This window comes from Diplotaxodon limnothrissa, linkage group LG19 (genome assembly GCF_057381915.1).
Source record: "Diplotaxodon limnothrissa isolate DT_005_m linkage group LG19, D_limnothrissa_male_GT1.1, whole genome shotgun sequence".
Lineage (NCBI taxonomy): Eukaryota > Metazoa > Chordata > Actinopteri > Cichliformes > Cichlidae > Diplotaxodon > Diplotaxodon limnothrissa.
The window spans coordinates 6,144,953-6,266,848 of record NC_140614.1 but is presented as its reverse complement, the minus strand read 5'-3'; the positions used below and the strand labels follow the sequence as shown (position 1 = coordinate 6,266,848).

Below are 121,896 nucleotides of genomic sequence, written 5' to 3'. Positions count from 1 at the left end.
ATGTTTCAAATGCCTGAACTCTCTTAGGTAAATATTCTTTCAATTTCTTTTAAAGTACCCTTCAGAAATAGTTCAATCTTCTTGAAGGGCATTCAAACATCTTTTTTGGATGTTGGCTGCCTTTTGTTCTGTTCTCTGTCAGGATGATCCCACACTGCTTTAAAGATGATGTCCGAGCTGTGGGGAGACCCACCTTGAGTGTTCATTGTGTATCTATGTGGCTTTTCTTTCTATCCAGGTATGATTTATTGCATTAGGTGTGTTTGGGATCATTGTCATGCTAAAAACTGAAGCCCATTAGAAACTTTCCTGATGGTACTGCATCACTTTATGTTCATAATTTCATCAGGTTTGGCAAGATCTCCAATACCACTGACTGAAACGTAGACATAAACCACGATAGAGCCTCCACAGGTTGTAGACATTCACTACTGTACATCTCTCCCCCGTATATACTGTGATGACTTGACTTAAAAATGTCAAATTTGATCTCATCACAACATAATAATGTTGCCACTGATTTTCATTGCAGTTCCTTCTGTCATTTGGCATACCTCAGCTCTTTCTCCCTGCGACAGTCACCCTTCAATTCCGCTGAGGATTCGGTAGATGATCAACTGCAGGGCCAGAAGAATCTCTCAGGTCCCGTGTCCGGTCTTTTGGATGTTTTGCTGTTTCTTAAGTACATGACTTTCAGGTACCGCTCATCTGCTGTAGATCATTTCAGCAAAAAGCTCTTTAGAATTATTGTGTTAGTGCAAAAATACTATTTTATGGGACTTTTGTTTTGTTTTAATCCAGCTAAAGAAATGTGAACACATGATATAGTTTTGCAACAGGCTGCAAAGTGTCTACATACAAAAAGTAAAATTGGATCTCAGTTCTCACTCACACACATTCACACACACACACACACCCTGTGAACCCAGTGAAATAAAGCAATTCAGCATCTGGGCTTTATCACAAAACAGGTTTAATTTAATATCTCTTTATTTTTTAAAATAATTAAACATTTGTATTTCTCCAACCCTTTTTTATCTTTTTTTTTTCAGCTTTTAAATCATATTACATCTGGGCCATTCTAAAGCACACATTAATTCTGCAAGGGAGGAGGGGGTGAGGTTCACTGTCAAAGACTCCCAACAGGGCAAAAGTGGTCTGCTCAGTGCCTTCCCTCTACACTCGCCTCCCTCCCCCCTCTGACCCTCTCCTGCCTACCTGCCCTCACCCCTCCCTGCTTTCCTTCCCTCCCACCCTCCCCTCCCCAACTAAAAAAAAAAACAACAAAAAAAAACAAAGAGAAAAATTATATATATATATATATATATATATATATATATATATATATATATATATATATATATATATATATATGTTCAAATGGTCAAAAGAAACTTCATCAAAATATTCAAAATGAGATAAAAACCAAGAGAAGCGGGAGGAGTGAGACAGAAAGAAAAAAGAAACAGACTAAAAGAAGGGGAAACACTATCATAAATACCAGGAAGTTGTTCCATAATACCTCTTTATATACTGGATACTCCTCTCCACAGTTTCCTAAGCAAAAAACATAGGCTAAATTACTACAAGATACAAGATTATCAGTGTACTGCATTCAATAACAATTTACAGGGTTGTCTTTTTTTGTCACTGTTGCTGTAATACTGTAAAGTCAACGCGGCGCCCCCCCAGTGGGCTTAGAGGGACGAGGCGAGAGGGGCGGGAGGTGATGCGAGGCGCTCGTCTTTTCACACGAGGAGTACTTTTCTTTTTTGGCGCTCCTTTGAGGACCCGTTATCATGTGTGTGTGTTGTGTGTCTGTCGTTAGCTGTGAGTCCCCCGTTATGGCCAGACAGTACCAGTGCCAGACTGATACCAGCGATACCTGGTATGGCAGGAGGGACGGGGTCAAAAACAGAGAAGGAACGTAATCAGCTAATGGAAGGTAGCCTTTTTTTTTTGGAGAGGGGGAAATGAATAGGAGTGTGTTTACATGCAGATGGTTCTGGATTCAAATTGTTTCTGGTTTGTATGTGTTAATCTCTTTCTGTTATAACATCGGGCAACCAGCCACATTGCCAGGGAAGTTAATAAAATGAGATGCTGAATAACTATAAAAGACTCAAAAGAGACACTCGTCTCATGGGACAGGTGAAACAAAAGCACCAGGAGAAAGTTTGCACAAAGCCCCCATCACCATTTCAGTTATTGCTGTGTGGAACATTTATGACTGCACACGTTTAAAGTTTGTTTTGAGCCTTTTTGTTGTTGTTGTTTTTAACATCATCTGTATTGACACTACCACCAGAGGGCGCCAAAGTAAAGGGGGGGAAAAAAGAACCCTACACTTACTGCTCAATTTTCAGCATTTCAAATCCCAAGTTTGACAGTTTTAGTCAGGATTTATGTAGTTATGTACTCTCCTGATTTGCATGGACACACATGTAAACACATTTAAAGAGTCAGTGGTGTGTTTGTGTGCACTGTGAAAGGCCCTGTTGTCAGATTAATGTGTGTTTGTTTGTTCGATTCATTGCCTGTTTTAAACAGGAAGCAGAATTCGCAGACAGGTTGGTGAGGCCAGGGAGATTAGGGGTGTCCTTTGGATGGAATGGGGCGACTGTGATTGGTTCACTTGGGGCCTGGTAAGACCGAGAGGGAACAGAAAGATGGAGGCAACAAGAGGAAAAGCAAAGAGGAGAACCAAGAAAATAAAAATGACATATGGGACTACACTGAAGAAGACTGGGGTGAAGAGTTAAAATCAATCTAACCTCTCTTTTTTGTGTTTTTTTTTAATATTTTCCAAGGGTTCATTCCATGTCCTACAGTCCAAAAAGTTTTTTTTCTTGTTTAAATTCCCCTCCCACACAAGTGATTTTCTCATTTTCTATTTTTTTCTTCCTTTTTTATTATTATTATTACTGTTTTGTTTTTCCATTTGCAATAATATCAGTTTAAGGGAGAAAAAAAGAAAAAAAAACAATTATTTACAGTGCTGTTGAAATAATGAAAACAGACGTAATGAATCTACTGTAAAGTAAGTCGCACAAACACAGGAGGAAAAAAAAAAGCATAAGAAAAAAAAGAAAGAAAGAAAATTAAGAAACCAGCGAGCGCTCTGTGTCGATCCAGAGACGACAGCCTGTATCAGGAGCTCTGGGCAGACATGGCTAATGTCGAGGGCAGGAGAGTCGGGATCAGGGCAGAGGAGGAGCGGGGAGTCGGACGGGGAGAGGAGGAGGAGAGGAGCAGTAGGACAGGGGAGGGACAGAGGGGAGCGCGGCGCTGTCTTTGTTAAGTTGGGATGATTCCGTCGCTCCTAAGGCCCCGCTTCAGCTCCAGGTCCTCCAGCTTCTTCCACAGCTCCTCCCGTTCCTTCTCCTTCTTCTTCTCACTGGAACACAAAAACACATAAGCATTAAGCACAAAAAAAGCATTAGCTCCAAGTGAAAAAAATAAAGAAATGTTTTTATTGAATCAGTCACTCTAAACGGAAGTCTGGTGCTCTAACTCAAAGTATTTATCAGTGTGGCTTTTCTTTAACCAACATCTAATATTGATCCTGAGACTGAGACAGTGGGGTGATAGTAGCACTGTGTGTGTTCCTGTAATGTGTTAAGCAGCTCCCTGGAGGCATCACAAACTATCACATTATTCATGAGTCCCTATCACCCCTGCTGCTGCTGCTGATGTGAGCAGCTTCTTACCGCTGGCGGTCCGACTTGTAAGTGGCTGTGAGTTCATCAAATAAGGTACTGTTCATCTCCATGAAGGCCTTCAGTACGTTGTATACCAGCGCCACGATTGCCCTGAGAGGGGAAAAGCACAGACAGAGTAAGACAACTTACAGCGGCACATTTTTATTGCTCCTTCAGACTTCTGTGGTGGCAGACACAGAGCTTCCAGCCTTCATTTTTGGATAAATTATGGAGACATCCAGCGATGTGTGCCCAACTGATTCGCAAACTAACAAACATTTTTTTCCATTTGAGATCAAAATCAAGCCCATTTGTAGATTTTTCCAAACATTCCACATTTATTCTTAAAAACAGGAACATGCTGTTCCTATTAGCACTGGAGTATAACCCTCTTTAAGATCCATATGTGCCCCATGCACCCCACAACAGGCACAGCCAGCTGGCATGTTTCGATGACTGGTTGTGTCTACAAACGTATCTGAATAATATCAACACTTGGCAATAAATTCGGAATAAAACAACCAAAAAACAGGTACACGATAATGAAGTATTTTTCAGTAATTTATATTTTCACCACTGGCCAGCTAAAGTCTAATTTGCTGAAAATCAGGAATAAATGAACGTGCATGCATGTTTTCCTGTGTTAGAGCCCTGACTTTGCCTTAGGAGAGGAATCCTGAGGTGACTAGTAACTTAAATGATCATATGCAGTTTCAACAATCTACTTGTGATCTTCAAATTAACACTAATTCCCAATTGATATCAGTTTTTTAAGCTATATTTAGCTGTTCGGAATTCAGATTTTTCTCAAGAATGTGGACCATTGTAATGCAATTCTGCTGGGGTACAGAGGGTTGTATGTGTGACTCTACTCAGGTCTTGAAGTATACATTTCCTAATGAACATCAGTAGAAAGTGAAAACATTAAGCCTCATCTATTACACAGAAGTCATGCTACTCACGGGTTCCAGTGCTCTTTGGAGATCCTGTAGAGGCTGGCAAACATGATGGGCAGGATGACGCTGGAGTTCTCCTCAATCAAACTCATGATGTACTCGTTGTTCCAGTAGTAAAGAGCTCGCTCTGCAACCTGGGACGAGACGGACGCACACTAACTGAGCCATGTCTTCATGCCACCAATAACCACTCGTCACTCTTTAATAACCAATAACTGTTTAAGCACAAATGTCCCCCATGATACAAATTAGGCCACCCCCACCCCACAGGAAACGTAGGCATTGTCACAATGAGTCATCGCTGACCTGGAAATGTGGGCTGGAGACACATCTGGAGATCTGTTTGAAAAGCGGCTCCTGGATCTTGACGAACTGTGTGGGTTCGATGACGTCCAGAATCTCCTCCAGCTCCCCTAGAAACATCACCTGCAGTGCCGTGGAAGAGGGACAATATCAACAACACACAAGATGATTGTTATTGTTGTTGTTTTGGGGTTTTTTTGCATTTAGCAACAAATGAGCCTCACCTCTTTTTGACTGCAGGTTTTTGGCCAGAACTTCAGTAAGCCTCTGATGACCTGAGAGAAGATGCCACAGTTCATACAGTTGGCTCCTTTTCCCACCCCCCCACCCCCCCTTTTTTTTTCTTAAATACAAGTATTTGAGTTGAAATAATAATAACAGTAATGTCATTCTTTACATTTCTGACTCTGTCGTTGATGTGAAACACTTTCATGACAAACTGGGAGGGGGAATGAAAAATGAATGTCACACAAAGATGACTGATAGGAGGAGTTGTGCATAGATACTTACTGGTTCTGTTAATGTTGGGTCTTTCTCTAGGAATTGTACAATGCAATACGCCAACTGTGAGGAGAGGAATCCGGAGGTTAAAACTAACATCACATTAAGCCTCGAGCAAGGCTTACAAGAGCAGCTCAGACGTACAAACACAGCAGTGAAAGAGCTTTCAAATGATTTTACTTTTTAAACCACTGTGTTTCTGCTGATTTTCACGGCTGCTGTCAACTATAATATTATTACACATTTAGATTCCTTCCGTGTATAAAAACACACAAACATACACATAAGCTATAGCACGAAAGCACACCTTAAAAAGCAAACAGGATACTTTTCGAGGTTCCAAGTTCTGTTTGTGGATAAACTACGCCTGGGATTCCACCAAATCTAAAGGTGGCAGATATTAGCTTTTACCCACATACTCTATACACACTATTGTTACCTGTGCATGGAAGAGGGACAGACTCCTGACAGTGTGGAGGGGAATCAACACTTTGACCAGAAACTGTTTATGCTCTGCTTTCAGTGGCAGAGCAAAACCATTGATTATACTGGAAGAGAGAAGGAGGAGACAAAGAGGAAAATGTGAATATAAATTAAACAAGAACACATAAAAGAACTTTATTGTGACCCTATGAAAGCAAGTGGAAGATCAATGAGCTGCAGACCAAAAGAACACTGTTTATACGGGTGATGTGGCCTGGGGAAGAAACACAGACCTGATGATCCTCACAAAAATCGCAACAATCCTGTTTGTTTTACATTGTGTTGTATCAGATTCGTGTTTGTTTAAGCGACAGTGCTCCGTGTCTATGCTGTGTGCCAGACAAATGTCAGAGATGTTATTGAATGTATGTGCCAGCAAGCTCTCCAAGGAGAAGCCCGTCTCATTCCCATAGTTGGAGTGTTTCTTCTGGAGTTGGTTTGACTTCATCTAATGTTGGTTGATTGGTTTGTCACGCTCGTCCAGGCTCTCCCTGACAATCAGTTGAAGCTTTGATAGTCAACAACAAAAATGTATGACTGTCAGAGGTCGGACTGCGGATCATGTTCCATGAAACACATCGTGTAATTTGTTATCTGCCGACCTTAACGTCATATACATATCAGTGTTTTCCGCGGGTTAACCCTCTGTTTGTGGCACAAACACACAAGCATGCATTCCTAACTGAGCTACTAAATAATACTTTTATTTTTTACGTTCTTTGCAATTATTTCAATTGGCTCTATTTTGAATGAGTCTCATTGCAGTCCAAAGCTACTGTCTCAGACTGCAGGTGGTGAATGCACCCCTGAAGTCCTTGTTGTTATGCAACCTCGACGACCTTGGCAAAAGGTCACATGGGCCAGTTCTCCAACTTTTTGCAGTTTCTAGTTAGAATGGCCCTCAGCTCACAGTGGAGCTCCAGAGGAGAACAGAGACTGCTGTTGCTAGCTGCAGTCCAATCAGTGTGACCACAGGATGAGATCTTCTCCGAAGAAGCGGCTGAACGATGTGGAAAAATGGTACAAAAGCAAACTCAAAAGAGCTGACGCTAGAGATTGCCTCTCCCAACTTTCCTCTTATTTAAGTTCAAAGTCTGATTACAAAATGTTTTTAAAATGGTCAGAGTGGGCACCCAAATGTTAAGTAATGTCTGTGTAAAACACTGCAGGTTCCAGAGCACTGAAGACGTTCCAAGGAGGTTATCTGGATACGTTTCTGGATATTAAAATATTTTTATTAACAAATAAAGCATTACAGAAAAATGCCCTTTTCTCTGTCTGACCTCAAACAACTCGAATCACAAAGTCAATGTACTTTCTATCTTGCTTCACTGCTTAAAAAGACTGTTAAGCTGAAAGGAGGATTAATTTACTTCTCATCTCCAAGTCAAACCGTGCTGCTGGAATTCACTCTGCTCTGTTAAAATCCTGTTTTTATGGAACCTAATCATTCAGCGTTTTAGTTCCATGTCTTTAGCCTCCTTGGGTATCTTAAAAAAAAACTAACTCCAGCTTGCCTGATTAAATTAAAGATGTTACAAAAAATCCTCATTGTTACATCTACAAAACCACAGCAAGATAGCAGAGTTGAGTTGAGTTCTGCTGTCGCTCTCAGGTCTCAGTCACTCAGGCTAAAAGCATCAGCAATAACAGAGCAGAATGTAAATGTGTGTCTGAGGCTCAGAGGCCCCCCACATACCTCCCCAGGATCTCCAGCAACTCAGCCACCCCGTTGAAGTGCTCCGTCTCATAAACAAAACTGCAGACAGACAGCGAGGGAGGCAGACCGAGGAGGAGATGAGAGAAGGCACACGATGAAAAGACACAAGCACTAAAACTCTCAAAGAATGGCAAAAAACAGGTAATTTGTAAATTAACACAAATAATGACAAAACACACACACACACACACACACACACACACACACACACACACACACACACACACACACACACACACACAAAGAGGAGATCCAGGTTTGAACCAACAGCCACAGATATTTCTAACATCCTTCTCATCCTTTGGCTGTACAAATAATCAGAACAGAAGCAGAAGAGTCTCCGTAAACTCTCAGTGTAAGCTTGTTTGCAATAACTGGCTCTTTTGGGTAAGCGCATACTTTATTCATTTACACATTCAGCAGACACACAGTGCCATGATCACTTATTCTGGGGTGGGTTTCTCCACGTTTGAGTCCCATATTCTCTTTATTGTGGCCTTTACAAACTTCTGAGGAACACTGACACAAATGTAATTATATTAAAGGAAAAACCGTCATCGGCTTTCAACAGTGTCATTGTGCCTGGGTACTGACTCTATAGATGGCAGGGATAAACTTCGTTCTTCTGAAACATATTTTGTAATTTGGAGTTTGGATGATTGTGAGAAAGAACAGAAAAAGAGTGAAAAAGAAGGTGTAGAAGAATAAAGTGAAGAGGAACATCAAAGGGAAGGTGAAGGGAAGGTGAGGTGAGGAGGAAGAAAAACAAGATGAAAAAAGGTGATGAAAGTGAAGAATGAGGTGAAAAACAAGGAAGAAGGTCAAGAATTATTATAAGACGAAAAAGGGGAAGGAGATGATGATGAAGAGGACATAAACTTCCACGTGATGTCACCAACAGGAGAAATCAGGTTGGGACGCTAATCAGAGTTGTCATTTTTCACATGCATCACACAGCAGGAGACAGTCCACTTTAGCTGCGTTTCCACTAATAGAAATGTTTGGTTTATGGAGGAAATGTGACCCACTCATATGACTTCACTGAACAATTAGCTGCTCTATTCTTGCATACGATCCAATCAGAAGTTTGGTGCAGGGTGCAGGACTCAGCCTGCTTAACAACATTTGTGCTTTCTGGCATTTGTTGGATGATGTCTACGAAAACTCGGGGCTGCTGTGCATGTGTGCAAAGGGCGTAGGACATTGGTCCATATTTCCCACAGGTGTTCAGCTGACAAGACCATAGCTTACAGCTCATATCATTTTCACTTGAACAGCACCGTCATCCAGGAGAACAGGGTACACATCATAAGATGAAGGAGATCGCTCAGAACAAGTCTGTATTGATTTTCAGTGACCTTTCCCTATAAGGTGAGAAGTGGAGCAAAGCTCTGCCAGCAAATATTCTCTACTGAATAAGAGAGCCATCTGATCCCCTCACAGCAGACATCAAGAATTCAGCTCTTTGCTTTTATTTGTGAGCCTTGTCTATTCGAATTTTTAGCTCCACTCTGTTGACTGGCAACTTTCTACCGTGGCTTCCTTCTTATCGTGAAAAAAATTCCACTCACATACAAACACAAGCTTTTTCCAGCCCAGGCATCTGAAGAATTCATGTTTACTCACCGTAGAAAAATATTATTGATCTGTTTTCGTATAAAAGCCCTCAGCCCCAGGAATTTGCCGTAGATTCTATGCAAGACTGTCTTCAGATAGTCTCTCTCCCGAGGGTCCTCGCTGTCAAACAACTCCAAGAGCTGGACACAAGGTGAGGGGGGAGAAAAGTCAATTTTAGGGAGTAAGGCAGAAAAAAGCAACGTGCCTTAAAAGCAAAGAAAGATACGAAAACGCTAAACTGACAGTAAAGAAGATGATGAAGTAGAAAAGCAGAATTCTGAAGGTGACTCAACAACTCACCTGTAGGACAAACTTCTGGTCTATGTACTTTTTGGCAATGCTGGGCTGGAATTCCTGACTCTCCAAGAACCGAATGAAGAACTCGTATACCAACTGGAGAAAGAAACACGGTTGATAAAGAATTCATGTTAACCTCCGACGCAAACAAAACTTTGTTTCACATGATAACAGGTGGAAAAGAATAGAAAAGTCCAAAGGCTCATCGCTTCTTCTCAGATATTAGTGCATTGAATTAAGCCCATAAATACTCAAACAGAACTGGATTAAAGGGAGAAACGGCTCAAAAGTCACAAAAAGCAGAGTAATCTGGGATGAGCAAGGTAGAGAAAAAAAAGTCCATTTAAGTTAAATGGAGTTTAAATGTATATTCTGGGAAATATCATCATCCATTTTTCCATATAAGAATGAAATAACCACTCTCACAACCATCATAAGACTAGAAGCATGGGGGCACTGCTAGCCTGCTTCTGTTTGAGATTCAGCAACAGGCCTGCAAACACCTCTAAAGCTCACTAATTAGCGTGCTACAGCTCTTTCATGTATTATGTATTCAAACACAACAGTACAATTTGGTCTTGCTCTTGTAGGCAGCCACATACACCCTTCTCCACACGTGGACTTTCCAGGGCACACCTCCACCCCTCTACCTGCTGCCAACTTTCACTTCAAATCACATCATTATCTGCAAAGCTACGGTCCACAAAGACTTTCTGCAGGCCTGCTGCCTTATTGCCATCCTCACCTGATCCTAGCCAGTTCCTTCCATTTTATGATTTCCTATCTCAGGATAGTCCAACCTTCTCTACTTCCAGCTTTTCAGCACACTCTCTTCACTTCTCCATCACCTTAACTTGTGGTACAACCTTCCCAGCTTAGCGCCTCCTCGTGTTGCCACATTTCTTATTAAACACTGCATTGTTTGCTCATGCCTATATTCCCTCCTTTTAGATTCCTAAATTTTCTCCTTACATCTCAAGACTCCTTGACACCCTTCCTCCAACTAGATCAAACACCTGTATCATAATGACTGCCTCCTTTGGTTGGCCATCTTTCCCATAACTCTCCAGTACTACTTTGCTCTTAACTTCCTCCTGAACTCTACCCACCACTGCTCTTGCTTCAGCCTGTTCTAAGGAGCTTTACCTGGCAACTCACTGATAACTGCACAGAAATGTGGGTATATAGACAAACTTAGCAGACGTTAGTAAAGAAATTACACCAAAGTACCCCTAAAGGGTTGTCATTACACACACACACACACACACACACACACACACACACACACACACACACACACACTTACTTTACCTGTAAGTGTGGCCAGGAGGCCTCAAGTGTGGGCTCATCCTCTTCAGGGTCAAACTCGTTACTGTCACTGGGCGGAAGGGTCCGGAATATGTTGTGAGACACCTGGAACAAGAAAGCGGGAACTTCATTCCAGTGACTGGAAATTGGGGTTCTGACCCAACATATAGATGATAACTGCTGTTTACATGAGGGATGCTTCAATGCAGGGAACTGTTCCCTCTTGTCTAAAGTCTAAATCTTATGTACACGTAAACATTTTAACTGAAACTAGGTGTCAGTTTAAACAACTTTCCAAAACCACATTTCAATTCATGCCTTAATATTTGAGCCTCTGCTTCAGTACTTCAGTTTTTCTTCGAACACTTTCTTCGAGTGGATTGACAGGGTTAAAATTTAACAAAACATTTTTTGGGGAATTATTACACACAACCATGGACCTCCTTGTCAACTATTCTGATGCATTTCTCCATTGAACAATCTTCAAACACTGCATCTTTAACCAGACCAGCATGCTTTAAATCTGGCAAGAAGTCAGAAGTCTCACAATCCTCACTGCAGCATCTACATATGTCTACACTTCAGCTTTAGAGTACTTAATTATGTGTTCATAGTCTACTAGATAACAAAAACTACCATGAAGCAGTACATTTAGCCACATACAAAGCAAACCTAACAGAGTTTAGTGTAAACCACATCAGTCCAGATGTGTGTGGCAGGTGATACATTAGATTCACTAAGAATAATACAATGAATTACAATGCTGTCCACATTAGGGCTGGGCCATATTATACCGTTCACGGTAATACCGGTATAATGTTAGGCAACGATAGGAAAATGAAATATCGCGATAGAATATGAGTAAAACGCGCATGCGCAGTGCCTTTGTTTTCATACGCACATGGCCGATTGTTGAGTGAAACAGATGAACCAGAATTGGTTTGTACAAATGGTGCAACTTCAGTGATGTGGAACTGGTTTGGTGTTTGTCCGTCAGATACACGACAAAGCACATTTTTTTGCAGAACATGCAAGCGGCCATCGTTATTGTCGGTAGGGCTGGGCGATATATCGAGTTTTTAAAAAATATCGATATATTTTCATACGAGATATAAGATGTGACAATATCGTTTATATCGATATAGTCTATGTTACGTTATAATTATACTTGTGGAGCCGCAGGTTTGCCTCTCTTTCGTCCACTTTTGTCTCTACGCAACGTTACTCGGCCTCGCCTCTCCTGCACTGAACACAACTCCCCCATAGCTTCACCTGCAGGCAATGACAAGATGAAAGCGGAAAATCTCCGTTAGCGAGTTACCGTGCGTGGGGCTGGATGGCGTCAACGTGTTAGCGAGCTAACCGCGCTAACGACATGCAGCCCAGAGGGGCTGCACGGCCTAAAATCCTTTCCTTTTCTCAAAAATCGACAGTGCGCCTTATGTATGAATTCTGGTTGTGCTTACTGACCGCGAACCGATTTTATGTGGTACACAGCGCTCAGCAATCTGTCAAAAAATGTTTTAATATGACTTTGCTAAGCTACGGAGCTGCACCGCTTGATGGATTGTCGGAGAATTACGGCTACAGAGGAGGAGCCTCGCGGAGTGATACGTACTGTGTGTGTGTATAAGGACCACAAATGGCACCTGTTCAGAGACGTGGTGCAGCTGTGAAATCTGTCTCTTTGTTATTATGCTCAGCGTCTATTAGTTTACATTTTGACTGCACAATTGTGAGCTTTTTGTTATGCACAAAAACAACATTGTTTTCTTTTATTTATGGACCATGATTATTTAATATATGCTGATAATTTATTTTTGAGTAATATCTACGCTGTATGTAAATAAAAGTGCCCGTGTGACATCTGGGACACAGTGTGACTAAGAACTCTCTTTTTGTTCTTAACTTATGGCTTAAAAAAAAAAAAATCGAGATATATATCTTATATCGCCATCCAGCTAAAAAATATCGAGATATGAATTTTGGGTCATATCGCCCAGCCCTAATTGTCGGACTAAGATGCTCTTAAATCTGGGAGTAATCTGGGTCCTAAACTCCGTATCCTTCTGGTCAAACGAACACTGCAGCATCACTGAGAGTTAAAAACTGTCTAAATTCTTTCATCTTTAATAAAACGATCAGCATTGCTGCTTTACCAGGTGTAACTATGAAGTTTAACTTCCAGGCATCCATGAAAACAAAATTTATTACATTTAACGGAGTTAGAAGTTAGCAGGAAGCTAGCGGAAGTTAGCTCGCTAGTTTCGCTAGTTACCTAAACATGATATTGCATGTTCTGACTGAGAGATTACTGAAAAAAATCAAACGTACAGCAGGATGCTGTAAACGGACCAAACAACTGAGATAATCCATCCACAATACGAGGTTAGTCATTAATATACTGCAACAACATGGGAATAGAGCAGCTGCCAGAGAATTCAACATTAATGAATCAATGGTACAGAAGTGGAGGAAGCAAGAAGAATGAGTTTAATAAAGTTTGATTTATCTGACTGCTTTGTTTCGCTTAATGTGCCTTATAATCCCGTGCACCTTATGGTCCGAAAAATACGTACTGCACACTGCAGTTTAATGTTGCAAAGCACCTCTTTTTAACTTCAGTGGATATTATACATGGTTATGCTCAGGATATGTCAGCCCATTTCTACTGGAAATGCCTTTTGGTTAAACTTTCAGCAAGGAATTTGCATTTGCACTGTTACATTTTTATAAAGCTTTAATGTACATAAAACCAGCTTCTTGTTTAAGTGAAAATAAATGGAAGGTTGTCTTTTTGCGCTAGTAATGTTGTGGAGTTGTATTTTGTCTCGCATCAATTATATCGTCGGTTATATCGTTATCGCAAATTTTCAAATATATATCGTGATAAATATTTTTGGCCATATCGCCCTGCTCTAGTCCACATGTATGTCTCTTCTTAATGAGACCGACTTTGTTAACTCTTATCAAAGAGTTGTCATCAGGCAGAAACCTCTGAAAATAATATTGTGCTGTGTCAGTTTTTCTAAATGTCCATTAGACCAGTATGTTTTCTGTCTCAGCACAGGACTGCTTCTTTTACAGTACCTGTATGTACTGCAGCAGACCTTCAGTTATGACTGTCCTCAACGGCCTGAAGATATACTCTGTGGAAGGCTCCAAGTAATTAAACATAATAACAACTTGGTGCACTAGGTTAAAAAAAAAAAAATAGCTTTGAGTACTTCAGGGCCTCTGTTCATTGTGGGGTCTGTGTTCATTAGCTGAACATACACTCAACAAAAATATAAACGCAACACCTTTGTTACTGCTCCCATTCCCCATGGGATGGAAGTCAAAGTCAAAGTCAAAGTCAACTTTATTTGTCGATTCTTCCACATGTACAGGACATACGGAGAATAGAAATTGCGTTACTCTTCAATCCCTAGATAAATAGCAAATGAACATTTAAATATATTTAAATATAAAAGTGATTTAAAAAATGCAAGTAAAATAATTAAAAAGTAAAAATTTAAATAAATACAATTTTACATATAACAAGAAAGCTATACAATATACAATATAATGGGTAAGTGACATTGAGTGTAAACCAGGCAGAGTAGTGCAAATAGGCAAATAGTGCAAATGGAGATTTAGTAGTGTACGGTAAGAGAAAGTGTAACAACAAAGTCTTATGAGGTAATGGCAGTCCAATGCTCCACAAAGTGACTGGTAACGTAGAGACCTAAAATTCATTCCAGATACACAATATAACCATCCCTCCCAAACAGTGGTCACAAATCAGTCCAAATGTGTGGTAGTGGGCACATCTGCCATATTGAGATAATCCATCCCACCTCACAGGTGTGCCACATCAGGATGCTGATCTGACATCATGAGTAGTGCACAGGTGTACCTCAGACTGCCCACAACAAAAGGCCACCCTGGAATGTGCAGTTTTGTCTCACAGCAAAATGCCACAGATGCCACAAGCAATGAGGGAGCGTGCAACTGGCATGCTGACAGCAGGAATGTCAACCAGATCTGTCGCCCGTGCATTGAATGTTCATTTCTCAACCATAAGCCGTCTCCACAGGCGTTTCAGAGGATATGGCAGCACATCCAACCGGCCTCACAACCGCAGACCTCGTGTAACCACACCAGCCCAGGACCTCCACATCCAGCAGGTTCACCTCCAAGATCGTCTGAGACCAGCCACCCAGACAGCTGCTGGAACAATTGGTTTGCACAACCAAACAATTTCTGCACAAACTGTCAGAAACCGTCTCAGGGACGCTCAACTGCATGCCCGTCGTCCTCATCGGGGTCTTGACCTGACTCCAGCTCGTCGCCGTAACAGACTTGTGTGGGCAAATGCTCACATTCGATGGCGTCTGGCACGTTGGAGAGGTGTGCGCTTCACTGATGAATCATGGTTCACATTGTTCAGGGCAGATGGCAGCTGAGAATGTCCCAGTTCTTGCATGGCCAGCATACTCACCGGACATGTCACCCATTGAGCATGTTCGGGATGTGCTTGACCGGCGTATACGACAGCGTGTACCAGTTCCCACGAATATCCAACAACCTCGCACAGCCATTGAAGTGGAGTGGACCAACATTCCACAGGCCACAATTGACAATCTGATAGACTCCATGCGGCGATGTGTTGCACTGCATGAGGCAAATGGTGGTCACACCAGATACTGACCGGTTCTGGGTCCCCAGATCCCCAATAGCGCAAAAAACTGCACATTCCAGGGTGGCCTTTTGTTGTGGGCAGTCTGAGGTACACCTGTGCACTACTCATGATGTCAGATCAGCATCCTGATGTGGCACACCTGTGAGGTGGGATGGATTATCTCAATATAGCAGATGTGCCCACTACCACACATTTGGACTGATTTGTGACCACTGTTTGGGAGGGATGGTTATATTGTGTATCTGGAATGAATTTTAGGTCTCTACGTCCATCCCATGGGGAATGGGAGCAGTAACAAAGGTGTTGCGTTTATATTTTTGTTGAGTGTACGTAGCTGCCAACATGCACACCAGCTCCTGTTCTGCTCTTATTTTCCTCCTGTGTATCTGCTCATCTCCTATGTGTCTGTACACAGAGCACTCAAAAATCACTGCTATGCCCCTGCTGAGCTAGGAAAAGAGGGAAGCAACATTTCAACCACACAGGATTAGTTATTTATTCTTTAGTAGTAGACTTTACATACTAAACCCAAAAAATGGACGTCCCGTGGGGCTGGATAGGGTCTGTGGCTGCTGCCAAATCAAAGAACAGAACTAAAAGTGAACTAACATAGCTCATAAATTTGACTGACCTACAAGAGAGAAAACGAAAAACAACTACAACTACTCCTTCCCTGAGAAAAGAACACAGCAACACCCACTCGCCTGCTCTAGTGAGTCTAATTAAAGAATCAGACTGAAGCTGAATCAGTTTCCTCCCACTGAATAATGACAAGTAACAAATTTAAACAGAACATTTTCACTATGTCCACTCACACCTTTACACCATCAGTGCTGAGGGCTGCAGGGGGCCGACATTTTCCAGCCGTGAGACAAAACATGACTGCACAAAAAGACGACTGGGAAAAGTGAAATCTAATTATTACAAAGAAGCTTTTCTTTAAGAAGTAAGCTTTGACCCAAAGGAGGCACACTATGCAAACATGTCTGTCAGTACTCATTTTCAGCACCATTGGCTTTACACACCAACACTACCTACAAGGGCCACACAGCACTGCCCCATCAATGACTCGAAATTTCAAGGTGCATGCTACCTTAATGTTTCACGTGTGTCAAAAGACAGTAAAATTCTTTAGATATGGGGATGACACGCTAAGACAGGAAACATCTCCAGACCCCACTGACAAAAACAGACATTTTTACCTCATTAAATGTAATAAAATTTACAGTTTTTAGTACCTGCTCCAAAGAGGTTACAATTTTGGTAGCAGTCTGTGAAAAACGATAGATTGTAAAGTTTTGAATGAATGGCGAACAGTCCATTAAAATTTAGATTCCATCCACAAGGTGCTCAAGGTCAGCTTAATGATTTATTGGTCAAAAATTGACAAAAGGGCTTTGTGCAGACAAACCAACACCCATCACTGCAAACTTTCCTCCATCTTTGAGATGAAGATGGTGTAAAGTTGTGAGTGGACATGGCGAAAACAAAAAAACTGAACTTCAGTGTTCTGTACAGACAGAGTGCAAATCTACTGTTTACGCAGAATGGGCAGATTCATTCTTTCTTACCATTTTCACAACCTCGGGGTAGGCCTGTTCTGTCAGGTAGCCCCGGCTTACGGTCACGTAGTCCACCAGCTCGTTGAGCGTGGAGCGCTTGTACTCCTTCATCTTGAGGTCTGACAGCGTGTCCATGAAGTCAAAGACAGTACAGCACTGCTGCAGCTTCTTCAGGAACAGCTCCGGCTGCTCCGCCGCCGGCACGTCTAGACAGGCAAAAGCAAACACAGAAAGATGATGACAAAGGTTAGATAAATTGGTAAAGACACATATCTGGAGCGAGCAGATGCTTCTGACTCCCGCAGCTACCAGAAAGCTGTAATAGCAAACACCACATGGTCAAAGACGGGCAGAGTAAAAACAGGGATTTGAGCAGACCTGGTGGGACAGAGGCCTGACACACAAATAACCACATTAATATTTATTGATTTCTTTTTTCATTACCATTTTATGAGAAAAGCAATTAATGGTCATGGTCAGGATTCTACCCTTTGAAGCTAAAAACCTGCTTTCTCCATGAATTTACAAACTAAACAATTAGCACAGCAAGTTGTTGGTAATGAAAACCATTTTTAGCCACATTGAGATCAAGTTATACTTTTTTTACTTCTTAGTCAATTGTCTACAGGCAGATTGGGTTAAAGACACATCCAATACCATGTAGTAGTTAAACTGTTACTGATCTGCCCTCATCTCGTGCTGATTTTGTCGCTTCCTGAATCACCTGTTTTAATATTTGGAGCGAAAGCAGAGCATCTCTGTTTGGTGTAAACACAAGATGAAGTAGGTGGGTAGTTACAGCCACAAAGAAGAAAATGTGTGACTTTGCCTAGAAGAAGAAATCGAAGTTTCCGAGCTCTCCAATAGATGTTCACGGAGGACTGTTCAAAAGAAACGAAGGATGCTACCAGTGCATGCCTCAGTTGTAAAAGTGTGCTTCTTGCTCTGCAACAGCTTTTAACTTATTCATCTTCCCTGCAGACCCCTGTCTGCACAGGCAGGATGAGTGTGACAGCCTCATTATCCAGCAGCGAGTGTTTCTGATGGGAGAGGCAACGCTGTCACGAATTGTGTGGATGTGCAGGCAGAAGAAGGCGGCAGGTGTCTTTATTCTGATCCCACTGTGACAGACACGACAAGAAGGTCGCACAGAGTTCAGACCTGTGGGGGAGATGAGCAACAATCTTCCCAGATCGCCACAACTCAAGACCCGGTGCTCTCATCCCGGCAGGACTGGGCCATTATTATGTAAGAGATAAGCTGCTGCTCTGAAGACAGCACACTGCTACTACTGTGCATGTGTGCGCTCCACAATTACACTTCAAAGCGCTTGGCTGCATTTTGAATTCTATTGCTACTGACGATGAGTCACAATATACATGTAAATGAGCGAGAAAGTTAGGGAGTACCGGTGAAATGACTTTTTCACCTCACCATAACATGCAGGTTTTGTGATAATGAGTAGGTGATTCCTTATTTTACCTCTGAAATACTTCATTTTTCACCATTTTCAATTTTACAAACCAAATAATAGACTGAAAGAAGGAAATATGCCTATTTTATAGAAAGAAATGCAAAAGTTTTTTTGCATATTTGTTGATTTTACTGAGCTCTCTCACTTGAGCAGGCTCTTTCCAGTAGTAGAAATAGTGAAAAGCACTGATAAGCGACATACAGATACACAAACTGTTACATCAAGTCTAGTTTTAACTACAAATCATTATGAAAACAAAGAGAAATTCAATGCGATGCCTTCCTTTAACGTGCTTCCTGTCAGTCTGTGGCAGCTCCAGTTTAGCCTAAACTAAGATGACTTTAGTCAACAAAATCCAAATCCAATTCAGCTTTGTAAAAACTCTGACAAGAGGGGAACTAATAAAAGTTCAAGGACACATGATGTGTGAAGCGTCTATACATCGGTGTTGCTGTTATGAAGAAGCAATCACTGTGAGGCTGAATAGTGCATAAACTGTTTGTATGGCAGAGAAGCAGAATCATATTAACGTATGACCAGAATACTTCAACTGTGCTGTAAGCATCCTGTGTAGCAAACCTCAGCATCCTGTTAGAAATAAAAAGGGTTTAAAATGTCTTCTACTTTACTTCCTTTAAATAATATTAACTTGGGAAATTAGAAAATGATCTGCGGCTGAAGAAACATAATTAAACTTCTGTATAAATGGATGATTTGGTTCATTCTTCCTTTTTTGTCAGCTCATTACAATGAATGGCTAAAATCCTCTTCCTGAAGCTCTGACCGTTTAAAGAGAAAGTGCAGTTTCCTGTCCTGGGGAAAAAAAGTCCTCTGCAGATCTCCTTGAGCGCATTTAAAGTGATTATGCTGAATGTGTTTTGATCCAAATGCCACTAGTTACTCACGACCTGCTGGCCTCCTGCTTTAGCTCAGCTCATTGAGGATGCATCCAACCGGGCCAGTCACAATCAAACCCAAACCCTGGCTGACTGGCAGCAGTCCTAATCCCTGCTCCACTAACTTCCACAATAAACGTTCATTTATCAGAGAGAATGCACAGCAAGCTGATTTTAGCTGAATTTTTCACGTTTGGTTGAGGCGTTACAACACACGCAAAAATATTCTTATCCTGCCAAGTTTACTCAGCGCTCCAAATAGCCCACAAATTGTGCTGCAGTCTTATTGTACACATAAGAGGGATTCACTCTTTTCTGCTCAAATTAAACAATCTGCTTGATAAAGAACATCAGAAATTAAGACAACTAGAAGATTCATTTGCACTACTTTATTGCGTTGCTGACCCCAGGGATGACCTGGTTTTGTGGTGTTTCAGCATCCATTTCTGTTCACTGCTTTAGCTTAATGGCCTGCAACACAACCCTTATTTGCTCACTCTTATCACTCATCAGTGTTGGATTCAGCAGTAGCAGACGGCAAACCCAAATAAACCAGCACACACAGTAACACAGTAAACAACTTTCCTGACCTATGGTCTCTCTAGGTGAAGAACGAAAGATTTTTTGGGCTAAAATAATGGTGTGTCCTCCGTGTTCTATCCCTGTATGTTCCTCTCCACATCTAAACCTGTTCCTTTAGATGAGAAGAAAAAAGGGCAGGTAAAGATTGTCCTACGTCATGTCTGTGTGTATGTAGTCTTCTCTTTGAACACATAACTGCAAAACAGGAGAGTAATATGGCATCAAAGTGGTCCCTCTTCTTCCACGTCATGTGTTGCATGTGAAACACCCTTCATGTGCATGCCTATGCATCGTGAAATATGAACTGTGGGCTGGAAAAAAGTGCATGCATCTTTATCAAGAAGGTTTCATCTGTCACATTGTTGTGTAATATGCATATGGGTGACAAGGCTGTATACAGAGGACAATGTTCAAGAAAGTGCTATACAGTGTATAGTGAGTGCAGAGGGCAGTGTGCAATACAAGAATAAATATGCTGTCCTCTGAAGATGCACCTTGATATCTAGCACGATCTAGCCAGATGTTAGTAACAGTGCTGTAAGACGGTAGCGTCTGAGAAACCTGGAGGCCAAGTCAACACTTCAGAATTGTTGTGCTCCTCAATCCATTGCTGAACCATTTGTGCTTTGTGGCAGAATGCATTATCCTGCTAAAAGAGGTTTTCCATGAAACGGTGTACATGGTCTGCAACAACACTTAGGGAGGTTGTATGTGTCAAAGTAACATCCACATGTAAGGTAGGACCCAGGGTTTCCCAGCAGAACACCTCTGCCGGCTTGCCTTCTTCCCATAATCCATCCTGACTCCAAGTGTTCCCCAGGTAAGCAACACATAGTCACCTGACCAGCCATGTGCTGTAGAAGAAATTCTGATTCATCAGACCAGGCCAGTTCTCACATGCCCATCAGTGCTTTTTATAATTTCTGCTGCCATCACCTTTTATGGTGGTGGACAGGCATCTGCATGGGCACCCTGACTGCTCTGCACCTATGCAGCCTCATACACCACTGTGATGCACTTTGTGTTCTCACGCCTTTCTATCAGACCTTTTTGGCTCCCCACATGCATCAATGAGCTTTGGTTGCCCATGACCCTGTTGCTGGTTCACCACTGTACCTTCCTTGGACCACTTTTGACAGATACTGACCGCTGCAGAACGGGAACACCCCAGAAGAGCTGCTATTTTGGAGATGCTCTGACCGAGTCGCTTAGCCATCGTAATTAGGCCCTTGTCAAATTCGCTCAAATCCTTACACTTACCCATTTTTCCTGCTTCTAACACATCAACTTTGAGGACTGAATGTTCACTCGGTCCGTAATATATCCCACCCACTAACAGGTGCCATGATGAAGCGATAACCATTGTTATTCACTTCGCCTGTCAGTGCTCATAATGTTATACGTGATGGGTGTATATCTGAGGTTCATCACCCCAGTGGCATCAGAAGAGAGCTCTTTCTTACCTCTGTATTTTATGTTTGGCTGTGTATGCGCCTGCAAGCTGTAACAATATACATTATTATGTAGTCCAATTTGTTGCACATCGCAGCAAAAAAACAAAAACAAAAAAAAATGTTCTTGCTTGCTTTGTGTGTACTCCTGCACTCTTTGGTGTGTATGTGTGAGTCCTTCCTCTCAGTACAGCAGTGTACAGTATGCTGTACATCATTACTGTAATTACCCGCTTCACAATTCGGGGTCGGATTGTGTTGGAGAGCCCGGGGCCTCGGAATCCTGCAACTCTGCTTCTGTTGAAGCATGTGAACAGCCTTAAAGGAAGCTATTAATAGACAGATAATCACAAAGGACAGAGTAATCCCTCCACACAGACAAAGCGAGGGGGCATAGCTAAACGGCTTGGAGCTGGCTGAGAGACTACCAGGGTGAATGAGGGGAGAGAAGCAGAGAGAGCTAGAGACACACTGTGCATAAAAATGTGTGCAACTGTACTTAAAAGTATGTGAGAGAATAAGCGCGCGCGTGTGTGTGGCCTAGGATAACCCAGAAACCACCCTGATATTGCGCGCACACATATAATCTCAGTTAGGCCCAGAAATCAGCACAAAGAGCAGCCTGTGGTGCAGCCGTATATGAAACCTCTGAAAGGGGTCCCAGAGAAGGTTATTCTCTGTGTGTATGTACATCAGAGTGGATATCAACAAGTAATCTTCTGTAAAAACAGCCTAAATGATGGAGGGGGAAAAAGAAAAGAAGAAGAAGAAGCAGCAGCAACAAACCAACCGTATTCCATCAGCATTTTCTAGTAAGATAAAACTTCAAATCTTCACAAAGAGTTGAAGGTGAGGTCTACTAAATACTTGTTCGGTCAAACTAACAGTCCAAAATCAGAGTTTATGTTTAGCACTGATGATCAAATTAAATAACTGTACAATGTGGAGCTCCCTGAATGCAAAATAACTATGATGTTTATGGTTCCACATTTTTCATGCCATGCTCCCCTCTCCTGTCTGCCTCCTCACAGCCTATTATCTGTAATTTAACCACAGCAGCAGCTAACAAATATTGTCATTATCCATTGTAGTCACTGGGTCTTCAAAATGCCAGAAAAGGCTTTTAAAAAGTCCTGTGCGAGTCGGCAGTGCATAAGGTGGCATATTCAAATTCCCTGCACTGTCAAAAGGCCAAAAATATTCAGCTTAGTAAAATAGAAAAAAATTTAAATGTTCATATTTAACAACTGAAACTGGGGGACTTTTGGCTTCCTGGCCTCATTAAAAAGAAACATATCCATCCCTCAAAATTTTCTCTTGTAATTTCCTTTCAGTAATAATCAAATTATTTATTTCTCAGCTACTGTCTGCTTTTTTTTCCCCTGTAAAACATTACGGTGTTAATTTGAATATGGGAATAAAAATGCATTCAGAATATTGTAAAATAATGTCATTCTGAGAGCAGAGTAGTGGGACAAATGCAGGAGAGGGTCCATTCATAGCCATTAAAAGGTTACACTCCACTGCAGACTGCCACGTTGTAGCTAATGCTTCCTATTAAAAATGATCAAAATCATCATGAAGGATAACACCACACATTATCTAGTTAAACATTCAAACATATACCAGCTTCAGTCAGACCCTTCCAAGTTAACCTGTCTCTTTAAAATCACATCTCTGTGTCGATGCAGAGGGCGGAAAGTGATTTTAACGCAAAGCCGCAAAGCAAAAGGACGAAAGGATAGAAAAACAATTACTTGCCCACACACAATCTAATTGTATGATTAACCACAATAGCCCCATTCAAACAGCCAAACCCACTCACCTTCATGGGCTGCATAACCCTACTACCAATGTTTGCAACTGTAAGCATAACTGATGAAGTTGATCTCATTTCAGAGTGTATATAGTTTCATATATACAACTACCCATATCACAAAGGGCTTTTTACTTCTACCATGCCTCTTTATCCCCAAATCCATTTAGCTGGTACAAATGTGCTCTGTTTTTTCTTTAATCCGCCAGCCACTCTGGACAGTCGATGAAACTCATGAGCGTTTAGCGGTTGCTGATCCACACTGTCAGTCTCTTTGAGCAACAGCAAGCCATGATTTGTAGGATCTGAATGACAATATGACTGCAGCAGAGGCTAGTAAAACGTAGGCTGCAAAAGAAAATAGTTGGAAGGAATACGCCTGCATGTATTCTGTTTTTTCTTATATATCTAGACTTGCTATGTCTGGTAGCTTCAATACCTTTATGATGCTTAGGTCAAGAACAGCTTGGTTTACATTTGTGGTTAAGACTTGCAAATCGAGAAAACTTTGGGGGCACTTTTAGAAATTAATACTGGCTATCAAATATAAGTCAAAACATACTAAGTGCTGCCAAAGCTTCTAACCAACTTCATTATCACTTCATTATTCAGCCTCAGTCTAAATGACAAAATAATAAACTCTCTCAGATTATCAGCAAAGGCAAAAACAAGCACTGCACCTGAAGTCATTTGTGTTGTCAGCTTCTAGATTACTTAAGTAGCCTGAGAGGTGTTTATTAGTTAAATAAACTGTAAGATTTATAGCAGGGTGAACATATTTGCTGCACTCCTTTCTGTTCCCATTTGACTCACAACTTCACGCAGACATCATTAGACAAACAGACCTTCAGCCACAATAAGAATATTAGACAGAGGTTTTGAACACTCCACAATACAGATGTGAACTTCATAATCCAATGTTTCAGGGGTATCAGTCTGGAGTAACACTGTCATATTCAATTGTCCAAATGAATCTTTCTGACTCAAAGAGCAATTTCTTTAGAAACCTCACAGACTTTAACTCTGTGTCCTTGAAAGACCATCAAGCATGATGGTAGACACTAGGTCACAGAACTAGAAAAGCTTCACAACTTCTTGCAAAGCAAACTGCTCTCATATCAACGAAACTATTCTGAGATACTTTATGAGCGCGGCTCTGGCCTGCGGAAACACTGATGCACCACTCTGGCTTCAGCCTCACCCTGATTTTCTCCTCCTCCTCCCTGCCCTCTTAGTTCTGTTCCGTTTCTCAGCTTTGGAAGAGACTCTCATCTGGGCTCCCTGGCAGAGGAAGAGAGAAGTCGGTGCTGCTTAATTAATGGTGGAAAAAAACTTAACTCACAGCACGAGAGAGCAGTTGGATGTCTCGCTGCAGGAAATCCTATAAGTCAGGCTAATTACATAACAGCATGAACCTATTGAATGAAGGGTCAGAATCCAGCAGCTTACATTTGTAATTGTCTATTTAAAAAAAAAGCTTGTAAAATCTGTTGTTTAGTAAGCTTATCATTCAGCCATTTAGCAGAAATTCTGAAACGCATGCTCTAATGAGTTGGCAAAAATAGTGACTCTGCAGTGGAAGCAAGCAGGGCACAAAAAGTGTTTGTTTGTTTTTTTCTCCATCTACCAAAGCATGGCATGCCTTTCACATTACAACAGCATCTCATCATTAAATTTAGGGTGGTGGGTGAATGAAACAGGGGAATTTTAGCATTTAGCAAAGGTGATTTCAAAAGCAAACAGTCATTTCCTCATTAATAACATGAACGAACCGAGATATTAAGACTAACAAGGGAAAATATAATGTTTGTGCCCACAGCTAATCATGTGAGTGATGACGTCTGTCCTTGGAACAAGTGAAGTTGAGCTGAAGCAGTCAACTGTTTCCGTGTGGCCTGCGGGTGAACTCCGCATGTTGACGGGGTATAAATACAAAGTGGGGCACGGCTACTGGGATAAATATACACAGAAAACTAAGGCTTTAAGACAGCGGCAGGTTTGGAAACAAAGAACAAGACTGAATCAAAGCCTTTGGTGAAGAAATCCTTTGGAACAAGAATAAAAATAAATACAAACAAAAACACAATAAAAATGTGTGGGGGAAATTATCTCACCCCCTCACTCTGATATGAATGAAAATGTAATATCGATTTTAGCGCAATTTAGCGCGCCAATAAAATTTGAGGAGACTATTGAAATGCTAAGTGTCTCAATACTATCCTTCACCATCTTTTAGATTATACTATCGTCCGTGCAGTACAGGAGAGACTTTAGTGGAAGTACAAATCTAGGAGGGGAATCATAGAAAAGTATCAGGTGACCAGGCGGCACACTCTTTAAGAAGAGTACACACACACAGACACACACAGTGTAAATGGGAAAGTCCCTCATCTCTAAAAGCAGTCAATGTGTGTGACCGGGTGAACAGGCTTGAGTTACAGCAGGAGAGAGAGAGAGTAAGAGTGAGAGCAAGCACAAGCGGCTGCAGCACATGGGCATAGTACGAAGGTTAATTTGCAGAATTAGTCCTGTGAAAGAGAGAGAGCGCTCTATGTACACACACACTTTGTCTTCTGCCAACGCAAACAACAGTCATAAAGGTATAAACAGTCAGGACTGCAGATAAGGAGTAAAGGCAGACATACCCTCTGATGGAGGGATGCTTTGGGTGTGGCCTTTGCACTTCTTGCTTCTGATTGTGGCTTTCAATTAATGTTATTTACGCTGATAAAAAGGTGTTGATTCTTTATGGAGAGAGATTCGCCTCAAAAGGGTTGCAAGTGTGTGCAATGGGATTCACAAGCATTAGCTAAGATTTACAACTGTGTACAATGGTCTGTGTGTAACTTTGGAGGAGTCACACATGCATGCATCAATCCACACACAAATACAAAGCAATCTGACCACGTGTGACTCCACAAAAGTTACACACAAATCATTGCACAGAGCTGTAAGTCGTAGTTTGAGCTTGGGAATCATATCGTTCACATTTGCAACCGTTTTCAGGCAAATTTCTCTCCATAATTTTTCAGCCCCATCCCCTTTTAGCAATTGAGAACAAATAGCCAGTGAGAGAGGAGAAAACAGGGATTAACTATGCCTCATCAGCAGCTCTACAAAAAAATGACAATTTTCACTTTGTCATCTCCAAAAAGAGGGCAACTAAGTGGATAAAGTGCTCAAATACTAAGCTTTTAACATTGTCAAGCCTGTATTGTTTTGCAAAATACTCTCTTTGCAAACAAAAATAGAAGAAACTGCTAGTTTAAGGGGACCTTTTATGTTCATTTTCAGATCTATAATTTTACTCTTGCACTCTGCTAAAGTAGCTTTGATGATTCATGCTGAGCCATGCTGACTTGATAGCATCATGAAGATGCTGCAAATTTGTCAGCTACAAATCCATGACGCAGTTTTCTACAGTTCTAGGGGATGAGGGCACTGTAGTCATAAATGGATGGACATGGTCAGCAACAATACTCAGATAGGCTGTGTCTAAATGATGCTCAAACGGTACTAAGAAGCTCAAACTGTGCCAAGAAAAAATCCACCCACACCATTACAACACCACCAGCAGTCTGCGCTGGGATGGATGGATCCACGCTTTCATGTTGTTTATACCAAATTCTAACCTTACCACCTGACTGCTACCCACTAATAGTAGTGCCAGTTACCCCAAGGCAATGTCAAATCTGGCTTCAAACTTCAGCAAACAAAATATTTATACAACTGTTTAAATTCAAAAAGGAACTGTGTGTTTTCAGTCTCCCCTTTCCCAGCATTCACTGCTGTCAATACAGGGCCCATGAGCCAAAGAGGTTAAACATTACATAAAGGATTAAAGTGAGATGAGATGATAAATGCTCACTGTCATAACATCTGTTCGGTTTTGGTCTTCAAACCAGGACAGACGTGACCCAGCAACATCAACTGTCAATCCCAACCTCAACAGGAAGCTGATTCACCACCAGCTAACAGATGATCACGATGCTGGGCTGAAATGAACGCAACTCAAGTTAAAGGGCCACTGTAACCATGGCAACCAAATCAAACAAAGGCTGAAATGGTTCAAAGTGCTGCTGCTTAAAGCAATTACACTTTCAATGCAGAACTGAAATGTTCCTTAGTTTCACCTGTATAGAATGGCAAATGGGCAGTCTCCTTTTCTTTTTGGACATACCTCCCTGACATTTCACTATACGGACAGCTTTCCTGTCAAATGGTACATGTGGTTTAAGGATCAGATAATTCCAGTACTTCTTATCACATTCTGAAGGAAGATGAGGCACCAAAGACATGGAGGGAGGCGATCATTTCAATTATACCACACACAAAAAAATGTAAATATATAGAGACCAATTTAGGTACAGGAAGACCTTGGATAATTGATCAGGTGAATTAGGAAAATATTACAGTAATTAGTAAAGATGGCAAAAGGCCTCTCTCCCTGAGACAGCTGGGATAGCATCCAGGCCCCATTTAGTTTATTAAATGCATCAAAACTTTGTAAAACTTGCCAAATACCAGAATTAAAATTAGCAGGCACCTCAATCAGAATAGAAACCCAGAGAGGGGTTGCCAGCACAGATGCCCACTTAGCCTTACTCCATTTGCTTTGTACACTGAACCCCTAGCACAGTTAATAAGGGATGATGCGAAGCTAAAAGGAACAATGGTCAGAGACCTTGAACAGAAGATTTGTTTATCTTTTTGTTGTTTGTAACCACAACAAAGCTTACCATTCCCAAACTCATGTCTCTGCTGAGAAGATTTAGAACTTACTGAAGCTATAAAGCACATGAATTTCACAACTACACATGCCATTAATGGGAAAGAAAACTCTATATAGACAGCACACTGGGAGCTAAAACCAAAGGTCACAGAATGGTCACAGTGAGAACTGATGGAAGGTTTAAATATTGAAATCAGATTGGTATCGATTCCTAGCGTTCAGTTTCGTCAGATGGAGAACTGCACTTCTTCCAGGAAATTCATATAAAGTTACGGCTCAGGTACTTTAGAAATACAACGTACTTTAATAGTAAGGATGGGAATCAAAGACTTGTTCTTGTAGAGAACTGGTTCTCAGTAGACCAATTCCTTGGAATCGTTAGTCTGCCTGTATATCAATCCCGCTTATCGGTTCGTGCACTCTCGCTGCAATCAGATGATTTCAGTTTGTGTGTCAGTGGAGGAAAACAGTGGATATGGACATTACTTTTATTTTTATTGCATAAAAGGGTGGGAGCTTTATGGTAAAATAAAGCCTGCTCCAGAACAAAAATGCATCGTACTGTTAACACAACTTCAGCTTTTTACAAGCACGTGCACAGACAGCATGCTAAGGCTAAGGCTAAGCTAGCCAAGAAGGCAGAAGGATGTTAAAGCTGAGTTAATGCTGACCCCAGCCCAGCACTGTGATAAAGTGAGCTGCTGCTGAACTTCAACAGGTAACAAACTGTTGACTAATCAGGCTGCAGCCTCTATTTCTACCTGTTCATGTGTCTGCAGTAGAATCACGGGGACGATCATTTTGAAGTCTCTTTGTGTTGGTTTTCATCTTTGCTTTGTGTTCATAAACACTAAAAGAAAGATCATATTTGTGTCCTCATTAGGATAGGGATTTGTGTTGGTGTGTGGGGCTGTAGCCTGCAGGTTTATATTGTTAAATAGCAATTATGGTAATGTGTGTTTCAGATCATTTTACCAAGTAACATGAAAGTAACGTAAGAAACAATAGTATAACAAAGTCTTTAACCTGGGTGTAATTAAGTATCGTACTGCATTACTTTTAAGAAATGTGTTCTGTGTAATAATTACTTTTTTGAGTAATGACCCCAGTAATGATCACAACCAAGAGGGGAAATACCTTCAGCATGCACAATGACAATCAATAAGGGAATCAAAAATGAATGGAATTGATAAGTGATATCACTAATGGAACTGGAATTGCGAAATTCTTATCAATTCCCATCCTTATTAAACAGTAAAACCAATAATGAGCAGGAAGAAACTTCTTACTAACATTATGAATGGGGGAAAATGAACTAATAAATTGAAATCTAAATGGAAGAATGAGTGTAGGGTTTGTATTTCAGACGATGACTGGCAGAATGTGCGTACAAACGATCTAAACAAGCAACGTGGAAAGTAGGACTCAAAACAATCTGCAGATGTATGGGATTTTTCTAATCAACAAAATAAATGTACATTGCATCAGAATAAAGGGATATAACCACTCAGTGACCATAGCATAATCATACTCAGTAGGTGAGAATAGTAGTCTAAATTTAAATGAGTTGATTGTGATATTCATAACCAAAGGGCAGTCCAATTTTCTCCTTTAGATCATTTCTGGAGGGCTTGCTGACTTTAGCTTATTCCCCTTTTTACCCACAATCTAGAGCGTGCAAATAGTTCATACAGCTTTGTTCATATTAGCTGGGTCACCTTTACTAGTTATTCTTAATCTTCTACTTACAGAGGGCATTTCTAACAGCTCACTGAGCTCAGCAGCAAAGATTGCTCTCTTATGGTCCAATGCCAGAATACAGCATGCATGAATGAAAGGTGGGGGCAATGATGTTGAGATCACCAATCAAATGATCAAAATCATTTCTTTTCAACAAAACAAAACCAAAAACAGAACTACAATCAGACATTATGTGATCTAATACATTCTGATGTTTCCTTGTTTGCAAAGGATTTACATGATTTGGATTTACATATCTTCCCGAAATAAAGTTGTACATACAGTACAGGTAGCAGGGTAGGACTGGTGTAATGGAAAAACCTGAACATAAATATATATTCATGACCCAGATACAAACTCCCTGTGCCCCTATCTCTGTGTTCTCAGGTCTCATATAAGAGTTCCTGCAAGGCGCCAGGACGCTGTCAATCATTAACACATGCACTTGTCCTGGGTAAACTTTGCTCCCGACTGCTGCAGCCAACAACACAACAGATGGCAGGGCCATGGAGGCCCTAGTCACTTTCACTCAATCACTCTGATAGCACTGTGTCACAGGTACAAAATGCCTGAAATATATTTCATTGTAAAACAAATGCAACTTCTGCTACAGATATAAGAAAAGGATAAATGGAACAGCAGTGCAGCCTACCCCTCTGAGGTTAGGTTTGCAGACCCTGCAGAGTTCAACTTGTATACATGACTTATAGCTATCACAGTGTGCATAAAGGTTTCTATCCCTGCTCATCCCTGCTAATAATGCTTGTGGATAATGAATTTCATTTTGAAATAGCAGCTAAATATGCATAACAATGTTTTAAACTACCTCTGAATGAATAGTACCTAAAGTGGTAGGTAGGTTATGGGCTGTTCAATGCAGTTAGCATCAAGCATCAAGCCATGGTCAATTCATTAATATAAAATGAAAGTGTTACCTAAATAAATAATCCAAAAAAATAAATGTATCTATCATTTAGAAGGCAATTAATCCATCTCAAGACATCAGTATTCAGTGTAGCAGCAGTATTTCACATAACTGAAAGGTCAACTATTTGGACCGGCTGACAGCTGATGTGTCATATCAAAGTTTCCTTGAGTAAGACTCTGTTTTGAGAGCATCAAGTCAAAGCCTGAAAACTAAAATCTGCTCTCTGAGGCAGCAGCAGAAGCAGCAGCAGCAGCAGGGACGATCACCTGGGATGGTTCAGACAAAGACGCTCTTCACGAGTCTAGGTTAGAGGGCCAGGATGCTTGTAGATCTCACATAGCGGGAATTCCAACAGCTGTTAACACCAACACAGCACAAGACAGGAGGTACCCATCCCTCACCTTAAGCTCTCTCGCTACCCGCTGCTGCAGTGTTTTCCAAAAACACAACAGCCACGTCAGGAATTCCATCAGCACTTTTTGATAGGCCAAGTTCAAAAGGCAGGTTATGAAATGTTAATACTACATGTGTGTAGTACCATTTCTACTACCAAGTAACAAGAGAAACCTCAACACAACATCAAAACAATGATTAGTGCCTTTTTTGACAGTTACAGGATCAAGAAAGTCAAGTAATTGGTTTATTAAGTTTGCTGGAGTTATACACAAAACTACCACAAGTCCATTAAGTTTTGATGCCATCCGATTTTAGGATGACCAATGTGAAAGAATCAGGGTTATATCGCTAGCCAAAAAAGAAAGAATGAAAGAAACAGAAGAGATAGAGGTGATAAAGACAAAAAATGTTTCAGACTTGAACTAAGATGTGCCAGGGGATCACTTCTTTATATCCTCCAGCTGTTATAGCCGAGCCAAGGGGAGTATAGCATGTAATGGAGGACTACCAGCTGTGGCCCTGGCAATGATCCAGCAGGTAGACTTATCATGGTATAGTCTACATGTATCATACTTGATGTGCTACCCACGTTTATTAGACCAGTGTTGGATAACATGGCCTTAAAATGCAACACTATTCAGTTATACAGTATGTTGATATCTGAAGTGTTCTGCTAGTTCAACACTTTACAAACTAAACTCTTATTTAGCCACTAAAAATGTTATTGAACAATCCACATCTGTAAATATTATACATGTGCTCTGACCTAAGCTTAACAATAATGCAGATGGAAGTGCAGCAGCACAGCTAACACCTGCTATGCTACAAACTCAAACATTCCACAACCTGTAGAAGAATGTTTTCACTTTCAGGATAAAATGTCCTCCTTCCACCAGCGAACTTTCCATTCTCCTTTCAGCCAGCAAAAACACTCATCTTCTGTTACCATTCCCATTCCATTTTAAGTCTACCTTTCCGTCTGTCTCACACACACATGACAGGCTAGGCCGGCTGGTATCGGCAACAGCCCTTGACAGCAGAGGCTAACTTTAACACTCAATGCTCATGGGCTAGCAACTATGCACTCCCACACAATACTCACACATAAAACTGTCACTCACTTAATCAGGTTTCCTCTCCCTATTAGGAACCAACAGCAGAAACCGGCAGTCATGGACGTCACTATGTGAGCTGGTCTGAGTCGAACATGTGGACAACAGAAGTTTTGGGGAACCCGTGCTCTTGTTGTGGCTCGTCTGTACCGAGTCGGGCTGAAAAAAAAAATGTAAAGAGACACCTCGCAGCTCGGGTTTCTTCTGAGGAGAGGACGTGAGTGGTGGGGGACGAGGAAGCACGTTGGTGGGATTCATTGGCCGAATAGAGAACAGAGGCAGCCGCAAAGAGAGCTACTGGAGGGTTGTGCAGAATTCTACATCTCCTTTTAATTTTTTCTCTCTTTTTATTTATTTTTTTTCCTTTAAAGACTGCTGTCCAAGGATAGGTCAGAGACAGACCAGTCCTCCTACGCCAAGTGGACATGAGCTTAAGACATGAGGGGAACCTAATTTGGGTTGAAAATGTCAAGGACACGTTCAACCACAGGAGAATATAGCCCACGTTAGCCTGCGGTTGCTGTCAAAACCAGATATAGCCATTAAAAGGCTTCTATTGTTATAGTTTTTCCTATTTCTACTACAGCAGCTGTAATTAGAAGGAGCTGACTATAAGACATCAGCGTGGCATGAGAGGAAAGCACCTACACGAGAGCTGGGAAGAGGAAAAGGACAATGTGCAGGAGTGGGAAAGGAATCCTGAATCCTAAAGGAATTCTCTCCACACAGCAGTTAGAGGGCTTCAGATCTGCTGTAGTAATTCTACTTCATGGACTAAGCTCAACAGGCACAGGCAAGTGTTAAAACAGCAGGTGAAAGGTCCTTTTTGTGCTCAGACTGACTGAAAATAATCACTTAACCAGAATAAAACTGATGAGACAAAAGACATAAAAATCAGTCACTGGTTCGTTTAAATCTCAATCTTATCTGCCGATGGATTGAAGGCAGTCAGCACAGTAAATATCAATTCATGAATCAGGACATCCTTAGTCATTTTAGCTCTCAGGAAAAGGTGAATGTATTAAAGTTTCAGCGTCTCTAACTAGCTCCTTTCCCCAACAACATAACATTAGAGGACTCTTATGCCTTCCTGCAGGTGACCCACCAGGCTGATCACCACTCTCTGCCTCTGCTTATTCATCCTGCCTCCTTAAATGAATGTAGCCAACTGTAACAGGAATGTAAATTAGATTATATAATTCTGTGCATATTTACAATGTCACAGCAGTATCCTTTAACTGTGTAACTTGCACGCTGGATGCATCCAGCTAAAGGGATGATTTTGTTGCTATGCCAACTCTGACAGTAAGTGGGGATCGTGCTGGCAATTTTTTTCTGCCTTCCTCTTGTGAATGTTTATCACGTTGGAGAAAACTTTTACTACGCACAAGCACAAGTAGCAGCAAGCTGAAACTCTTAAAGTCCCCAGAGGTCTGCAGAGAGCACGAGCCGTGTACCGTTTCCAATTTTCATTTCAATCTTTTAGAGGAGGGAGCAGTTGGCTTTCTATTTAAACTCTATTGATTTTTGCTTCGCATTCACAGTTATGCAGCCCAGCCTGGGAGATGTGTAGTACAAATGCAGTCTTGTTTGGGAAGATTTAGCTCCTTGCTAAAGGGCAGTCTGCCAAGTGGAAGCTGAGGAGCCGAAAGCAGCATCATTCTCAGTCTTTTTTGGGATGTTTTGCTAATTAAAAGAATGAAACCAACGACCTCCACTGTCTACAGAGTACAAGCTGTAACTGCACATGCACCCATTCCAAATCAGGACACTGAGCCTATGCAGGCTTCTTCAGTTACACTTTATTCAGCTTGCACGGTTTTGAGTGTATAGTTCACCCAGTCACATTTGGCAGTTACTGTTTGTTAACTAATAAGCTAAAATCATTTATGATATAGCATATATACCCAAAGATTGTTCTATTAATTATTAGACTTAATGTCAATAACAAGTTATTATTTTCAGACATCAAAAAGCCAACAATGTTAGCACACAAGGTGAAGAATGGCATGTTTGTACACGTCAAACACAACATTACTGTTACTGAGTTTCTCCAGTATACATTTGTTTAATTTGGTAAATATAGCATACACCCTGAACACAGACGCTCAGTTATTTGTTCTACACAAAGATACGCCAAACTACATCGTCAATTAACTATACAGCTTGAAGGGAGGCGTTGATTTTTATTTTTAACATTTTGCTATGTGAAAATCTGAAGAAGCAGCTACATTCAGCTGCTTCCTTATTCACAAGGGGCCGTCACAGCGGGTATCTCCGCATGTTTGATCTGGCATTTTTACAGCGGATGCCATTCTTGAAGCAAAACCCAAAGGAATATGCGTCTCCTCTCGGGATCGAACAGGGGATCTTTTTAAAAATGTAAAAATATGACATTTTTATTTTTATTCATGTCGGATGTGGTGTACACGGTGCACAAGGTGCACACATTCTCGTGATCCTGTTAATCATTACAATACCGAGAAATGTGTATACCTGCAGAAGACGGGGTGGTGTCATTCACCGGGTTTATTGTGAAAATTCCTGGCAGTGTGCGTCATCCTTTCCCCTCCTCCCCAGGATTCCCTTGAGGAGACAGTGTCTTACTTGTCTTCCTCTAAATATCCAGGAATGAGCCTGCTGCCAACGACTGGATTTATGTAATCCACCGTGCCTCATCAAGACCCTGCTTGTCACTTCTGGCTCAAGTCTGACCTGTGCCTGCAACTGACCCACAAAAAGGAGCAGGAGAAGGAAATGGAGAGGGAATACGATATGATTTGTGCATCCTGATGATGTGCTTTTGCAGTCTGCTAAACCTCTAAAGTCAGAATACACTAGACCAGATTAACGCCCACCTCTGCTACACACATGTACACCTCAAGGCAGGAAGTAAATATAGAGAGCTTATAGAAATAAACAAGAAACGTAGGAAATGAATCATAAAATACGCACCCCACAAGACTACACGAAGGATGTGAAAAGAAGAGAAAATCATGAAAAATCAAGTAGCAGGAATTTCAAACTCAAACTTCAAACAAATAGGAGACATGTCTTCAAGGCAACTAAAACAATCAAAAACTACAACATAAAAAGACAGAATAATCTTTAAAACAGTAGAAATGTATACAAATGTATAATATATATGCCCCAGTTCTTTCTCTGAATGCTGGTCTAAAACACTCCCAAATGGTTTGAGTCATGGTGTGAACTCTGTAAGCCAGTTAATAAAATACAGCATAGTTGCCCAGCACACCTCTTCCTGGCAGTTATATACTGCAGAGAGATTAGAGGTAGAAGTGCCTGTTAGTAATTAAACACACACACACACACACACACACACACACACACACAAGGAGCGGGGCCAACAAATGTCAGTCCTTGTGTTCGCCACCTGGAGGCCACAAATGCATTATGATCATCTGACGCTGGCTCTGTTTGTCTTCAATGACTGATTTCATGTATTAACTCAATTTTACTGGTTGGTGCCTTAACACTGGGCTTTTGGTATTCGTCACAGAGGGCCTGCTGTTTATAGTGTAAAGTTCAAAACAGACAAGTGGAAGAGACAAACTTAATCCTTGTTCTTTCACTTGGTTTAAGTGGACATATATGGGAGTGGAGGGAGGCTCAGAGGTTGGTGCAGTCGTCTTGTGATCAGATGGATCCAAATCCTGGGAAATAAATGAGACCGTCCGGGTTCTCTCCAAACTCAACGCAGCTGTATGTTTGCATGTAGACACCAGCTCACGGTGAACCAAAGGGCACACGAGTGTCATCAGTGTGCTCTATACACCAATGCTGACAGTAAAGCTGGTCTGAAACCTCTTTGATGTGTTCTTTCAATCAGGTAATGCTGACAAATCACAAAGTGCTGAACCATTCCTTAAAGTCTATGTAAACTAACAATTTAAAGCTTTTTTTTTTTTAATTTCAGTGGATTCCATCTACATTAAGACTCATTCAGTATGTACAATGTGTAAAAACAGCCACAGTCAACAGTTAAGCAAAACTGTGTCAAGTCACTAAAACTGTCACAATAAGTCTTAATTATACTGTGTTGTGGACAGGGACTGCTAAAGGCACGATGGCCGAGCTGTTATTCCTGTTCTACTTACACTGCCTGGGGTGCAACGTAATGAAAAGTCTCTGCAGACAAGTTCATGCAATCATTTAAAAAAAAAAAAACAAGCAGGCATGCAGACGTTAAGACCCTTAAGCCTACCTTCTGATTATGAAATGTTACGCATGTTATTTTACGCAGACACACGTGGATGCTCAGGGACTTGCAAATGGTCTTTAGTCTTTACAAGCTAACAGCAAACATGAGGCTCACATACTTGCCCAAACCATTTTTCACAAAATGTGGTGCAAGAGTGACATCTGAATGAAACAGGAGTCACTGACTGATGGGTCTAAATAGCAAGCTTAATTGTTGAAATTTCCTTTAAAGCCAATACTTGTGCTAACTGGCTAATGCTTGTCAAGCGTATGAAGGAGGCGATCAGGGCTGGGAACAGAATGGCAACATTAAAATGTGTTCCCGGCACAGAACAGCTTGATCACATCGCAGGGTTGAGCCCATTGATACATTCAATTAATACTGTCGTTGTGCTGACATTCATAATAAATTAAAATCTGCAAAGCCCTAGTTTCACATCATGCCTGCACATATAACCGACACTTGCAGCACAGACGTGTCAGGGCGCGCACACGGGTTCACACCCGGACTTCTGTGTGTGCTTTAAAGTTAATGTGTGAGCTTGGAGCCAGTATATGGATCCATCATAATCATCATCAAAGAGCGAAAACAGGAGGACATGGATACTTCTGACTGTGGATTGACTTTCAAAATCAGTGTGATTTGACTGTATCTGTGCTGACCTTTTTCCACTGGGTGTTATCGAGGGACAATGAAGAGGGCAATAGAGACAGATAAGGCACAAAAAATATAAATATATAAACTGGACGGATTTATAAAAGTAAAGGCCACACAGCGAGCGCATTGCTGAACTGCCCAAAAAAGAAAAGAAAGAAAGAAAGAAATTTGTCCAGTGAAATTACAAAGTCTGTGTAATCGGCTGCATTAAGAATCAGTATAAAAACAATCTTTTTACACAGACACGTGTTTAATGCAGAGGTTTCTGTCTACTATTGCAGGGTCTTTACCTTACAATATAAAGCACCTTGAGGCAACTGTTGTTGTGATTTGTATTATATAAATAAAACATAAATAAAACTGAATTGAATTGGTGCAAACCTCAGGAGGTCCATGTTACTGAAACATTTTTTTTTTATTTTTAATTTTCCCATGAGTCTGTGCTCAAAGAGATTCTGAAGAGAATCCAGTATAGAGGCAGGAGAAAATGAATAACAGCAAAAATTCAAATCCATAATAGGTAAAGAGACCGTCCGGGGCTAAAAGTGGAGCTCCAGTGGAGCTGCTGAGGCAGTGGTCAGGAGCAGCAGACTGTGATTGTACTGAGGAGGTGGGAAATGTGTGGATGTGTGTGAATGCAAAGTGAACGTGTGAAACTGAACCATGGAAGTGTTGAAAAAGACGGACGGTGTGCCGGCTCAGTCACTGAACCACAAATAAATACAGTAAGACTGTAAAATAAACCACTGTTAGCTGTTTACATACACTTCATTGGTCACTATTAAGCTATGTCTGCACTAGCCCACATATATTTGAAAACGGCGTATACGTCTGAAAACGCTCCGCGTCCACACTATCGTTTTCATAGAGTTGTTCATCCACACTGAAACGGGTGAAAACGCTTACGTTCCAGTACTGCGCATGCGTGAAACGCAATACAATTCGACCTGCCTCATTTCTGTCTGCTGTTTATTTACTTTCCAGCTCTTTGAAACGTTGCTGCAAAATGTCGAGGAAAAGCACAGAGTTTTTTTTAAATGGACCAACAATGAGGTGGAGTTGTTGGTGCGAGTAACACAAAAGTACAAGGTTGCAAAAGCGAGCGTGAATTAAAGAACTTGAAGAAAAACTATCTGGAGCATGTACACACTGATATTAAATCTTTAATAGAGCTGTCAAAATTGAGAGCAAACAAAACAACTGCTGTGTAATGCCCTCCACTATCTTAGTTTAATTGGTCACATGACTGCATCACATGACTAAAATATGTCATCGTTTTCGAAAAGGCTCCGGGTTCGCTGTCCACACTGCGCCGCGAAAATAGAGTTTTCAAATGAATCTGCTTTGGAGAGCGTTTTCAAAACGCTCCGTTTTTCCTGACTGAAAACACCGTCTCAGTGTGGACGGAAGGCCAAAATGATGCGTTTTCAAACCAAAACATATTAGTGTGGACATGGCCTTAGGTACACCTCTTAACACAGATATCTAATCAGCCAATCACACGGCAGCAACTCAATCCTTTCAGGTATGTTAGACATGGTAAAGATGGCCTTGTTTAAGCTTAAACTGAGCATCAGAATAAGGAGTGGAAAAAAAACAAGGTTATTTAAGAGTTAAGAGATTTGTATCGTGGATTTGGTGCCAACAAGTAAGCAACTGTGTGATGTTATCGTGTCAGTATAGCCAAAAACCTGAGAAGTATTTTAAACAGACGGTGAAAACGCGTCATAATTATTACTGTGGCAACTACGCTGTCAGTATCAGAGCTAAACATGCACGTCAGTGTTAAAACATTTTGATAAATCTAAAGTAAGTACTGGATGTGACTCTCTTTGAGGAGATACAAAATATTAAAAGACTGATCAAGTCAATAAGGACATCATTGGTAAGGACAGGTTTAATTGTAAAAGCATTTGATATTTAATTGTCAATGTAAATCCCAAAGAATTTATGACTGTTTAAAGAACAAATTGCATCTGGGTTGTCACTTTTAAAAAAGAAACTGACTCACAGGTTACTGGGTATGGTTTAAATCACTAATCGTATCAACCACGTACTCGAGGACCTGAGGTCACACTGAGTGGTGCTGCTGTTTAATTATCAACCTACTCTATCAGATGATTCCAGCATTTTTTGCAGTGGTGGTTTACTGGGAGGACAACAGGACAGAATTTCCTGAAAGCAACCTTTTGAAGAAGAAAGCAGAGCCTTTTGCAAAAACAGTACAGGAAATATGATCCGCTGTACACTTGCTGCTTTTTAACGGCTTCACTGCACAAAAACACTTGAGAAGGGGGATTCCTCTCTGACACCATAACTGTGGTTCCACACACTATGGTTCTAATTGTATTTATCACTGAAGCTGTTTCTACACATCAACAGTCTCCTCTAACCACCACGTCCCTAGTTCAAAGTCTGTGTGACTTCCGATGTATTCCAGAGAGGGTAACTCCCACCGTGAATTCATGGCGACTGAGTGGACGTCATGTGTCCCACCTTCAGCATGTTTTATTTAATAATAATAATAAGAAGAAGAATAAACTTTATTTATAAAGCACACTAAAAAACCAAGGGTATACCAATTCAATTCAATTCAATTCTTTATTTATTTGTCACATGTAGTTATAGCTGGTACAACATACAGTGAAATGTTTTTTCTGGCTAAAAAAGTACTCCCCCCGACTGTGCAAACATGCTAAAAAGGATTTTACAGCACAGTCGTCGCGGAGCTACCAGGACGGCAGCCGAACTCAACGGCGCCACCTTTACCAAGGTGAAGTTTAGTCTGCGACCTCACCTGAAGCACTCTTACCTGCTCTGTTTCTTGTTTTTTATTTCCTAATATTATCATTGTCCAGGTGGATTTGCTGTTCTGCTTTTCCAAAAAAGGAAATGAAGCATGGCTTTCTATTAAATTTAGTTCTGCATTTCTTTGAAACATTTAGAACTACCCTGATGTTTTTGCTTCTCTCTTTAGCAGACAGACTATACCTCTTTACTAAAAATATCTGCAGCTCATGGAAACCACAGTAATCAACACAGGTTTGGAGATCAAGTGTGTTGCTGTGTGCTGACAGAGTCTACATATACAGCACAGGTGTCACTGAATATAAGCTTCTATGAGATAAGAGAACAGAACCATTTGACAGTTAGCACAGAGATTATGATTAACTCAGTGCACCAAGTGTAGTAACTTGTTAGTTTAATGTGTAATAGACGATGACCTTAACATAGTTTTAAGACAAGAGAGCCTACTGTTATCTTCAGCTGCCTTCATCAGTCACTTCTGCCTCTTCCTGCATCCTGAGATGGAGCTATGAAGTGACTTTCCCTCAGTCTCAGAGAGGAGGAGGATCTGTCTGGTTTCTGTCTGACAGCATTCCTGCTGTCACTACCAAACCACACCACCACACTGTTGTATTTACTCAGGTGAAACGTCAGTGTAACACATTGTGTATTACTACACCCAGCTACATAGCACAGATGCCTTATTCACTTAGCATGTCACAATGCAGGTTAAAGTTATATGAGATGTGACGTTTGAACACATTCCATTACTTATTAATACACTGAGACTCTTTATCGAACAATTTAGAGAAAATGCCCTTATAATGCGGCATGATCAAAAACATACATATGGGTGTAGATCCGTTTAAATCGATCTTTGCCAGTTCCTCCTAACCTGAGCCTCTGGACTTTCTCAGCGGTTCTATGATAACTGAAAATGTATCCATGTTTCCAACTTTAAACTTGAAAAAACCTCTTGCTTAAACAAAATGTGAGGAGCCAATCTCTGTTCAAGGCAGTTCAAATGTTAAGTCCATTTCATCATGACAGCCAAATAGCTACATATAACAAGAACAAGCTTAGGGTATATTATTATTAAACCATTTGAGGAATCAGAAGATTCCTCATATTTTAACCTATGATCTTCTTATTCCTCACATACATCTTGCATTTAATGAGAACATCTCTAGACTGATTTTTTTAGCCAGTATTAGACATTTGCTGATATAATGGTATCGCAAACTTATAATGAATGAAAACTCAAAGTAAAGAAGAGACGGGGGAAACACCCTTCAACTCTGTTATGACTGTTGATGTCACACAGCGTGCCAAACAGAGGCCACTTCCCTCTTGGTAAGACACATGCTTTAAAACCCACAAACTCAACAACCAGCTGACCTGAGCAGAATCGGGCAGAGCAACTGAGTAATCCATGACTACTTGTGACAATAAAATAAGATTATTTTTAAGGTGGACTGTCTTAATACCACAGTAAATTTTAGAATGGGTCTTGTATAACTTGTACAGGTCGTCCTCTAGCACCAACCTGCTCTCTGCAATCATCGAAATGATCTGCCTGTCTAGACATGTCACTAATAAAACACTCGCATACAGAGAATAGTTGGCATAGAAAAGCAGCTGCATTCAAACAGAACTAAACCAACCAGACTATACAGAGCAATGCTACTAAATTTGCCATCAATGGGCAGAGACAAAACACAAATTGAAGGTGAGTGTCATGATTTAAAAAAAAAAAAAACCTTTCTGTTTTAATGAGCCATCTACGCTTAAAGCCCCTGGAAGGTCCCCCTTTTACAAGCCTGTGTTGTGCACTTAAGGTAGGAACGGTGTCCACACAAATTATTCACAAGTGAAAACATCATGCAGTTGCTTATTTTCTGTCAGATACACTACTGGTCAAAGGTTTTAGAACACCCCAATTTTTCCAGAGGGGGGGGGGGGTGCCACACCCAAAGCCCTGAAAACCCTGAAGAGAAGTTTAACACTACCACGAATGAATCTCCACTTCACATTTAAGACATTTTACTTACCTAAATATCAAACTTCATGGGTTTACACATAACTATCATCTGCTCTGCTCAGCTTGATTTTAACTAATCAGAACAAATCTGTATTCTGAGTAATTACTGCTGTAGCCGCTTAAGCATAATGGGGGAAATTTGCCATTTGCTGGCTTAGTTTTCACTTGGGGTGGGCAGATTGATACAAATGATCAATGCTATGAATACCATCATTGTTATTAGTATCAGTTGAATACCTGTGTGATGTGATCGATAGCCTACTTTCATTTAATTTCTCTGCTGTATGTTCAGAACATTAGTATCATTTCATCAAAGAGTAGACGTGCACATTTTATCCCCTATTTCTTTGCAAAAAAATACTGCAAACTGTGTGCGTTTATGGAGGCTATTTGCTAATGTGGCACTGTCATCAAATTATTTAACACATAAAAATGTGAAAAAGAGGAAGTCCCTGAAAGAGCCTCTGACTAGTGTAACAGATATAGAGGCAAAGCATATCCAGTTAGCTTATATAGTGGTGAAAATAATATTCCAGTCATGACTTATCAACTGTTGGATCTTCAGCATTAGTTTATGTTGATTTCGAGTGCTCATCACAGCTGTTATTTCAGCTGATTGATTAATGCTAGACTAGCCTATATCCAGACATTTATGTTACATTAATTTAGTCATTAATTTTGAAAAAATATACTTGTGAAATATGAAAATGTCTGAATATAATAACACTTTTGTGTACATTACACGCAATGAAACTGAGTCAGTGAACCAGGGTTCAAATTCAGTACAATTAGATTAACAGAAGCAAAGCTAGAGGGGCCTTTTAGATGTTACTTGTATTTGATTTGGTCATCATCCCTTGTGCCTCTCACCCCACAAACCACAGATTTCTCTCACATACACGCAAACATGTGTTTCTACTTACCCTTGAGCAGGGGCAAGGGTGTGAGCTCTATAGGTTTGCCCTGAGAGCGGAACTGGGACGAACTCTGCGACCGCTTCTGCTTGGCCTTCCTGACAGACTTCCGTGAAAATCCGTCCACTTTGTCCACAGAGGGAGCTGTGGTGGCTGCCGAGGACATAGCCCTGTTGAGAGAGACACAGGAGGGGGGGGGGGGGGGGGGGAGAGAGATGAAGTCACATTAGACGTGTTCAGAAAGCTCCAAATTTAGAAAGCCAAAGTGATTAACCACAACACTTTTTCATGGGACAGTTACATTTCATAACACTTTATTTGTGATCATTTTTAATGTCAGTCATCATGCTGCTGGTGCCGTCACCGCTCACTCCTCCTCTCACTTCTCAGCCAATTGCACGAGCTTGTGTTGATAGCCATGTGCTTCAGTGTGTTGACATCGCTCGAAATTATTTTCAAATTTACTGGTTTGTTAATGAAATGTAGTGATTTGTCCAGAAATCATTTCTCTCAAGCTCTGAATTATTCCAAGAATTTCAGCATGGAAAGCAAAAAAAGAAAATCTTTAAAATCATATAAGAGATCAAATAACCCCATCTTAAAACAATTATTTTTAAAAGTAACAAACACACACACATATATAAAAACAACCTATATTAGTGTAATGCCAGTATTGGCTTTAAATTAAGCATTCTCATTCCAGTTTGAATTTAAGGCACAGGAAGCACATTTACAAGTTTTTGTGTGCGAGCGTGTTCGTGCACTAAGGTCATGCAGGTCAAGAGTTCTTTTTTTTTTTGATAGTAAGCGCATGCAAATAGAAAAAAAAAGAAAAAAAACAACATCCCCTGTTACAGTTTTAGCTCTCTACGAGTTCATTTTCCTGCAGCCAAAGCAGACAGCCTCATTTTCCCAGCATAGGAGACACTTTAGACTTCAGTTCAAGCATGGTTACAGTACACAAACAAGCGGCACTCCTACCTGCCAGAAGACCATCAAAGTATCTCAAACACACACACAACTTTTTTAAAAAAAACAAACAAAAAAACACACAAAACCCACACACACACATACACAGCGGCACCGACAACAATGGAGCTGGTTCTGCAGCTGCGAGCTATTGACACAGTCGGAGGAAGCTGAGGAAATGTCAACTGCTGTGTGTGCTGGCTGCTGATTGCATGTTAAAATAACAATTAAAAAAAGAATCTAACAAACTAACTTCTCAAGCAACAAAAACAAGCCGCAGCAGAAGTCACACTTGAGACTACTTTTCTGCACCACACCCAGGAGCACATGTTTGGAAGAGCACACTCAGGATTTGTTTTTGGCTGTCAGAGGTACAGATCTATAGGGTGGCCACAAATGTGGGTGTGGTGATGTTTTTTTTTTTTGTTTTTTTTTTTAACCTCTTATGGGGCTAAACTTTTTCTCAAAGTTTCACATCTGCAAACTAACCCTGTTTTTGTGGTCCTCTGGTTACATTAGCATCTATGATGCACACTGCTCAAAGATCTGCTGTCATCCTTTGATATAAGCACGATACCCTAACTCTGCAAACAAGTAAATATTCATACATACACCAAGCTAACATGCTAAGATTTTCATTAGTGTCAGTTAGGCTGGTGTACTAGCCAATTCAGTTGTTCAGGTAGTTCGCTAACAACCTATAAAAATACAAACAAAACCAATGAAACATCCATTTAAAAAAAACAAATGCGCGCATGGACAGCCTGGAATGTCCGAAGAAAAACCAATAGTTTCAAAAAATGTGCTGCTCTGGCAGAGGCTGAGAAGAAAACTGTAAAACTGTCAATGATTCAAATTCGGCCAAAAACTAAAGACATGATCCATTTTTTAAGTTCTTGCAACATGATGCTTTCTGGTGCAAAATAACCAAAAAGCTCAAATAAACCCTCCTTCTTCCAGGTCATCCAGGGGGATGCTGGCAGACTCTGCTTCAGATACCAATGAAGGAACAGAGACACCAAAACACAACATCCCGGTTGCATAGAAAAGTTTCTCAACTTCTGTGAACTGAACTGTGTTCTGATCTTAATCTTAACCTAAATTAAAGGAAACACAGTGATTAGAAGCCTGAGTTGTCACAGTGTCCCCATAAAGTGTGAATCCTGACAACATGTGAACCATCACAACAAGTTTCAAATAACCTTAGAAGGAGCATGAAGTCATGAACTCATCTTTTGGGCCCTGACCAATTACATGTATTATAGCATGACTTAAAAAGGACCACTCAAGACATCCAGGAAAAACATTTTTTTGGAAGAAAAACGATTCAACGTTGTTGCGCCAGTGTAATAAGTAGTGGTGCAACGGATCACGGTTGATCCGTAATCCGAACCGATCCCACTCCACGGTTCGGAACGCACGTGATCCGAAGATTCGAAAAAGAAGAAAAAAAAAGTATGTGTATGGTGTGCGTGGTGGGTCTGTCAAGCGATAGTTATGGCCAGCGCTAGCCGTCCAAGTGGAGGAGCAGAGGAAATTGCGGTATTTAAGCAGCCCTTTACTGCCCAGTCCGACCGGGCTAAAGTCATTACAAAAGCTACTGGGGTGTTTAGCTGCAGACAGGAGGCCGTATTCCGTTGTTTAAACTATGATGAACGTGCTTGAGACACGCTATGATATCCCGTTGCGCGTCCACTTTAGTGGCAAGATCGTTTCAAGCATGTACGAGCAGGAACAGTTTAAAGTTATGGCTGAACCGTCCCAGGCATCTTCTGTTGCCCTAACTACTACAAATGGGCAGACCTCCAGGGCAACGGAAAGCTACGTGACCGTGACAGCTCATTATATCACAGCGGAGTGCGATATAATGAGCGGTATGTATTATTGTAGGGTCTACCTTACAATATAAAGCGCCTTGAGGCGACTGTTTTTGTGATTTGGCGCTTTATAAATAAAACTGAATTGAATTGAGTGGTAGATACAAAGCCCTATACTGCCCTATACTGTACCATAGTTTTTTTTTTTAATAATTGCGTGGAATGAGTCTTGAGTTGAATGTTTTTAACAGGCAAAAAATACTTCAATAAGTGAATAAGTAAATGTTAATTTTTTCTCTTGATCCAATTGATCCAATCTGTGACTTAAAACCGTGATCCAATCCGAACCGTGAGATTTTTGATCCGTTGCACCACTAGTAATAAGTAATCACAGGATAGAGGTTGTTGCTGTTAAAGCTTGTTCTTTGAGAACTCAGGAATTCAGCCCGTAGACAAAGATAGAAATTAATTTAATCAAAGATGTGAAAAGTACAACTATTTAGTCAGATATGAGTGTGTTTGCCTTTAACTGACCATATTTCATTAGTACTCCCACTTCCTTCTTGCAACAGTACTGTACATGGGAAAAATACAAAGCTCAATATCAACCACAAGCCACAACAAAACTGGCCTCTGCTAGTTAGCATGAGGCTAATATTTTTAGTTTATTCAGGACATTAGGAAGCTAAATGGACTCTGATTTCAGGAGAGGACAAAGAGCCTGATCACTAACTGACCTGGATGGCATGGGGTGGCTGAGAGGACATAAATTAGAGTGCTAACAAAAATCCTTATATAATAAGACATGAATGAGATGCTGCAGGCTGCGGTCTGTGCTGGCAGCAAATGTTCTGTCAAAGTCAAAAGGCTGTCATACAACATGCCCACCAAGCCTTGTATACAACAGAGCGAGGAGAGTTACTACAGGCTTGGACTTCAGTACAAACACGTACATACGCACATCATTCATATGGATAGTCGAAGCCTTTCAAAAGCTCCCTGAGGATGCACCGCTTACTGTCCGTCATAGTAAAGAATCTATAGTAGTTATAATGACTGTAGACAAGCAACATGTACATCTGTGGTTCTCTGTGATGAAACTGTCAGCACTGATGCAATATAACTACAAGAGGAAGAAGATAAAAATCAAGAGTGCCAACTGTGAATATAAGAAGATATGGTAAAACAGCCTCAAAACCACAGTCCTCTCATCTTTCTGCTAAGCATTAGATTGAAGATGTCAGTGTTTAGGACAGTTTGTACACATTTACAGCATACTGTCATTACAGACTGACTATATGTTTGTTTACATTACAATGAGCCAGTCAGCAGGAGAAAAGGCAGAGTCCTCCCAAGGACATGGGCTTCCAAATTCAAAAATCAGTCAATCTAGGATGACAATTAAAAGTTCTGGAGATTTTCAAATGGCAAAGCCTCAAGTTTAACCATGAAAAAAGTTTTAACGAGCTATAAAAGAACTTGCTATTGAGCAATCAGTTTTTCCCCTTTTCAAGTTGTAATGCAAAACTACTTTGTTCTTTTTTAAAAAATATATATATAGTTTTGCAATTGAAAATCGCAACAGACTGTAAGGTCTTACTTTAAAAATATGGCAAATAGATCCAAAGACAGCTGTCAGTGATAATCATCACAATCTTCCAGGTAAACTTTCAAATATCTATTATCATTGTTTATCATTTGAATGCAGATGGAGACCCTGCTTCAAGCCAGACGTTTTGCACAACTACAACAAATTAGCACTAGCACATAGGTTTAATATAGACAGAACTACCCTGAGCTAACTCAGTGCAGCGCGCAACATTCTAAAAGGAAAACAAAAGCCTCAACAGCTCACTTACAGAGACAAACAAGCTTTTTCTATGACGAACTACAGCACATAATAGATCCCAAGGGACGGCTAAACATCTGTCCACTGTGCTGCATGCATCAGACATGAAGCCAGACTTTGATGGTCTAGTCAAAGGTAGTCGTGTCATATTCATTATTTCTGAGTGAGTGTATAAGTAGACTTGTCAACCAGGGAAAAAAATAAAAATAAAAAAATAAAACACAATCTACCAGATAAGATACAAGAAACCATTGGAGTAGATATTCATTTACAACAGTACTGATGCAACACTTGCTCTAGTTGACACACAACTTCACACAGCACCACTGAGGCTAATCAGGCACAAAGCTCCTCCCCTCACCATGAGGTACGCATATGAACAATATCGCTAACAAACCTCCACAATCATTCTCATAAAGACTGACAAAGAAGCACAACAGGATCAACTATGTAGTTGTTTGAGTCCATAATCAAGTACAGTTTAATCAAAGCTCATCAACTTTAAGCAACAGAAATATGATGCACCAGAAGTCACCAGAAACACAAGTAATAAACAAGGCTGTACATGAATATATTTTCTGCAGACCATTGCTCAAATCTTTATTTTAAAAACTATATATATATATATATATATATATATGTTTGGCGTGCAGTCATGTAAGTCATGACTGTACGCCAAACAGGATACACAGATTCACAAATGACAACACCAATTATATGACAAGAGAGTCATCTGTCAGTACTATTCACGGTCTTCACTTTCATTGTCACTCAGCAGTTAATGATCCAGCTGTGTGAATGCCTTCTGTTTGGCATCAGCACTGTCACTGTCTTGGAAAATACCTCCAGCTAAACACTGATCTCTCCTGTGGTTGGTTAGCATCAGTCAGCCTGGCAGCTAACAAACTTAAAATTCTGCTTTAAAAAAAAAAATACTATGGTCGAGGACAACACACGATAGACTTGGTTTGTTTGTTTTTTCTCTGTTGAAAGATTTCCTGCCATAGTTTTGCCTTTCAAAACTATTCAAATGTGAGCCTAAAAAGTATGTCGGCTTTATCACAAGGCTGACATACCCTACAGTATAAACATGACAAAAAACCTTGCAAATTGACACCTTGCAACTTGTTCTCTGTGCTGTTGCTGTGGGTACAGAGCCTTACAGATACCGGACAAAGCAAGGCTGAGGCGTCTAAAAATCACCTGCACTCAGCGATAATCCCCGGCTAATGTCTGAAAGTGGACTAGCTCTGACGTACGTACTCTTTGACACCTCTTGGATAATCAAGTTTTACTCTTATAAATGGTTAAATCAGCACTTCCAGCTGTCTTTTATAATGGCAAATGGTAAATGGCCTGTATTTGTACAGCGCTTTACTAGTAATATATAATATTACATTTTAATATTCTTGCTCTGTTTTGGGTTTTTTTTGGCATGGGCAAGGGTGGTCCATATCAGCTCCAAGATTCCACCATAATATTATGGAGAGACTTTCCAGCTCTTTGTGTTCATGATTTCAGGCAATACAAGTTTTAATCTCTGCTATGATGACAAAGAGCATCATTCAGCTCCAAAAAATAAAATAAAATAAAAAAGAAACAAGGCAAAGACTTAATTTCAATTTCTACCTGCTACATCACAAATGGTAAAAGTAAACAGTACAAATTGGTGCTTTTCCACTGCAGCACCACTGAAAGTGACAAAATTGCGATTAGTCACATTCGGAACAATCTAAAAACTGTACAGCCACACTACTTTTCTTACCTGTGGATAGGACCACTGGAATCCCTGTGTACAACCATCAGTGCCTCACGTTCAATCGTTCTCTCTCACTAAGCAGCTAATGGCGACAACACTACACAACACACGAGGGAGAGCAAGACTATGCCGCCTGGTCAGGCGTATGGCACCCAAGCACCAAAGCCATTCTCCTCCCATGCCTCTTACATAAGAGAACAGATGACATCCAAACAGGCTTGGTGAGGGTGGGATTAAAGAACAAGGAGGAAGGAGAGAGGAGGGGTGCATAGCAAGCAACAGGGAGACCAACCGAAAGGGAGGGAGGGAGGGAGGGAGGGAGGGAGGGAAGGAGGAAGAGGAGGGAGGGAGCTGCTGTACGACAGGAAGTCAACAAACAGGCAATGGCAAGGCCGAAAGAAAGGAGCTGGAGTAAGGGAACAAAAATGCACACACAAATATGTACAGGAATGCAGTGCTGTGGATGAGAGGAATACCAGCTTGAAACATACTATGCAGTCCTATAAAAAATTAAGTATACACTTACTGCTTTCTAAGGAATTAAGAATAGCTACATGCTGCTGATCAAATGCAGTTGGTTGTTGATCATTAGCAAGTGTGAGCACCTCAATAAAAGCAGAAGTTTGAGCAGTTTGCTGGTCTTGAGGATTTGGGTGTGTGCTAGCAATGGGGTGGATGTGTCTTGAGTTTTTTGCAGAAATCACAAGAGCTACATTTTAGACTCTACAGGCCGCAATTAGCATGTTAAATGTTAAAGTTCATGAAGGTACAATTTTTAAAAAAAAGATACTCAACAAATATGGCTTGTTTCAAAGTGTTGCCCGGAGAAAACCTCTTCTCTCTAAGAAAAACGAGACAGCATGGCTCAGGTTTGTAGAGTTGCATCAAAACAAACCACAAAACTTCTTAAACAACGTCCTTTGGACAGATGAGATCAGAGTGGAGATGTTTAGCCATAAAGCACAGCACGATGGTTAGAGAAAACCAAACACAGCATATCAGCTGTGTGCCTTATTCTAACTGTCAAGCACGGTGGTAGAGGGGTGATGATTTGAGCTTGTCTTGCAGCCACAGGATCTGAACTGGTCCACCATGAACTAGTATTCTGTAGTCAAACATGACTGTGTGACAGCTAAAGCTTACCCAAACTGGGTCATGCAACAGGGTAATGGTGCAAAGCACACCATGAAAATCTACAACACTATAGCTGAATAAGAACAGAATCAAGGTATTGCAGACCATACCCTGATCACAGAGAGGTATGCATTAACAAATGTTCACAAACCTCAATGAACTGAAGCAACGTTCTAAAGAAGAGTGGACAAAAATTCCTACAAAGGGATGTGAGAGACTTATAAAGGCATACAGAAAACTATTCATTCAACATACTGCTGCTAAATGATTGCACAAGCTATTGATTGTGCTGTGTACTTAGTTTTTCACAGGGTTGCAGTGTCCAAAATTTTCATAATACGACAAGAGTCATATTTTGGTACAGCCCAACTGCTTTTCTTTTTATTTCATGGAAATAAAAATAATAATAAAAACATTTCCTTGATATAGGCCTGCAAAATCATTATCTACATTGTTAGAAGTACATTCGGCTTATTAAACATCACAGAAGTAGTAGAAAATAAAAAATAAATAAAGTCATAAATAAATAAAGCCTTATGCAACAACAACAGCTGTCTTGGTTTGGCTGGCCAACACTCAATAACATGACTCTGATAATAACTTGCTTCAGAAAAAAGATCCTCAAAGACACTTTTTGGTTGTTAATTAAATTATTTTTTCAGCTCATCCATACCAAAAGAAATCTATAAATGCACAGACTGTTTTATTTAACGTACTTTTATTGTTATTTAGTCTACTTTTTTTTGCTAAGGAAAACATAAGTGTTCATTATAATAAGTAAAAAAAACATTTTTTTAAGTGTTTTTCAATATTTACTGCCAGCAGTAAATGTCATCTTATCAGTCAACAAAACTGAAAATATATGGTGCAGTTCGACATATAAGCAGTCAATATCAAACTGTGTGTTTAACTTTGTGTAAGTTAAACACACGATATGCCCTTAAATCCAATAATTCATCCTGCTTTGCAGCTTTTATTGCCTCCCAAAAACCAGAGTCATGCAAGTATCATGCAAGTCACAGCAACATAAAGAAGACAGGTTACTTTACATATCCATCCAATAAAAATTGCTAACAAATTGAACTAACAATACCAGTATGAATCCCTGGCTTACTGTACTGAATCCTCATACTTCCGAAAGTCTCCTGTTGCTACTATCAGCTGAATGCTGCAACCTGACAGCCCGTCTAATTGGTGTGATTCATTCATGGGTGAATTGCGCTGTTCACACATCTAAGTACAAATGAACTCAGCAACTTTCAAACACACACACACACACACACACACACACACAAAACCACACAGAGCTGATAAGGAGGAGGCAGTTAATGTACCAGCCTTGTCATAAACACAGAAGACTTTGGATGTTAAGTTATCTGAGTTAAGGTTGGACCTGTTAACAACATGGTTAAACTCTAGAACCTTAAAGGTGAGCCAGATGTGTCACGGAACAGGAGTAAACCCTCCTAAAACACAGACAGTGCAATATGAGTATATGAAAGGCCACACCTGGCCTCCCATAAATGGCTGGGGATGTAGAGACTAGGCAAAATAAAAGCAAAAGTAGGAGTAGTACGATAATACTTTAAAGTTAGCCCGATGCATTCCACTCATCACCACCACCTCTCATCTACAATGTCACTACATTGTTATTAGAGGTGATGATCTCTCTCTCCCTCCTAACGGTTCTATACACATTACTCAACATGTAGAAACAATGGTGGTCTGTGCAAGAAAATATAAGATGACAAGTTTAGAGGTACGAGCCTGTCAGAAACAGCCTCTTAGTGCACAGCCAGTCAAAGTTCATGTAGGATTATCGCCACACCGTTTGACAGTTGGCTTCACTTGACAGGAAAGCTAAACTTGTCTCATGCTGGGTTCATGGGGCTTTTTCAACTCACGAGGATTAAACAGCAGCATTTACTTTGAGCGAACCAGCCCGTGGGCCGCTGCATACAGCAAATAACTCAATAAACCCTAGTTCCTGTACAGTGCAATTTGATGTCACATATTTACTGCTGTTATCAGCTAGAGCAGCAAAGTAGACCATCAACTCTAAGGTTAAAAATGAAGCCGTTCGGGAGAGCTGGCGTTAGCTTGGGCAAATCGGGCCTGGCAGCGACAGCAGCAGCAGGAGGAGGAGGAGGCAGCGCAGCATTCAAAACTTGACAGCGCGATAGCCTCACTAGCGTTAACTAGCTAGCAGTGTTAGCATCTCGAATAACCGTTACAAAGCCGCATTGAACGCTAGATAGTCGTCTCCAAAGAACACATAAAGCTCTAAGATAGTATAGCCATGAAGATAAAGCGGCTTTCATTTCAAAGCTTTGAAGCTTTACTTTAGAAATTATATTTTTGGTAGCTAGCTAACGTTAGTGCAACGGTTATCGCGGGTTAGCTCAAGTTGAACATGTAGCCTTAGCTTAAGACCCGCCACCAGTCAAAGGAAACACAAGAAGCTGATTAAAAGAATGAAACCTGCGATTATATCAAAGCCAATGTGTGCTAATAAGATAGAGTTACCTGGGCGGGCTCGGGCGATCACCCATCATCCCAGATGTAAATACGGGGCAGTGCTAATGCTGCTACCGTTAGCTAGCGCTCACAGACTGACAGAGTGACCAGGCTGGGAGACACACACCGTCCCGAGTCCCGACCCGAGCCCGACAAGCTGCAGCCGACCAAGTGGCTGGTAGCCCTCCAATCGTAGTACTTTACCTTGATCCTCTGCGGTTCGCAACGGAGACGGCGGCGAGGAGTTATCCTATGTTTGGAAAGCTATCGGGCTATTAGTTAGGCTACCTCCAGTTCGGTAAGAACAGCCTTTCCCCAGCAGCGGCGGAGCAGCAGGAAAATCTTTGGCCTGAAACAGCCAAACCCACGAGTAGCCTTCCTTCCAACTGAATAATCCTCAAACTCCCATTAATTACAAAATACACCTACGATACACACAAACGATTACGTTAACGCATTTACATTCCTGTTATTGATTCACTCGCTCGTCTTCCCCAAAAACCCTGGATTTTGGTGTTTTCTTTGCTCGTCTATGATCCGGGGCTGTTTCCTTTCACCCTATTGTCAACACTGCTGGGTTGAGACCATGGCACACATAACAGAGACACAGCGTAGCGTGCTGGACGAGCATCTGAACCACGTACAAAGCTGATTGGCTGCAGGGAGCGATGTCCGCAATTGTGATTGGACAGCCAGAACTATCAATCACAACACGGAGAAACGAGGCTCCGAATCCGTCGGTTAGGTAGAGGAGAAGGGACAAGGAAAAAGATCGAGGCAGAGAGCGAAGTACAGTGTGTATGTGTGGAGGCTTCACCAGGCAGCGTGCTGGAATGAGGCTAAACCTGTCCGAGGCCCGGCCCTGCACCTCGCTTCTATGTATCCGCATTTTAACGCTCGTTCTGCCCAATCGTTTATTGCACATTTATAAGTGTTTTTGAAGACCTCCTCACAGCCGAGGCGGTGCTGTGTGAAAGACGAGTGCATTTCAGCCCTAGAACCGAAATTAGAGAGGAACACAGCGAGAGTTACATAACTGATATATAGGTCTGTGAATGCGCTATATAGCTAATGCTAGGGCATGCATGGGTGTTTCCTTTACTCGCTCACGTATTGGTTTTCTCTCGCTTGATAGGTTTTTAAAATAACACATTTGCAAATAGTTTCTGCTCCAACTTTACAGCAAATTATACAAATAATTTTTTATTAAAAAAAACAATATACCATATAATTCATATTAGTCACTATACTGGAAACGTGTCAACTGAAGTGCTACATAGGCCTAGCTATATCTTATGTATTTGAATTACTGGTGCATTAACGTGTAAGTAGCAATAATTATTAGTATTAACGCACTGTGTCCAGGGGTAGTTTTATCTAACGTGTGGATTACTGGCCAATTATGAGGCAGTAGGCCGTGTATAAAGGTTTCGCACATTTCATACAAAATAAAAAAAAACTTCATACCCCAGTGTTTTTCTATGACTGTGGTTGCTTTGCTTTTTTAAGTCGTAATTTTAGTGTCATTTTTCCTCATTTTATGTAGTCACAGCATCTCTTGAGAGATTCCTGCGACTTATTCGTGATTTTTTTTCATCTGCTTCCTCATCATTTTCATCCTTCTAGCTGCGTCTCTTTGAGTTTGCTGTTTTGTTATCATTTCCCTCTCTTCTAGTCCTTTGGCATTTTTTAGTCAAACTGGTGTTTCATAGTTTTCAAGGAGTATCTTTGGTGAGTGTAATGTTGGTTGTGATTTTTTATTATTTTTTGGCTTCATTCAGAACTCCACAAGATTTGGTATGTCTTAGGCAGCGAGCATTCTCAGCAGAATCTCTAGTGAAGTGTTTTCTCACCATTGTCACTAAGGACAGAAATAGCAAAACTGCATCATATTGACCAGTGAAACCACACTTTGGTTTTGCCACTGTAACAATGAAGCCTGCTAGAGGCCTTGTTCATACTAACTGAAGTAAAATTACATTCACACAACTTAGAGGAACCATTTCTCTACAGCTGTATTTCCCATATCAACACGTTTTAGTAGTAAAACCTAGTTTGTAGCAAAGTTAGCGTCACATCTACACTGCTAAATTAGGAATCATGGACTTTATCAACAATTTTAAAAGAATGACCTTAGAAATAGTTCTGTATTATGTTTTTTAAGCAGTCAGGGGTCATATCAATTTGGTTATCATATGAGTGAACAAATAATCATGTGGGTGACCAAAAATGAGCAGTTAGGCATACAGTGACTTATCAAGAATATAAACAGATATTTAAAAGAAAAGATGATGTTTCTCCATCACCCCATTCTCAGTAATGGTCTCATTGTGGTCACTCTATAAAAACTGTGTGGCTCCATCACTGTCTTTCAGTAATATCTGCAGTTTAAGTTTACTCTTTTCTGTGCAATTATATATATATACAGATGTGAAGAAGTCAGTTTTCCTGGGGCTTTGCAGTCGTTTAAAAAACCTGTGACTGAGTAGCTCGTAGAACCAATGTTAACAGAAATAGCTCTTTATGGCTTTAATGACTTTATCAGTCTTTCACATCATTGTAGAGGAATTTTACCCAGTCGTCTTCAAAATGTTGTTTCAGTTCATTGGGCATTCGTTTATACTGAGCCTACTTAAGGTCCAGCATTTCAGTCAGCTTGATGCTTTCCTTTTTCAGATATTCTGTTGTAGATCTGCTGCTGTGTTTGGAATTACTGTCCTGTTGGACCATACCCTTGCAGCCAATCTGTTGGACAGATGACCTAACATTTGACTTAAGAAAACTTTGTGTACAGAGGAAGTTGTGGTCGAGTCGGTGACTGCAAGGTGGACGGGTCCTGCAGCTGCAAAACTAGCCCAGGTCATCACCCTGTGCTTTATTATTAGCATTTGTGCTGATATGCTGGTACAAGGCTGTGTACATTTTGGCCAAACATCTCCCCTCTCCTCTCGTCTGTCCAAAGGATGTTGCTCCAGAAGTCTTGTGGTTTGTTCAGATGCAACTTGACAAACTTTAGCCACGCTGCCATGTTCTGTTTTGAGAGAAGAGGCTTTCTCCTAGCAACCCTTGCAAACAAGACATACTTGTTCAGTATTTGCTAATTGTGCTGTCATGAACTTTAACGTTTAACTTGTCTGGGCCTGCAGACTCTGAGCTGTGGCTCTTGGGGGTTTTTGTCATTTCTCTTCACGTTGCACAGTCTGACCCTGGGGTGAATTTGCTGTGATGTCCACTTCTGGGAAGATTGTGGGATTATGTTAATGCACAGCTAAAACCGCCAAAACCTCTGCTGTTACAGGGCTGCTCACGCTTTCTGATGATCAGTTAATCGAGTGCATCTGATCAGCAGCATGTGGCTGCTACTTACCCTCTTAAATCCTGTGGAAGCAGTGAGGGTGTACTTAGTTTCCACAGAGTCCTGTGAAAACTTCACATTAAGGTACCAAACATTTATAGTAAAACACAGGATGTGAAGTCCTCTCTGAAACTGAGTACATTAGGTACACCAAATTTGGATAGCTTTTTCTTTCCTTTTACATGTAAATATCATTTAGCTTCCAGAGTGAGACTCCAAAAAGACTCGTCTTTGTTTTGTCTGTCTGTATTTACTAATAGAATGTAATGACTCAGCTGATGTTTTCACACTGCAAAAAATTCATAGAGTAATGAATGGTTAAAAGAATGCAAAGATGAAGCCTGAGTCACCGCAATGATCGCTAATGTGAATGAGATTCACCGCATGACTCCACTGGCTAGAATTAAACACAGACACTTGCACTGCCAGTCTAGTTATTCCACTTGCTGCCATTTGAGAAGGATAGCTGCAGTCTCAGCGTGATCACACTGTGCCGGGCAGCTCGGGTGACTTTCAGGAAGTAATCCAGTAATAACAGCTGGCCAGCTGAAGGAATCATTGCAACTAGAAGATAGAAAGTGTAAAAATGGATATAGGAGGAAGCTGTCAGTATGTCATACTATACAGTGTAACAAGATTTAATGCATAGTATGTTTCATTGTACTTAGTGGAAATCAGTCATCGGGGAACTTTACAATACCAGTTAAACCTCACTTATAACAAACAGTTTACTGTTTTTAAGATGTCCTTGTCCTGGAGATGAATCCTTGTGTTTGGAGACGTATTCCTGCACATGGTGGCTCTTATTTACTATTGACTGCGCCACATCTGTGCCACTTTTTACCAGTATTCTGCCATGGAAACCCTTAAATATGTGCTACAATGGTGTTGGAAGATAATCTGGGCAACTTTACTTTACTACAGTTTACTTTTCTTGTAGTTATTCTGCTCATTTCTGACCTTACTGGGGGGTAGGCCTAAATAGCTCTCATTGTGGGTTTGATCAACCAGAGACTCAATCATGTCAATGCTCAGTGTCAGTAGACTGGCAGTGATATGCTGTTTATTAGTAGTAGTAAATGTGAGAATATGCCAAGCAGGGTTGCGGATTATTACTTCTTTTTTAAATTCATTGATTGATCATTTGATCCATGTAAAACAAACACCCACATCAACATTTCAAAGCTGAGAAATCATAAAAAGTCCTGTATTGCCCAACCATCGATTGCGATACAGCAAAATGAATCAAAAACAGCTGAAAATCTGATGCATTGTTTTTTACAGAAACTGGACACTTCCTGCTCATTTCCAGCTCCAGATTTTTATACTCGACTTTGCTTGAGTAGCTTTGCATGATTCCAGTGTTAGAATAATGCTTATTTCTCTCATCTGTCTCAAACAAGCTGTTTTAACTCCTCTTCTTTTAAGTCAAACGAAAATTTTAAACAGCAGGTGGGAGGGTCCTCTGTCCCCAAGAGTACCATGTCAGGAGCTGACACTGGAGCTAGTTTTAAATTCTAGTCATTTTTGGTTGATTAACTATTCTATTAATTGACAAATCATTTCTAGTCTAAAACATGAGTGACACCTGTCAAGTAGCTACAAAAGAGCAAGGGTGGCAATGAATGTGAATCCCAGCAGCATACGATTATGATACCAGCAAACAGTGACGTCTCCTCGTCCGCTTTGTGTCGCTTTCTGGAAAACATCAGATGTAAGCAAGCACATAGGGCACAGGACAGATGAATGTGAGAATACAGACATGAAAAGCTGCTTTTATGATTCAATGAACATAAATCACTAAACCAATCAGTGGAAAATGTCCAGCCAAAGAGAACTAAGGCTGTCCAGAGCTCTCAGGATGGTGGCTGGTGATGTGCTGGAACAGCAATTGTAGCCTAAAAACTGAGATGTGCTTCTAGAGAAATGCTCCAGTCCTGCGTGCTACAAATATAATAACTATAAAGACTGATTGTTGTGGTGCAGTCACACAGCATGCCAAAGTTTTTATTAAACACACACAGCTCTCTTCATATTAAAATACTTGCCCTGTTTGTTAGCTGGGGCCACCAGATCTTTATCAAAGACTAAAATACAATTTGCCTTTCAAAGTCACCTGGTCGCAATTTTCCTGCAAGCTGGTTTCTTTGTAAACACTAAAAAGGTCCACATTCAGGCTGCTATGACACACAAGAATATGTTTTGCTTGTAAACAGAACTGCACAGTAAAAACAACAGCATCTATCAACAGCTGAGGCAAAGATGAACACCATTTCATCTGCTTACTGACATCGTCCTCAGCAGCTGAGCTGCTTTAAATTGTAGGACACAGGGCTGCTTCAGTCAGGTTCACTTTGTTCCTCTGCTACGCCGTCTTCTTTTCTCTGTGGTAGCCGTGTTTTTTATGAGGTCTGGATTTGAGTCTTAGAGCTGACTCGCTCTTCATAGACTCCCTTTTCCCTGGTGTGAGCTCCTCTCCACCCGGTTTCCACAGCAGAAGCTGTGCATCCTCCCCCCCGGTGAACAACGCCTCCTCTGCTGCATCCCACAGGAAGCAGCGCACCGTGGAGGCGTGGCCACCCTCTAGGCTCCTGAGCAGATGAAGACCCCTGGCGTCACACTCCATCAGGTGGAGGTCTCCGTTGTTCTTCCCGCCGACCACCAGCAGCTTTTGGGTGTCCTCTAGCCACCGCCCCCCCACCAGGTAGTCCACGCCTCGCCCGTCAGCCAGTAGAGTCAGGCTGCGAGCGTCGGAGGTGCTGAAGATGGTGAGAGGCTCATCTGTATCCAGCTGGCCCAAATCCCACAGGTGCAGCCCCTCATCGTGGCTGAGGCACAGCAGCTGGGTGTAGTTGGCCCCGGACCAGCACACTGAGCTCGCTGATGAGTCGCTGTTGCAGGTGGCGAGCAGCGCATCCTCCTCCGCCCCCCGGCTGAGGTCGAAAACATTAACAAGGCCATCTGTGGAGCCCGAAGCCAGGCGGTCCTTATCCCGGGGATGGAAGCGCACCTGTGTGATGTCATCGCTGTGCGACTCAGAGTATACCCCAAGAAGCCCACCTGCCGGTTTCCTGGAATCCCAGAAAATGAGGAAGCTGTCCTCGCTGTCCACTTGCTCAGTGCCGGCACACAAGAGCATGTCACTGCAGCTCAGGTCGAAGCTGCAGTAACAGTGCGCTGGATCGCTTTTAAACTTCTGGGCTGCCTCCGTCCCGGGTTGGCGGACGTCCCACACGCGGACCGTCCCGTCAGCAGAACCGGAGTACAGGAGGTCAGAGGAGGTGTGGCCAAACGTGACCCCGCAGAGCCGCCCATTGTGGCCTTGATACTCTCCCACTTGCTTCAAAGTGTCCTTGTTGTGCAGGTGGATGGTGAAGTTGGAGCAGGACACCGCCAGAAGGCCACTCGGCTGCAAGGCAACATCCAGCAGGTAGGTGGGTTCCTCCGGACAGGACCGCCTAGCGATGGACAGAACTTTAAGCTTCTCCTCCAAACCCTCCATGGAAGCTCCTGATGAGTTCCTAATGAGATGGAATAATTAAAAAGACACAGAACTCTGATCAGCAAATCCAGCAACTTTGTCTTTCACTTCCTGTCAGTGGTTAAAACCCTGAGATCCACCTGTGCCTGCAACTCATCGGTTTTATAATCTAATACAGAGCTGCTTTTCTACAACTGTGTAATAACCAGCAGTTCCACAGCGGTCTGAATGTGCCCATGTTTACTGGGGAAAATACAAAGTTGTTTTTGTTTTAATATATCCTAAACTTTTTCTTTCTGAAACACCAAAGTAAAACTGCTTACAATTCAGTCTCCTATAACAAGACTCAATAGCAAATGTATATTATCTACAGCTTTCTTTATTTGCTACATACATACGCATATGAGAACACAGCTGATGATGTTTAATAAATTGCCTAATCCAATTTTGTAATTCGGCCCCAAATTAAAACACTTCCAAAACCGCTCCATTATTCATGTTTTAGCTCTAAACACGAGTTTTAGGGATTTTTTTAGAGTTTGGCGCTGGGGTCTGTAGCTCCACGTTCATCGCTCATCGCTGTGTAGTGAATGTTATCGTGTCGCGTGCTGTTAAAGCCGACCTTCCTACCTGCTACAAATGAAGGGAAACTCCCGGTGTGTTACACACTAGTGTTTGGACACGTCCGCCGCCATTCTGGACACAACACAACAGCCCACTGCCACGTTATTACAATAAAAGACTTTGGCGTTAAAGCTCTTAAAAACACGTAACTGAGTTCATTTCACCGAAAACTACGCATGGAGGAAGTGCTTTGTGTCACAGTGTGTACAGACCGGGTGGAAACGTTCTTCATGACATAGTTCCGTTCGTGCGTTTCGTACTTATTACTTTTTTTCATATTCTGTTTTTATCTTTATTTTTAAAATATTTATTATGAATTTATTTCCCTCACAGTGCACTTTATTATAACGTTCCTTGTGAATAGTTTATATTTAATTTTTTTAATAAAATGAAAAATGTGGGAAATGTCACTATTACACTGTGCTTACGTAAGAAAAGACATAAAAACTGTATATATTTACATTTCTTGATTTTTAATTTATCTCAGCTAAAAATTGTGCAAAAATGTCTGTTCTCTCTTTCTCTCTCTCTTTAGAATTTAAAGGGTTTAATGTATCTCTGCAGTGAGTCAGCCAGTCTCAAGGCTTGGATTTAATCAAAGAGCAGAACTGAGACGTTATACTCAACAAGTAAATTACGAGGTCCTTAAACTGAGACTTGATTCATCATGCACCGGGGTTTCGTCTAATTATTTTGCAGAGGAAAGATTAATCAGCTTATTCAAGAAACACAGCTGCCGCGCATCAGAAATATAAATTAAATATGTAAAACGACCTATGAAGCGTTGCAGCAATCTCTTATTATATTTTTCTTCAATTTTTTCTTCTTAAATCTGTTTTTTTTTTTCGCCTTTGGCAATTTCAGATGGCTTTTTGTTACAGACATACTTTAAAAAAGGGAACAGAACAAGAAACTCAAACATATCAAAACAAAGGGGCAAAGCTGATCTGGTTCTACTAGAAGGATTGCCTTAGGATGAAATAAATTCAGGTGTGATACCTGTGTCGTCCAGCAGGTGGCAGCAGGAGCAGCTCTCACAGGTCTCAAACTGTTCGAGGCTTTCCAGCTGACCCAAATCTGACATTGGAGCCACACAGAAACAAATTAAAGACAACCTCAGTCCTTCGGGGGTACTGGAGTAAGAGGAGGAGAGTGAAGGAGACTTTTTCCTTTTTATTATCCGTCATTTCAGACAACACTCACACAGCTGACATGACTCACTCTTGTTCTGATGTCTTTCGTGTTTCTCAAAGCTCTTTATATAATCCCACCTTCCCCATATTTGCATCTGCTTCAAACAAATCTACTTGCTTTGTCTCTCAATTTGCATCTTTTTGTGGTCATTTAACGTGTGTTCATACTCACTGTGCATCACTTTGTATTCTGGTTTTTGACACAGTGCCCCTGTGCGGCACATTTTAGTCCTTTTGTGGGTCTTTTGTACTCATTGTCATATTTGTTTGCAGTTTATTGTTTATTTTGCATTACTTTGTCATGTGTGCTTTGTGTTCCTCAATGGTCCATTTGAGTCTTTTTGCACCAACACTTCACTTTGGTATCATCTATCATCTTTACAGTCCTTCATCTTTTTTGATGACTCTTTGTGGTAATTTTATGTCTCTGTTCTCACTTTTGGTGTTTCTATGGCTCTTTTGTGCCTCTTTGAGCATTTTTTGTGTGTGTGTCTGCAACTTCAATTTGTTTGTGTTGTGAACCTCAGTGTCTCCTGTTAACCTGGAGACAAATGAAGGATTGTGAGCAAAGGTTAACTACAGTTTGAAGTGTGTGAAGTTTCTGCAGCTTTAGCCCGGACTGACACACTCGTCTTTCCCAGTAAAACATCCACAAGGCTTCAGCCGCAGTCTTGAGCGCTGTCACGTTCTAAAGCAAAGGAAAAAAAGAAGTAAGGGAAAGTCTTTCATGTTCAGGCCAGTAGCTGGAGTTTCTCTTCCCCTCCTCAGCTGAGCAGCTTTGGCAGAACAAAGTGGAAAGTTGGTCCTCCTGTGACACATCACAGCTCTGCAGCAGGAGAAACAAACACAGAAGAGACTGCATCATCAAAAAAAAAACAACCCAAACAGTCAAGTTCTTATGCAAATAGTCACCTGTTCACATGTTCTTTTACATGTGGACTGAATTTGACCCATTTCAGGATTACTGTCCTCACCAGCACAGGTTTTGCTTCGTGAGACTTCCTGATTAAAGCCGCTGCAGTTTGGTGACAGATGAATCAGAGGTCTGTTAGTTTTTCCATCATGCCTCAAAGCAAAGCTGGGCTGACATTCACACATGCACACACACACATACACACAAATCATTTATCCATGATAAAACAAAAAACACTGAAAGTTTGGGATGGCTGCATCCAAAGCATGGGAGAGCTGACATCACACAGAACAGTTTAGGTGGACCTGGATGAAGTTATTTGTTGAAAATTTCTTTGAACACCTTTTAAAAGCGGGCAGCTTAGTGGCACCGTAGTTCGCACTGCTGCCTCACAGCAAGAAGGCTTTGAGGTCAAATCCACCATCTGGCCGGGGGACTGTCTGCGTGGGTTCACTCTGGCTTCCTCCCACAGACGTCCAGCAGCTGAAGGTGGCATGTCCACAACTCCACACGTACACGCACGTTTTCATTCTGCAGTCTGTCACTGCAGGGAATAACTGAGGACAAGCAGGCACATATTTGATTCTCTCATTTATTATTCTCAGTTAATTCACACAGACAGAAATAAGCCACATTTTCAATCACAGATGAAAACCAACAATAAAGCCCTGCAGAAACATGAAGAAAATACTGTGAAAGTGAGCGAGACTTCACAAATAAAGAAGGAATCATGAAGGGTTTGATTACAAGCTGAAACTCACAAGAGTTCACCTCGTCTCTCTACTCTCTGACTGCGATTTGGAATGAAAGCCGCGAATTATCAGGGAGAAAAAGGCAAATTCATTTCTGCATCAAACATGTAGACTTAAAGACAAAGACTTGCAAATTTTCCTCAAGACAGCAACTAAAAAGCAAAAGTAGGGGCAATATTAAAAACTGTTCTTGTTTTTTTTATAAACAGGAAACTTGTCATCCTCCCATATTTATATACATCTACAAAGTGCAAGAGGCAACATGACGGCACAGAGCTGAGGACAGAGGAAGGCACTGACGTGTAGGGCAGTTTAGCTACACAGTTTAAATACTGCATATTTGGTCAAGAAAGACGTTTTTTCCTCTGAGATCCAGTATTTAAAAAAAGAAGAATTCAAATCTCCATCTTGTGAGTTGACAAAGCAGAGCTGGCTGTTCAAACCAATCATTGAACAGATTAAGGAAAAACAGTTTTAAATATTGTATTGCAAGAACTAAAGTTATCATAATAATAAATTAGGATCAGTTTGACAAGCATATTGTGTTATTACAGTATATAGACTTTGGTGACTCTGTCCATCCATCTCCTAATGACATTACAAATAATAAAGAAATTCTGTAATTCAGCCACATCATACCACAGAAAATAACACAGACTATATATTTTTGACAGATCAATTTAGGATTTCAAAAATATATTAATGTACCGAAATAATATCAACAAAAGATCACGATCACAACAAAGCAAAATCACGATTAAGATGATATAAAAACAGAGCCAAACAAAACTATATGATGCATTTTAAAGATGTTGTACCAAATATACATCTTTAAGTTTATAATTAGGCTCGTCGAACATCACGAGGCCAGCCCTGCTTTGACTCCACAAAAAAGAACATCCACAGGTGGAAACCAGTCTCCAAACACAGGAACATATCACAGCGAGACGTGTCAGGGAGTTCAGCTTCATCTCCTTTGTCGATGTGCAGGGGAAATGTCCTTAAAGATCACAGATGACAAATGTTGCTTTGTCATCGACTTCTTGCAGTTTGAGCTTCTGTCCGTCACTCACACAAACTCAGCTCAGCCACAGGATTAACCCAAACTGGGTTTTGTCACTGAAACAGAAATAAACTTCTCTTTTCTGTGGAACAGAGACAAAACCGCATGCCCAAACACACGCACAAAAACGTCAAGAAATATACAAACGCTCTGACAAACACAAACATATTTGTGCACGAGGCAAGGCCACAGGAAGTGAAACGAGCCAGGCGGCTGACAAATGCAGAGAGTAAGCTGGTGTACATTATTGTACTTTATTGAGCCCCGTGGGGAAATTGCTCTCTGCATTTAACCCATTCACTCAGTGAAGCAGTGGGCAGCCATTGGGCGCCCGGGGAGCAGTGTGTAGGGACGGTACCTTGCTCAGGGGTACCTCAGGGTAGCTGTTAAGGGGAATCGAACCCCCGACCTTCCGATCATGGGGCAACCACTCTACCTACTGAGCTATCCCCCCCCTGGTCCGTTTGGCTTTGACGAGTCGGTTAATTAGAGGCAAATCTGCAGCTGGATTAAGTTAAAATACTAAACTATATGTGAACATCCTAAAGAATTAAACCAATGCAATCAGCAGCTCTCATCACATCATTGGATTATCATTTCAGACAGAAGTAGTCGACTACAGAAAAACAATAAAATCTAATTCCTCAAACATACCACAGAAAATTGTAGTATCCAGGGACAGTTAAGGTCACTTATGAAGGGAAGACTCCAGATGTTTGCTGGTTCAAGCTGCTATACTGGAAAATTTCTCTGCTACTGCACAGATGTCTGTAAATGACTGAATCTTACTTGCATTAGCTAACAGGTGCTAATGTAAGTAAAGCATCTATTAATTATAACGGTCACTCGTCATAGTGTTTACCGACCAACTGCAAGACGACAAATCAAAGGGAACTACTGATTGGACTGCATTGAGGACCAGCTCCACCTTCATTATTTTTGCCTGGCTCGGAGGGGGAACAGTGCATTCTGGGAACAGTGCATTTATTTTAGCAGAGTACCGTACACAAAACTAACATAAATAAATCAGCTTGGCAAAAAAAAAAGAAGAAGAAAAAGAAATTAAGACTAAAGAAATGTGTGTCAATGGCAGCATCCTGCTGGGAGAAAAACTTTTTTTAAATGTGCCTTTAAGCAAGGCACACACAGCTTAGAAACAGGAAGCAGGCATCTGGGCTCCTGGCCTCAGTCTTTATACTCAGGTTCAGGTTAGAGTGGTCGAAGGAAGCTTTGTTAATCAACTAATTAACCAATTAATCACTAGTTGTGGTGTGGAGGAGTTCGGGTAAGAGTCCGAGTGGAAGCTTTTTTTTTTATTGCAAATGTAAAATGCTTTTTAACAAGTTTAACATCACCAGAGTCTTACGATGATAGATTCTGCTCTGACATCTTACCAAGCTACATTTGAATCAAATAGTTCTTTCACAATGGAAATAGAAAAAAACAAAACGCAGCAAAACCTCAAAAATCCTTGTAAAACACAACAGATGTGCTTTTGGGGAGACAATAACGTGACGGATGGAAGTGATAACCTGATGGTAAACAGCTGATAGCAAACATGTATGCACAGTATTACAGGATCAGTAATACTGTACTTTGCATCTTCTTCTCCATGTTATACAACAACTCTGCTTCTTTTTAGTGTCTCAGTGCAAAAGTTGACATGTTTTGGCTTCTGTCACATGTGTAGCTGTTCCATCATGTTATCACCTCCCCAGAAGCATATCTTTTGTGATTTTCTTTGTTTACTTCCATTGCATTTTGTTCAACTTCTGTTGTGTTTTGTGTGCTTTCTGGATTGTTTTTCTATTTGCTGGCGTTTTCTTATGTTGCAGTGCATTTGACTTCTCAGGGCAACCATGTGTTTGATTACTTTTGTCAAAGGCATTTAAAAAGTTCACGTTCACGCCGCTTTTCTGGAGCAATTGTGTCTTCAAAATTTGAAGACAAAATTTTCCTACATTTATAGAATCAAGTATCAAATTCATGCATGATAAAACAGTGAATAATGTTGCACTTGTAGTCGAATACTTTCTAATATTTTTAGAACGCGCCTGTTGTGCACAAAAAAGTTGTCAATGGAGTTCCAATTTTAGAAACATGAGAAAACTTCCCTCCGGACGGTTTATCTCCACCACCTCCTCCCACCTGACATCAGCAAAAGAACCTCAGCTAAGAACAGGAAGTGGATGTGAGCTGACATCTCTAATAGGAAGCAAGTTTACAGTGTTTAAAAATAAAATTAAAAAAAAAAAAACAGGCTGAGCTGAGTGCTCCAGTCATTCTTAGAGAACAAAATAAAACCATTAAAACCCTCTCTGTACATTTCCCAAACAAAGCGATGCATTCTCCTTTCCTTTTGCATCGTACAGTATGTGCCTGGTATTTCTTTTTTCTCCCATCGGGTTGCAGGAATAGCAGTCAAACTCAGAACTCAAATAGTGGGGAAAGCCCTTTAAGAAAACACAATCTAACCTCCTGAAGAAACAATGTGGCTGAATTCTCAGACATCAGAGACGTAACAACAAATCAAAAACTTTAATCAAACTGGTTTCCTCTCCACAGGCAGGGGGTTCAGAGGTTAAAGACTAAATGTTCCTCCGATCCAGTAGAGGAACACAGGAATCATAAAATGAAAGGTCTCTTATTGCTTTAAGAATTGAGACAAAGGAGAGTATAATCAAACAGAAACATTAAGAGGCTACTAGACAAAGAACCACACAAAGTTTCAACAGTGACACTGAACTCAAACTACAACATTCTTTAAACTAGTTAAACTAAGCACTTAATTTACAACCCAAACTCATTCTGCCATTGATCCATCTGGACATCCGACTAAAAGAAGACTTTCTATTTTTTTTATTTATTCATCATGTGCCTGGATATCGTTGGCTTTCAGACTGTTAGTGAGACTTACTAAGTCTTTTTATTTTCAACATTTTCTGTCAGGCGTTTGAAGATTTATTATTCACTTGAGTTGTTGGAATAATTTAAGTTTTCCTAAAAAAATACTTCTGTGGTTCTTTGCCTGAGCTCTTAATAACAACTTCAGTCATAACAATGCAAATACTAACGCACATCATCTATTAGTGGTCATGACCTGCATTTTTAGTCTTCTAGAGGCCACTGTTGAAATGCTTTTTTGAATTTGAGGAGTGACTTTCCAGCTCTGAGAGTGTCAAAGCATTATCTGACTGGATTTTACTCTTAAATAAATCTAAAGAACAAAGAGATATCGCTAGTGAACTGTTAACAGTCTAAGCCCATTTTCCATTGCTCAGGATTCACCCGTCTTTAAAAGTAACCTGAGACAACAAAAACAAAAAATCTGATAAAAACTCTGCATCCAGATCAGCAATTAGGCTTTAATGTACCTTCATCAGTCCCAAACCCAGCAACCTCCAGCTAGGGATTAGGCTGTGGATGAAAACAAGCAGCAAAACTGATCTGATGACAGCATTTAGATTTTTACTTCACTTTGACTGGCCACACAGTCAAGTAAGATCCAATCAGGAGAGCTGCATGTAGCTGAAGAGCAGCGGGACCAGGAAGATCACATTGAAGCCCACTGTCCCGTAGACGATGTAGCGGTAAGGCAGCTCCACCTCCATGTGCTGCCGGGCCTTCCTCAGGTCATCAGTGGGCACTCTGAACGCTCTGCACACCAGTGGGATGGTGATGGCCTTCATCAGCGCCCGCGTGGCCAACAGCACCAGCACTCCCACAACGAGCCGCAACATTACAACAGCCACCAGGCTGGGGCTAAGTGCGGGCATGCTGAGGGGAAGCTGGTCTGGTGTCAAGTCGGGCATCAGGCCCAGGTGGTAGTTGACATGGGAAGCCAAGGCAATGCCGGCACCAGTGCCCAGGATCTGAGCGGTGTCACCACGAGAGGTGCTCCAGGTGTCCAGGGTGAAGGAGAAGAGGCCCAGGCCCAGGTGGAGGGAGATGATGATGATTGGAGCGTAGCGGCAGGTCAAATTGAAGCCATCGATCAGGTCCAGTATTGGCAGGAAGAAGCACAGGATGAGGATGCTGTACAGAAACCCAGCGATGACGTCCTGAAGGAAATACAAAGACAGAAACTGTAAACAAAACAGCACAGCTGAGACTGTCATTGACATGTGTTTCACATGTGTGCAGATGAAAGCAACTATGTTGTGAATTTGGACTGAAACAAAGTGTATGATGTCAGAGGGTGGAGAAGTCTGAAAAGGGGACTGTAAATATCAACCATGTTCTAGTATCCTTCTTGGTAGGTTCTTCTTCCACAAACACCTAGGAGAATACAAGCTCAATTCCAATAAAGTTGGGACAGAAATGTTTTCTCTCAGCCAAAGTTCATTTAAAATGGACTGAGGAAAAGTGGAAAAGTGGTCTGTGGTCGATGACAAAAGAAGAGAAAGCCCATGCGCTTTGTTATTAGCGCTCAGTTCCAAAGCCTTCTCTGATTGTATGGGCCTGTTCAGCGAACACAAATTTCCCTCTTGGCTAGAAAACATGATTTATACTGATCATGCATTCTGTGAATAAATGCTGAAACAACACAAGCAGCAGATTAAAATTTTAAACCTGCACAAGCTGATTCAGCAGCAAAATCCCTTTACCAGATAAGGGGTGCTATTATTAGGATATTTATTGGAGCATTTCCTTCAGATGGGAACAAGGAAGTGGATCAGCATTGACAGGAAACAGGAAAACGGGAAGATCTACATGCTGACGAACTCTGGACTCAAACACAAAGGTCACAGCTATTTATTTACTGATCTCTGGAGTAAACTGACAGTTGGCTTCTTGCCTCCTCTAAACCTTTCAAATCTCTGACTTCACCCCAGCTCCTGCTCAACGTCTCCAAGCTGTTTCTGAAATAAGTGACTCCTTGTATCTGGATGGCATTCTGTGATCAGTCTACTACCAATCTAAGAATCCTTACTACCCGACATGGTTCCCACATCACACTGACAGAATCAAAACCCTGACTTGACTTGACAGACATTCATCTGCAACACTGTACCCATATTAAATTAATTCACAATTAAACCTTATTTCTAGATAACGTGTTGTTCCACCAACAAACTTTACAAAAATGACATGAAACACAAATTTTACCTAAGCCGGATCTGTTCCCACGCCTCTGAGACACTGAAGCCTTATTCTTGCATGTTCTTATGTCTCTCTTTTGTTGTAAGAGAGACATGTATCTGGCTGTGTGTGTATGCTGATATAATGCTCAGTGTTCGCAACTGTTTGAATGTTGGGGAGGAAAAGTAACATTTCCTGAAGCACCACAGGGCAGACGGCAACTTAAGCAGCTCTTCAAGTTGAATGTCGGCCTGTGTGTGCGGCTACACTTTGGTTATGGGTTGGGGGAAAAATAACATTTGTAATTTTCTGTGCATTTTCTGGAGTTGATTTTGACGCACTAAACTAGAACTGATAATATGCAACAGTAAAACGACATTTTTTTGTGTTGTCCGAGATTAATTATATAACCGATGTGGAAGGATCGAGGTGCGATCTTTGAATGTGGTTTTAAATGGTGATCCTGCATTACATAGTAGGAGAGGTCTTTCGAGCCTGATCACAGTTGGCGCTCGTAGGGAAAAAAATTAAGCAAAGGCTTGCGTGCGATGAATGGAGTTCCGACAAAGAAAAAAAACCTGGTTACACTGGCAGCAGAAGCCTCTTTTGTTTGATTCATCCTCCAGCTGCTACGGGTGTAGCAAAAGAAGTAACGGTAGAGGAACTAAAGCTTATGTTTCAGTTCGCGTTATCACCCTGCAGGATGCATATGGCAAACTTGACACAGTACCCGAGTTTATTCAATTATGCACACTTATGGCATGTAATGAATAATCCTAATCAGATCACACTGGTTTGCAGAGTGTATATTGAACACTGCCATCAGTGGTACTTATTTTTCTCCTTTAATGTATGTTATACATTAGCATACTGTGGCTTACACGTTTGCTATCATTATGCTATTCACGAGGTCTAGTAGTAATCACGTATCTTAAACATTACAAGAATGAAAAATGGGAATCCCTCAAGTCCATTTCTGCTGACAGGCTCAGATTTCCTGGCCATTTACGCACATGCCTACAGCGAAGAGACTCCGTTGGGTACGTTGCTATAACGTGAGTGCACACACTGTAAATTAACACCTTATCATTCCTCATCTTGCTAAGCTGGGTGTGTACACTATTTACTTTTGTGATTAGTGTCTGCTTTCCCTGGAAGGAGAAATCAATGATAGCCACTGTAACTTTACACCAGTTTCCATCCACCAGCCAGACACTGGAACATTGCAGCCATCTCTGGCAGGGTCAGCCCACTCGAATGGCCGCACTGGAAGGAAACTGAGGTCCTGTTAGAGTTTAAGTATCTATTTGGCTGCTTAAGTACATGTTGTGGTACGTGTAAGCCCTGAGCTAACAGTCAGTTAGTACCCCGTGCTGAGCCACGAGCGCCAGAGCCGCAGAGCTGGCGTCAGATGGATTGTAGCCCAGCAACAACTTGTGTCCCAGCAGTTCCACTTTTGACAGATGGTTCACTATAAGGACACATTTTGCTGTGTGACCATATCAAAATGAGTCAACAGTGAGATAACCAAATGACCTCTGAGAAGGTAACTGGTGCCAGTGCCATCCCACCTTCTCTCTTAATAGCACACACGGTGAGAGGCTGGAAGCTTTCAGCCATCTGTAATTTTCTCCTCCACTGACACCAATGTGCTGCCTGAACTAAAATTGTCCAAAAAAAGGGTGTGCCCTTAATGAACAACACACTGCATGTCATTCAGTAGATGCCTTAATCTTTACAACAAAATAAAAGAGCATTAAATTGTCAGAATGGGTGGCCTAAATGTTGAAAGAACCATTAAGAACTCTCTCTGTAAAACACAACCACATGTGCCTACTGCCTGTTCACTAAATTACTGCAAATGATGTACAAGTTCAATTCACGCATCAGTAACAAGTACATGATGTAAATTAACAGCTGCAGCATTATTTCTTAATCAGTGCAACTAAAGAGAATTCCCAATAGTACGCATTACTTTCTTGTTTCATTATTAGGCTTTAAAAAATATCACAAAGTTAGTCACTGACATTGTGATTTTCTTTTTTGAATTTTAAAATACTCAATGCCGGTTTAGCTACACGTCTTTGCTCTCTCTCTGCCCACTTTCCTGTCCATCTTCACTGCATCTGTCCACTAAAGGCAAAAAATAATAATCATTTAAATTTTGAGAGAAGACACAGGGAAGCAGCTGGAGGGAAATAACAGGATGTGGGCACATACACAGTTGATCGGTATGTTTCTAAGTTTACTAAAAATAAAGTTAGTGGAGTTACATCAGACTACTGGGCATACCAACATATTAAAAGCCTCAAAATCCTATAAATAATGTGATTTGTAAGATAGCAGAAGCATAATAATAATAAAAAAATGTTGCATTTAAATATCAAAACATTACAGGGAGCTAGAAATGGCATACAGTTCTCACGAACTAGTAAACAGTTTGCAGAACACACCATGATTATCAGGGGCAGAACAGCTTTTTGTCTGCAAGCTCTTCCTGTTCAACAAAGGAGGGGGGAAGCAGTTTGATTGGGCGTGATGATTTCCAGATCTCTTTAAGTGCCCTGCAGGCCCGGCACAGCAGACCGATAATAGCTCACCAAGTATTCAAGCTCCAGTCCCTGATTCCCAACAGTGATGTGGAGCCTTCAGCCGTCGGGCTAAGTCACAAGGAGGAAATGAGCTCTGTGCCTGTGCACCAGCAGCTCGAGCATTCTCAAGAAGGTTCACGTCTTTTCTCTTGACCTGAATGTTGTGTTTCTGAGGTCACTGTTTTTCAGGCGAGTCACACCTTAAAGTTCACACCCATTTTTTCCCCGTAATCCAATCAAATCTGAATAGACAGACATGACGCACACATGTTCAGAGTCACACCAGTTTTCAATTTTCAGGGGTATCTGTACCACTGAGAAGAAACCAACTTATGTAGAAAGATGCTCTTCAGAATTTTATAAGCTGGCTAAATGAGACTGTCTCTACAGCTAAACATTAAATAACTCCCACTTTACTAAAATAGAGGGGCTTATACTGTAGCACAAGTGACGGCATAAATGTTTCTTGTTTATATTCCTCAAAGCATTATGGTTGTTAATTGCTCAAATAAAGAAAAATCATGTTCTTACATACAGACCAAAACTTATTTTTTTAATGAATATATTTTTATTGAAGGCTAAAAGAGTCTTAAAGAATCGTTGTTATCATGGAATAAAAAGAAAACCAAATAAAAAGACTGAAAAAAAAAATACCGGTATCATATTTGTCCAATTCTTGTTTTCAAACAACAGGCTTGAAATTCAAAACTGGTTCAACCCTATGTAATAAAACCTCCTGTACAAAATGATGTCACCTCTAAGCTCAATGGTTTTTGAGCTCTAGGACTTTGGTGTGATAATCAAGGGATTTTTTTTTTAACTGTGACAAAATCACTACACACACAAGTTAAACATAAATATGGCCAAGTCAAACATTATCACTGACTCAGAGAGAAAGTTACAAGTGACAGGGTCTTTATGGCTACGTTCACACTGCAGGCGAAAGCGCATCAAATCCGATTTTTTGACCCTATGCGACCCATATCCGATCATGCTATGACAGTGTGAACGGCGCAAATCCGATATTTTCAAATCCGATCTGGGTCACTTTCGTATGTGGTACTGAATCCGATACATATCCGATGTTTTAGAAAGCGACTGCTGTTTGAACGGTCAAGTCGCATTAAATCCGCCTTTTACGTCACCGACACAAGACTGAAGCCAATTATCAGCGCCCGAGAAGACATCGCGAACGCTTCCTAGCCATCCAGTGTAGATGTCAGTGAAACTGTTGGGAAGACAACGTAAACATGTTATTTGTACTGTATAATCTGCAGATTCTGACAGAAATCTGCAGCTATCCTTTGAAGCACCGCTCCTCTCTTAAACAGCAATAAGGATCATTATTAGGTTATTTACATTATTATGTAAATAACAAAATAACTTAAAGCAAAAATTGGGAAACGTAAAGTCCGAAGTCTTTATATTAACGGCCATCAGTCAAACAATACTGTTTGTTCTTGGTCTAAACAGAGCGCGTTGTGTGTGACATCTTCTTTTGCGCATGCGGGCCGCTTTGAGCGTTCACACTAGAGCGCGTTTGCTGTCGCATTTTATTTGTAGTGTGAACGAGGAGACAAAAAAATCGGATTTGATCAAAAAATCGGAATTGAGCATTAAGACCTGCAGTGTGAACGTAGCCTATGTGTTCTCTCAGGCTGTGCACAGCCTGCTGCGCTCTCATTTGCTGAACAGAGCAGAAGGAGAGAGATCTGCGAGTGGAGTGGGACAGCAGGACCCCCATTTACAAGGCAGTGCTGTCCATAAATATTTCAGGAGGCAATTCTTAGAAAAATCTAATTAAATCACAAAATGTAGCGGTCTGCATGCTGGAAATGAGGTGAACTGAAGCGTAATAATCCATAAGGATGTGGTTCTATATTAAAATAAGAACACCCAAACCCCAGAACTTCAAATCAATACAACAAAAGCATGACTTACTGAGCAAACAAATATTCTTACTTTTCAACTTCTCAAAATCTGAAATCCATACCCAATACTGCAAAAGTACTGTTGATATAAAATAAAAAAAATCAATGTGACTACTACACCACACATGGCTTTATTTCAAGCTTTGTGTGAAATGGTGAAAAGCATGTGCACACCTTTCACAGATTATATGATAATGTCATTAGAAGTTGCACTGGCTGACCTGGCTAAATGTCACACAGTGCAAGTATGACATAGTTCAACTGAGGAGTTAAAATACAGATGGTGTGTCTTTATGATGTCATGGACCGCTGTACAAAGACATGGTTTCTTAAGGCTTACTTAAGGGGGAATTGGTTATTTTAAGGGACAATTAAGATCTTATAGATAAACTGACATCATTGCTTAAAGTCAACCCAGACCTGGTGTGTACTGCAACAGTTGCTATGGTTACAGACTTTTTTTTTTTAACATATCCATGGTGAGACAGTGAGGAGAGCCAGCAGGAGTTTCTGGCTTGCTCACAAATACTTCTTAATCAAGAACAGTAAGCGGTCACGCTGCAAGAACGATGAGGACTTTAATATGAGAGACAGACAAATACATGCCATTTAAAGTATTTCACATAGTTTTCATATAAAACAATGTTAAAGCATCAAGGCCCGAGCGCCTGACTGCATAATTAGTGAATGTGCCACAGCTTGTGCTGATCAGCCCTCCCTGAAGTACTCTGTGCCACCTCTTTTGCTGCAGCTGAGCAAAACCCACACCCCACTAACCCAGCATTTACTGTTATTACTTGTTGATAAGCTGACTAAGTCTTATTGATCTCACAAGCAAAAAATATATTACTGTTTAAAGGTGCACTTTAATGTGAAGGAGTCTAGCTTTAATTTATGAGCTATTTTTTACCCATTTATTCTTAATATAGGGCCACTGGTCCTTTATTTATGTAGGCAAAATGACAAATTTGTCTCACAGAGCTACTGAGAGAAATTTAGTACGTGGATATCAATGTAATACAGGAAAACAGCAGATTCTTTTGCTTTGGAAATCACAAAAACTCCTCTGTTTAACAGTTTCATGTGATCTTTTGAGAACTCATTAAGTAATGTGGGACCCATGAGGGAGTGTTTTTCCTTGTCTTTATTTAAATGAATGCTCACTATTTTGACAAATCACATATAAACGTTGAATCAGTCCTGGATGTTTTTCTTTTAATTTTTTTTTTTTTTTTAATGACAGCTTTTTTCTTGAAAAACTCTAATAAGCTCCTTGGGGCATAACTGCTGCTCCTCAAGCAGCTGTGATTTTGAAGGCTGATTGTTGTCGCTCTGCTTAAATGTCAGGATCAATCGTCTCAGCACGCTCATTTCGACTGAACTGTAATCTGACTGACTGCTAAATTAATCATCTTAAACACCTTTCTAGGTCAGCTCTTGTCTATTTGTGGAGAAAACTGGACCTTTTTGTTTGACATGCAGCAGAGATATGAAACCATGTGAGCAGGCAGATGTGCATGTGGTTTTCACAGCGATACCACCTGTGGGCACTCACAGAAAGCTCTTAAAGGTCTCTGATGTGGAATTACTTTCTGAGTTTGTTTGGGAAGATGGTCAGCGTGCTGTAATGTCTGCTGGTCTCACACCACCATCCATCACTGATACAGTCATGACCACGGAGAATGTTCCCTCTGCAACAGACAGCCCAACCCCACAAGTGCACCAAGACTGACATCGTTTACCAGTGAGATTCACCCCCGTACAGACTACCAGACATCTGACCAAAACATCTGTGGTGACTCTTGAGGATTTTTTCACCACAGAAGTATTGATGTGTTTCTTAAAAATAAATCCATGAAAACATCTGGCATTCAAGCCGAGTCTGACTTCTTAAGCCAGGGTTCATGATTTTCTAATATATATGTATGAACTGCAAAAGGAACTTGATTCAGACTGACTCAGGATTGAATTCTATACCAGTCAGCACATACTGCTGGAGCTACAAGTAAGTATCTCCAGCTGGTTGATTTCATTTCCCCCCCATCTCTTGCAACCTATAGGACTTTGAGAAAACTTCTAATGCTGTAGGGAACCTGAGGTATACACACCTCTGTGGTGATAGATTTGTTATGACTGTACTCCGTTAACGTGAGAGCAGATAAAAGAAGCAGGGGCAAGTTTTTGCAGGCAAAAACATCAAGTGTTCCACTACTAATTCTCGCTGATGGTATATACAGGCCTAAGCATGCTCATGACAGAATCACTGGTCCAGGTTAGCTGAAAGGCATGGTTAGTACAGGTAGGCTCTAAACCAGGGAGTGGATAAGGGACCACATGAAAAACTGGGACTGTTGATAAGCTGAACTTAAATCTGCACAATATTAATTTTGTCTGGTGTTGAAGTTGGCTCCTTTGCCATCTTTGTTGCCTGACTCTTGACCTTTAAATCTATCTACTCCACCAGTGTGCTGATTCATGTGGCACCTTGGCAGAATTGAGCAGACAGTTAATCATGAGTGGGACTAACACTGTTGTCAAATTGTGTGCCAGTGCCAAGGAGCAGTAATAACAAACAGAAAATGAGAGAATGAGAAGTGAAATAATAACAGCAATAGCGACAACATCTACTGGCCTGCATTTTTAATATTGCGGTGTGTTTCAGTTCCTCACTGTATTTGGTTAGTTTGGAAGCAGTGTCAGACTGAAGATTCAACAATGCAAGGAGTTGACAACTATGTCTGATATGAAACAACCATTACTGTTCATTTGATGACTTATTGTGAACATCACAGTTTGGTATATGTGAGGAGATGCACTTCCATAACTATGAACTCCACAAACAGCACAGAACTGCAGTGGTTCACCTACCTTCTTGTTGTTACCTTTAGCTGCCTTCTCAACATTTTAACACAGGAAAGCTACTGTTTGGACTAAAGTTCAGAATACACCTCCTGCTTAACATCAACAGCTCGAGAGGTTTCCTGTTCCTGAGCCTAGCTGTTAATCACAGTATAAAACAAAGACATTTTCAAGTTCCCATCCACTCAAAATCATGTTTCCATTATTGTTCCTTCCCTTGCAGTTGGACTGATGTATGTGCAGTGAACCTGTTCTCCTCTTTTCTAAGCTCACCTTAGATCTGAGGTTAACACAGGAACAAAAAAGCAGGATTTTGAAATGTCACTAGTCCATCCTCCAAGTGTGACATTTAAATATTTATTGGTCCCAAAAGTTTTAAAAAGAGAAAGAAAACAGCATACCTTTTTGTTAAAGTGCACAGAGACTTGAACAACCACTATTACACAATGACAACTAAAAGTGAACTAGAACAGACAACTTGTTAAATGGTAACTTATTAAAAAAATAAAACAATTACACATATCTTTCTTGTCTTAAAAACATATTCTTCTTTGTTTTTATTGCCAAATGGGAGTGCGTCATACACTACTATCCCAAAGGAGCAATAACACAGTCAATTATTTGCCAGCCGTTGCTGAATTGCTGAACCGGTAAATGGTCTGTGGTGCTGTCAGACTAGTGATCACTGTACAAACATATAAAATATAAACAAATAAATGCATCCAAAGCCAAAAACTACAACAGCCTTTAAAAAGTGTTGAAATACATTTTCTTTCTCAATAAAGATCCTCTGGTAAATGACGTTAGCATATCACAACTATGGACAGCTGTCTGAGAGAGGGTTGACCCTTTGAAGAAAGGTCAGATTGTTGGTAGTAAAAGTTAAACAATATTGCTGTGTGAAAGGCCTACCCTTCACAGGTTCTTATATTAAAAACGAATTGACACCAAACTACTTTAGCTTGGTAAACAGCACCAAAAACGTAAGACAGAAAGTGCTGGAGTTCTTACTCTAAAAGGTAAGAACTCATTACTTCTTCAAAAAATAATGTATTACTTTACTTATTTACTCCTCTTAGTTACTTACTTACTCCTTCATTATACTCCTCATAACCATACATTTGCATTACTCTGCAAGCATGCCCTGAGATGACGACTTCTCACAGTTAACAGTTAACCTTAACTACGTGCCCACACACTGGTACAAATCACTACTGTTGCTGTTCGTCCAACAGACCTGCTATGATGTTTAAAAACACAAGATGATATTAAACATGTCCTTCGTTTGGCAAGACTACAAGTCTGTGTTTGTGTGTGTGTAAGAGATCGATCACACTCACCAGCACCGAATGCATTCCCATGTAGATTCGGCTGGAACAAACCAGCAGACACCAGCAGAGAGCCAAGATGAATCCCAGTGTGGATGGGTACTGTGGAGGTGAAAGGAAAAAAGTTTAAAGACATCTAAAAAGCCTAAAAAAACTGAATTTATGATGGTGAAACACAGAAGCAAATAAATCTTCACATATACATACATATACATGTTTAATATTTTTACTTTACAATAACAACTAATTATGCATGACACAATGTTTAAGGCATGTAGTGCAAAATACAAATAAAAAAAACAAAGTGTATTCTGAACTGCACTGCGTGAGCATGCTTTGCTTTACATCAAAAAGTGCACTACTGTATCTGTCAGTGAGTCACTGTATCAAAGCTAACCTATCAAATTTGTGTTTATTGTTCTGTATTTGCATGTCAACAAAAGAACTCATGTCGTGGGAGCAGAATTTCATCCAGAACTTGTTCAGTTTGCAGCTTATAATGAGCCTTAAAATGTTTCTGTGATGTAGTGGATATGATTATCTGCTAATGTGTACCAGACTCAAATGTCCTCATAAATGTTTCAGTAATTTTGCCACTTCCTTATCAGATGCTCCTGGCCTGCAGCATTGAGAGGAGGGAGCCAAGGCGTGTTTACTTGTATAACACCTTTGAACAACACAAAATAACAGCCTTATGTAAGGCATAAAATATAAAAGAAACACATAGAAATTTGAATACAGATGAATAGGATTTGAAAAAAGGAAAAGAAAAAAAATACCTAATGGCAACTACCAACTAGCTAAAGTATCTATCGGACATTTAAAAAATATATATATAGATATATATTTATGTTTAAGCAATTTGAATGTCAACGAAGTTTATGGTACAATCTTGGTTGCCTACCATAAAGATGTAATTATGTCCAAAGTCAAAGGGCTGTTTTCTGTTGTTCCACCTGAATCAGCATTGAGGTATCGCTTGCTAATTTTAATTTCCGGAAGTTATGTTTGTAGGTGCAGTTCTATGTACATCACTAAATTTCTATTAATTTACTAATAAATACCAATTCAGTACATTTATATTCCAGTATGTACTTATTTGTAATACAAAGTTAGGAAAGCACTGTTTAAGTTGGGCCTTATGGTACCTTGCAGAGAAAAGAATGATTACAAGTCTTTCCTCGCAGTGAGGCATCCAGCTTTTTCATTTGATGCTGGTTTTGGGTCAGTATTTGGTATTAGAAGTTACCCGAAGCCTAACTGGATCAGAGCATCCACAGATTCAGCATGCAGAAAGACTGAGAAAAGACACAATGAGTGACAGTTTGACTGGAAGAGAAGGCAGAGGATACAGTGAGCTGCTGAGGTTTGCACACTTGCTAAAAACCTTTTGCGTTGCTTGCTGTGGATACTCTGAGTTCAGATGGCTCATATTTCCTCTCTCAGAACAGAATTACAGTACTAATCCCACAACATCACAGCATCTCCCAGCACTGTGGCCTTCAGGGGAAAATGAATCATGAGAGCTACCTGATGGTGCTTGGTGAAGGCTGATTAAACAGAGATAAGATACTGATTTATGGGGTGACACACTTGACACCAATTTCCAGTGAATAATCCTGTGATACTGCAAACAGTTGCTCACTGCAGATGAGGCAGAAACCTTACTAAATATACAGCTATGAGACAGCTGGCTTAAACACATTCTAACAAACCTGAAAGAGCTTTTATCAGGGTTTTGTTGCATTTCTTGGGCTTTTTTTTTTTAATGACTGGCACCAGTGTGAAATTCTGGGTCATGGCACGTAACAGAGACTGATAGTAAAAGTACATTTTACTCCAACTTTCTCCATTTAAAATTTATGGAACCAACTGTTTTTGTAATAAAAGATATGATTTGTTCCTAAAAATGTAGCTACTGCAGACAAACCACAGCTAACCACAGCAGCACCTTTATTCAAACGTATGCTCTCACTGCAAAGTAGGGCTGCCACAAACGATTATTTTGATAGTCGACTAGTCACCGATTATTTTTGCGATTAGTCGACTAATCAGATCATCATCCATTGGAGGTACAGCGTACAGCTTATTGCACCAGCAGCATCTGGTCTTATATAACTATCATTAGCTTACAGCTTGAAGTGTTTGTGCTAACTAAAAATAAAGACAAGATGGTAGTTTATTAATTTTTAATGAAATTTGCAGATTGTTTCGGTGAAGTTTAATAAACTCCTTGCTTTCTAAAATATAACAGGACACCGGAGTATATTCTCCAGCGTCTCACACTTCTGATAATCAGCTGTCTGCTTGACAGTTTTAGCTGTGCAAAAACTATAACTTTAATCTCAGCCAAACCGATTTACTCAGGAACAAATAAAATACTAAAGAAAGCCAAACAATAACATTTTTAAGTTATCTAAGTGACTTATATATATGTTTAACCTGACTAGCGAAAGACGGCGGTGGGTTTGAAAACGATTTGCCGGGAGTCCGGTGTTCTCACGGCTCTAGTTAGCCTTGCCCCCGCCTAGCTAACGAGCTAGTGGGTAACAGACGTCTCCGAAAACGTCGGAGCGCTTTTGAAAATACGTGGTGTCTTGATAAACTGAGCAGATATTTGAGGTTTACACAGCTACATTCTCGCCTGAAAATATGTTAAATGTTTATTTTGTGACCCAGAAAGAATAATAAGAGTAAAGTTAAAACTAACTTACATCACATTGTGCAACTCTCATAGACAACATTTTTGCAAATGACATTGAAAATAAGACTGTAAGTGGACTCCTGATTAACGACATAAGTGACCATCTTCCAATTTTTACAATCTATGATAGGAATTACAAGATCAATAAAATGGACAGTAAAAAAGAGTACAGACGAGTAAGAACAGAAGAAAGAATGAATGCATTTAAAAAAGATTTATTGAAGGAAAACTGGGGTGAAGTATATCAGGAACAGGACGTTAATAGTGCTTATAATAAATTCCTTAGAATATTTACATTACTGTACAATACCAACTGTCCAATAAAGCAATATAGTAGGAAACAGAAATATATGGACTGTCCATGGATAACAAAAGGTCTGCAAAATGCATGTATAAAGAAAAATGCTCTATACAGAGAGTTCTTAAGAACGAGAACTAAAGATGCTGAAATCAGATACAAAAGATATAAAAATAGGTTAACTAATATACTTAGATTTAGTAAAAAGGAATACTATAAGAAGCAATTAGATATAAATAGAAATAATAATAAAAGATTATGGGAAATCCTGAACAGTGTTATAAAATGTGGGACTGGACAAAAGAACTATCCCAAGTATTTCATTTGTAATGACCATGAAGAATACAATATGGATGTTGTGGCAAATAGTCTCAATGAATTCTTTGTAACTGCTGGACCAAATTTAGCAAGAACAATCACTCATCCTGGGAAAGCACAGGAAAAACCCGATACACTGATTGACAGAAATCCATATTCTATGTTTCTCACAGCCGTTGATGAAAATGAAGTTCTTGAAATTGTCAAAAAATGTAAAAATCACAAATCTTTGGATTGTAATGATATTGATATGATAGTGGTTAAAAGAGTCATTGAGGCTATTATAAAACCATTTACATACATCTGTAATTTATCATTTCAAACTGGTCGATTTCCAGACAGAATGAAAATAGCAAAAGTTATACCTCTATACAAATCTGGAAACAAACACCATTTCACAAACTACAGGACTGTCTCTTTACTACCTCAATTCTCAAAAGTTCTTGAAAAACTGTTTAAAAACAGACTGGAAAAATTTATAGATAAACATAAACTACTCACTGAGAGTCAGTACGGATTCAGATCAAGCAGATCAACATCATCGGCACTATTAGATTCAATAGAATACATCACAAATTCCATAGACAAAAAGCAATATGTGGCTGGGTTATTCATAGACTTGACAAAGGCATTTGACACTATAGATCATGATATATTAATAAGAAAACTGGAACGTTATGGTGTCAGAGGGGTAGTTTTAGATTGGGTCCGGAGTTATTTAAGTGACAGAAAGCAGTTTGTGAAAATAAATGGTGGTTGCTCCTTATGTATGGACATTGCTTGTGGTGTACCCCAAGGGTCAGTTTTGGGTCCAAAATTCTTCAACTTGTACATTAACGACATCTGTAAAGTGTCCAAAGTATTAAAAATGGTTCTCTTTGCTGACGATACAAACATTTTTTGCTCTGGTGATGATCTGCAGAATTTATTGGAGGATATGACTAATGAAATAAGTAAAGTGAAGTTCTGGCTTGATAAAAACAAATTATCATTAAATTTGAATAAATCTAAACTTATGTTATTTGGAAATAGTAGTTTAAATACAAATGCAAAGATTCAAATAAATGGTGTTGATATTGAAAGAGTCAGTGAAAATAAATTTCTGGGGGTAATAATAGATGAAAAACTTAACTGGAGAGCTCACGTAAGATATATTCATTCCAAAGTATCACGAAGCATTGCAGTACTAAACAAGGCAAAACAGGTATTCGACAGAACATCACTTCATATTCTCTACTGTTCACTGGTTTCACCATACTTAAGCTATTGTGCAGAGGTCTGGGGCAATAACTATAAAACCACATTACATTCACTTTTTACTCTTCAAAAGAAAGCAATTCGAATCATCCACAATGCAGGTTATAGGGAACATACAAACTCACTATTTTTGCAGTCTGAAATATTGAAAATTGACGATATAGTGAAATTCCAAACAGCACAAATTCTATTCAAAGCAAAAAATAAAGAACTGCCAGGTAATATTCAGAGTATGTTTTTTTTGAAAGAAGGAAGTTATAATTTAAGGGGTTTTTGTAACTTCAAAACAATGAAGGTACGTACTACAAGAAAAGGCTTTTGTGTTTCTGTTCAAGGAGTGAAACTATGGAACAAACTGAATATGGAATTAAAGCAATGTCCAAACATAAAACTGTTCAAAAAGAGTTATAAAAATATGATCTTCTCGATCTATAAAGAAAAGGAAAATATTTAAATTAAGTGAATGTCTCTATTTAAAAACAAACAAACAAAAAATTCATGATGTGATATTATAGTATATAGTATATCAGAAATCTGTTCACTATTTTTATTACAAATTATATCAGTAAGGAAGCTGACTAAATATTCACTGATAATTTATGGGACAGGGGTGGGATTAAATAAGTGTATACTTCTTCCCACTCCCTTTCAACATGTAAATTAATCAGAATGTTTTTTTGTATGTAATTTGTATAGTATATTTTTTTTTCTCTCATTTCTTTTCTAAATGTACTTGTATATTGTTCACATGTTGAAATAAATTACCAATCAATCAATCAATCAAACTAGCTGCCGCCATTGTTGACAACTGCGCTGGGCTGCGCTATGAATTCTGGGACACAGCTTCTTCTTCTTCGGGGTTTAACGGCAGCTGGCATCCTTGTACATGCAGTGCTGCCATCTTCTGTTTCAGTCCGTTATTACACTCTTAAATCCTACTACTCATTCCTGCGTCCTTTGTGATCTTACAAAGCTTCAAACGATGCGTCGACTATTAAATTAGTCGTCGACGATTTTAATAGTCGACATAATCGTGACTAGTCGACTAATCGTGGCAGCCCTACTGCAAAGTATCATATGCATATATTTGTGTATATAATTGCGGTTCATCCCTATCTTTAGTGGGGTTTTTAATTTCCACGTAGGCTGTCAGAGGGCACAAGTTACTGTGTTTTTGATTATTTTTCATGACAACAGTATACTAACTAAACTTAAAGGCTAACCCTGCACACTAGAGATCAGTGGGTTTAAAATGAACCAAATGGCACACTAAAGCAAACCTTCTACTCACACTTATGACATTTGTGGAAACCAAGCAGGACTTATTTTTGTTATGCAGTGAACTTCACTAGCATCTAAATCATTGCTCTTAGTTTCCTCAGTCACGGTAGATAAAAATGGGAACCTCCTTGTGACCAGGAAACATCAGTGGTTGCCCGGTGATTGCACTGAATTCCTTTGCATTCAGCGACTGACAGCAAATAGTTGCAGTGACCAAGTGGTTTCCCAGAGGTTGAGCATGTAACACCCTCAAACACTTCTGAACTCAAGGCACTTGGACAAGCTACTAGGTTGGACACAACCTGTGTCCAAATTCAATTTATAAACACAGACATATTGCCAACTAATGCAACTGCAATTAATGTGAGTCAGTCTGGGTGATTGATGAGCGCAGCTCATCTGCAATGGGTCTCTCTGCAATAGGGGACTCGACTTAACAAGGCTGCCATCTGGTTGTACTCTGGTTACATTCCTATATATAAACAAGATTTCCAAGCAACTGTCATTTTGGACTTAAATCAATTACGTCAGTATTTATGGAGCAATTTCTGTTTCAGCTCTATGAGGTTCTTATTTGACTGAAAGTATTTTAATGTAAATTATCTGTATGTAAACAGCAATTGATTTGCAACAGCTTTGTGGTTTTTGCCTATTTATCACACTTAATTGTAGTATTAACTTCAACTGATTCGATCATAAACTGACAGTAGATTCTTACTGCTCCTTCATGCACCAAAGCTGCAAAGAACTGACTTTGACTGTCTACAGATCTGGTTCCCATCTTTAAAGCAAATATTTAAATGGCAACAAGACTCAAGTTCATTGCACACTGTCACAATAATTTTGGATGTGTTCTGGTTTCCAAACACTGTTTTCTTTAGTGTTAACGGTGCACTGCTGCTGATACTCTATGCAGTAAGCAAAATGTAACTGAACTGAATAGCCATAGGTGGCAACATTGGTGACAATATCTCATCCAGCTTCAAATCAGAGCTGGACTAATGCCAATCTACTAATCCAGTATTTGGATGGATATTAGTCCAGTTCTGACTTGAGAAATACTACATCAGTAGATCCATAATTGTCAACATGCTACATTAGGATGCAGAACATTATACATTATAAACATATCAAAAACACCAAACACCTGCCTAACAGACACTGGAATTATATTTTAGCCATCCACATTCAGAGTGAGCAGTAGGCATCTTTCTTGAGGACAAAGTACAATATTGCACCAGAAAGGCGACTCTTTAAAGCATATCCTACATTTAGCAAGACTCCCGCGAGACTCTTCTACAGGTGTCTTTTTAACCAGTGAGTTTTCAATTATAAACTCTAAGACCTTTTTCAAGAATGGGGTCAGCGGAGAGGGAGGTTCTGGTTGAAAAATAAAGCGCCTTTATGTGTGTGGATTAGCTGTGAAGCCAAGTCAGATGCAGGAGCCTGACACACAGATTGACACTGAGACTGAGAAAAATCAGCTGAACTTCATGAGGGGGGCGGGGGCTGTGAGGACACCATCAAACACCGTTCTCTGGCTGCCCGTAAACACAAAACGTGTCTCTGGTTCATGTCTGCATATCCACTCTGGCCTCGTGTCTGTGACCACAGCAGTGGTGTGGCGGTTGCCTCATGTAAAGCTTTATGGACATGGTGAGCTTTCTTCTGTGGGTTGTGGTTCCCTGCACACTGCTTGCTGAGCCTCAGTGCTGAGTTTTCTCAGTATTCTCCCACATGACATATACTGTAAATATATAGGTCTACACACACACACACACACACACACACATCCAAAACACACAGTTCCCAAGGTGTGCTGTGTTTGACTTAGAATAGTGCCAAGATGTAAACTGAACTGAGTGGAGGCTATGCACAAACCAAAGTTGTGAATGACATTCTCATGTTTGAACTATAACACCGCACTGTAGGACAGCCCTGACCTGATTAGTGATAATACGATTTATAGTGTTTCGTGTGGTTGCTAGAAACTGCAGCTTGAAACATTTGCAGTTCAAAGTGTCAACCAGAAAAACAAAGGCTTTAACAATGTGAGCTGCTGATCTGTTAAAGGAGATTTGGAATCTTTTGAAAGAAACTATTGTTTTAGTTGCTCCCTTTTCATTTCTGACATATCAGACATAGTCCACGCTCAACTGATTACCTGATTTAGGAGCATCTATTTAACATATTTACATGACACATTTCTGAGGTGATGTCAGTCAGTAAAGGCACTTATACTCAAGTAGTTGCTAGATACTCTGAAAACCATACCTTTGGGTAACGCACTTTTGGGTTGAATACGATCCAAATAACATTTCAGAGATGGACAATGTCGAAGCGCAGGGTTCAGGTTAATATTGGAGAGAAAGACCTACAAGCTGGAAAAGGCTCGGCCACACCTTTGTATAAGCATAAACAATAAAAAAAATGGACAGACTCACTGATAGGGAAAACATTAAACAGTAATAAACAAAGAAACAGTTACAGGCACTCCTCACTTTTGTTATCAGTCAATCTTCCAATTCACTAAATCATAAACTCTTTCATCTATAAAATGATTCTCTCCTTTACTCCATTATTCATTTCATAAAAAACACTAAAACTAGTGAAAAGGCCCTTCTGCATTTTAAAGTTATGCGTTCTCATCAGAGTAAAAGAAAAGAATATTTCATCAATTTATCAGCCGTTTACCAACATAATTACAGTTTAATCAACTACATTGGGCAACTAAGCATCATCTAAAGCCTGAAGACTTCCAACTTACATTTATAGTCTCACTGGACACTTTGTTCCACACACCTGTTCAGCTGATTTTTAAATGCAAAAATCAAATTAGCCAATCACATTTCTACAACTCACTGCATCTAGGAACACAAACATGGTCAAGACAACCTGCTGAACCTGATCAGAAGGGGGAAGAAATGGCCTGTATTTATATAGCGCTTTACTAGTCCCTAAGGACCCCAAAGTGCTTTACATATCCAGTCATCCACCCATTCGCAGCAGATGGCCGCCCCTCCCTGAGCCTGGTTCTGCCGGAGGTTTCTTCCTGTTAAAAGGGAGTTTTTCCTTCCCACTGTCGCCAAAGTGCTTGCTCATAGGGGGTCATATGATTGTTGGGTTTTTCTCTGTATCTATTAAGCGCCTTGAGGCGACTTTTGTTGTGATTTGGCGCTATATAAATAAAATTGAATTGAATTGAATTCACACACATTCACACACAAGAAAGGTGATTTAAGTGATTTTGAACAATGGCATAGTTGTTGGTGCCAGATGGCCTGGTGTGATCTGCAGACATCAACCGCCGCTTGGGTTTAGAGAACAGTCGAGAGTGCTTCAACTGATAAGAAGGATTGTGTCATTATAAGGAGTCATAATGACAGCATCAATATAAAGACTCACAAATGTCAGAAAACTACTGGAGAGATTGCAGAAACTATCAGGAATTGATGTAAGTGAAAGTAGTAGAAAAACACAAGGGACAAATATGTTTATGTTATGTGTCCCAGTTGAAAAAGCCTACAAGTCTTTCTCTTCATGCGTTTCTTCTTCCTCTCATCAGGAGTAGTGCTGTTTTGTTTTCGTTTGTGCCACACAGAAGGCCCCACAATCGATGAATCAGCACTATCAATCATATCATAATATATTTACGTGGCCAGTGAGCCCAGTATCAATTCTTACACCAAGTTTAAACAATTATAGTTCAAACCTGGTGATCATAATAAAATAATAAATACTTTTAATAAATAAATAAATGTATTATTTTATAATAAAAACATTATTATAAAAAAATAATAATTTTCAAAAAGATCATTGATACAGTTTATTAATTTCATTTGGTGAATAGCATTCCTTGTTTGATTTGTTTATTCCCTGACTTCCTGTCATTTTCCAAAAAGTGCAAAACAGCTTGTAAAGCTCAAGCTGCAGTTAGGAAATGCTATACTGTTAAACTCATTCATGCTGGCAGGAAAAGCTGCAATGCTCCCACCTTATGTTCCTGCTTGAAGACGGAAGTCTCACACAAAGCCTGTTGTTTGTGTTCTGAATCAACTGGACAACATCACAAAACTTGCTAACAGCCATTCACTAACTTCTGTAGTATATGCAGCACTCTTTTTCCACGGCTAATATTATAGCCTATTACAAATTCCACCATCAAACTACTTTGTTTCCCTCTTTAGCCTTCTATATACCCTTCAGTCATCCTCCTCCTTGCACTTTACTGTATTAATCCCCTCTCCGTGTCTCTAAACACTTCAGGTCTTTCTCTGTTTCGTGCCCTCTAGTCTAATTTTACTTAATCTCCTCTCATTCACTAGCTAATCTTTTCTCTTCTTCCTCGGCTCAACCTCATTCTCTTCTCTTCTCAAACTGCTTCTGTCCATTTCTTCATCAACTCCTTCAACTTTAATCTACAGTATCTTCCATAGCCCGACATCTGACTCGAGTTACTGTCTGAGCAGGAGGAGGGTGTCGGGATGGGAGGACTGAATGGCTGCGGTCCATCTAAATCCAAACATTCCTGCTCTGCTCAGACAAGTCGATCAGGGAAGCAGAAGGAAACTTCACAGAGAGGCTAGCAGCAAAGAACAACTGGAGGGATGCATGGGATAATGGTATTAACAACAACTCTGAATTGCAGAAACAAGCTATAAACCTTTGGGGCTTATTTTCCATAGTTTCTTTTTCCTTTTTAAACAGATTTCTGTAAAGTGATGACACCACCAAACGTCAGAGACAAGCCGATGCTCTTAATGAATCACAAGTCACACTACACAACAGGGGAAATTACAGTAGCTGATTAGCTGGAAAATGACAAGATCTGTCTATATTAAGCTAGATTTTCTTGCTGTGTGATTAAGCGCCTGAAAATGTAACCAGATTTTTTTGTGGCTAAAATAGCAAAACTAACATGGCCAGACGGCTGTTGCCACCAGATGTCAAAACATCTAAAAGATGACAGCTTTGGACTTCACTTGACGTTCTGTAACACACACCAGACACACAACACAAACATTAGTGTGAAAAAATTCTTCTTCATACACCAACTGAGAACCAGCTTGCATAATTTTCAGAAATTTACAAGCCTGGAAAATTTCAGTGTTCGGCCTTTTAAACCCCCAGTTAAGGGAACACTGAGGAGAAAACAAATACATGAATCTGATTCAAAAAGTGAGACAGAGGTCAACATCTTATCTGGTGTTGCACACACGCGAGTCAGCGGTTTGTATTGTTTGGTGCTGAATAGAGTTTGGCTTGTTCAGAGCGTGTAGTGTGAAAGAAGTTTTTCAAACTTCTTACACGTTTCAAATTTAGGCTGTCAAACACAAAGAGAGCTGTAGTGACAATAAAGATAAAAGCAGAGTCCCAGACACTAAATCAGTCTTATCTCAGTTGTTCACTGGAAGGTCAAGGGGGCCAGCTCTCCTGCTCCGGCTCAGACAGAGAGGCTGAGTGTACTAACTCTGCTGTGATTTCAACCTCAAAAGACAGCAATCCCAATCCCACCTATTTCACTTTACAAATCTTCACATTTCTCTCTGTAAATGACCCACACCACAGAATATACTGTCCAAGGTTTGTGGTTAATGATTATTTTCATTATCAGTTAGGCTGCTGATTATTTTCTCAATTATTTCATCTATAAAATGTCAGCAAAAAGTTTTTCAGGTCACATCTTCAGATTTTTTAACCTACAGTCCAAACCAAAACTTTCAGTTTAGCGTCACATATGACAAAGAAAATCCTCACTGACCATAGCCAGAGTAGGATTTAGTGACGAGTCCGTGCAGAGCAGTTCCCTTGAGCAATACTGCCTTAGACATGCAGTTAAATGTAGATAAGCAGTCCTGCAATCAGCAAGAACCACTTCAGATAAATGTACTTCATCCTGTCATTTCACCTTGGTAAATATAGTGTGCAGCAGAGCTAATGGTGAGAGTTTTTCATATACACTGGTATTTTTGTTTATATTAATAAAACAGAAGAGCTCATCTTTGTAACATGTAGATAACCACTGTCAGCAAAAAACAGCTCTCGGTAATCAAAAAGCAGGCTATGCAAATCAACCTATCATATCCTGTTCACTGGAATAGGCAGATGTCTTTAGCAAGAACCACTTCAGATAAATGTACTTCATCCTGTCATTTCACCTTTATGTCCTATGTTAATAGTTAATCATTTGAGAACAACAACAACTAGTATACTTATAGAAAATCAGCAGCAGCTATAGATATATCATTCAGAGATTAATCAGCTGTTCAAAGGATTCTTTAGTCTTGTTTTGTTGATCGGCTCATTAGATAATTGCTCAGTGGTAATTGCACTTGACTTTCAGGTTACACTTTTTCATATTTATCGGAGAACCATAAAAAAAAGTTTAAAAAAGTAGAAATTAGAAAAGTTTCTGTCGCTAACAAAAATGCCTGCTAAAATCTTGTCGAGTGTCTTTTCTCTTTTTTTTAAATGAATCAAACAGTCGTCCCACAGCTTGTCGAGCATGTTCCTCACTGTGTGGATGCACAGTAAGACAACAGAAGTGGACTCACAGACTGAGGTTTTGTTTTGTTTTTTTACAGACTGGACAGAATGTGGTGTTGTTCCTCCAGGCTGAATAGGAGGAGATGAAGGAAACAATAACAGAAATGGCTTGTTAAAACAGAATTTCAGCATTAATGTTATTCGAATGATTTTGGAGCATTTTAAAATGTTTTTAAAATTTTAACAATGCCAAAAAACAGAAAGCTGAATATGGGCTTTCAGCTAATTATCATCAGTTGTGTAACTACTGATCTGCATAACTGATGCTGCTGACAAGGGACTTACATTATCACGTTACCTTTTGCCAACTTCCTCACTTTTGCAATAATCATTTAAGTATTAAAACGATTATTCCAAAGTCACAGAATTGTTAAAAGACTATTAACAGTCACAGAATTTCCCAAAATCCAAGATGGGCAATTCTAAAACATTAGCTGCTTATTTTATCCAACCAGCAGAGTAATATCAGAGAAAATTAACAAATATCACGTCATCAAAACTGGTAATGGGCTTTCTGGGCTTTCTTTTTAGCTGTGTTTGGAGTGTTCTCCTCCATAGGGCAGTCAATTGTAGTCAGGCTTTCAGTCTTTGCTGTAACTATAGCAAGCATGATTTCATGCAGTAAATTACCCAGTCAAGAGTCAGCTTTTGTCTTCATGCAGCTTCCATAGTCACCCCACAGCTGCTGTCACTATATCCACTGACCCAACAGCTCATTAATTGTTAATGATGGCACTTCAGAAGACTGACTTCAGAGGGCAAAGTCTCAGTGACATTGTAGAAAAGACTGCCACGTGGTCAAATGGGTTGCGAATAGCAAAAGGGTGCATGGTCAGGTGATTACATGGAGGATCATAGGTCTGACATCAAATTACAGACATGTATAAAATAAGGACATAGCTCCCAGGTCTAGAAAGTGAAGCTAATGGCAAATAGGGCTGCTCAATTAATCGAATTTTAATCACGATTACGATCTGGGCTTTCAACGATCATTAAAAATGACTGAGCCGATTATTAGCCCCTCCCTCATGCTTTACTCTCGCGCTGCTCCATGTGGCAAATCAAGCGCACTGCTCTGCATTTCGAACACGCGTCACAACAATTAAGAGGACCCGAGGGAAGCTCGGAAAGCTAAGCAGAAGTTATTTGGAGAGGAGTGGACTGCCGTTGGTTGAAAAGAGAGGTAAAAAAAAAAAACTTAAGTGGTGTGGAAACATTATGGGTTCGCGGAGTCAGACGTGGATCAAGTAGACACAGTGTGTAAACTTTGCTATGGTGTCGTAGCTGCACCACAGAGCAACACTGCAAAGTTCACATTTTTCATTTATTTCTTATATTCAAATCAAATCAAATCAAATCACTTTTATTGTCACATCACATGTGCAGGCACACTGGCACAGCACATTAGGGCTGCCACGATTTGTCGACTAGTCACGATTACGTCGACTATCAAAATCGTCGACGACTGATTTAATAGTCGACGCGTCGTTTGAAACTTTGTACGATCACAAAAGACGCAGGAATAAGTGGCAGGATTTAAGAGTGTAATAACGGACTGAAACAGAAGATGGCAGCATTGCATGTACAAGGATGTCAGCTACCGTTAAACCCCGAAGAAGAAGAAGAAGAAGAAGAAGAAGAAGAAGCAGCTGTGTCCCAGAATTCATAGCGCGGCCCAGCGCAGTTTCCAACAATGCGGCAGCTAGTTAGTTTTAATGTTACTCTTATTATTCTTTCTGGGTCACAAAATAAACATTTAACATATTTTCAGGCGAGAATGTAGCTGTGTAAACCTCAAATATCTGCTCAGTTTATCAGGACACCACATATTTTCAAAAGCGCTCCGACGTTTTCGGAGACGTCTGTTACCCACTAGCTCGTTAGCGAGCCGGGGGCTAGGCTCACTAGCGCCGCGAGAACACCGGACTCCCCGCAAATCGTTTTCAAACCCACCGCCATCTTTCGCTACTCAGGTTAAATATATATGAGTCACTTAGATAACTTAAAATGTTATTGTTTGGCTTTTTTTTTTTTAGTATTTTATTTGTTCCTGAGTAAATCGGTTTGGCTGAGATTAAAGTTATAGTTTTTACACAGCTGAATAAACGTCAAGCAGACAGCTGATTATCAGAAGTGTGAGATGCTCCAGAATATACTCCGGTGTCCTGTTATATTTTAGATAGCAAGGAGTTTATTAAACTCCACCGAAACAATCTGCAAATTTCATTAAAATTCAATAAACTATCATCTTGTCTTTATTTTTAGTTAGCACCTTAAAAGCTTAAAGCTGTAAGCTAATGATAGTTATATAAGAGCAGATGCTGCTGGTGCAATAAGCTGTAGTTTTACGTCTAATGGATGATGATCTGATTAGTCGACTAATCGCAAAAATAATCGGTGACTAGTCGACTATCAAAATAATCGTTTGTGGCAGCCCTACAGCACATGCGAGTGAAATTCTTGTGTGCGAGCCCCACAAGCAACAGAGATGTGCAAACACAACAACACAAACGAGCAAAATACAAGAATGGCCAACCTGAAACTAATAAATATATGTACAATATATAATAGTGTATGCATTTCTGGATGTGTACACTAAATATTTTCCTACGTGTGTGTGTGTGTGTGTGTGTGTGTGTGTGTGTGTGTGTGTGTGTGTGTGTGTGTGTGTGTGTATACACATTTTTACAAATTAAATAGTAAAAAATAAATAAATAAATAAAATAATAATAATAATAATAATAATAAAATATATAAAATATACAGAGTTGAATATGTGCAAAACAAGTGGCATTTATATACAGTGTGGAGTGCATAATGTTGAAGTTCCAGTAGTGAAGCTGAGGTGACTATGACGTGTTCAGCAGTCTGATGGCCTGATGGAAGAAGCTGTCTCTCAGTCTGCTGGTACGGGACCGGATGCTGCAGAACCTCCTTCCTGATGGAAGTAGTCTGAACAGTTTATGGCTGGGGTGACTGGAGTCCTTGATGATCCTCCCCGCTTTCCTCAGGCAGCGCTTCCTGTAGATGTCTTGGAGGGAGGGAAGCTCACCTCCAATTATCCGTTCAGAGCACCGCACTACTCGCTGGAGAGCTTTGCAGTTGTAGGCGGTGCTGTTGCCATACCAGGTGGTGATGCATCCAGTGAGGATGCTCTCAATGGCACAGTGATAGAAGGTCCTGAGGATGCGGGGGCTCATGCCGAATCTTTTCAGTCTCCTGAGAAAGAAGAGGCGCTGCTGCGCCTTCTTCACTGTTTTGTTTGTGTGTACTGACCACGTAAGATCCTCAGCCAGATGTACGCCAAGGAACCGGAAGCTGCTCACTCTCTCCACAGCAGCGCCGTTGATGGTGATGGGGGTGTGTACTTCTCTGCACCTCCGGAAGTCCACTATCAACTCCTTTGTCTTTGCGACGTTGAGGGTGAGATGGTTGTCTTGACACCAGTGGGTCAGGGCGCTGACCTCCTCCCTGTAAGCTGTCTCATCACTGTTGGTGATAAGACCCACCACTGTAGTGTCGTCCGCAAACTTCACAATGATGTTGGAGCTGTTAGTGGCTGTGCAGTCGTAGGTGTAGAGTGAGTACAGGAGAGGGCTCAGTACACACCCCTGTGGAGCACCAGTGTTCAGTGTGATGGGGGATGAGGTGATGCTGCCCAGTCTGACCACCTGGCGTCTGTCAGACAGGAAGCTAAGGATCCAGCTGCAGAGGGAGCTGCTCAGTCCTAGATCCTGCAGTTTCCTGTCCAGCTTCGAGGGAACGATGGTATTGAATGCTGAGCTGTAATCTACAAACAGCATCCTCACATACGTGTCTCTCTTCTCCAGGTGTGACAGGGCAGTGTGTAGTGTCAGGGCTATGGCATCATCAGTGGACCTGTTGTGGCGGTATGCGAACTGTAGAGGGTCCAGTGAGTCGGGTAGTGCAGAGCAGATGAAGTCCCTGACCAGCTTCTCGAAGCATTTGCTTACGATGGGGGTCAGGGCTACAGGTCGCCAGTCGTTCAATGAGGAGATGGTGGAGGATTTGGGTACAGGGACGATGGTGGCCATTTTGAAGCAGGCTGGGACTACAGACAGAGAGAGGGAAAGGTTGAAGATGTGCGTGAACACTCCAGCCAGCTGAGCCGCGCATGACCTGAGGACGCGGCCGGGAATCCCGTCCGGACCAGTAGCTTTGCGTGCGTTCACCTTCCTGAAGCACTTCCGCACATCCTCCCCAGACACAGTGTGCGCACTGACGTCATCCGCGGTGCGCACACTGTCCGGTCTCATGGTGTTCGCTGTGTCGAATCTAGCGTAGAATACGTTTAGATCCTCACACAGAGAGGCCGTGGTCTGCGGTGTGCTGGTTTTCCCTCTAAAGTCTGTGATCGTGTTTAGTCCCTGCCACATACTCCGAGGGTTGTCAAACTGTTGCTCCACCCTGTCCCTGTACTCACGTTTGGCTGCTTTGATCGTCTTCCGGAGTTGGTAATGTGCGTGTTTGTAGTCCGATGTGTTCGCGGAGGCAAAGGCGGTGTTCCGTGCCGCCAGTGCCGCGCGAACATCTCCGTTAATCCAGGGTTTTTGATTTGGGAAGGATTTAACTGTTCTGGATGGGACGACATCTTCCACGCATTTCCTGATAAATCCACAGACTGAGTCTGTGTACTCATCAATGTCTCTGGCGGCCACGTGAAACATTTCCCAGTCCGCGTGATCAAAACAGTCCCGCAGCGCAGACTCCGATTGGTCCGTCCAACAGTGCACCGCCCTCCGGGTTGGAGCTTCCTGTTTCAGCTTCTGCCTGTAGGCGGGCAGGAGCAGGATGGAGCAGTGATCTGATTGGCCGAATGGGGCGCGGGGGAGGGCTTTGTACGCATCCCGGAAAGAGGTGTAACAGTGGTCGAGTAGCCGGTTTCCACGTGTGTTGAAAAGGATGTGTTGATGGAGTTTTGGTGAGACTTTCTTCAGGTTTCCCTTATTAAAGTCTCCGGCTGTGATAAACGCTGCCTCTGGGTGTGCGGTTTCCTCGCTGCTGATCGCGCTGTACAGTTCCCTGAGTGCACGGTCAGTGTCGGCTTGTGGGGGAATGTAAACAGCCGTAATAATCACTGCTGTAAATTCCCTCGGTAGCCAGAATGGCCGGCACTTAATCATCAGGTACTCCAGGTCCGGTGAGCAGAAGGATTTGACCGGGTGCACGTTCGCATAATCACACCAGCTGTTGTTGATCATGAAACACACACCACCGCCTCTGCTTTTCCCAGTAAGATCCTGTGACCTGTCCGCGCGGTGCACAGAGAACCCCGGCAGTTGTATTGCGGAGTCCGGTACTTTGTCCGATAGCCAGGTTTCTGTGAGGCAGATCACGCAGCAGTCCCGCATCTCTCGCTGGAATGAGATCCGTGCCCGAAGCTCGCACAGCTTGTTCTCCAGAGACTGCATATTAGCCAGTAATAAACTGGGTAACGGTGGTCTGTAAGTGCGCCGTCTCAGTCGAACCAGAACGCCAGATCTTCTCCCTCTGCGTCGGCGTTTGCGGCCTCCAGGGCCAGAGAACAAAGGCGTCTCAGGTGAGATGAATGGGGGGTCTGCAAACGGAGCGTCCGTGTTGCAAAACTTGAACTCCGGAAAGTTATAAGAAAGACCGTCTTTTATGTCCAGTAAGGTTTGTCGGTCGTACACAAGGAGACAAGTGCTGCTCGTGAAAAAATAAAGGAAAAGTAAAATTAAACACAGAAGAAAGCCGTTGCTTGGGGGAGCTCGCGACGAGGCTGCCATACTCGGCGCCATCTTAATCTAAATCTATATTGCAAACATTTGCACTGTTATCAGTATTTGCACACTATTTTATATTATTTTTTAAAGTCATTATTCAATACATTGTTATTGTTAAACCTTTAAAGCCGGTCAGAACAGCATGCTCGTTTTGTGTAACTATTTTTAAATCCCTGTAGAACCTGAACGCTAAGCTAGCACAATCAATTTTTTTCCATATGAAACCAGAGGAGTTGTACTTACTTCTTATGCCATCAGCTTGTCCTCGGTCACGGTTTCCTTCCACATATAGCTTTGCAAAAATTGCATAAAAAGAGCTTGCAGGAACAAAAACATAATATTCCAGAAACACGCTTTGCCGATCCGATCAGCTGTTCTTAACACTTCCCACATTGAAAAAGACATCAACGCGAACTATCGCAAGTGACGTCATTTTTGCGGAAAATTTAGTTTTTTACTTGTAGGCCTTAGAACTCGAATTGCACTGCTGGAAATAGTTTATTTTGATGCACATGCACATTCTTTGCAAATTTGCATCATAGGATTGTTTTTTTGTTTTTCCTGCAGTATATAAAAATTGCTGTATCTCCAAAAATAAAACTATGAAGACACTCAAAATAAATTTCCTGTTGTTGTAAACTATTTTTTGCAACTTTTTTGTATTTAAAGTTTTGAGGGATAAACCTCTTAAATTTCTCCAAGTAGAAATATATGTAAAAACAAAAACGATTTTCAATTTTTTTGTAGTTTATTGCACTTTTTTGCAATTAATGTAGTTACTATGGACTTAATGCATACACATTATTAAAATATGGGCTATAACAGTTGTATTGATGTATAGCAACTTGAAATGCTCCCACAAATGGCACTACAGCATGTAAAAAAATAATATAAGCTCTGGCGGACGAAATAAATATCGTCAAATAATCGTGATCTCAATTTCAGTGAAAATAATCGTGATTATCATTTTTGCCATAATCGAGCAGCCCTAATGGCAAAGTGCCTTCAACATGCATTCAATGTGTTAGACAGGTGGGGGCTTTGTGGTAGTAAAAAGAAATCTGATTGAACAGAAATCTATGGGGAGATGGCTTTCAACGCTCATGATCTAGACCTTTAGTAAACATATTCTTGATGTGTTTATGAGCTCCACTGCTAGTTTTAGTTCTTACGGAGTACAATATTATGTCCATTTTGACAATTATGGTGCCCATTCGCGTCAAAAGGAACTAAGCGCTGTATACTTTAGGGTACGCCTATCTTATAATTGACAATTTGCTAAAATATGAGCATGCTGCGTCTCAGTTTCAGCTGAATTGCTGGTTTTGCAGGTTAAACTTAACTGTGGACAATTTTCACTATTTCCTAAACTTGGACCCAACTAATGGAATAAATCCACAAATTTGGGCTCATTACATACACATCGGTATTTGTACGTATGTGGTAAAAAACAAAATGCCAGCGGGAGTATCTGAAGCTCTGCTATTTTGCCATGATCTCACAACTTAGAATATGATATGATCCAGTGTCTTCATTGTAAATTCTTAGTTTGTGAAACACTTTGCTGCTTTAAATACTACATAAATCCATTTTCTTCTGCTTATCCATGTTTATCCGATCCCTGCTGAGGCAACAGGCAGGGTACACCCTGGATAGTTTGGCAGTTTGTCACAGGGCTAACACAGAGAGACAAAAGATACAACCCCACTGCCTGCATGTGTTTGGACTGTGGGAGGAACTGGGAGTTTCTGGAGGGAAAGCAAGTAATTAATAATAGTTTAGATTTGAGTAAAGCTGTTGCACTGTAGTGCAAATAAAAATATATTAATAAACAGTATATAAAAAATTTGAATGTATATAATTAAAAAAATTAAATGTTGGTAATCAAGTAATAAGCAGATATGTTGTATAATTTAACAAAAGCTACAGAAATGAAATTGTTTTTTCATCTTCTTTTGACACAAAACTCCTTTTAATAAAATATTAGATATATTACGCCTGTAAAGAGTCGTGTCTGCAGCTGGTGTGCGTGCAGTTTCCACGGTTGCAACAGAGTACATTAAATGAGGGGTGAAGATTCGATTTTACCCACGTGGCAGAGTTTCTGTCACTCCACCTGCGTTTCCTGTGCTCTCAAATGAACCCTAACGATTTCACTTGCGTATAAGGAAAATATGCTGTCAAAATATTATAAAATATGACAAAGCCAACTTCCTTCGTCTTTTTCACTGAAATTAAGAGGAAGTGGCTCCAAACAACTTCTCTTATATCCAACGGCGTGACATCCAGTTTGTGTGTGTGAAAAGGGACTTTACCTCCCAACGGCCGTAGGTCATGAAGTACAGGGCGAAGGGGATGGCTGTGCCGGACATGGCGTGCGTGGACGGCATGCTGTACTCGGAGTTGTAAAACACCTCCACTTTGACCACAGGCGGTGAGGCCGGTCGGGACCAGCCGAGCACATCCTTGGTACACTGTCCCAGGTACATGACCCAGACCCACACCATGATCAGTCGCCTGCTGACGAAGGCTTCCACGTTCCACGTTATGAATGGGAAGAAAGTGATGTAGAAAGTCTCGTTTCCCAGCTCGGTTCCGAAAGTGAAGAGATAGTACAAGAAGCGGTTGTCGATCAGGAACTCCTGCCCGCCGTCGCCCGTTAGAGAATTCTTGCGGAGTGGCTTTACCTTGCTGCTTCCTGGGGGACCCAAGACTCCTCCGACCTGGCTCTCCTCACAATTGGCTGCCCGGGATAAATCTTGCGCGGACCCGCTGCGGACGCCCGGTCCCGCGAGGCTGCTGCCCACACCAACCCTCTCTCCCCCGGCGGTCGCCGCAGACACCGCTGTCCCGTTCTGTGACGGGGTTTCACCTTCATCTTTAAAATTTTTAGCAACGTTAGAGTCCGCAATCCTTCTCCGAAGCTTCGCTGACGCCGTTTGCATTTTCTCTCCTTCCCCAGCTCCCACATTGGACAAGTTTTCTCCGGCGACGCGATGATGACAAGCGCCGTTGTTGTGCGAGTGAGCCCGGTCCGCTACCTTGCTGCTGCTGGTGGTCGTAAACGTGCCCCGTACCCCGCAAATGTTCTGAAAGCGGGCGACAAGGTGAGGATCCTGGAGGCAGTGGCATAGCTCTTTCATTTTCTCCATGTTTTAATTCCCTCTGACGACTCCGAAGTAGCCGAAGAAACGCGTACTCCGTTACTTTCTCCGAACTGTGGATGCTAGCTCCCGGCTAACGTTAGCGAGCTAACCCGTACATTATGGCAGAGCGGCACTCAAAGGTGAACCCTTGAAGCATTTGCAAACGGTAGAAAAATATGACAACAACTTGAGTCGTTTTAAAATAAGAAATTCCGTTTTCAGTTGAACCGTATCGGATATAAAGAACCGGAGGGCTCCTGCCGTTTGTCTGAGCCTGGATGCGATAAACGTTCCGCTATGTGCAACTGTCAGATACACGAGAGGTCCGTGGAACGCGCCTTCCCCGTTGCCTTCAGGTGCTGCATGAAATGTCACAATTCTTTCCCCAGTCAACTTCAGAACGTACAGAGATTTAGGACCAAAGTCGAGGTCGCACAGCCACTGAAGTAACAGGAAGCCGCTTAGATCGCCTTAGATGCAGTAATCAGGACGTTGATTGACAATGAGCAGTTAGAATTTTACCGTTTAATTTGACCGTTTACCGGGTGTAAATTGCCACGTGTGTACTGAAAAGTGTGATATATCAGTGGCTATAATAAAATGCATTTTTAAATAAAGCAAAGCGCTGGGAATCTGCCAAGAAGAAAAGGAGACCACGATCAGTCAAACAGAGGCTACACATATATCACAATAGATGTTTTTTTCTTTTTAAAGTCTAGAAATACTGGATCATATTTAGTTTGTGTATTTAATAATTATGTAAAAAATATCTTAAAGTGAAATATGCGTTTATAACTCAGTCATTGCTTTGTGGGTGCAGAAACGTAACTGCTATCCAGTTCATAAAGGCTTGAAATTAAATTGTGTAAAGTTCTAGTTTACAGACCGTAATATTTAAAAGTTGTGCTTTATCAAATGACGTAATTATGTTCTGTTACAAACTCTCTGCAGAGGTGACGGTTGCTGATGTGAGGTTGTAAAGTCTGTCTTTGTTAGGAGCACTTGAAAGCAACGGTGGTTCCGGCGCGCACGCACAACATTCAACGGAACTGAAAACGTCATGGCGTGACGTGACCGCGCTTTGTTGATAGAGAGGTCGAAATATTAAAAAATGAAACAAAAATGTCACATTACATACTTTATTTGATAATCAATCACATGAAAAAAGTTTAACGGCCCTTTTTCAAAATAGTTTCTTAAATACAGACTATTCATATTCATCAAAATATAAATTCTTGATTTAAAATATCAAGCTTTTCTTTAATAGTTGCCTTTAGTTTGTCATTGTTGTTTTACCTTATTTTCCTTTATTTTTCCATTTAAGTGATTGTTATCAAGATGCACATTGCAAAAATCAGTAAAACTCCTGGATAGACACTGAACACACGAAAAGACACAGAAGAAGGATGGATAATTAATCGCTGTTGTCATACAGCAAGTAAGTCAGCTTTATAAAGCACCAATGTGCCGTGTTAAATAACCTATTTTCTGACCACTTTAGCAAACCTCGGTCCTCTGTGAAAACACTACTGGTGCTGGAACCATAGTAAGAAAAAAATGGAATGCAACATCAAGTTAAAGGCCTTCTGGTCTCTGAAATCCAGCATTAAAACACCACGAGGCTGAAATGCATTCACAAAAGCAATATTTGGTATCAGAAAAAAAGTATTTTGACTTCATAGAACTGACAAAAAAATATTTCCTCCTTTTTACATAGCAAAAGAAAAAAAACTTTTATATTTAGGTATTTACTGCCACTAGCATTATCTCTCTTTATTATACATATATGTATAATCTGGGATATTTAGACTATGCAGACTACATGTTGGTGGTATGGTAATAATAGTGTTTGCCAACAGTTATAACTCATTTGAAAACGTGTTAAATGTTTGCTATATTGTATGTTTCAGCAGATGTTATAATCGTTGATAAATCTCTTTACATCTATAGTGGGTTATAATCTGTATATAACATCTATTAATGCTAAATCAGAATGAGGTTTAAAGTAAGCATTCCTCTGTTTTCTTATTTGAACACAGACTACTAATAAATGCTTTGAGATAATTTTTTTCCACCAGCAGGGGGCAGCAAAGTGCTGCAAAATGAAAACATAATCACGGGACATCGACCACAGAGAGAAAACAGTCTTCCCACAGGCAGTAAACGCACCCGGGGGAATGAGTGCCTTGAGTTCTTCATAGCATTAGAATTCACACGATCCAGGGAATGTTACACAGAATATTTCATAAATCACACAGTAGCATAAAAAGATAACAGAAGCAAATCAGCAAATATTCTCCACGCAAGCCAAGGTGCATCAAAAGTAGCCAGCAGTCTGTAAATCCCTGAATGCGCTCACAGTTTACATGAGCAACAGTAACAATAAAAATCAATAATACTACAGCTGCAAAGAATTTAAAAAAAATGCTGCCTGCTTAAAGTCTCTTACATTTGCACAAACAGTAAATAGCAGTAATGCTGCTGCAGAGTTTAATATCAACACTCCTGAGGCAGAAGAAGAAAATGGTCTCTCAGATTCTTGAATCCACCACTGCTTCTCAGCAAGGTGACGAGAAGAGGCGACGTCCTGCTGATGCACGAAACAGAGCCTGCGACACATTCCCCTCAAAGCATTTTTAGCGAACAGGGAGAAAAACAGCAGCAGCAGCAGCAGCCTTCCTCCTGCTGGTTGGAGCAAACAGTGCGAGTCCACATGCCTGTGACATGAACCGACGCTGCAGTTCCCAGCTTTGAAAAGAGGCCTGGCGGTGAGGAGCAGAGAGTCAGCCATTGTCATCCAGGTTGTACAGGAGGACCTGGTGGTTTGGGGTGAGGCCCGGGCAGGTACCCAGGCTGTACAGGCAACCAGCTGATGGGTAACACGGCACCAGCCGGTAGTGCTGCAGCTCCTCCAGGCCAAAGCCCGGGGAGCAGCAGTCTGTCACCAGCACCTTCACTCTCTTCCTGTCTGGGTACATCAGCCTCCGCTGCCCCCTATCCCCGATAACTCCCTCCTCTTCTTCCTCTTCATCTACTTCATCTTCTTCTTCCTCCTCCTCAGCCTCCAGCTCCTCCTCCTCATGGTGGATTTTTCTCAGCAGGTTGTTGATGAGGACGGAGCGCCTCAGGTAGGCCTCGGGATCTTCCAGGAACCTTAGTTTCTCCAGGGACAGCCTCAGGATGCAGCTCCGGTCCTCCTGCAGTATCAAGTGCTGCAAGTGGCAAACGTGAAGGCAGCAGATCAGATTGTGTCTTTACATTTTTTTTTATTTTGACAATTTATACTGAGAATTTTCAAAAAACATCAGAAAAAATATATTTTTTAATTATTATTACTGAAGGTATTTTAGCGTGCATTAAAAAGGGGGTTGAATGTGGTTTGAAACAGCAAACTTTACCTTTGTAACATAATGTATTTTATAACTGACCTATTTAAAATAAAGTTAGCTGGAGATATTTTCCCTCTCCTGCCTTCATTTAATCCCATTGTATTTTTTATGTAAAATTGTTTGAGTTTACCTCTCTAATACACACAATCAATTATCTATGTAGACATGTAGAAAAAGGGTTTCCATCCAGTTTGCTTAGTTTGTCCACCTTTTGTGATTAAACTGCAGTTGTGCTTTAAAATTGTAAAGCAAGCAAACTTAAATGAGAAGATTTCAAAAATGGAACATTTCTGTTAAACAAATCTTTGATAGTCTTCCTAAAAAATGCTTCTGATGGCTGTTGCCCACAAAGTTTCTAAATAGCTTTTTCCAGGAGGCAATGGGAGAACGCACATTTTGAGCACCATCCTTAAATACTTTTATAATGTTTAATGCTGCTATTTTCAAACATAATCCTGTAGTTTTTTACTGCATTACAAACAATGGCAGCTTTAGCTAGTCTTTAAAGCGCTTCCAACATATGGTGCTTTTATTATGAAGTGAAACTCTGAGCTGAGACAGGAAATGATTGACCGGAATAGAAGGGCAAAAAAGTGCGTTATCATAGAAAAATTGGACAAATCTCACATTTTTTTAGCTTCTCAAAAAGTGAACCTTGGGTGTTTTTCCTCTAAGTGATTAAAAAATAGACTGAAAAAAAATAACCACCATGATTGTGACTTTGGCTAAATGATGTCATTTATTAATTAATTTAATTAATTATTAATTAACACACACACACATATATATATATATAGCTGCAGTTCACTGAGCTGGAACAGGGAACTAGAATATTTTCCCAATTCCTGATTATACTTGTATATATTCCTAGGTATCATTTTTTATTGCACGACTTTTATTTGTAACATATTCTTTTTGTAGAACTGCATTCATGCCTGAAATGCATAAACCTTTAAAGGTACAGTGAACACTTTAGGTATTCAAAGCAGAGAAACAGTGGAGACTGTATAGGATGCCAGAATAAAGTTGAAGGATGTGATGTGATGAAGGCCAGCTAATAAAGAGTGAAACCGTTAAAGTGATGGAGAGAATTGTGAATGTCGAGAATGCACAGAAGCAAAGAAAGAAGACAAAAGAAGGATGAGGCAGTAGAAAAGAAGTAATAAGCCAGAAACATTTGGCGAGCCTGTTCAGCTATGAAGTCACCAAACGTTTCAGCTGTTGTATTAAGGTCTTTCAGGCACAGAAAATCAAGTCACGCTGGCATGAAAACAACAAAAGAAGAAGAAAAGAACACGCACTTTTTGAAAATATCCACGTAGGCCTCGGTGTAAATCCTCCTCCTCCGCATATTTCCTCTTGAAGTAAGCAACTTTCGACGTTGTTGAATGGTTTGGTCTCTCTCACGGGGAAGGAGCTGCTGGAGGCAACCACACAGAGATCACTGCTTTCTGCCGCCACCACAGCACAACAATCATAATGTGCTGAAGCCTCTGTGTTACACTGAGGGGATTTCACTGGCTGGTTTTAACTTGAGTGCTTATCCAGAGCAAAAACTGCTTCCATGTGATATAAGGTGAATGTTGGTCTCTGTATTCTTGGATTAAAGCTGGTGATAATTATCTATATCACCAAAATCCAATATATGTACATTTTTGCACAGACTGCAAGACAGTTCAGCCTCTCAGGACAGACTTAAAGACTGAAACTACAGCTTTGCTTTGGTTATTGAGTCATTGTGGATACGTTTTTTTTTGCTCCCACAGTTGTTTTGCAGATCATGCACGCGTTTTTGTCATATTTTGCCTCCTTTTCAGGTCATTCCTCACTCTCTATGGTCAGATTTCATCCCATCTCTGGTTAGTTTAGGGTTTATTTCCTTTTTTCATGTGTTTTTGAGGTCATTTCTTTACTTTTTCAATCCTCTAACACTGCATATGGCAGTGCTCTGTGGTGCTTTACAGTTATCCGTGTCCGCTTTATTGGTTTTGTATCATTTTCTATTGATTTAATGTGTCTCTCTGTCTACCTGCAACAACTGGTCCCTTTCTTCTTCTGGTCATTTTCATCTTTGTTTAGTTAGTTTGGGTCACTTTGTGGAATTTCTTTAAATTTATTTAATGTGTTCATATTTTTATGTAACGTTTTCTCTCTTTTTAGGTATTTGACTCAGTTGGTTTTTATATTTTTAAGTTTGTGTTAGATTTTTTTCGTGATTTGAATGTATTATTTTAAACAAATAAGCGTGTATTATTTTGCCATGTATTAATACCAATTTTATTTTCAGTAATTTTATTATTTGAAAACTTTCCTTTCTACCTTTGCTGCATTCAGTCAATGCACACGGCCACTAGAGGTCATGTCCAGTTAATGTAATCTATGGAAAGGTGTGAGCTATAAACATTAAGAGAGCAGACTTCTGTCACATCACTCTTAATTCCTGGTTGAGAGATGTTGGTTTGCAGGAAGAGACAGAAGGTTTAATTACCTGCTGCCGATTGGGCCACGGCCGATTCAGCTCTCAGACCGGAGTTTAAATCAGAGCTGATCTGATCCTCCACATCGCCCTCAGACTCCTGCTGGAAAACATGCACACACAGACAAATGAGTATCAGCAAGGACCAAAACATCAGCACACAAACAAAGAAGCTTCACGTTTGATCACATTTAATCTTTCGCATTCTTCACCTGGAGTTTTTGTTCTATACATTGTCATTTGCATCTAACAAGTGATAAACCTGCACAACATGAACTATGAGTTCATGTTGGGGCATTAATAAAACATCTTTCAGATGTATACGTTCCCACACTACAGCACCCACACACTGTATGTGCAACGTACAATGTCTGATCTAATCCTTTAATGTTGTTACACGATGCTGCATTTTTGGCGAAATGTATCTACAGACGCTGCTTCCAAAATCCGCTCATTTGAATTTAAGAGAGATCAAAAGAGAGGAGGAGAGATAAAAGGGTTGAATGCGTGCGCATGTGTGGGTGATGTTATTTAAAATGCCATAAATCAATCATAAACACAGAGTGGGAAGCTTTACGTCGTGAAACATTCACACCGGCTCCCCTGAAGCTGCTGTGGTGACTCACATGGTGATGACCAATGGATGCCGACATCAGGAAGAAGGAACAGGTACACAGCAGGGAGAGCTACAGCAGGGCTAGAGCCAACCTGAAAAAAGGCATTAAGAAGGCCTAGGCGGACTATAGGAAGAAGATCGAGAACCACCTGGAGAGTAAGAACAGCCGGCTGGTGTGGCAGGGTGTCCAGCAGCTGACAAACTACAAGTCCAAATCAGGTATGGCTGAAGGTGACCCAGCATTGGCGGAGGAGCTGAACATCTTCTTCACACGCTTTGAGGTCACTGCACCCTATGCCTCAGAGGAGCAGCTACACCATACAGCCCACAGCAGCAGTACCATCATCACTCTGGAGGAGCATGAAGTGAGGCGCACCCTGCGGGCTGTTAACCCGAGGAAGGCAGCCGGCCCAGATGGCGTACCAGGACGTGTGCTGAGAGACTGCGCAGACCAGCTTGCCTATATTTTCACCAGGATTTTTAACCAATCCCTTGAACAGTCAAACGTCCCACCCTGCCTCAAGACCTCCACCATAATACCCTTGCCCAAGAAATCTCATATCTCTAGCCTAAATGACTATAGACCAGTGGCACTAACCCCGGTGGTGATGAAGTGCTTTGAGAAACTTGTGCGTTACCACATTACAGCAGCCCTACCCAGCAGCCTTGACCCACACCAGTTTGCCTACAGAGCAAACCGATCGACAGAGGACGCCATAGCAACAGCACTCAATGTAGCATTAACACATCTGGAGAGGCAAGGAAGCTATGTGCGTATGCTCTTTGTGGATTATAGCTCGGCATTTAACACCATTCTTCCATACAAACTGGACGCCAAGCTAAAAGACCTAGGGCTTCCTCACAGCACCTGTAAGTGGATCAATAGCTTCCTCACCGACCGCAGACAGAGAGTGAGAGTGGGATGTTACACATCTCCAGCCCTAAATCTAAGCACTGGGTCGCCACAGGGCTGCGTGCTTAGTCCACTGCTCTACTCGCTTTATACACACGACTGCACCCCCGCCCACCAGAGCAACGCCATTGTAAAGTTCGCAGATGACACTACTGTGGTGGGGCTCATATCTGGGGGAGATGAGTCTGCCTACAGAGATGAGGTGGAGCGGCTGTCTTCATGGTGCAAGGATAACAACCTTCTCCTAAACACGAAAAAGACCAAAGAACTCATAATTGACTACAGAAGACACAAGACAGAAATCCAACCACTAATCATCAGCGACGACTGTGTGGAGAGGGTGGCAGACTTCCGCTTCTTGGGAGTCAGCATAGAGGGAAACCTATCCTGGAGTGTGAATACCTCTGAGCTACTGAAAAAGACACAACAGAGACTGTACTTTCTGAGAGTGCTTAGGAAGAACAACATCACACAGAGACTGCTGGTGTCTTTCTACAGAGCCTCCATCGAAAGCATACTAACGTACTGCATAGGCATATGGTACGCTAGCTGCACAGTGGCTCAGAGGAAAGCACTCCAGGGAGTAATCAACGCTGCCCAAAGGACAATCGGCTGCCCTCTCCTCAAACTGAAAGACCTACACAGTTTCCGCTGCCTCAAAAGAGCCCATAACATCATAAAGGACACCTCACACCCTGGACACTCCATGTTCGAACTGCTGCCTTCAGGTAAACGGTATAGAACAACATACACAAGGACTAACAGACTCAAACACAGTTTCTACCCAATTGCAATATCATGTCTCAATGCTACTAAAAGTAGATGACTTTCATTGCCCCTGTTGTCATTTGTGCCCTTGATGTTGGAATGCTTTCAGACATGTTTTGTTGGATGCGCTAACAAATTGATTGAGTGATTGATTGTTTGAGTGATATATCAACTAGGTCGTATGTTGAGTGTCTGTATGGGGCCTTAGGCCTGGATTGCTTGGGTGTATCTACGGTATGAGAATACTGTATTTTATATGTATTTCTATCTTTTATATCCTATCATTATAGTTTTTAAGTATTTAATTATAGTTTTTAAGTATTTATCTTTTGTGATGTTGCACTGACCAGAGACATCTTTCAATTTCATTGTACCTGTGACAATGACAATAAAGAATATTCATTCATTCATTCACGCAGTTTCTATCGTCCAACTGCATCCCGAGAATGATGCATGGTGATGGATGCATAAGCAGAGGGAAAGAGAGAGAGAGATGGAGGCTGCGTGGGAAGTGTGTGTCAGTGTGTTTGTCCGCATTCTGCCTGCTGTCTTTTCTTTTGCTGAAAATAATTTTGCTAAAAGCGGAATATGTTGGAGTAGGAGGTCAGGAGTTTTACAATCTGAAGAATATTTGGCAAATAACAAAAGCTCTTTTTTTAATGACTTGCATCAAAAACCTTTTGCCAGCTGAAGTCAACAGTTTGCAGCTCAGACAGACACAGGTACTAGTCTTCTTTCTGAAGCAAAAGCAGCACTTGAAGATGTGAGTATATTTAGGATTAAAAGAGAAAAAAAGAGCAGCTTCTGTAATAATAGTGAAGATCCCTGCATTTACTTACATCCCTAAAACACTCCTAAATCAAGATGCCAGTCCTTCATCACATAGAGTTTAAATATTTATATTATTATTGTTCAATGAAGAGCATATGCATTGTTTGAACTAACCTTTCTCGTTTATTTCAGTTGATTTCTACCCGAAGTAAAAAACAAACAAAACAAAACAAAAAAAACACATTTCAATAAATAAACAACTTTAATGGACACTTTAGGGAAGAAACAGCTGTTTTCCACCAATACATCAATTATAATTAAGCCACGGGTTCTTACCTTTCAAAATTTTTTGTCGAGCAGCAGTTTTTAAAGCCTCCTTTCCTCTGCCCACCGTGATATCCTTTCCTGGGTGCCTCATCCACCGTACTCACAGCGATCTAGCGCTTCTCCAGCTCGCCTGCAGTCGCAGCCTGTGTGGGTTCAAACAGAAACACAGACGGGCGGACGTGCGGACGTGCGCAGAGCTCGAGCTCCTGTCGGGGTGAGACGCTCGCTGCTCTCCAGACTCCTAAAATATCCCGTTCACAGCAACTGGAGACAACACACTCCGCTCAGCGCCTGCCCTCATTGGTCCTGGCGGAGGCAGATGTTTTCTGTTGCTAAGAAACAGAGTAAGCGCGGTGATGACGTTCCAGCATCAGTCCAGCCGACGCACGGTTTTCGCGCTTTTCTTTTTTCTTTTACCAGCGCATGGAGAAAGTGTTGGGAGAAATGAAGCAGTGTGGATCAGAGGCGAGTTTTAAAGGTTTCACTGGGAAGAAAGACACGGACAGTTTTAAATCCAAGTCCGTTTGGTTTGTTTGGCATTTTGTGTGTTGTTAATGAGTAATCCGATCGTTCAGTCTGACGTCACTAGCCGTGTCTGGGCCTAAACTCCGCTGCAGGTCCATATATCAAACGATCACTATGGCATTACTGAGAGTTGAAAAACTGTCTAAAGTCTTTCATCTTTAATAAAATGATCAGCGTTCTGCTCTACCAGGTGTAACAATTGAGTTTAACATCCAGGCATCCATGAAAACGGAATTTATGACATTTAACGGAGTTAGAAGTTAGCAGGAAGTTAGCTCGCTAGCTTCCATCTAAATACAATATAGCATGTCCTGACTGCGGGGTTTTGGAAACAAATTAAAACGTACAGCTCTGTTATCACTTCCAGCATAAATGAAGACAGAAAACTAAACAGCAGTGACGTTTGTAGGGTTACTGAAGTTGGGCTAGCTGGTATATAATGATGTGCTACGTGACCGCTAGCGACACAGCTATGTTAGCATAATATAAACAAGCTAACTTTTTTTCCACTCGATAAAAGTTAACGTGAGTGTTCTCGGTGGTCAGGAACAAATGTAATCGCATGGCAGGATGCTGTAAAAGGACCAAACTTCAGCCAGGAGAACAACTGAGATAATCCATCCATAATACGAGGTTAGTCATTCATATACTGCTGCATGGGCTGGGCTGTAGTTACATCCTAAGGTTTTAAAAACTGAGCTTAAATAAATGATTAGCGGTAATAAAAGCCGAGGGAGGTCAACGGTGATCACTGACTTTTTTTAAGAGCTTTTTGAGATTAAATAAAAGAAAATACAAAGCATTAAACATGTTAACAACACAAAAGCCTTATTAAATGCAGACTACTTTAGGCCCGGAAGTAGGATTCGTCACGTCATCACTTAATAATCGGATAGAGATGGAAATCAGTCAAGTAAAGTGTGCAAAGTTATGGGGCCATGGCCCTCTACCCCACTTACCAAGGAGCCAGACGTGATTTTTTATTGTTTTTTTCCAGGCATTTTGTGTCCCTGTGGATGTTTTTTTGCACTCTTTGTGGTTGTTTTTGGTCGCTTTGAGTGTATTTCTTTTGCATCCCTCTAAACATTTTGTGTCTGTTTGTGCTCATCTTGCATCTTTATGGGTGATTTGTGCCTCTTTATGACTGCTCTGTGATCATATAACAGCGGTATGCACATGAATATGGAGAATGTGTGGGTTTTTGTTACTGGAGTCTTTCTGGGTTTCTAGTTCATTCATAGTTTCACTGAAAAAACGAGCTCTCTTGAATTTATGTAAGCATATTGTATTTAATACAACTGCCTCATGTTTGAGTGACTTGTGTTAATTTAACTCAGTTGTTTAAGTTGCTGCCAAAGCAAATATTTGTGTGCAACAAATGTCCACTTTTGAATTAAGCCAATCCTGTTTTGTTTGCCTGCATGTAAACAGTGTGGTGTCGAGACCAAAATCTAGGCTGTATTTGCCAAAATACAAACTTCAAAACTACCTGACATCCATTGATGATTCAGTGTCTTTAAACCAATCCACTTTTAGTAATAACAGGCACACAGAACATTAAGTTTCAGGTCACTTCAAAGTCATAAATGTGTACTATCAAACCCTTTTAAGCTAGACTTACAAAATAAAACAAAGACTGTGAATATGGACTTGAAATAGATAACAAGCTACAAATCCATATTTGTGGGTTAAGGTCCTTGTAGAGCAAAATTGAGTATTTTGGTCTAAATAACCCAAAATGTGATGTCCACATATGTGGACGCCAGGTCCTAGGAGGTTAAGCTATATTCTGCACAAACAAATACAAAACATAAGATGCTTTCTTCAGTCTCTAATCCACTCTTGATTTGCTCTTATCCTTAAGCACAAAGATTTAAAATTCAATCACAGTGACGTATGTTTTTGTTTTTAACTACAAAAGCCTAATTTTCAGAATTAAGACATTCAAGCCATGCTCACAAGTGAGGAGAGGACCCAAGAAAACAGATGGCAGGCAGACGTTGCCACAGCAGGGATCTTCTGGTTTTTATTGGCAATGACAACTTGGTACAAAAAGTGCTTTCTGGGTGCTGCGGGAGCTCAGCATGCACAGCCCAGACCAGGGCTGCAGAATAGTCAGTGCAGGATCAGGATCAATGTCCACTGTCTCTTTACAGGCCTAAAATGCCTTATGAACTTGACCTTATACAGCTATACTTCTCAGGGAGGCCAGAGACAAGATAGAAGTTAAGACACATTGCTTTATCTTTGTCTCGTGGAAATTTAATGCTATTCAGTTTTTCCCTCCCAGTTAGCCCAAAACTATGGAGTCAGCTCGAGATTTTGGAGTGAATGGTGTGAATAAAGCATCAAATTGCCTTATAGCCTACACACCACTGAGGTCAGGTCTAATTGCATGGAAAAACATTGTCTTTAATCAGTGTGAGTGCCTCAAAGCAGACCATGACAAAACCTGCCAGTACCTAAATATAACCACTAATCACAGGAATCTTAAAATTATTAATTTTAAGCAAAGTTTTACTCTAATTATAAAACATGAAAAACAATACCTGGATATTTTAAGAAATTACACTTGCACATTACAGTTGCATGAAAAGATTAGTTACTTTCATGTTTGTGTCTTAAGAGCAGAGCTAGACCCAGAAGGTGATCAGCCTAGCGTAGCGTAAACACTGATAGTAGCAATATATAGCTAACCAGACTTTGTCCACAGAAAAAGATAAACCCAACAACACTGCTATAGTTTGACACACTTACACCATATGTGTTTAATATGCACAAAAACAGTGATTTACCATAAAAGGTAAAACTATGCTATCATAATTAGCATAAACTATGCTGTCTCCCAATTCAAACATTTTTTAAATAGCTTACCTATTTAAAAAGTACGTGTGTTCTCGTTTGTACAAGGCCAATGTGGGCAATAAATCTGAAGAAGCCAAAAGTAGATTTAATTTAAAACTGATATTCTGTTAAATGTTCTAAAATTGAATTTGCTTAAAGCATGAAATAAAACGTTTTGGTCTTGGTTTCTGAAACTGTTTCATCCCTCTACTCACTGGCTTTGCAGTTGTCTGACTTCAGCCCTGGTCAGGGCCTTGACAAATAAACCTTCCAGGCAAATGCAGTCCTAGAGCAGCATTCACAGAGAACAACAAGGAGGCTTCATGCAGTTGTGTATCAACTCTTTGTCATGGTGGATATGTTTCATCTCAAAATATTACAGGCACTTCATCAGTATTCCATCTGCAGCACAATCTGATCACACAATCTGTTTCACATCTGTAATACAACCTGGGATCTTGAACTGGGCATGCAGATATATAAATACAATCCTGGGATGTATTTAAAAACATTAAACATTTACTATTTTTAAAAAATATAATAGATATGATAGATTCTATACAACAACTCAACATGCATAAAATATATATAATCTGTGCAGTAAATATAATTCATGTCACTATTCACACTCACAAGTACGAAGCCGGCTGAAGAGGAGTGCTGATATTATTTTACCCACTGCAGAGAAATGCTTCTTCATGGGGGATTGTCAAATTTCTCTCTACATACTTTAAAATAAAACTGATTATCAAATGTGGATTGTTCGGACTCATCTGCCAAAGATCATAGTAGATTAGGAAGAATAAATACATTTAAGGATGCGCTGTGTCATCACTAACGTTAATGCAACAAAGAGGATTTGGATACTTTGGAAGTAATTAATAATCCCAATCTGGTAGAAGACACATTTTTTAGGAATTCTAGATAGCTGACTTAAAAGGAAAAACTTATCTTTTTGCTAAACCCCTAAATTAGTTAATTGTCAATTAATTGTAGTTGTCAGTTCAGTGCCTTTTGGACAACAAAATGTAAGTTTAGATGATTTAACAGTTGTGTTTTTAGATTTTTTTCCTTTTCAAAGTGAAACCTTACCTCACTATGCTAATTCTCACTATATTTGGACAGTGTTGGTTCTTTGTTGAAATAATGCCCTATAATTTCCATGTCTTCTTTAGCTAGGAAAGATACATATGTCCGATCAATGTCATGTTAGCCTTACTCTCAAAGAGCTAAATTACAGAGGCATGTTATCACGTTTGCAGTCATTACAGCAGTTTTAAGACCCTTTGGTAGGTTTTTCATTTTCTATGAATCACAATTACTTGCTTCTTACACCCAAATAAAGTCCGTGATTTCCACATATATAAAAACTTGTACATTCTTCTCAAAAACATTGTTATACTTTTCAAAATGACTATTAATTTGAGAAAAAAAATAGTTCAATTAAAAATATTTATGGGCGAATCGCAGCTGTCTGTATCAAACAAACATAGATGGGATTTGGTTGGCTTTAGAGGGTTTAAACTGAACTACGTCACAGTGTAGAAAATAAAAAAATTATCTGGATGCCTATGTAAGGTAACTGCAGCACTCCTAATCATCATCCATGCTTCGTATAATGTACACCTGAAGTAGTTGTCATTACGCATCTACAATCTTAGCATTTACAGCATTTACAGCTTGGTTCCTGTGCTAAATTGATACAAAATGAGTCCATTCACCTATGTCCCTCAACAAGTGACTCATGTTCATATAAAAGGAAAAAAAGATAAAAAGTTGTCTTTCTTCTGCTGGAAACGTCCCTGAACGAAACATAACAAATCACGGAGTAATCAGAAGCTGTTCAGATATTGTGGCTTACTTTCTTGATAAGCACTTGTTCAAACGCTGACATTTCCTTTTTCTGAAGATTTACAAAAAGGTCATGGATAATGGAAAAACTAGGCAAGTATGTTAAAAAGGTGAAAGTCCTTTTTTTGGAGGGGGTATGCTAACACATTAAACACAACGAATCGGCCCTGATTTCTAATGCATGGCGTCACCTCATGGCCACCAACCTCGAGTCATTTCCGATCACAGTTTTATTAATTGCTAAAGAGACTGTGTTGTCACCTGACCAAAGAAAACAAACGCTCAAGTAAACACATCTCTGCTCTCAGTGTGCGAACCCCTGAGGGTTCAGCTACAGTATTTCTCCACACAAACAAAAATAATCCCCCGATTCAGGCTGCGCTCCTGCCTTATGACTCAAAGATGCTCAGATGGGAAAAGGAAGAGCATTAGCAGCAGCATTACCCTCATCACCATCACACTGTATGGTTTCACTGCCATAACTACCAATTAACACAGAGTGTGACTGGGGGGAAAAAACAGACACACACACACTTCCAGGGTAATTCATTGGCGGTTCTTAACAGCTGCAGTGAGATATTTAAAGCCTCTTTTGAGCTCAGCATTGATGGATGTTGAAATGAGCTTTGCCCTGTGAAGGAGACTGAGCTGAAGCCAAATAACATCATTCAGGATTGATGAGGCTCATCCCAATGGGTTTAAGAGCCTCCAGCTGCTGGTCTTCCTGCCTGTTGTAGCACGAGCGTCAGGAGAATATGAATGAGCGCTGAATGTGAATGAGACATCCTTCTTCTCCAACTGAATCAGAAAATATTGGTTCCTTTTTCAAGTATGTCACGGGTACGTGATCCTTCAGTCATATTTCTGCACTGAAAAACGCAACTAAAATGTCAGTGAGAGCTGCCTTACAATTTTAGGGTAAGCACAAAAACAAAACAAAAAAAAAAAGACATAAACAGATCACCAAATGTTATTGCGGTTATAGTACCACTTGCCCAAAAACTTGTCTTGTGATCTGTTCCTTTACTGCACTGCTTAGGTCACTGTTTGAATGTAATCACCTTTGAATATTTAGTAAGTTTATAGCTTGTTTATTTAAACTACACAAAGCTTTTTCACAACGCATTCACCGTGAGTAAACTTTATAGATTAAATTAGCCCTTTAATCTTATCATTTAGAATGATTACAACAGCTGCAATCCAGAGAATGTAAATACAAAGATGATAGTACTCTAGAATACTTTGGTATCTACCAAATCACCACCTCGCCACCACCGTGCTTGTTTGTGCTGAGCGGCTGTTCGGTTGTCACCAAAACGTGATCGTCCTCATCATAAACAAACATCTCTACTTTGGTCTCATCAGTCTCAAATACATTGTTCCAGGAGCCTTCTGGTTTAATGCAGCTTGGCAAAGATAAACCATACTGGCATGTTCTTCTGTTTTAATATTGATGTTCACACTTACTATTGTGCGTTTGACCAGCAGCACCTAACTGCTACTTTCCCTCTTAATTCCTACAAAAGCAGCAAGGGTGTATTTTTTTCACAAAGTACTTCTGCATTTTGGCTTAATTGTTGTTACAGAAAAGATGATTTAATATGTAAATTGACATTCTTTAGAGGTTTTAATATCTAATTTTAAGAACCACCAATTTGAATGAAACCCTTTTTTATTTGAATCATTAAATTTCTGTGTGATGACTTAATTAAATTTGTATCTTTTTGTTACAGATTACATAACAATTTGCCTACAGGTAGTAAGGGTTACTGTATTGGATTTAGTATTGTCGATCATGTGGAGTTATTGGAGTAAACAATACCCTGACTAAGCACAAAAGTTGATTTTTGACCTGCTAAACAGGAATCCAAATGAGTCAGATTAGCTACTTTTTTGTCGTTTGTCACTTAAACTCTAAGAAAACCACATCAGTTTGGTTTCTGTGGGATTAGCTCTCCAGCAGCACCCTTGAATCCACAAATTACCACCAGCTTTTCCCAACAAATCTGCTTTTTGTCAGTTTCAGGACATTTTTTGGTCAACTTTCTGATAAAGTTAAAATAAATAGAATTTATTTTTTAGTTAAAATGTCAGGTTGGGCGATATGTAAAAATTTTCCAACCGACAATCTGACGATCCAACGATAGACCATATACTCACGCAGGCGCGGAACAAAGTAATCATGCACGGACTGATTTGCACATTTAGAATTTATACGTTTTGTTTGGAGGGAATATTTTACCGTCTCTTCTTGTTTGTTTCAGTATTACTACAGCTACTTTTTGGATTATTTATTTATTTATTTATTTGAGATGTGCCAAATCACAACAACTATATCGTCAATAGTCGATATATTCGTCCGATCGCCCAGCCTTATTAAAAAGTCTGATTTTAATCCACTGAGACGGTGTAGAAAACTTTGGAGGCTGTTTAAAGAAACAAAACAAAACAAAGACCCCCTAATTAACAGATGCCAATGAAGTATAGACACAGGTAACTGACGTCATCCAATTTGAAAATAATAACATTTTAATTTTTGTGAGAGAAGCTATCATATATTTATATATAAATTTATCTATTTAGAAATAGTTTCATTTTTTTGTGTTTACAGTTACAGATATTTGCATTTTACCAGCTAACCAAGCTCTCTAAGCTCAGTGGAAAGATGTAAATTGCAGTAACATATCACTTGAATGTATTTCTCACAAGTCTCTATGCTTTTAAATCACTCCATTCAGGCTAGCAGTGGGATTTAACCAGTGAGTATACAATTGGTTAAACTGATGGGCAGCCATGTGCTTGTGCTCTGATATAAATGATGTTACATCATAAGATCTTAATGAAAAGATGTCTGATGTACTGCAGAGCTCACTGAACACTTACTGAATAATTTTGCTAGTTTTTGTGACCTAAATGAACTTCCTCATATAACGTTGATCATTCTCGACCCATAACAAAAATGCAAATCTGTGACACTTCTGACAGGATGTGCCACTAATATTTCCAGAATGTCGAATCTCCCAATTTCTTCCCTGCAGTTTAGTTTACAGAGGACAAATGTCCTGCAGTGAAGTGTGAGAGATAACAAGACAAAAATATTTGACTTCATTCTGCCAATTCAGGAGTAAATTTAATGCCTTCAATGTCTTTTTATAGCCTAAAGTCTTTAAATATTTTTTCTTTCCTGAAACATGAATTGAAAGCTTGTATTTTAAACCGATTACAGCCTGAGGACCGATGACTTTGTCCTGCATGCTGACACAAACTAACCATCTGTGCTGGATGTAAAAATTGGGGAGATTCTGTGAATCACTGAGGCCTGAAATCTTAACCATAATAATCCACTCTCTAAATCAAGGCTTTCCTTTTCTTTTCCAAAAGCTCTAAATCTGTCTAACTACAGAATAAAAAAATATAAGAAAAACCACAGAAGAAAGTAAAGTCCTGCCCGACAGTTATTTTATGCCTCTAGCAGGACGTGCCAGCGGCAGACCTGCTGTCCTCGACCCTCCCTCATGTCCTGCCAGTGAAGCTGCTCTTCATCGCCGCTGCTGTTCTGGCCCAGAGCGATCCAACCCACCATCTCCTTGCGCTTCATGCTGCGGCGGTTGTAGATAGAGATCAGGAGAGTGACATCTGACAGCTGGAACAGAGCAACCTGGAAGATAAATGTCTCCTTGTACACGGGGTTGGGCTGACCACGGCGTACTGTCGTCTTAGTCCGACAGATCTCTTGACCAACTGAATTCAGCAGAGTCAGTCGTCCATAGGTGTCTGGACCAATGGGGAGGAGGGAAGAGAAGTGATGAAGAAGAGAAGAGATTGTTATGAATGCCATTTCAGTTTGGCTGGATGTTTTTGCATGTATACAGTGAACACGTGTACCAAATGTATATAATTCGATTGTTTGTGTGTATGTGTGAGAGAGGCTCCCTGCAGACCTGGTGGCCTGTTCATGGCAAGGTTTCTGAAGTGGCTGCCCTTGATGAGCTCCACAGACATGCGTCCCGTTGTGGCATTGTAGGAGAGACCCACCAGCAGTTCAGGGACGCCACCGTGGGTCAGAGACTGGGTTGATGAGGCGCTGTCGCTCTGAGAGACGGCAGACAGGCTGAGCTGGGAGTCGACACTCTGAGGAATAAAAACAAGTGTGGTGGCTACAGATACGCTGAACAGAAACCTCCCAAAATCCTTTTTAAATTCAGTTACACCCAAAACTTGACGGCATTTTTCCTACTTACCTTCAGGTTACTTCTAGGCTCCAGGACTAGTGTCGTTTCCATCGTCCCCCCGTCTGGGTTAAGTCCTCGTAAACGCAGCACTTTCTCCCCCATCATTCGCTCACGTGATATCCTGCTACCCAGCGCATACAGCCTGAACCTGATAGCTGACTTCTGCAGGTCGGATGGCTCCAGGCGCGAGAAGCGAAACGTCTCGTTGAAGTGCGGGAGTGAGCCTTTCTGCACGGAGGTCTTGTGTCGCTGTTTCTTGGAGGGCAGCAGGACCACATGCACCTGCCAGGCGCTCATCCCACTTCGAGCCTTGTCGGGGATATCTCGGGCCGCAATCACAGTGACCAGCAGTTTTTCTGCGGCAGGACGGTACTCCAGGGAGAGGACCAGATCTCCACACTTGGAGATAGGAGTTCGAGGGGAAGAACAGCCTGGCTGAGACGAGACTTCGCCAAGAGGAGGTGGCTCTTCCTGGCAAAGTAAGGAGAGAAATCATCACAAACACACTACACCAACCTGTAGTTTAACCTTTTGCTAAGGAGGACAGCTGCAGTCAGTGGATTCTAGTGGTAACCAGTTTATGACTTAAAAAAGCAAAAGTATGTTAGCACAAAAAAATTTGATTGTCACCTTCTTATTTCAAGGGATTTTCTGGCTTTTTATTCACCTGTCAGTCATAATAATCACTTTCTTTTAAATGTCCAGAGAGACAAAGTGAGCAGAAATGCGATCCTGAAGCATACATAAGCCCCCTCCTGCATCTCCCCAACCCCTGCAGTTAAATGCTCCCGTGCAGTCAGCAAACACAACATCGATTGTGTCAAGTGTTGACCGAGCGGGCCGAGTGTTGCTGTCGACATGGCAACCACTGGGGAGATAAGATAATCAGAGGGCTGCCGAGGTCTACTGGATGTGCAGGTCAGGAGATGCACACATAAAAGATAAAAACATAAGAATGGACCTCCACCTGAAAAAAAGCATTAACGTTTACTGCTGCTAGTAACAGGAAGTAGTAGCTCATGTGACCAATGTAGCAGTGGGGTGGCATCAGTATAAATGTGCAAACAGTAAAAGCATAACTTTCAATTTAAACATCACAGACCTTTATCATTAGTGGCCCAAGTTAAATGAAGAATTATTACCTTACAAAGCGATCTCCACGAAAAAATAATTTCTGTTATTTTGTTTACTAAAATATGAGAATTAAGTTTTACACCACCTGTTCCTACTAATTGTTCACTAGCTGTTGTTTTTAACATATTTTTTATTTAGTTGAGATAAAAATAAAATCAGAGACATCTTTAATAATCCTAAGTAACAGTTTAAAAAAACTATCACAAGCAATGTCTGTGAACTTCAGAATACCACATATTTAAATCTTATTGATTGCTATCGACCTAAAAGACGGCCAAAATAAAAAAAACCCACAAGATTCAGACTGCTCTAAATGCTTATATCTCTACATGTCCTTGTTTTTTTTATGATGGCACTGAGAGCCAATATACAGTAAGTAATTTGGTCATAGCACCCTGCTCTTAAGAACAGCAGCCCCCCATCCATATAGTCTATATTTCAAATTTATTTGAGAGGGGCAGCCAATCAGGAGAAAGTCAGCTTAAAAGGAGAGCAGTTTCAGTTTTACAAATGCCAATTTAATGCTTAATAGTTTAATAGGAAAGGTTCCCATTAAATATACAGGTTGCTCATCACTGGACTTGCACAAGCCATGGTTTCAGGTTTAAACAAAGTGTAGCTGTTGGTGTCCACACACTGAAGTAAAGGTGTGTAATTGTCACTGATAGTTTCTTCTACAAGTGAACGTTTAAAAAAAATAGCACTGGGCTACATTAAAAAATGTTCCTTTATACATTCTTGTATTTTGCCATCAAGTGTTTTATAGATGCTTTTTTGCTTATGTGGGCTTCACACGCTGCCGTGTAACAACCATATTCCATAAATACTTCTAATCAGAGTTGACTGGTGGGTGATGATGGTTATCTTGGTTACGTGATAATAGATTAATCTATTACTGATGCATGATGTGGTTTTACAGATTTAAAAAGTTTTATGGTTGTGTCTGTGGGTTCCAGACAAACCTGAAACATGAAGGTAGTATGAAACAGGTATAACGGCAGTAAACATAGCAGAAAGGGTGGTATTATTAGCAGCTGTAATTTTTGGTGTGTCTTTAACCACGAGCGGGGCTGTTATATAACTCTATAAATAAACTGCTAACAAAAAAAGGCTCTCCTGGGTTTCTGTAGCTCTGCAGCCCCTCTGATCCAACCTCATTTGTTATTTATGAAGCGTTTCTAGATTTCAGTATCACCCAGTGTGTGTGTGTGTGTGTGTGTGTGTGTGTGTGTGTGTGTGTGTGTGTGTGGGAGGTGTTTACAGCACAGATTGCGCCCAATTTCAAAGTGTGATTCGGTCACTAAGAGGTTGTGAATTCTACAAACACACAAACGATATACACATATATACAAAATACACAAATACCACACAGAGCAGGAATATTTGCATATGTATGCATGCTTTTTTTACACACGCACACACATACATATGCAGACAATGTAGCAGATATTACCTAACACGATTATAACTGTGACAGCACCAACATTAATGTTAGTGACTGATAAAACAATTAGCCTCTCAAATGATTAACCATTAACTTGGGGACATAAATTAAATAACTAAAATCCTCAAAATCAATGAGAAATCAAGATGAGCTATTAGTATAATCAGTCTTATAAAATACAGTATTGATTAGAAAGTGGTTAATAACTAAAATAATAATTACAATCAATGTTATATCTCAATAGTCACTGAGGTTGAAGGATTTGACTGTTCTGCATAAGCAGAGGTTGGCAACATTCACTCCTATACAACACTGATTACGGCAGCATATGCATTAAAGACAGGTGATTTACTAAAGTAATTAGTACAAAGATCTCACTGAGGACTGAGACTAAAAGAAGAAGCATGTGTATGTGTGGCAGACAGAGAGAGAAGCGTGTGTCTTTCTTCTGCAACGTAGCTGAACAAGTGACCAAAGAGAAGAATGAGCACATGTAGCAGGATCCTTACATTTCCTCACCATGTGCAAAGGTGTGATTATGTGCAATAATGGTGTCAGCTCAATAATAAAAGTTGGTAGTTAGCATGCAAGACCTTGGTGTATGTAGTAAATGCAGGAACAAAACCATCAAGAAGATCATCATAAAATAAATGAAAGCCCAAACTCTTAACCATGTGTTATGAAAAACTATGATGTACCAGGGAGGTTTACTAGATCGTGGATCAGTCATTGATCAGAGTGATACTCCATGTGCTAGATCCGAGCAAGCAAGCGTTGTGTTCCACTTCAGCTGGCCCAGACACACAGCGAACTTCTCTTTGTTAGCTGCGTTAGCACCCTGAGCTAACATGCTCTGCTGTTGTTGCTCCTAGTGACTGCGATCAGAAGCTCTGGAGCTTGGAGTTCGCCTTGTAATCGGAAGGTTGCCGGTTCGAGCCCCGGCTTGGACAGTCTCGGTCGTTGTGTCCTTGGGCAAGACACTTCACCCGTTGCCTACTGGTGGTGGTCAGAGGGCCCGGTGGCGCCAGTGTCCGGCAGCCTCACCTCTGTCAGTGCGCCCCAGGGTGGCTGTGGCTACATTGTAGCTTGCCATCACCAGTGTGTGAATGTGTGTGTGAATGGGTGGATGACAGGTTGTGTAAAGCGCTTTGGGGTCCTTAGGGACTAGAAAAGCGCTATACAAATACAGACCAT

General features: G+C 40.6%; 4 protein-coding genes across 6 annotated transcripts in view; all 4 read right to left on the bottom strand.

Annotated features, from left to right (window-relative positions):
* Nucleotides 1–1,388: 1,388 nt before the first annotated feature.
* ppp2r5eb (protein phosphatase 2, regulatory subunit B', epsilon isoform b) lies at nt 1,389–53,512 on the bottom strand. Of its 3 annotated transcripts, none has more exons than XM_085343137.1 (14): nt 52,935–53,512; nt 42,890–43,050; nt 17,142–17,338; nt 10,890–10,991; nt 9,582–9,674; nt 9,291–9,421; nt 7,644–7,703; nt 5,901–6,009; nt 5,471–5,524; nt 5,185–5,235; nt 4,964–5,083; nt 4,664–4,791; nt 3,711–3,812; nt 1,389–3,397 (listed from the first exon to the last, which is right to left on the bottom strand). In XM_085343137.1, exons 1-14 carry the CDS (start codon nt 52,961–52,963, stop codon nt 3,298–3,300), a joined length of 1,437 nt encoding a protein of 478 aa, XP_085199263.1. In that variant the 5' UTR covers nt 52,964–53,512; the 3' UTR covers nt 1,389–3,297. The 3 variants fall into 3 exon arrangements, with proteins under 3 accessions (XP_085199263.1, XP_085199264.1, XP_085199265.1); XM_085343138.1 differs by having other exon boundaries at nt 53,130–53,512; XM_085343139.1 differs by lacking the exons at nt 42,890–43,050; nt 52,935–53,512 and adding an exon at nt 32,269–34,174.
* A 4,994-nt stretch (nt 53,513–58,506) lies between these two features.
* wdr89 (WD repeat domain 89) lies at nt 58,507–60,523 on the bottom strand. Its single transcript, XM_085343374.1, has 2 exons — nt 60,392–60,523; nt 58,507–59,801 (listed from the first exon to the last, which is right to left on the bottom strand). The coding sequence occupies exon 2, from the start codon at nt 59,780–59,782 to the stop codon at nt 58,646–58,648; it is 1,137 nt and encodes a 378-aa protein (XP_085199500.1). The 5' UTR covers nt 59,783–59,801; nt 60,392–60,523; the 3' UTR covers nt 58,507–58,645.
* A 4,238-nt stretch (nt 60,524–64,761) lies between these two features.
* sgpp1b (sphingosine-1-phosphate phosphatase 1b) lies at nt 64,762–99,699 on the bottom strand. The gene is made up of 3 exons (XM_085342531.1): nt 98,582–99,699; nt 78,110–78,199; nt 64,762–68,367 (listed from the first exon to the last, which is right to left on the bottom strand). The coding sequence occupies exons 1-3, from the start codon at nt 99,416–99,418 to the stop codon at nt 67,816–67,818; spliced, it is 1,479 nt and encodes a 492-aa protein (XP_085198657.1). The 5' UTR covers nt 99,419–99,699; the 3' UTR covers nt 64,762–67,815.
* A 17,653-nt stretch (nt 99,700–117,352) lies between these two features.
* Nucleotides 117,353–121,896, bottom strand: part of syt16 (synaptotagmin XVI) — a 12,810-nt gene continuing 8,266 nt past the window's right edge. The window contains exons 4-6 of the mRNA XM_085343528.1: nt 118,134–118,595; nt 117,834–118,023; nt 117,353–117,666 (exon numbers count right to left, since the gene is read on the bottom strand). Of these exons, the coding sequence (XP_085199654.1) occupies nt 117,353–117,666; nt 117,834–118,023; nt 118,134–118,595 (966 nt within the window). The remainder of the gene's footprint in view (nt 117,667–117,833; nt 118,024–118,133; nt 118,596–121,896) is intronic.

Bases quoted from the DNA above. Each gene is read 5' to 3' on its own strand.
- sgpp1b (XM_085342531.1), bottom strand. From the start codon at position 99,418: ATGGAGAAAATGAAAGAGCTATGCCACTGCCTCCAGGATCCTCACCTT. The intron at 78,200-98,581 runs GTAAAGTCCCTT...TCACCTCCACAG, and splicing joins TGACCTACGGCCGTTGGGAG to TACCCATCCACACTGGGATT. The intron at 68,368-78,109 runs GTGAGTGTGATC...TATTTCCTTCAG, and splicing joins TGGGAATGCATTCGGTGCTG to GACGTCATCGCTGGGTTTCT.
- wdr89 (XM_085343374.1), bottom strand. From the start codon at position 59,782: ATGGAGGGTTTGGAGGAGAAGCTTAAAGTTCTGTCCATCGCTAGGCGG.
- ppp2r5eb (XM_085343137.1), bottom strand. From the start codon at position 52,963: ATGATGGGTGATCGCCCGAGCCCGCCCAG. The intron at 17,339-42,889 runs GTAAGTAGAAAC...TTGCCTGTCTAG, and splicing joins ACCCTTGCCCCTGCTCAAGG to ACGTGCCGGCGGCGGAGCAG. The intron at 10,992-17,141 runs GTAAGAAAGAAT...TTCTTGTTCCAG, and splicing joins ACCCCGAGGTTGTGAAAATG to GTGTCTCACAACATATTCCG.